This window comes from Ctenopharyngodon idella, chromosome 8 (assembly GCF_019924925.1).
Source record: "Ctenopharyngodon idella isolate HZGC_01 chromosome 8, HZGC01, whole genome shotgun sequence".
NCBI classification, from domain to species: domain Eukaryota; kingdom Metazoa; phylum Chordata; class Actinopteri; order Cypriniformes; family Xenocyprididae; genus Ctenopharyngodon; species Ctenopharyngodon idella.
The window spans coordinates 20442420-20586598 of record NC_067227.1 but is presented as its reverse complement, the minus strand read 5'-3'; the positions used below and the strand labels follow the sequence as shown (position 1 = coordinate 20586598).

The 144179-nt window shown below is 36.7% G+C and overlaps 1 protein-coding gene across 1 annotated transcript; it reads right to left on the bottom strand.

The window, feature by feature from the left end:
* Nucleotides 1–40964: 40964 nt before the first annotated feature.
* On the bottom strand, nucleotides 40965–98006 carry ajap1 (adherens junctions associated protein 1). Its single transcript, XM_051904284.1, has 6 exons — nucleotides 97148–98006; nucleotides 70483–71213; nucleotides 50895–50982; nucleotides 48093–48335; nucleotides 46890–47012; nucleotides 40965–45217 (listed from the first exon to the last, which is right to left on the bottom strand). The coding sequence occupies exons 1-5, from the start codon at nucleotides 97174–97176 to the stop codon at nucleotides 46940–46942; spliced, it is 1164 nt and encodes a 387-aa protein (XP_051760244.1). The 5' UTR covers nucleotides 97177–98006; the 3' UTR covers nucleotides 40965–45217; nucleotides 46890–46939.
* Between the last annotated feature and the right edge of the window lie 46173 nt (nucleotides 98007–144179).

Genomic DNA, 144179 nt, shown 5'->3' with positions numbered 1-144179 from the left:
ACTCCAGTGATCATAAGTGCTTCTGATGTGGTTGAATTGATTTTATATCCAGAAATAGTTTCATACACTTCTAGACAATCTAGGAGAGCTGGTATCGAAGAAATTGGATTTTCAATAAATAATAATATGTCATCTGCATAAAGGGCAATCTTCTGACATTTCCCCCCCCCTCATCAGCTATTCCTTGTATATGATGATTGCCCCTTCTGCTCTCAGCCAATAGTTCAATGCTTAGAGCGAACAAAACAGGGGAGATAGCATCGCCCTGTCTTGTTCCTCTCCCAAGATCGAAGAATGAACAGTGGCCATTCACCCTATGTCACGGTCACTATCTGTCTCACTGTCCCTGAACTCCATTTCCCAGCATCCCTCCTAATCCACACCTGCACCCAATAAGTTCATCATCTCTTCGTTACACGGATTTCCTGCACTTGCACATAATTACCTGCAATCACTATATATACTCTCTTCTCCTGCACTCCCTTGTCTGGTCTCGTCAATGTCTACCTTACCATGTTGTTTCGCCTGACCCACTTACCTGTTGATTACTTACCTGTTGTTCCTGTGATATGTCCTAGTTCTCCACCGCTGCTTTTCTCCACCATCTCAACGCTCCTCAGCTCCCTCCGGATCCTCTGGGACACACAAAGACACCTCAGACTCAGATAAGCCACACAAGACTTTTCCATTCCCCGCCCGCTTACCTGGACTGTCCTCTCACCTGTGTTGTCTCCATCACTGTTGAATAAACCTGCTGTTATTTGTACCACTTACCTCAGAGTCCCTTGTCTATCTGCTGACACCCTAATTCTTGATTTAGGATTATGATAAAATATTTGTATCCATCTTATAAATGTGTCATGAAACCCCACGTACGCCACGTGTTTTAAATATGTCCAATCCAATCTATCAAATGCCTTTTCCGCATCTAAACTAAGCAACATTGAGGGAGTCTTTCCTTTTGCCACAATCATCTGTATGTTTAGAGCTCTCCTAACATTATCAGTACCTTGGCGTCCACTAACAAATCCTGTCTGGTCTGGCTTTACTAGTTTTTTAATATGCATTTGAATCCTTTCCGCTAAAATCAAGGTTAAAATTTTTAGATCCTGGCAGAGAAGGCTTATAACCTGTACATTGAGTGGGGTCTTTCCTGGCTTTATGTATAACTGTTATTACTGCATCAGCCCATGATTTTGGAGGATCTCCTTTCTCTAATGTGTAATTGTACGTTCGACACAGAATTGGGGTTAATTAATTTATGAACACTATAAAATTCTCCAGGAAAGCCATCTATTCCCGGCGACTTATTATGTTTGAGTTTGCCAATACTTTTTCTTAATTTCTTCCTCTGTAATGGGACTAATCATTATTTCAGACTCCTCATCTATCAGTCTATTCAGTTTAATAGAATTTTTTTTCTATTAAATTTTTTATTTTATTTTATTTTTTTAATTTATTTGGCTGTTCATCCCCTTCATATAATTTTTTATAATAATCTTTAAATGCATGTGCAATTTCTTTAGGTTGTGATGTTATAATGCCAGTATATGGATGTCTAATTTTCGGGACAACTCTACTAGACTGGGCTTTACGTAGTTGGAAAGCAAGTAGCCAGCTTGCTCTATTACCAAATTCATAATATTTTCTGCTTGTATATCTTACAGCCCCCTCTGCCTTATAAGTTAACAAGTCATCTAATTTCTGTCTATTTTGCTTCAATAGCTCTAAAGAATTTTTATTTCCAAAGTTTTTATGTTTGCATTCCAGCCTCTTTATTTCTTTCTCTATTTCCAATTGTTTAAGTTCCCTTTGCTTTTTTAATCTGGATGTAAGTGCAATAATCTTTTCCCTTATTACTGCTTTGGCTGCGTCCCACAACAGAGGGAGATACAGATCCATTATCATTTATTTTAATATAATTATCCCATTCCTTCTGTATTTCCTTTTTGTATGTTTCGTTGCTCAATATTGAGATATTTAGTCTCCAGTATTTAAACTGTTTTTGTTGTCCCAGATTTAGTGTTAAAATAGCTCAACGGGCGAGTGTCGTCCACTTGCTAAATGTTTTATGTCCACCATTATTGAAAAAACCAGCAAAATTTACCAGTCCTAAAGTAGTCACAGTATAAATGTCAATCGCAATACGGTCTGTATTACAGCCCTCCCGTTAACAACCATGAGTTCTTACCTCACTTTCATGGCGAAGGGGAGGGGAAAAGAAGCAATAATTATAGATCTTGCTTGCATTTTTTCATGAAAAACAATATAGCTAGCTATATCATCTACTCAGGGAAGAAAGCTCTAACATCCGTGTCTGACAGTGTTGCTTGATTAATCCGGCGGCGGCCTCCTCTCCGCGTCTGCCACAGGACTTTTGACAGCTCCATCTCCAATGCGTCACGTTCCCCCATTTGCGTCTTGATACCTAGCTCCTGTAGTGTTGGCAGGGCATCCGCTAAAGTAGACAAAGTTTTGTCACCGGTATTTAGGCTGATCTTCAGTTGTGCAGGGTAGAAACTTTGTGCTGTAATGTCCTTCTTCTTGAGTTGTCTGATCACGTCTCGCACCTGAGCCCTTCTTCTCTGCAGATCAGGGGAGTAGTCGTTGTCAAAATAAATTCGCTTGTTATTATACATGACTTGTTTTTTGTACCCAAGCCTGGCCCTACTATTGATCTGGGCAGCTCCATTTCTTTTGGCTTGGGAGCCAAAGCTCTGTGAGCCCTTTCAAACTTTATGTCTGCATCGGGGAGAGCGTTTATAGTTGAAGTGAGTAAGTCTTTCACAAAATCAACTGGATTCTTCCCCTCTTCACTGTTTTCAGGCACTTGGTAGATTCTCAAATAATTCTGTCTTAGCCTGTTTTTTCAGATCATCGCACCTGGCGGATAGTTCCAACTCTTGTTGCAGCAGGTATCCCGTGAAACATTACGGAATCCTCGCTATTGCTAATACGCTCCTTGGCCTCTATGATACACGTTTCCAACTTTGTTATCTGATCTTTCAATTCTTCGACCGATGTTTCTAGTCTTGTCAGCAACTCTTTTGTACCAATGTGACCCTGCTGATTTTCTTTCGTAGTTGTTTAAGTCCACCAACCAGATCTGCAATGGCTAACTCAGTGCTAGCCCATGTCTGGATGGGGCTTGGAGACCGTTTTCTTTCGTCTCTCTCTCTCAAATGATCATGTTTTGTCCCAGATTTGGCATATCTGCTAGACAAACTCATCTTTAGGATGCGAGAAGTGGTTTATTAACCATGTAAAATTTATTCTTTTGGCTGGTTTAACAATAAATTCGCGGAGACCACGTTTAATGTTTTGGTTGTGAGGAAAAGATAACCTTGCTTCCCAAAGAACCCAGTGTTAAGTGGAGCTAAGAGATTTGTGCTCACGCATTACATTGATGCGCTCTCGATATTTGTTATTAAAATAACCATAGAAACTGATAGTTGCAATCACTTTTAACTGGTTAAAATGAATGGAGAATATCTCATGTTTTTCTGTGGCAGCTCGAGCCCTCAGGATCGGTGCTTATGGTTTCATAAACAAGGCCCAGTTCTACGCTGGATTTACAGATCGTTTGAAATTGAAAGATGGAGCGGTCACAGTGATAATGATCCCGGTCATGAGTTGGAAGGGCAGGTGGTGAGTAAAACTGCTTAAACTGAGTAAAACATTGTGTGTGTTTAAATACATTTGTTTAGCTGACCATTGATAGCTTGCAGATGGATAGACTCTGTACAGCGTATGTATCTTTCATAAATATGATAAAACTAAAGACTTTTCGGAGATATGAAGGATGCACTACTACTGTATAGGTACTCAAGATTAACATGAGATTGACAGAAACCCCTTTAATAAATTACATATAGAAAAGAACTATGGTCAGCTATAAGATTCAGAAAGTGTGTGTGTGTGTGTGTGTGTGTGTGTGTGTGTGTGTGTGTGTGTGTGTGTGTGTGTGTGCTTGTTTTCAGGATTTATGAGGACACAAATTTGTATAATGACATGGGTATTACACTGGTATTACGACGTAAACATGTTTTATGAGGACATTTCATGAGTAAAATAGCTTTAAAAACATACTAAATGTTTTATCAAAAATGTAAAAATGCAGACAGTTTTCTGTGATGTGTAGGTTTAGGAGTAGGGGTAGTGTAGGGGGATATAATGTACAGTTTGTACAGTATAAAAACCATTACGCCTATGGAATGTCCTCACTAAGATAGTAAAACAAACCTGTGTGTCTGTGTGTGTGTCTGTGTGTGTGTGTGTGTGTGTGTGTGTGAAACCAAGTGACTAAAGCCAGGCTGGCAGAAGGACATTAGTGGCTCTCCACGGTTCTCAGTTCCCACTGATCTGCTGGATCAGGGCCTCTGAAGTGAAGTTGTCCAGGGGGTCTGGATTGCTTCCCAGTTTCAGTTGAGGCAGGATCTGGGGAGAGAATAATGTCACATTACTACTACCTGAGCAAGGCCATGAGGGGAAAGGTTAGTAGACATCGAACCTCACTCTCCCAGCCTCTCTAGCAGTGTTGGCAGTCTGTCAGCAGAAAATCACCCCTGTGTCCTTCACATTACAACAACAAAGCCAAAAAAAAAAAAAAGAGAGATGTGGCCTACATTAGCGAAGACCCCTTAAGTAACTTGGCATATCCAAGACATGCTCCATATTGCATGCAGTCATTTTCCTGTGTCATTGAACCCCATTACGAACAGAAATCTAGGCTCATATATCATAGCAGGTGGTCTGACTGATAGGACCGTATTGGGAAATGTGACCACTTCACAGCTCTACCATTTACATGAAAGATTTTTTTTTCTATGCATGCATTATCCTTAATGAGCATTAGTCAGCAATATATTGCAGAATGAGTAGAGCATCTTGGTATGATTTCAAAATGGTGCCAACCAACCAAGGGGACATTTAGCTATTAATTTCCAAAATGACCAAAAAAATGTAAAAAAAAAAAAAAAAAAAAAAAAAACGATAAATTGAATATATTTCAAAACATACAAAAATAATTGGCAACATCTACAGGAAGATAAATCACATTTGACCATACGCCGGAGTCTGCGTATGGTCGTCCGCCGGAAGCTAGTTATTTGAATTTATAGTTTTAAATATGGACATTTTTCCTACAAAAACACATCGCTTCGCTTCAGAAGGCCTTTATTAACCCACTGGAGTCATATGGATTACTTTTTTTTTTTTTTATAGATGGATGCATTATTTTTGGCTTCAAAACGTGGCCCCCCATTCACAACCATTATAAACTTTGGAGGACTAAGGATATTTTTAAATATATCTCTGATTGTGTTAATCTGAAAGAAGATAGTCATATACACCTAGGATGGCTTGAGGGTGAGTAAATCATGGTATAAATTTCATTTTTGGATAAACTATTCCTTTAAAGAATATATATATTCTTTAACATATATTTAGTATATATTTTAAATGTATTTTGGCCAAGAGAACATTGCTATAGTTTAGAATGCCAAATAAAAACAACTTAGTATTGTTGTTTTATTGTTGTCGACCATCATAACATTTTAAATAGCTCTGGAGCTTTGTGTCCTTTAGTCAATTCAGGGTAATGTGATTCAGTAAAAAGCATCTTTTTAATCTCCAGAATAAATTAAGTTTGTTGCAGTCTCAATAGCCAAAACAGGTGCGAAAGCCAAAATGCAGATGGTATACTTATAGTAATAAAAAAAAAGATAAACTCAAAGAAAAGAACAAAGTGAACCTAGTTAGACAATAATTTGACTCTTCAAGAACTTCTATTTTTGTATTGTGTAAACTTCTTGCCTCTCTACAAAATATCTTCTACAGAATAATAGTCATGCTATAAAATAAAGGTCACCTTCAGTTTAAGTTGATCAGTTGCATAACAGCGAATAAATTAGGCAACTTTGAAAGGTTTATCATAGACAAAAAAACAATCTTCAAACTACAGCTTAGTGTCTTGGCTTCATTTGTTGTTCATTTTCTTTTTTTATAGACTCCTGACAGAGGCCTGCTGTACTGTAACGGATTACCATCCCAGTGATGCTAAGCAGCGCACTAGCAAAACAGCTGACTCACTGAATTGTACATAAGCATGTGATATACCCATTATACTGTATATTTACACATCTAAGAGCCAATCCTCAAGCGACAAGTTTCTTTCTTTTTTTTCTTTTTTCTTTTTGGCTTCGAGGATACACAATGTTGGGGGAAATGAAAGGAATTATACAAGATGGCAGATGACCTCAACTTGCACATTTAGGCCTACAAGTAAACATGTACACACACATAGGCATTTCACTGGAGGATTCAGAAGAAAAAGCCATGTGAAGAACTCTGCTGACAAACTCAAAACATGAAATTGTACTCTAAGTAAACTCATAGATCAGCTGTTTGACGAGAAGAGTTGTGGCAACCAATAAAAACAAATAACGTGGCTTGCACTGTTGTGCTACACCCTCTGTTTCATCATTCACATGCTCGTCTCTATTCAGCTGGCACATGAACGTCAGTACGCCTGGTAGCGTACAAAAAACATCCCGTGTTCTTCAAGGAGTTCAATGATTCTTCTCAGTGTTCTTCTATTAGATTCATAGTCCATATAATAAGCCGAAGTGTAAAGCAAATGCAAATTAAAAATATCAAATTTAGGCTAAAATAATGGATTGAGGAGGATAAATCAAGCATAGTGTGAAGGTAGAACCTCATTAGCATAGCAGATGTTTTTGCAGTCTCCTTTGTCTTGTTGCCAGATGAATCCACACTGAATAATTAAGCCTGTGGAACAAAGACCCTTTATTATGGAATATATGATGTGTTTTGTCAGCCAGTTTCAGATGGTAAGAGAAAAACTATTTTGTGCTACATCCAAAAAAGAAAAGAAAAAGAGTGGAGTATTGTCATGTAGAAAGTTGTGTTTTAGCTAATATGGTGCACAATAAATTGGTCTGAAAAGCTTTACAAGTAACAGAATAAAGAAAACAGTTCCCAAGTTTTACCGTGCATTAATAATTTGAACTATTGTCAAAGCTGTATTAAGCTTTCTGCCCCTAATTAGAGAGGTATTTATATTTAATTCCTCAGTAGTGTTTACTGTTATCAGAATAGTGTCATGTTCACAAAGGAATATTATTCCAGTGTAATTAATTTGCTAATTTAGTCATACGCTGGTGTTGATTATACATTTTACCCCAGCTTATATGGTCTACACAAATGAATTGTAATTTTAGAATGTTGTCAACACATATTTAATCAAACTTATACTGTATATATAGCAAAATGTCATTGTATTACAAAGAAATCTTGCCTGAAAATGTTACTGATATTTACTGCTAGCATGTTTGTCAAGTATATGGTCAATAAATACTAAATGTTAAACACACATGGTTAAAAATATATTCTGACAACACTTTATTTTACCATGTTACATACTTGCTATATCAGTATATCAGTAAATTATGCATAATTGACCATTCGCAAAGACATCATGTTCTCACGCAGTGAAAAATACATTGACAACACTGACAACGCGTCGACAGACAAGACAGAGCAGGTTACTTTTGATATGAAACAAGGTCTCAAATTTCAAATTTTGTCATTTTTAAGGAAATTTAAACAAATATCATTCTGTGGCTCTGTGTCGTGACAGATTGCTGTAGTGCCTCAGTTCAAGCGGCTCGTGAACCGATCATCTCTTCCTACTAGTTCATTTATAGCATCAAAAAAACATGAATGAACATGAGAAGGAATGTTGTTTCAAGATGTCGCGGAAAGATGTCAGCACCATTTTTCAAGTTCAAGTCCACCGACGTTAATCTACTAACTCCCCTGACTGCTTTGTTGGACAAAATGGCGGATTCGGGGTTATGATTGGTTAGATTGCCTGTCAATCAAACTCCCGGCGAAGGTTCAATTACATGCAATTAACACAAAACCAAACACTAACCCTATAGTACATGCTGTTAATTAATATTGCTCAGTACTTAAATGTATAATTACACTGTAACAAGGACACTGTAAAAAAAGTAGAGTGTAACCTATATTTTTAACACAGATTAGACACATCAAAGTCTCCTTGGTTGAGCGCTATGTTTTGAGTTAGTAAGAATAAAGGGCCACACAGCTCTAGGATTCAATTCTTCAATTCTTATTCTACAGCTTATTCCAAGCAAGCACAAAGTAAAATATGTTTAAATGTCTTTTAAATGCAAACTGTGGTTTATCAGCACTGCCAGAGCATCATAAGTCTAAGGTTAGCATTCTTGCTTTGAAGAGTCATCGAGTCATCAGATTATTTTACCACGGTATATATTAGCATATAAATTCTGCCACACTTTACAGATCAGTCTCCCCATACTAGCTCTTTGATCGTTTCCTGCAGACATCAGAAACTCTCAAAGCTGTGGAAAAGAGATGTTTCAGACAGGAAATGACACATCATCTTCTCGCATGAAGTAACAAAATCTATTAGTAATTGATGATACAGTCACTCTAAGCTGTTCTAATAGATGTTACTGGCTGAATTACAACCTCGCACGCCATTTGTTGGAGTCAAAAATGTAACCATATATATAAATGTATAAGTCACTAGTGTTGGGGGTGGGGGGGATCAGGACTGTCTCCCTTTCATTTCACAATTTGGAATTTGAATTGGATTGAATGGTAGCCTCGAGGAATGAGATGGGGGGAAGTTCCTTTGATATGAGATACGAGGGCACTTGTGCTGTTCCCGAACTAGCTGTTTTGGGAGCTGAAAGAGCCAGCTAGATCATCCTTAAAATCGGGTCAGAAAACAAAATGAGTAACGCACGCAAACGAAGTACAGTGTGAAACAATGCGGTGTTAGAATGTTACATCTAGATGCTTAGCAACAGACATAGGCGTAATTTGCGGATGGGACGGGTGGGACATGTCCCTACCACTTTTTGCCAGGGTCGATATTGTCCCCACCACTTTTTGAAACATCTCGCGGCACGGATGTATACTAATACAAAAGAAACATCTCTAGATGATTAGCAATTAATTTGTTTGTGTTAAATAGTAGGCGATCTGGCGCTGGGATGTGTTGTTTTTGAAATCACGTTGAGTGCTCGTTGCCGCTGTGATCAGTGGCGCAACAGTGTGCTCTTGGCGCTCGTGCACACTGCGCAGTCTTCACATGGACGAACGCTTCAATCTATCGCTAACGCTGTTACGGCTCTATTCTTTCCAGTGAAATCACAAAACAAAATGCACATAAACGTGTCCCTGCTCTTGATATACAATCACTGATGAACATCTTTGGTTTTAATGAGAAAAAAAATTAAATAAACTACACGAGGGCGGATTAGAACCCAGAGCCTCTGGCATGCTGAACAAAAATTCTACCCCTCATCCATCAGGTCAATAATGTAAATACTCTCGGGACTAACAACAGATGTAAGGCTGAAACTATCATATTAAACATGAGGTCTATGTCAATAAATTTTGTGCATTTATTATTGTAATGATACAATTACTATATCCAATCAATGACACTGACACCGCAAATAAGAATGTTAACCCAGGGTTTAGGAATGTACCGTGTGAAACGTCAGTTTATGAATACCCAGGATTAATTGTTAACCCCGGGTAAATTATGAGCAGTGTGAAACGTGAAGCAAGATAACCCAGAATCCTGTTTGCGTGATTTTCCCCCCCAAACGGTTCAGCGGAAATCCCCGCCCTGTAACCAATTTCATTGGCTGAGATTATAGTGACGGATATAGTGATTGACATGGCCAATGAAATGTTTAGAATCGGCTCCAGGGCAAGATTTCCGCTGAACTGGTTTGGGGAAAAAAATCACGCATTCTCTTTACCTGGGGTTTACAATGGCCCAGGGTTAACTATTTCAAATGTGAAAGCCCTATTGTGACTTGTGACTTTAACAATGCTTTTCAGTTTTGAATAAAAAGTATATTTTAATCAAAATTTATATTGCTTCATCTGCCATTTTTGATTTTTGATTCTTGATTCTTCTCTATCAAGGATACAATTCTGAATCTTGCACAACTCTGACTCTCTAAATTAGTAAAAATAAACTTCATAGAGTTATATCATAATGATTTGCATGAATGATTGAGACAGAATGATATGTACAAACTAATTTTTCAGCAGATCATTCTCTTGAGTTTCTAGGCTTACATTTACCAAACACTGCAGCTAGGCCACAACAACCATTAGAGTGAAAATGAGAGATGGTAAATGAGCTTTAACATGATGTATGAATGTGTTGTGTAAGTGTTTGTGTGCATGTGTGTGTATGTTATTTGTGCAGGCTTCATTTGTGAACAATATATTGTGATTTTCTGGAAGAAAATAGATGTGATCATAAGAGATGACTGACGGAGCGGGAGAGAGACGAAATAGAAAACGAAAATGAAAGAGAGACTCTAAATAAACATGGAAGGAAAACGAGGAGGCAGGTACATCCATATCTCTTATGTAGAGGTTGAGACTCACAGACAGCAGGGCAGGTTTGTTTGTTATTAGTGTAGAGTATGACACCATGTCATGGTGTGTGTTATGTGGATTTTTTGCTGAGGATGGTAGTAGGTAGAACAAAACACAAAGCTTATGTATGTCAAAACACTAGTGTGCTAACCTGAAGTGTTGGGATACATTTAAATTTCATGAGCAAGACTTACCTGATTATTCTGAACACCATTTAAATAACGTATTTAGCTGTAATTCACAAAACAAATCACCTTGGGTTTATGTAGCAGAATATATTACATAATCTTAGTCACTTCAAGCATGTTTTGACATTTTAAATCTTTTGAAAATATCTGGAATGAACCAGACTCCCTTATAATGTACTGTGTATATCCTTTGTTAAACTATTTATTTTATTGGTTTACATTTAATTTTACTGGTGTGTTTTCAGTTTCATACCTCTTTAAAGACCACAGCGATAAGAAATATATACTATATTTCTAAACTACTGTATATTTCTCCAGTTTTCTTTAAGTGTAGATGTACTAGCTATACAAACTGTTTATTTTGAGTCTCATTGAGTGAGCACACATATTTTAATTAATTATTAACTGTGTTTAGCCAAATTTACCTGTGCATTTGTCTTAATCATTCTTTGCCTTTTTGCATGTCTTGATTTAGTATTTGAAGTATTTTAGTAAAGTTTATTTTTAAAGAGTATTTTCTTGGGGTGCACTTTTGTAAGCGTGACTAATACAAACATCATAGCTATTGCTAGCCAAATTCAGTCAAAATAGACATTTGAGAATTTATTGTGCTTCCAAATCATAAAAAAAGCAGTCAGTAACATTTCTAAATGAACAATTGAAAGTCTGTAAACGGTGAAGTGCACTGAATAGACACTTTAAAAATGAGCACTCGGCTGGAGGAAACTATCCTCAAGCTGAGGAAGCAGAAACACTGTTTCATAAGTAAAGGGAAGTGGTCTCTAGGTAACTGTACTGATGACATTTGTCTGGAGATCCATTTTGTTCTTTTAAGCCATTCATTTTACTCTCCTGCTTTAGCTATATTAATAAAAAAATAAAAATAAAAAATAAAAAAAAAACTCATATCCCTAGCAGGTTTGTCAGAAGTTATTATTTGCTTCTGACTCAGGTATATATTTTCTTTCTATAAATAGTGTTGAATATACAGTAGTCCCGAAACATTTTAGCAATATGGACACACTTAAAAATTTATAAATGTCTTTGTATTATATAACAAAATATCACAGCTATTTTTTTTTTAAGAAATAAAGCACAAGCTCTCAAAACATTTTGCAAAGAGACGTTTTTTTTTTTTTTCAAAATAAAGAAAAAAATAGTAATACTATCTCTTTTTACTATAATACTATAGTAATACTGAAATATTATCACTACTATTTTAATAAATTTAAAAATGTAATCTATTCCTGTGATGGTAAAAGCTGAATTTTCAGCATCATTACTCCAATCTTTAGTGTCACATGATCCTTCAAAAAGTGCAAAATCCAAAATTCAAAATCCAAAGGTTTGGGGCACTATATATGGCAATTAGGGCCCCAATTACATTATGATAAGCCAACTGGTATTCAATTGTATTTATTTACATTGACTCACCATCTTATTCTTTGTCAGACACCTGATTCTTTATTTGAAATTTGAGATAAAATACTTTTATTGCCCTTTATACCAAGCAAGTAAAAGTTAAGTACCTTTTAAGAATCCATTAGAAATGTGTGTGTGAATGTTTCAATAAAAGAGCATTCAAAGATTTAAATGTTGCTTAAATTAGCTTTGAGCCTTTCCTCTAAATTGCACACACTTAAACTCTTTTTGAACTTCAAGTATATGAACATTAACCATCCAATGCTTGGGAAATTTTAAAATATTTGACCTGATTACATTTGTAAATTAGCTTTTATATTTTATTTTTTAGATTCCTATTTAAAGCCACTACACTCTAAGAAAAGTCTATAAAAGGGCACAATGTGCTGTTAATATGATGGAAGTTTCCATATAGATTTTTCACAGGTGTTTTAGCCATATTGTGTTGTATTTTAGGGTTAAAGGAAATGCCCGTAAACTTAACAGATAATGTCCTAGCAGAAAATTACCAGTACCTTTCCCGCTTTTCTTTTTTTTTTCAGCAGCTCCGATCTGTCCCAGTCATGCCTCTGTGCTTCCCTTACGAAAAAGTTTATTCAAGTGTGCTATTAGTATACTGCTGGGGTGTATAATGCTATTTCATTATTTACACTGTTTAAAAGTTGGATTCTCATGCTAAACATGGCCAAAGTTTCAAAACACGAGTTGGACGTATGACAGAGTATTTCTGTGCCAAAAATACTCTTCCATCTATCTTTTTTGAGTATGTGCCTGTGTGACATCAGAAAGGTCGGAATTCCTTGTACGGGCACTTCTCCCAGAAGAGCACACATGCACACTTGGACCAGAGCGAGAAAGCAAGAGCACGCCCATCAACGTGCATTCGGCTTTACGGAAGTTGTCGGCAGCGCTGCACAGGTCACAGGACTTCACGAAATCAACAATGTCACCAAAGAAGTGTGTTTTTGGTTGTGAGGGAAAGATAACCTTGCTTCCCAAAGAACCCAGTGTTAAGTGGAGCTGAGAGTTTTGTGCTCACGCATTACATTGATGCGCTCTCGATATTTGTTATTAAAATAACCATAGAAACTGATAGTTACAATCACTTTTTTACTGGTTAAAATGAATGGAGAATATCTCATGTTTTTCCTTGGCTGCTCGAGCCCTCAGGATCGGTGCTTATGGTTTCATAAACAAGGCCCAGTTCTACCCTGGATTTACAGATTGTTTGAAACTGAAAGATGGAGCAGTCATAGTGGTAATGATCCCAGTCATGAGTCGGAACCGCAGGTGATATGTAAAACTGCTTTTCATTATAGTGATTCAAAAGTTATCCAGGGATAATGCGATGGTGTATTGTGTGTGTTTAAACATAGTTGTTTAGCTGACCATTGATAGCTTGCAGACAATCGCTACGCAAAAGCTGCGCGTGCTTGTGACAGCTCGTCACTCTTTAGCTCCGCTCACACGACACGCCTCCAGGCACTCGGCTGTTTTCAGAAAGACTCGGTACAGCGTATCTATCTTTTATAAATATGATAAAACTAAAGACTTTTCGGAGATATGAAGGATGCACAACTCTATAGGTACTCAAGATTAACATGAGATTAGCAGAAACTGTGTGTGATATGCCCCCCTTTAAACTACAAATAAGAAAGTATACTTTCAGGCTACTTTGTATGTACTTCTCAGAAATATACTTAAAATATATTAGGCTTATACTTGTACTCAATCTTTTGATTGAGATATACTTAAAAGTATAATTAAGTATTCTAAGCATACTTGACTTGTAGTTGTGTTTAATCTTTTGTTTGAGTAGCCTATTAAATACTTTTTTCCATGTAGATTTACATACTGTCTTATAAACTTACATTGTTTGAAAATATTGAAAACAGTTATGCTCCTAATTCTGTGTATCTGAATTTTTGTGTAGGCTAGTCCACTGGTAGTGTACATAGGAATTTACTTCAAATCTATTTTACTCTTTCCCTGCCATTGACTGTATTTTCCAGCTATACATGTTTTTACTGTTATGTGGTAGGGGGCTCTATTACGCATCTTCTGAAATAGTACAGAATCTCTGATCAAAAAACAGGTGAAGAAGAATTGTGCCATTTGGGACAGGGCCATAGAAGATTGCTTATATGCAAATGTAAAATAACGTGATCATCAAACATTAAACAGCATATAATTTCAAAACTGCCTAACGTAATGAAATGTTGACCTAGGAAGGGTTAACGTTTTGATGTTTGATGTTTTGATCATCGTTCTGACTCCAATCCGGATGTAGGCCTAGTCTTTGACAAAAATGCAATTTTCTCAGCTTGTTGTTTAAAATGTTGCTTTTTTAAATGAAACATACCCATTCAAGTGTTTATTAAAAAAAAGGATACATGAAGCTATAATAAAATGTTAAAGGTATATTTCAAGTATAAAAAATAATACGTAAATATGAGCATAGTAGTATACTTAAAGTGCAAAAATAATATATGAATAGTAAACTATAAGTATGATGTTATGGTCACTTAAAGAAAACTTACAAGTATACTTGCAGTATAAAACTACTAAACTAGTAGTTTACTGAGAGTATACTTCAAAGTGTACTTTCATAAACTAAAAATGTGCTACAAGTATTTGACTAGTAAACTATCAGTATACCTGTAAGTTCACTTGTAGTATAGCTGCAGTGAAAACGAAAAACTTAGTTGTAAACTAGTTGTGTACTCAAAGTTTACTACTGTTACACTCAAAGTATACTTAAAAGTATACTTTTATACAATAAAATGTGGGCCAATTAGTAATATTGAAACGGTACACTTACAAGTATACTTCTAGTACATTAAGATTAGTATACTTACTACATAAAGTATACTTAAGATATACGTGAACTTTACTTAAGTATACTGTAATGAACCTGAAGTATACTTATTTTTTGTAAAGGTCAGCATCTTCATCTAGCATTAAAAACAAAAGAAGTAAGTGATCTACCAGTAGTTATTTATTCTTTTTTTACAGGCGGCGTGTTCTTAAATAGTGTATGGGCGTCCTGCTGGCTTTGAGCTTTAATAAGCAGAATGGGCTCTCTGGCAGAAGGACTGTGTTTGAGGGTGGGGATGTTGGAGGAAGAATCGTGTGATTGTTTAACATTATCAGCAGAAAAAGCACCAGTGCAGATGGGAACGGAGGTTGTATTAGCAGAAAGGCCAAGAAATATATGACCCAGAATTTAACCCCAGACTGCTGGTGAAAATATCTTTTTAATGGTGTTAAACCTTCTTGAAAACCTCTCAGATAATACAATGGGTTCTGCCTGAGCATTGTTCCTCAACAAGTGTCAGACAGATTGATAGATAAACAGACATCATTTATTTAGTCCCAGAGGGGAAGGGGTAAATCGAGGGTGAGCTTTCTTTGACTTGTCTGTTTCCGAGGCACATTATTAGTGTCATAATGGTTTCTGTGTATCTACAGACGTGATGTTTGGCCTTCAGGAAAAGGTCATGTAGTAGCAGTTTAGCAGTGCTTTTGAAAACAGCTCATAGAGGGTACAACAGTTTATCACAGATATCCAAGAGCACCCAGTCAATGGACAGAATGTGGTGCCCTTTTCCAAAGGCTCATAATATACAGAAATTTCCTCTCAAGAGCTCGATCCTCCTCAACAGTGATTTACCCTCATTTCTACAGACTCTGTGCCCTTTTGGTGAAGAACTATTCTTTCTAATCTTATTGTCTGTGTACGTGTGTCTATATGTTTGGGAGCCATTTGTTTTTATTTTGTGTTTTAGCGTTTTTCTGCTGTCTAAAAGTCATATATATCTGCAAAATTGTCTGATGCATATGCAAATAATGCTTTCAAAAGATTACATTGACATACAAGGTAATGTATAATGCACACCCTTCAGCTCACACATGCATACATTGAGATTTAACTGCCAATCAATCACCTGTGACATCAGGCTCGACTGAGGAGATGACAGAGTGCTAATGTTATTGAATTTACATCCTGGGAAGAAACACTGATGCCACTGGAGTCCTTAAGCATCATCTACTGCAAACTGCAGTTTTGGTGTGTATTTTCGAGCAGCAATAGTTCTTCTGCGTACAGACGACATCGTTGTCAAAACAATCCCCATTCATACGAATCTGTGAAAATTACTAAAAACACTGTATTCTGCTGGTGGGCCATTAGATGGCGATGAAACACTATAGACTGAACATGTAATGCACATGTGCATGACTTCATCGTTTTCACAGATACGCGTTTTTGTTGTTTACTCTGAGACTGTTTTCAAAAACTTGCACTTTGAAACCCGTTTTCAAAAGTTTGCGTTTTCAGGCCACCAAAAACGCCATTGTCGTGTAAATGAACGGCCAAAACGCATAAAAAGTTTATCGTTTTAGTTGAAAACGGTGTCGTGTAACTGGCCTCTAAATAACAACTTAAATTTAGTCCATGATCAGTTTTATGGAAACTCAGATGCTTCAGTTTCTCGTTCATTGTAATTTCATGGAAAATAGAATGGAAAATAAATTTTGTGTTCTGCAAAATAAAAAAAATTCAAACATACCAACACTATAAAAAATATGTAAAAAACAATTTTAAGGTAAAAAAAAAAATGGCAGCAGTGGTTGCCAGAACTTTACCGTAAAAAAATATGGTAGCAACATTATAAATTGTACTGAATTCACTTAAATTTACAATAAAAAAAAAACCATATTTTTCATTAACTGATGCAATGTTAATTTACCAACCTATTGAAATACTAAAAACTGTCTTGTACCTTTATAATGCACTGGTAACCACCAGCACCACCACCACAAAAAAAAAAAAAAAAAAAAAAAAAAAAAAGGTGGTAATGAGAAAAAAAACATGTAGAATCATCTCTCATCACAAATAGCTTTTCCTTAAGCTGAGATAATTGCTAATATTTAGGTGCACATATAGTTTCATCACAAAGTTTCGCACAAACACAAAACACCCGACGTAACACACGACACTACAATAATGCAATAAACATTCAGTAAACAACATAATATGCAACATACATCCCTAAAGTATATAACTGACAAGTAAAAACTATAGACGCACCTTCACTCTCTTCCATTGTAGTAACTGAAGCCGCCAGTGTGTCAATATGGCGCTGACATCTTGAGTCTCGAGTCTGCGCATAGTGAACATGGAGCCCGAATTTGCGCAGTAGTGAGCGCCAATTTGAGCCGCGATATTAAGGTCCCGCCCACACTGCCGCAAAATCGGTTAATACTGCAGAACAACACATTATGTCGGTGTGAAATAAACAGTTCTGGAAATGTAGAAATTAAAGTTAAAGCTCCAATCTCCTCCCGAAGATCCAGAGAAAAGTCTGTTGGTGCTTCAGTGACAACTTCACTCAGAGAAGCTGTCAATCTCAGCTGTCAATCATGACGTCAAAACCCGCGTTTTTATAGCATCAAATAACTAACTTAAAACAAACTTATTTAAAGAACGAACACTTTAACTAACATCAGCCTGATAAAAAAATGATAGAAACCATCTTTGGAAGAAAAAATATTTGCCGTGTAATTTGACTGTTTATTTTGTCTCACGTTTATTACATTACATGGAGAAGGCGGGGTTTATGAGCTATACTACATCCAGCCACCTGGGGGCGATCGAGACGCTTTGGCTTCACTTTTCAGGACTCGTGTGGCACGCTTGGTAAAAACTAAGAAGAAACTGTTATTTCAATGAAAAACCATTAAATGTAAAGTCTCACACAGAGAATTCTGGGAATGTCAATTTATGGTTTTAGACCATAAATTTTAAGATTTTAGACTGATTCTTTTTAACTTCCATAAACAGTATTTTACTGTTAATTATCTGAAATGTTCCATTTGATTTTTTCCACTGTATATAGTAAGAGAAATTACAGTAAAAGAAAAAAAAAAAACAGGTTTTTACTGTAGCATTTTTAAGATAATTATGCTACAGTATTTATGCTAACAATTATGATAATTGTTTTAGTGTAGTGGTTAATGCATGTGCTCTGACACATTGAGTCATGGTGGTTTCTCTCACGTTTCCCTATAAAATAACACTAGAGAACAAAAGAAAATGCATTTTTGCATTACTGAAAAGCTTTCTCTTTTCCGGCAGTAATAACAGTGTAGAGCTGGGTGAGACACTAAATGAATAGCCGTTTTCTGCCAAGGTTTCGCATGGTCATTGATTGGCGCCTCAACTCCTCTAGCCTGACTCTCAGATGTCCAAAAGTCTATTGAATGATTGTGTTCTTGGTCTGAGATGGATCCAAATGGACCGGAGCCATGCCAGGGTGTTTGAATGAGCTGATGAGGTCCATCATCAGGGCCCAGAGGGTAACAGTGCACTTAACTGATTAACACCAGCCAGCCACCGTGTCAAGTCATAAGACCCTGTGCGAGGTTATTAACGAGAGGTCATTTGCTTGCTCGACATCTCTTTTGCATTCCTCCTGTGTGTCATTGCTCTCAGTAAAAGCCAGATTGTCCCTGTGTCCTTTCCTCTCCATTGCAAATCTGCTGTTCATTATAAAGCTGGGGACTGGATGCTATGAATGGGGCCAAAACCAATCGGACACTATACAAACCAGAATGTGCGTGAACTTCCTAGACGTTTTGTCCTTTGATGCTTTTCACTTTGCTGTTGCCATGGCCACAGAAAACTTCTTTCATTCGGACTGCTGCTCTACCACTTTGCCAGATGTCAGTTCCTGTAATGAAAGCACAATCAAAAAGCAGATAAAGAAAGGATACATCATTAGCCACGTATTATTGTGCATGGATGTACTGTTGTGTACTATATATCTGTGCCTCCATGTTAAAGTGATTTTGTGTGTGCGGACCACTGTGCCTGACAGCTGTACATCATAACAGTAATAGTAGGGGCATCGGATATGTTTGGTCAGGACAGCAGGGCCATTGAAAGGATCCATAAAGCCCTCTTTCACTCACTCTCTCACTTTCTCTCTCTCTTCCAGAGATTAAAGACAAGCTGAGTAGATGAGGCTAGCAGAGAGAGTTGCCAATCTTCACACAGAGACCTGCAGCTGGACACTTCCTGTGCTCTGATATGAGGACTGATGAGTGATGGCTGTGTTTCTGCATCTCTGTGGACTATCCTGACAGGAAGCTGTAGCCTTTTACCTCACCTGACATGAGGGCTGCGTTCCACTCCAGTTTTAGACACGCACTCGCAAACTTCCCTATAAGCACTTCCCCTCGGGGGAATCCCTGCCACCATTTTGAAGTGCGTTTGTGAAGTGGACGAGGGAAGTTTATATGTACAGACCCTCACTCCCTCGATTTTGACCGAGGGAGCGAGTCTACTTCATATGTACACTTCAGGCAGCTCCATAACCCACAATGCAACACGATTGTGACGTCACCGCATATCGCGTTTAATTTACCCCACCACGTACAACTGATATATTGATATATTATGATATGATATATTAATTATTTTTTTAAATATTTAAAACACACACATATAGAATGCTGCATTAAACAATTTTGTAAAATAAATAATAAATCAGCTCCATTGCGGATTCCAAGTGATCAAAGGCTTAGGACATTCAAATTCAGCCCATTGCAAATGTTCCGCCAGGCACTCATGCAGCGTAAGCAATGACATACATCTGAGTCAACAAGACTGAGGGAAGTTAGCGAGGGAAGGGCATTTAAAAAACGAACTGGAACCCATCCATAATATGGGGTACAGGTGAGGAGATCATTATTCCACCCATGCAAGCTACACAGTAAGACTTGTGTTTATAAAAGTGTAGGTTTGCATAGCCAGACTTTTGTCTTGCAGCATAAAGTCTGGTCCAGTTCCTAGTTTATTCTGGCCTAGAACCGCCAAGGGCTCAAGGAATGGCAGGTTAGCATGGCCCATTTAGCCCCTGCTGGTAGATGCTGTAACTACACCATCTGGCAACGAAAAGCATTTTTCTTCATTGATGACCATCATAAAGTAGTGTATATTTTGAATGATATTCTCAAAATATATATGTATAATGTATTTTTCTTGAATAAATATTTTATTAATATTATTATACAAAATTATCATTTTATTTCTGTTCTTTTAATTTAATTATAATTCTTTTTTTTTTTACTCAACCAATATGCAAAATGTATATATTTTATTATATAACTTATTTATGTATTTCATTTTTATTTTTATTTTTTATTTTTTTTTACTGTACAGTATTATTTATTTATTTATTTATTAAATTAAAATAAAGAAATATTGCAACTGTCAGTGATAATACACTGTTGTTTGAAAAAAACAAAAACAAAAATTAGTTTTTGACATTTTGATTAGTCCCTTTTTGGTTTATATGTTGTTTGCAAAAAACATACATATTCTATATATAGAATATGTATACTTAACGTATGTATACTCACACACTCAATAAGTTCAGAATACTCAAAACATTTGAGGAAACTTATTACCTCAAAACTTTTAAGTAAACTAACTCATTTTTTTAAATTTAGTATAACTTAAATTTTTTGTGACGAGTGGGGTGGGGCCGAGAGCCGTGAAAGCGGAGCAAGGCCAGTGTGGTGTCTCTCATTAACTGTCACGTCACTGGCATCCCCTCACCCCACTTATCATATTGTTAATTACATACAGTTCATTTACATAAACATCACATTCAGATATTGGTTAAATGTTAGATAGCAAATAACACATGCTATTATAGCTATCATAGAGACTGCCATTATATACTTGCATGTATATAATCAAACAACATACATTAGGGCTGGGAGAATAAATAGATTCATCTCGATTCGTGGATAGATTCTGAGATTTTCCGAATACATTGCGATTCTCTCTTGAATCGATTCTGAGCTTAGTTTTTAACAGCAGATGGCACTCTAGTTTTTAACCGCACGCTCAAATGCTGACGCTCATGTGTTCGGCTATGTATTTGCACCTCAGAATGCTTTTATGATGCGAGATTAATGTAAACAGCCCACTGCAATTTCGCTTCAACCTTTTCGGCCTTTATGAATGATTATTTTATAGAAAGTTCAAGTGGCGTGTGTATCGAGTTCAAATACGGCTGTTTTTAGTGCCATCTGTTGTTAAAAACTAAGCTTAAAATCGATTTGAGAGAGAATCGTGATGCATTCGGAAAATCTCAGAATCAATCCAGAATCATTTCTCGATTCGCGATTCAATGGTTTATTGTCCCAACCCTACAGTATATGTGGTCTTAAAAGTTTTGCAGCCCATACTAAACCTAACCACAGGCTCAACTCTTCATGGTAACCCTACAAAACTAACATAACAGAACCCCCTGTAAATCCCAACATAGCACAACATTAAACACTAACTTTTGTCTCCCTATGTTAATCTTGTGCAAAAACACACAAAATAGCACTTAATTTCAACATTTATTTTCCTTAAACAAAGCACGCTAGGAATTAGGAATCTGCTGCAACTCAGTTATATTAAGTTCAGCTTACTACAATCAATTTTGAGTTCACTCAACTTTAAGTACAATGAACTTTCATTATTATTTGAGTGAAACAAACTCATTTCAATTAATTAATTTCACTGCTCAGTTTTACAGTGTACACACACAGAATATATATATATATATATATATATATATATATATATGTTTTTGGTGGTTTTCTGCTTTTTAGCCAGCATTTGCCATTTTATGTACAATATGCATCAAAAGGTCAGTGAACAGGCAGTTGTCCTGCATTTTTGTGTTGCTTTCCCCCTGAGAACACAACACATCACATTTGTTATTGTGCACAGCTGTGCTTAACATTGCAAGAAGGACACATTTGCCCTTATGAGATAGTTATGATGAAACAAACATACCTTTTCCGTTTGATTTCTTTGCCATACATGTATCACAGTAAAGCTTCTTTGTGTGTGCACGCTTTGATGACTGACTGGCCTACTTTGCTTACGTTCTGCTATATATAGAGCTGTAGGGTCCATTCATCACACCCGGTCAACCCAAGCGTAATCTCACTGGTAATGAAACATCTGGGTTCAGAGGACCACCCTGCACCATATACACACACGCAAACACACACACACACACACACGTTACACACTCTATTCCGAGAATGAGCCAACAATCACCAAGGCCAAGATCATTAGCTCCTATTTTTCCCAACGGGCTGGACACAGAGAATAACTTTTCTCTCTCTCTCTCTCTCACTCTCCCTCTCTCACTCTGCGTTTCATTTTTTTCCTTGGCATCTGCAGATACTTGGTTAAATGAAGACATACAGCCACCAGGTCTGCCTGCCCGTTCAAGGTAACCTCTGCTGTCAGTATGCGTTTACTAATGTTGGCTCCCAGCACTTTGCACAAATAATATGCCATTGAGGTAAAGCCTAATACATGAAATAAATTAATTTTCATAAGTCAAATTACTACCGCTATAGTGTTACCTCAGGAACCTTGCCTAAATTTATTTATTTATTTTTTGTCAGTTAAAATTTCATACATATCAGGTGTTTTTTTTCAGTGAGAACAATCATATAAGCCTAAAAGGCTGAAAGGGACAAATATTGAAGCGTATGTTTTATGGAATTCAATTTGAGGAAGAACATTTGCACCAAACACATGGGATTATCACATTAAAAAGTGATATTTCTCACATTTATGGTGTTATTGTTAGTGTTAGCGCAGAGTCAAAAAACCTTGGTATAACTGAATCGCATATGCTTGCACTCTTTACGTGCTGAACTCCGCTGTGACAGAGTGTGGAAAACGCCTGGTGTGTGCGAGAGAGGAGGGATGCGGAGTGCCTGCATGCATGGTTAAACATGTTAATGAATGCCAAAAGATTTTCCATAACAGTGCGCACACGCTTGAACAACAGTTCAGATTCATAAATGCAATCAGCATGTGAGAGAGGCCCTGCATGATCACGAATGGCTCCTGTCGACATCAGGGCATTGGTGTTTCTCTCTCTTTCACTCTCTCGTGCCCTTATGTCAAATGCTTCACTTCCGTTTTGGTCATCATCATCAAAATTGCTCATACGGTCATTGACATTATTATTATTATCATTGACATTATAATTGTCATTATCATTACCATCATAATCATCATTGCCTTTTCAAACACTGTGCATCCTGTTGATAGATGACAGGTTCTGGTGAACAGCAGGTTATGCAGATGGAAACAATGACTGTTGGGCATTTCTTCAAAGGCAGATATTCAGATATTTTGGGGTTCATATCTGTCAGAGCATATCTTTTCATAGTTCATTATTCATGCATAATTCAACAGCATAATCATAGAGGATACTTATAGGTCAGAGGCATGTACTCGATATAGATAATCTAAAGTTTATTGTACATTACCAAATATGATAGTATAAGCTAGGGTCTTGGATTATGGCAGTACAAGGCCTCAGGGCACCAATCGCTTGGAGGGCGCCCAGAAAAAAATGAAAAATAAAAATGGAAAAGAGCAAGGAGTTAGAAAGATAAACATGTTATGATACCTTTTGCGATTTTACATGACACAGTTGTGACTTAATTTTGACCTTATATAATTCTTTCTTGTAATTGGAGTTTTATATTTTGTAATCGCTTACCAAGTGACTTATGAAAATCAAATTGATATAGGTCTGCAATATAAAATACTGCATTATCATTCATTGTGTACAGTGGCAGATCATGACTGGCAAAGGCTACAGGCAACCGCCTAGGGCAGCAACGTTCTCTGCATATCGTTTTCAGACACGTTCAGACCATTGCTGTATATGTGTACCATTTACATGTGTTTCCCCATCTTATACTTCTGCTCCTGTGTGTCTTCCAATGAAAAAAAGTCTCACATGCTAAAAGCAAAAAGTGTGAAAGGGATGCATTTTATGTTAACAGCTACATAAAGTTCAAATCAATTTGATCAATTTGGTGAACTCACAAATGAAAATACAACCAAATGTGTCCCCATTATGTTTAGTTTTTTAAGCAAAATACTTGAGAAAATGGTACTGTTTGTACATAATGTGTTACTCATACCCATTAATGACCTAAGCTGTTATAAACAGCAGAGATTTTTTGTATCCATCTTTAATTTATAGTGTTTTATTATATTATTGGTATATATTCAAGTGCTGTTCATATCAGTTTTCACTTTGCCTGGTTAATTTCCTTGAGTCACACTTTTAATAATAATAATAATAATAATTTATTTTAATTATAAAAATAATCATTTTATGTATAATAATAATTATGATAATTCACAAGTTTACATTTCATAGACCTTCAGTGGGGCCATGTTTACCGGTAAACGTGTATGGCATGCTGTCCATGATGGAACATTAAACGCAAGATCTCAAGCTGACTAATTCTTGAATTATTTGAATAAATTAATTAGTTATTAGTTAATAATAAACCAAATAAAGTTTACATAATAGAAATGGATATAAATTAAGGTGGAGTTGTGGTGATTGTCACCATTATGTCTTGTCTAGTCCATAGTTTTATTGTCTTGTTCTGTTTATATTCTAGGTCATGGATAACAGCAGTATTCAGGTAAGAAACTGAATAGTGAAACTGAAAGTAATCAAATTTAAAATAACTGGATAATTTTCAGTGTAAAAATTATATACAGATTAATCAATTAAAGCTACACAAGTTAATCAGTCTAGAGCAGGAAGCGATTTTCTCTTTGTCTTTTGTTTTATTAATATTAACAACATATAGTGGCTTGTTTATTAGGTTGCTGTCCCTTTAAGACCTGACGCACGCACGCATCCAAAATAAAGATACACATGTATATGAGTTTACTTCCTGAACTGCTACATAACCGACTTTGTTTACGTTAATACTCACCAAGATGGGCACTGTAACATCATTTTTGTGTGTATTTGACCGTTAATAAGCCGCAAAATATAGCTCAATTTGGCACTCGTGAGCTGTATGTCAGAGGCGGTTTTATTATGTGTGTGCGCGCTTCTGATGTAAGCGAGATCTGCGAGCATGAGTAGAATTATGTGCAATCCCGCACCGAAATTCAGATCCTGTCACACCAAGCCAATGAAATGAGAGGACTGAATGAGAGGAGGCGGGTGCGTGTCAACTCGCTGTCGGAATGGAGAGTAAGAAAGCGCAGCTGATAGGAAGTATTGGTATGCAGAAAGGAGTATTGGTATCGTTTCAGATACTTCTGTATTGATACGTATTAAAATATCAATATTTTTGACAACACAACTCTGCGCAGCGTCGCTTCAAGTCGAACACACCTACTGTCTTTGCCTGAGCTTTGTTACTATGGTTTCTGATTGTTGCTTGATTGCATGTCTGTGTATTTAAGCTTTCCGTTTCTTCAGTGTTCCGTGTTAACTTTTTGGTGAATGTGTAGTGCTTTTGAGTATTCTTTGTAATTTCAGTAAAGTTTTTGTAAATTCTGTCATGCATCAAAGTCTACACGCACCGTGACAGTGATGAAGGGATACCAGAATGGTTGTTTACTGTGCATCATCTTGCATACTTGAGTGACTTTTGCACATTCTTATGTTTGTGTGATTCTAATCATTTTATAACACTGAGCTAGTGCAAGATAAGATATACAGAAACTAGAACATGTCATCTGACGGGAACATATAGTACTATCTAATGCAGTTTCAGTGTCTGTCTTCTCAGATTCATGATTATTAAGAGCTAACAGGCCCTGTTCTTGTTGAAAGGCTGGTCTTTGTTTCACGCTATCATGCATTAGGTCCCCAGCTCCTGTAAAAGCAATGTGTCCATGCATTTTTAAAGAGCACTTTATGGAAGAGAGTGCTATCTTGATCTGTGGTTTTTGCTTCGGGACCCAGATTTTACATTGCCAGTACGATAAAATACATGTAGAATTTTAATTTGTTTCGCTCTCCTAACTCTGCATGATTGTATGGCTGGTTGGGGTTCGTCATTTGCATTTGTCCCATCAGAACAGACCTGCGGCCCATTTTTGGGTGGCGACCTACCAATTCAGAACCACTGATCTAGATCAGGTGAGAGATAGAGAGCATATACTGTATCACATAAGGCTCTTTCTCTCTTAGTTCTGTACTACCCCTCTCTATTCTCTTCTCTTCTCTCTCTCTCTCTGTTTCATTCCTTTGGGAGGTAATTAAGAAAACCTCAGCTGAGAAGCAGCCAAGGCTCAGCACAGCTGCTCAAAACAAGCTCCACATTTCACAATCTATTGTACGTTGATGCAAAGCAAGAAAAGAGAGACACTATGTTCGAAAGATGAATAAACAGGCCTCTGAGTGGAAGAGTAGTGGGAAATGCTCACTTTTAATAACACTGTTTTTGGATTGAAATCCACTTCAGCTTGTTTGAATATTTGTCCATTTTAATGAAATAAACAAGACAATCTGTAGCAACACAACTTCGACAGAAGTACCATTAAAACTTTGCTACTTATCTGACTTCGTGTCACAGAATGTTTTTTTTTTCTCAGCTGGTCGTACTCTGTGAGCTCAGGAAGGAAGGAATGAATTTGATATCCCAGAAAGGTCACAATTATAATGGTTACGATTCAAGTTAGACAATCAAAACAAAAAGTCATGGCTCTGTTTTCCATCCCCACGTAGCATAATCACATTTCGTTGCTGAGGTGATATTTAAATGAGCTCTTGCCCTCCTCCTCACAGGCCGTGCCCACAATGTAATAAAAGCTGGTCAGAGAACGCATGATGAATCTTCATCTCTATCGGCTTTGATGCTTTAAATGTATCACGCTGGCCTGGGGACACATACTGCTATCTGTGATCACTCACCGTCGTATATGGTTTTCATCTGGTGTTAAATATCCATCCATTCGGGCATATTAAGGTGAAATCACATTCTCTGCACGTCGTCGTGGAGGCCAAATCACATAGTCATTCACAAATCACGTGAGTTGAGTTTCAGCAGCTGTGAGGGAGCGATCTGAACAGATCAAGTGTCAAACGAAACACATGCTGCTATCATGCACACACCTGCAGACAAAACAAAATGCATATCCTTTTACGGCGGTCTGAAATCAGTGCCTTGTGATTGTTGATTTGTAAGATTGAAAATGTTGCCGGGGCTGGATAGATGTTATCTAGAGGAAAGAATGCATGTTTCATCAAGGCAGGAAATAAAATTGTGTTTGTAAAATCATTTTATGAGTCAGGAAGGAGATATTCAACAGGTGTGTTTTCAATAGGTTCTTTATTGGTTCTCTATTGTTTGTAACTCTGTGTATTTTTGCTGAGTCAGTATATAAGCACAATATGGAGTCAGGTGTGTGTGTATCAGTTGGGGTTGTATGTGTGTGGGTGGGTGATTTATGAATGCCTATCTTTGCTGGCTGTCTCCCACTTCGTTGCTGTCCTGCCAGAGCTGATGTATGGAGCGTTTCAGCTTATTACAGCCTATGAACCGCTTGATGGAATGGCCAAATCTATCTATAGCCTATGTGTGAGGACCCCTTCAGTTTCCAGCCACTGTAATGATAACTTAGCTTCAAAGTGTTTTGTTAAACCTGCGACCTATTTCAGATTTGCATGGTATTAAAGCGTTGAGCTGGGTTTTGAAACATGGTATTGTGTTTTTTGTTCCACTTCAGCCTCATCAGCAGGTGGTCTAGAACCCACATGACAATCCCCTTGCGAGGGAACCCTTTCCTAAAATATAAAGGCAGCTATATATTTTCTAGCATAAAGACCCATTTATATGAAAATAAATAAATAAATAAAATGCAGAGGCTATTTGCACTAAGTACAAATATCGATGGATGGTATTTGCACTGTGTAAATATTAAAAAAGTATTTTCTTTGCACTAAGTTTAATTAGCAGGCAGATACTATTTGCATCTCAGTGTATTGTAGTACGCTATTAAACAGTATGCAATAATAACATTCAGTGTATATATATATATATATATATATATACAGCGCTCAGCGTAAATGAGTTTAACTTATAACATGAAAGTAAGGTTAATAATATAACTTAGATTACACATTTTTCAGTTTTACTCAAATTAGGGTGATGCAAAAATGAGTACACCCCACAACAAAAACTACTACATCTAGTACTTTGTATGGCCTCCTTGATTTTTAATGACAGCATCAAGTCCTCTAGGCATGGAATGAACAAGTTGGACGACATTTTGCAACATCTACCTTTTTCCATTCTTCAAGAATGACCTCTTTTAGAGACTGGATGCTGGATAGAGAGTGATGCTCAACATGTCTCTTCAGAATTCCCCATAGGTGTTCGACTGGGTTCAGATCAGGAGCCACTGAATCACTTTCACCCTGTTCTTCTTCAGAAATCCAACAGTGGTCTTAGATGTGTGTTTAGGATCATTGTCATGTTGGAAAAGTGCACGACGACCAAGGGCACGGAGTGATGGTAGCATCTTCTCTTTCAGTATAGAGCAGTACATCTGTGAATTCATGATGCCATCAATGAAATGCAGCTCCCCGACACCAGCAGCACTCATGCAGGCCCCACACAAGGACACTGACACCACCACGTTTCACTGTAGGCACCATGCATTTTTCTTTGTATTCCTCACCTTTGCGACGCCATACAGTTTTGAAGCCATCAGTTCCAAAAACATTTATCTTGGTCTCATCACTCCAGAGTATAGAGTCCCAGTAGTCTTCATCTTTGTCAGCATGGGCCCTTGCAAACTCTAGGCGGGGTTTTTTGTGCCTGGGCTTTAGGAGAGGCTTCTTTCGTGGACGGCACCCATGCATGCCATTCCTCTGCAGTGTACGCCGTATTGTGTCACGGGAAATAGTCACCCCAGTTTGGCTTTCTACTTCTTTAGATAACTGCAGTGAACTTGCATGCCGATTTTCTTGCCAACCCTTCTCATCAGAAGACACTTCTGTCGAGGTGTTAACTTCTGTGGACGACCTGGACGTCTCTGTGAGATGGTTGCAGTTCCATCTTTTTTTAATTTTTGTACCACTTTTGCTACAGCATTCTGACTGATAAGTAAAGCATTGCTGATCTTCTTGTAGCCTTCACCTTTTCTGGTGTAAAGAAATTATTTTCTTTCTCAGGTCTTGTGACATTTCTCTAATCTAGATCAGGGGCCTCATTTATAAAATGTTGCGCAGAAACCGTCCTAAACAATCATTTCTCAGATGTGCGTACACACATAAAATGAGCGTACGCCTCTCTTTCACATGTGAAATCTATAAATCACAAATGATCTTGAACTTGCGCGCAGCTGAATGGTTTCAGTTCCCCGCGTTGTAAACGACACCTAATTAATGTCATTTACATATAAAAGATCAACAGTCATCGTCCAAATCCTTAGCGAGCTGCAAGAATATCTTAGATTTCCAAAAACCTGCAGTAATCTGACCATGAAAAGTGTGTACATTTGCTCAGACCCTGACGTGGCTCTAAGCACTTTTCCACGTCAAAGACCGTTTTTATAAATATGAGCGTTGGTGTGGATTTAAGCGTACGCACACTCTAAGATCAAATATGTACATACGCACGCTTTATAAATGAGGCCCCAGGTTTGACCTGTACTAATGACCATCCAGAAATTACAGAAAACTATCTACCATCAGCCCAGACAGCAACATAGTGTGGCCCAGATCTGGCCCACATCTGATACATCTGGATTATATGCGGACCAGATGTGTGCCGGATCTGGGCCGACACTATATTGCTATCAGGGAGCTGATCTGTTTATCTGGGAGGTCTGTGGAAATACGACTGATAGTAGCACTACTGAGTGACCCACGAGGCATTCTGCTAATAATATATGCAAGTGCTTCTTTGACTTCATACATGTGTCACGCTAAATTAATGACTTTCTGAATCGAAAAATATATACGAAACATGTCTGTAACCATCTGAAGAAATTTATATCTCCACAGCAGCCATCTGCACCAGAAGAGAAGTGACAATCCACTGTACTGACGTCATAGAGGAACAGAAGGGGATGGAATTATTCTTGAATGTGACAAAGAGATGAAACCTTTGTGAGGGTATTGCACCACCTCATGCTGTGAGAAAACTGTTTCCACTTCAGAGAGAAAAGGGGGGAAGATAGAATGAGCAAACCCATCGGCCACAAGATAAAGAGACCTTCAAGATAACTGATATCATTCTGGTGCAGTGTCTCTAGAAATCATGTGGACCAGGAACATCAATTCAAAGGCCTGAGTCTTACTCTGAAAATAACTCTATACGGTTAGTATCAATAACTGCAATTTGAAAGAATAGATCACATCATTTACTCACTTTCACATTGTTCTCTGATCCTCACACAAGTTTGGGCCACTTTTGTGGTGCTTCTATTTCCTTTTTGAAGCTTGAAAGCCTCAGTCTCTATTCATTGTAACTGCATGGAATAGAGTGACAAGTACCTGCTTCAGATTTTCTCCTTCAGTTTCTACGGAAGCAAGTCATACAAGATTGGAACAGTAAAAGATGACAGAGTTTTCATTTTTGGATGATAACTATTCTGTTAATGATACATACATGCAGTGTGGCAGAGCAGAGTGCAATGATCCGCTGGTATTTTTGGTGGAGTTAGACAGGTGCACCAAAATGGCATTCTCAGTGTGGTGTTGCCATGGTGATGGAGCAGGTGTGTATTGTTTTGCTTGATGTATGAGGAAAGGTGCCCTCCAGCGAACCAATCTGTCCTTGTGTTTCTGTCCCATCGGAGATATGATGGATTCTGAAATATAGCAATAACAGGGCCTGATCCGATCGGACTGCTTTATGATGCAATATGAAGACGTTTTATTGAAAATTTTGTCTTTTTGAAAAAGTGCATGTCTGTTGCCATACATTCGCCAATTCACTGAAACTACAGTAGATTGAGCCTTGTATAGCAAACCTCGATGGTTGTTTAAAGTCTGAATCATTAGTTGTCACTCATTTCCCTGAAAAACTCTAAAAATGTCAGTGTGTGAGAGTTATGATGAAAATTTGTTTGTATGTGTGTGCGCGAGTGTGTTTTTGAATTATATATCCGGTTGTCTGGAGCTGATCCATGTTGGCCAGAAAACTGCTGCGCCCTCATTTTTTACAGAACTCAACAAAACACAAACTTGTATCTCCTTCTGCTCAAGAGATGACACAGGCCAAAGAAAAAAAACTAAAACAAGTAAGAAGTCTGTTATGCTCACCAAGGCCACATTTATTTGATCAAAAATACAGTAAAAACAATGAAATATTATTACAATTTAAAAGAACTGTTTTCTATTTTAATATATTTTAAAATTTAATGCAAAGCTGAATTTTCAGAAGCTGTCCTCAATGTCACATGATCCTTCAGAAACCATTCTAATATACTCATTTGGTGCTCAAGAAACATTTCTTATTATCAATGTTGGCTGAAGATCTGAATGAGTTCTATTGTCATTTTGACAAAGGCTGTCTCACACCCCATACCCACTCTGACCTTCTCTCTGCACAACCATCAACACCTCCTACAATCCCCTCCCCCTCCCTCCTACAACTCAACCTGAACTTAGAATCCGTGTGGAGGATCTGTGTCGGCTCTTCTGGAAACAGAAGATCAGGAAAACATCAGGCCCAGACAATGACTCACCCACCTGAAAGTCTGTGCTGACCAGCTGTCACCGGTCTTCACCCAGATCTTCACCAAATCTCTGGAGCTGTGCAAAGTCCCATCCTGCTTCAAATGCTCCACCATCATCCCCATCCCAAAGAAACCCAAGATCACTGGATTAAATGACTACAGACCTGTTGCTTTAAAGTCTGTGGTCATGAAGTCAATTGAGAGACTGGTGCTGACCCACCTGAAGGACATCACTGGACCCTTGCTAGACCCTCTTCAGTTTGTGTATTGAGCAAACAGGTCAGTGGATGACACAGTCAACATGGGACTGCACTATATCCTGGACAAACCAGGGAATTAAGCTAGGATCCTGTTTGTGGACTTCAGTTCGGCCTTCAACACCATCATCCCAAACCTCCTCCTGTCCAAATGAATTATCTGTGCTCACGCTCCACACTGCCGTTAACGTGCTCAGAGCTGTTTGCCGAGGCTGTGGATTACAGGTAAAAATGTTAGAATTAATGTTCAGTTTCTTGCACAGACCGATTGTTTCGTTTTATAAGACCTCAATGTATCGTCAAGAGCCACATGCATTAATTTTGTTTTGCTTGTATGTTTTTTTGCCTCCCAAAGTGAAGGTAGCCAATGACTTTCACCAAGCACGGTTTCACCTAAAAATCTTCTTTACTGTTCTACTGAAGAAAAAAGTCACCTACATCTTGGATGGCCTGAGGGTGAGTAAATTAACAGACATTTTTCATTTTTGGGTGAACAATCCCTTTAAGAAGTACAATGACATGAAATATTACAAGACTGACATGCCTTCCAAACGTTTTCTTTTTCATCGTTGACATCTCCTAAGGATTCCATTTTTATATTTGATGTCTGCTTACTGTGCACGACAGGCATTTCCACCATGACAGAATTCCATTAATATTTGGTTGAGGTGAAGCCTGCAAAACACGGATAAATGTCCGGTACAGTGGTGCACGCATACACACGGTCACTAACATTCATCTGTGACTGAAATGTGCCGTTGTGCATGGTTTAATCATGGCAACAGATTCAAGCAGACGCATTTCAGCACACGGGCTATGATCGTTCATCCACACCAATCAAACCCACGGCAGCTCGGAGACGCAACTCATCCGGCTGTCATTCACAGAGAGCCAGACGCAGGAAGTGACTTTTACACCCCAGGAACTGGTCCTTGTATATTTGGCAAGCCCTCTTCCTCTTAACACTTCCAAATGAAACATTTTAGAAAGATTAAGCTAGTGAAAGGGGGTGGGATGGTGCTGTTTATTCAGGTCAGAGATGGAGAGAGCTGATACTCACAGTTATTCAGACATTAGTAAACACAGCGTGGTGCTTGTGATAGTCTTCATCAGCATGTGCCCACACTGAAATGAATCACACTCTGGGAATTTGGTGTGGATCAAGATTAATATTGTGTTAGCTGAGGTAGGAGATGGTTGGAAAAGAGTTTTTGGATTACACTCGTACCTCAGAGCAGAACGCTTAGAAACAAAATCAAAGGCTGTCTCTCATACACAATGACATATCTGTAAATGACGGAGACTGTAGCGATCATTTCTGTTGCTTCCTTTACAGTCCTTTCTCTGGCTCAAAAACAAAGATAAATTGCTTGACAGTTTTGTCACAAAATTGCTTAGATAAAATTACAAACAAATTAGTAATGTTTTGAAATGTTTGTCATCATTTTCAAACAGTGTTTATGATTTTTTTTATAGTCATATTTTATAATTGTATAATTATAAAAACTGCACAGTGAAAAATGATTTTTCAAAGCTGTAAATAAAACAAAGTATGTTTTAAAGGGGGGGGGGGTATAATATTTACACTGTTAAAGAGTTGGATTCTCATGCTAAACATGGCCAAAGTTTCAAAACACAAGTTGGACGTATGACAGAGTATTTCTGTGCCAAAAATACTCTTCCAAATCCTCACAAACTTTGGGGTCTTTTTTTCGAGTATGGGCCAGTGTTACGCAAACGGGGGCAGAACTCCTTGCACGGGCACTTCTCCTGGAAGAGCGCGCGTGCACACGTCGACCAGAGCGAGAGAGCAAGAGCACGCCCATCAACGCACGTTCGGCTTTACGGAAGTCGTCGGCAGCGCTGCACAGGTTACAGGACTTCACAAAAAAAAAAAAACTGAAAGATGGAGCGGTCACAGCAATAATGATCCGGTCATGAGTCGGAACCGCAGGTGGTGAGTAAAACTGCATCAAATGTCTATTTAATTGGCAATAGCGCGTAAGTGCATATAATGCTAAACCATACGTAGTGAATTTATAAATTCATTATTCATCAATCACTATATGCTATAGTGATTCTAAAGTTATCCATGGATAATTCGATGGTGTATTGTGTGTGTTTAAATATATGTTTAGATGACCATTGATAGCTTGCAGACGATCTCTACACAAAAGCTGCGCGTGCTTGTGACAGCTCGTCACTCTTTAGCTCCGCTCACACGACACGCCTCCAGGCACTCGGGTGTTTTTGGAAAGACTCGGTACAGCGTATGTATCTTTTATAAATATGATAAAACTAAAGACTTTTCGGCGATATGAAGGATGCTATACTACTCTATAGGTACTTAAGATTAACATGAGATTGGCAGAAACTGTGTGTGACACCCCCCCTTTAAATACTATTTTAGTATTTCTACTTCAAAATATTACTTGCCATTTCTTTGTAACTATTTGTGAAATTTGCTAGCAAATTCTGATTTAAAATCATTTAAAAATAAATCTGCCACATTTTTTCAGTGTATAATTTCCAGCTATTTTTGCAAACATTTGATGAAAAAAAAAAATACTGTATAAAAAAAGTATAATAATAAATGTTTTTATTAATAATTAAAAATAAATATTAAATAATATATGCAAAAATTAAAATTAAATGTAAATATAAAAGTATACATTTAAATTCATTAAAAATGTAACTCATAGATTTCTGTTTTGAAATTTGAACCTTTGGTCTAATCACAATCATAGACTAAAAAAAGATGGACGACGCACCTTCACTCTTTCATTGTAGTAACTGAAGCCACCAGTGTGTCAGTATGGCGCTGACATCTTGAGTCTCGAGTCTGCGCATAGTGAACTTGAAACCCGAGTCTGCGCAGTAGTGAGCATGAAGTGGAGCCGCGATATCAAGGTCCCGCCCAAACTCAGAACAACTCATTATGTCGGTGTGAAATAAACAGTTCTGAAAATGTAGAAATTAAAGTTAAAGCTCCAGTCACCTCGTGAAGATCCAGAGAAAAGTCCGTTGGGCCTCAGTGACAACTTCACTCAGAGAAGCTGTCAATCTCAGCTGTCAATCATGACGTCTCATCCCCATTTTTATAGCATCAAATAACTAACTAAAACCAAACTTTTTTAAAGAAAGAACACTTGAACTAACACCAGCGTGATAAAAACTGCCTAAAATGACAGAAATTGTCTTTGGAAATATTTGAAGTGTAATTTAATTGTTTAGTTTGACTAACGTCCCATTGGAATACATGGAGAGGGCGGGATTTATGACCTATACTGCATCCAGCCACCTGTGGGCGATCGAGATGCTTTGGCTTCACTTTTCAGCAGTGTTGCCAAGTACACGGTTTTCCCTGCGGAATTGGGCTACTTTAACACTTTTGCCGCGGGTTGTTTTTCATGTCTGCTGGTTGAAGGAACCCCAAATAACATGATATTATGCCCTGGAATGTGAATTTTACCAAAGGAACCCTGCCAAAAATGCAGATTTTACCCCCTGGAATGCAATTTTTACTGGGGACCCCCCTCCGAAATGCAATTGGGATAGTTTTGAGTAGCAATTGGGCGGATTTTGTTGTGTAAACCTGGCAACCCTGCTTTTCAGGACTCGTGTGGCACGTTTGATAACAACAAATAAATAAATAAATACATACCGTTGAGTCCTGATTGATGCCTCATATTGTACAGCTTCGTGAACAGAGATGAGCTATTTTTTTCTAAGCAATCGGACTTAAAATGTTTGCCTGGTGGATGAACCTGGTGAAAGAAAGTCCCATAGAGACGTATGATAGAGATATATGATAGAGATGTTGGAGTGGCAACTCACAACCTCTTAGAAACTGGCCAGAACAACTTAGAATTGTAGTAGCAGGTTTTGTCTGGACAGGCATCATATATGTTGTCTTTAGAAAATATTAAATTCTAGTTGGGTGCTACTGGCTGACATGATTACTGATCTCTTAAAAAGCAAACTAGCACTTGCAAAATTACAAGCCTGGAAAAAGAAATGGCATAAAAACAAAACACATTTTGACAAACAGTATAATTACAAGCAGTCAATGCAAATGTGTGTTACATAAGAGGGTCTTGCTTCCCCAAAGTGCTTGAATTAGTTGTGCAGGAGCCTTATATTACATTTATTAGTCTAATACATGCACGGAAGATGCCGTATCCCCACACGTCCATCCGGGTGCTGCTCAGCGGTCCGCCCAGTCCTAGGAAAACATGGGAAAGGTCATGCTGGCGGAGTCATGTCTGGGAAATATGAAAATCTCTCATTTGTAATTGCAATCACACTACATTCCTTCTTCTCCTCTAAGGAGAGGAATCACGACAGGAGGAGGCAATCACAACATGTCTGATTACAAAATCAGACCTAATGTAGAAATAAGAGCCACCCATCAGGCTTCATTGTGTTCTGTATGAATGGGAGATGCCGATTGGTGGGATATACGTGAATATTTATTGCCTTGGAGAGTCCTTTCCAGGCAGAAGCTGTAAACCAGCCACTCTAACCAAACAACTGTTGGTGGAAACTGGATTTCTGCCCCTTTACTGTCATGCAGAGCTGCAGATCAGTACTTGTTTACCAAGCATGCACAAAGCCTGCCGCAGAGAAAGCTGATCTTTTGTTTAGCCATTTGATGAAGTTTGCCACAGGCTGATGTATTTAGGTCAGACCGTGTGGCTTGAATCATTTGTTCTGTAGTTCTGTGGAGAAAAGATGAAGATCAGAGATAACGTGCCAATTGTGGACAAATATTTTGTTAGCGGTGTGACCTCTGTCCTGTCGGATTGTGTAAGCACAATGTTTGTAAGTCCAACCTCTAATTCACAGTTGTCTGTTTGTTTCAATTTACAAAATGCCTTATTCAATGGATATGTGGAAACAAAATACTTATGAAATATTTGTAAAAATAATAGACACAATCTGAGTTTTATGCTTTCAAGGCGGTACAGATACAACAAGGAATCTGCAATGTGATGTTATTGACAGTTGTTCAATTACCAGTATGAAATGAAAAGCAAATCTCCACAGTGTTTTGCCTCTCTCAATCCTTGTAACATACATACAATCTTTCTGGGTTTTTCTCTTAGCCTCTGTCATCATTATTTTGCGCACGGGGTGTTGCAACACTAAATGAAACACTAATGACGTAACGAAGCCTCGTTTACTGAAATCACGTGACTTTGGCAGTTTGATACACGCTCCGAACCACTGATTCGAAACAAAAGATTCGTAAAGCTTCGAAGCTTCATGAATCAGTGTTTTGAAAACGTACATCACTAGATATTGTTGAATAAAGTCGTTATTTTGTTGTTTTGGCACACAAAAAGTATTCTCGTCGCTTTATAACATTAAGGTTGAACCACTGTAGTCACATGAACTGTTTTAAACACGTCTTTAATAGCTTTCTGGGCATCTGAAAGTGTTAATTGTCTTGCTGGCAATGGAGGCCTCACTGAGCCATCAGATTTCATCAAAAATATCTTAATTTGTGTTCCAAAGATGAACGAAGGTCTTACGGGTGTGGAACGACATGAGAGTGAGTAATTAATGACAGAATTTTCATTTTTGGGTGAACTAACCCTTTAAAGTTGACATTAAATACAAATTCACCCTATTTTTTGAATGCATGTTTTTGATCTTATTGAATGATTCATCTATGCATATTTCATTTTTTAATCAAACTTTCATAACTAGATCTTAACTACAGAGAAATAACACACTTGTTTCTGGTGACACATGCTGGACTCATCATCCAATTATTTAGCCTGCTTAAACCCCGCCCCTGTCTCATAATCGACTGCATTCAGATCTGTCTCCAGAACTATAGATTCAAAAACAGTGTATGGTTATGGAAGGGATTTGATATCGGTAAAATGGAGATTCTGGACAACACTGCAACAAAAGATTCTAAAACAATGGAGAATGATGGAGGTAAATGTAGAAGAGTAGATGCTAGAGGATGTGCGTGTAAAGGACTGTCTCTGAAGCGGCAGGGTGTGACTGTCAGGAAGACAGCGAGAGTGACAGCAGCTCCAGTGGGCTGAAGGTATTTCAGCTCCATCTTACAGCTGCTGTCCTCCACTGTGATAAGGACGTGGGCACTGCCTGCATAATCACAATTAATAGACTAACAGCTGGAACAGAGTGTGTGTGATGGAGTCACTGAGCACAGAAGTGTGTGAAGTGCACATTTCTGCGGATGTCTGTCATATCTTCTGTGAGTGTGTGTGTGAGAGATGATGGCCTTTTGTCAGCTAGTCTGGAGTGTGTATGCAGCTGTCAAGGGGTGGAAAAGATGCAAGTGTGGCTGTCAGTCAGAATCCATGTATTTGTGTGTGTGTGTGTGTAGAGAATCCAGTGTCAGGCAGTCTAGGGATCAGAACAGCCTCATATGAATGCAGTGAGGCTTCCTTGGGAGCAACAGGAGGCAGTGTGAGAGAGAAACGCAATTTGCTTTTATGTTTTGTAATATTTACCTTGATTTTATCACACGTAATTGCTTTAGCAACACAAATACACTTGTCATGATTACAAAGCCATTCAATATTTATTTTTGGCGAGTATGACGGAGAGAAACGGTGAGCTGAAGCTAATGCAAATGTAGGCGTGTTAGTATCCTGGTCACAGGAGCGGCAGGTGTCCCACTAGAGAGACTGCCGAAACCACCGCGGCAGCGCTAATGAAGAGCTGAGCAGCGGGCTGAGGGGAATGTTGGCAATAAAGATGCAATTTATGCAATTCGGATCCCATCATCAGTTGCCTTGTGCGGCGTTCACCTGCACGTACACCCTATTAGTTGCTTGTAGCAAAAACTGATCAATAAGTAAGCGAGGATTGTGGATGTGAGTCGGTCTGGTGCCGGGGTGATGCTTTTGTGGGTCTGTGGGATCGTCTGCTGTCTGAAGCTCCAAGCAGAGATGTAAGCGGGTCTGATAACAGGTGTTCCTCTCCGGTTCTCCCTCTCAACACCCCAGAGAGGAAGTGCCTTGTCAAGAGAACCAATCAGATTAAAGCATCCCATTCGATGGGGACATCTGATAAGAGAGGCAAGGAAACCATTCTGCCTGACAAACATTTATCAAATGTTTAGAACTAGAACTGATGGGAGAAAAATACAATATGGTGATAAAATAATAATAATTTTACTTGTAAATGTACTTAAAAATGTTTTTTTTTTTTTTTGAGTTGGGTGTGCCTGAATAATTTTTGTAGCATTAACTGAAACTGGGCAGTGTATTTTTTGATTCCCAGCATGCTTTGCATCTATATCCGAAATCGCATACTGTATAGTAGTTACTACATTTGATTTCAAACTTACTTCATGGCCATTAAAAAGTATGTTATATATAGTATGACTGTGTGTAATGAATGCAATTCAGACATGCTGCTTCTGTCATGTTGTCAATGTCATGTGACCTACGACATCAGTTGCATCACTTCACTCCTATTCATATATCCTCTCCTGTGGCCTCATGGGATAGTAAAGCATCCACTGGATACACACCTCGCCTGGTACTTTTTGCCCACTGTTTATGAATACAACGAATTCAGACATACAGTTTTTCGCTTACTATATATTATGGAAGTAAGCATATTCGGATGCAGAGTAAGTATTAATTTGTTTTTGAGTAAAGGGAAATACCTGTTAATGTTTAATGTTCAGTTATGTTTGACATTTAAAAGATTATCTGGTTACCATTTTAGGTTTTGTGGTTAGAATTGTGCCGAAGAGTAGAATGTGGTTAGGTTGTGGGTGGCTTCATGAATAAAGTTTATGGAGTATGTTCCTCCACTCAATGAGCAATAGCTGTACTAATGTTAGTGCAGTACCAAGTAACTATTTATTCATTGAAAACATTTGGTATGTGAGCTACAGAAGTTGTTTTAAACATACTGTAAGAGTTAAATGTACTCACTTTATTAACAGTTAGTGGTGTAATGTATTGACAAATGTTAGCCTTCACCTAATTTCTTTTAGTGTGTCAGCAGATTCATTTAGTCTTTACACAACACATGGAATGAAATCTACCCAAACAAACTGAGTGCAAATTACCTCATCTTTAGCTGCTTTTCCACCTAAATTACCCGGAACAATTTGTACCAGGAACTTTTTTCCTCAGACCTGTTGCTGTCTGCGTTTCCATCGCGGTCCGTGAAGATTAATTCCGGTGATGGGCGCGCGCGATATTCCAGTCAAATCTGGATTTCATTCTCCTCATATAAGCTTAAAGTCTGAACCTCGTCGTCTGTCCATCGGTTGTATTTTTTAACTCCATTGTTGATTCGAATAGCAAATAACTCTTACTGCACGCACCACAATACAATGCTGCGTGGAGTCAAACAATCAACATGTTCAGCGCCCAAGTCCCACCCCCCGAAACTACTACCTCGGAGCATGTACTTTCTGATAGGGAAATTTTTACCTGGAACTTATATAATATAAAATCATATCAAATCTGAGCTGCCTTGAACTTATCGTCTGGCACTTCCATTGAACCGAAGGACTTTAATGAGCAACTTTTCGAAAAGCACCTGCTTATTGGGTTATCCATCAATATGGACAATATTTTGGCTCATTGTCGTGTTGATTTCATGGCACAATCCTTTTCACAATCTCTCTCTGTCTCTCAGCCTCCTGTTGTTCCTTGGAGCATGATGGAGTGTTTTCATTTTCATCTTGATCATCATCAGAGAAATGCTACTCATTAGGCCTAGTCTTTTGATAAATGGCAAGACAACGTCATATTTTGTGGAAAATCATACAGCGGTCCATCTGGTTAAAACCTGGTTAGACTTTTTCATGTCTGGTGCTGCTGTAGGACTAGTCCTGATGGTTTAGCGAAATAAAATACAAAGATGTCTGGAAAACAATCTCATCTGGCTCAGTCAAAATAAGATTAAATGTTCGGAGCTTCCAACAATTTCGCTCACGAAATGCAATTTTTGCAAATAGCATTGGATGTGTGGAACATGAAATAAATATTTTCACTAAACAATCTGCAGTAATGTGCCAGCATACACAGATTTTCTTTTTTGAATGACTTTTATTTTCAATATCATTTTCCCAGTCCAAATAACACCCCATAATCATTTTACAAACATTTGATGGTGTTTATAGAAAGACAGCCCATTTCATTTTAACATCTTATTAATAGCAACTTGAGAGAGTACTAAATGTACAGATTCATTCTGATGACAGCTGCATTTACAGTGGCCAAAACACAGAGAGCTTTAGAACAAGAATCAAAATCAATGTCACCTGGAAATGTAACTTTACCAATACCTACAAAAAGAGAAAGAGAGAGACTCAAAGACACAAAATAAGAGTACACAGCACTATTTCGACACAGAGACTGTTAGTTCATACAGCATCCGTGTATGTTTTCATGTGTTTTCTCGTATATTGTGTTGTGTACTATATTCATAGATCTTATATAAAAGAAAAAAGAGGTACTCATCGATATATTAGACACAAATATAAAAAGTTAAGGTACACAAAGTACAAAGTTTTTATTTCTATGGCAACAACAGGACATGTGTCAGGTTGTTTTCGAATGGAATATGGAGCAATGTAATAAATTGTACCTGCAGCAAATCAAAAGCCAAAGACCATCTCAGATACTCCCTGACTAAGCCTCAGCAAAGAGTTTCCGGTTTCTATAAGTTTAAGCGCTTTTTACGGATCTCTGTCACACAAGGAGGAATTTGGCATAATCTCTCCTGACAGCCCTGGGCTTTTTTTGGGGGGTGGAGGGTGACATTTAGGAGTACGTTCTGCACCATATGAAACCTGTCATCGTGAAATGTGACTCTGCAAATGTGCACTGCTAAAAAAAAAAACACCCAAAAAAAAAAAAAAAAATCAAACCGAACCAAAGCCAACAAAGATTCCTGTCCGTAAACATTAGATACTTGTATTTTATAAAATATCATGTTCATAGATAGATGATGCCTGAGTACAGTACCACATGAAAACAAAAAAAATTACAACACAACAACAAAAGCCTTTACAATAAGCAGTGTGTGATTTACATGTCAACAATGAGGAGGGCTCTGATTTTGAAGCATTTTTCATATAAAAAAACATTATATTGCACTGGATTCAGCAGGTTTCATTCAGAGATAGTTTTAATAGACTAAATGAATGAGAAAGCACATTCAGGTGTAACGCACAGATGAAAATGGTCAATTGACCATTTCGCTAAGCTCCGCCCCCTTTGTCACTGTTGCCAACTCAGACAAGCCTTACTGAAGTGATTGAAGATTTACATAAAAAGTATGACTTGCAGTTAAATGTGCCCATAAGTGGCAAGAAAAAAAATATTATTCTTACATGGGATGGAATGAAAATTGCAAATCGTATTTATATATTTTTTGTCTTTAAGGACATATTTAATTATGTAATAATGTTATGAAATCTAGGCAAAGTCAAGGTTAAATGACAAACGTTTTAATATAATATAATATAATATAGAGCAAATGAGCAAACGCTTGTCTTATGATATGCCAAATGGCAACAGTTGCTAAGGTAGAATAGGTCAGTAGTGTTTAAGGTGGGGCTTAGCACAGAGTCAATTAACCTTTTAATTCAACTGATTCTGAGCTCCGTGTCAAGACTGAAGAGCAAATCAACATTCCACACTCAGTCAAACTCCAGACATGTTTATCAGACTCACAGCACAAATCTTCTCCTCCTGTGCCGGCAGTCACGTGGGCCAGTCGTCTGTTCAGGTTTATTGTTTTTTTGTTTTGTTTTTAATTGACGTTCAGTTTATTGAGCTGTCAACTGAGATGGTTTGGAGCCATTTTCCTTCTCTGAGAGAAAGAAAATGACAAACACCTGAAGTGTTTTTAATTTAACCAAAAAAAGGGATGGATTTCGAGCTGCTTATATGCCAGAAACCTGCAATGCACCTTCAATGCACCTTATCCCATGAAGTTTCCTAGTATGTGATGCAAATGACCTGGAATTTCCTAATTATTAGGAGAACTACAGCTACAGCAGAAACAACAGTGTTTTTGAGGCTTGGCACAACGTCTGTACCGTCTGCAGAGACTTATGCAATGTAAACAAAAATCTTTTTCCACTGATCCTGTGAAAAAAGAGAGTTTAGAGAGGAAAAAAAAAAAAAAAAAAAAAAAATCACAAGATAGAATAGAGGTAAATATATAGAAAACACATTTACACATGCACATAATACAGAGCATTAGTGTTCCATATGATATATGATTAGTAAATATCTCTTTCTAAATATCTAACCTGATTGGCCATTGTGGTTCACATAAACTGGTAAAACTGGACAATTGGGGGGGATAACTTTATATGTATTGCTGTCTTCTGAATATGAAAACAGGAATCACAACTCTCTACTGGTTATAAACATTTTGAGTAACATCTGAAAACCTATGATTAAATTTACTCCAAGACGTTTCAATTTCATTGACAGACTATTGCAAACAACTATTTTCCTCTTTCACAGTGTTTGCCTATGTACAATATGTAATTGTAACCATTAAACATCTGTTTTTGGGATAAAATCATATAGTTATCCTCCCTCTTATTTTCTTTACATATCATATACAGAATAACTGTCTTGGTCTGTTAACATACTGCTACCCACAATGGAGCTCTTTGGTCTAGTGATGCTCGAGTAGAGTGTTGTGATCTCAGACAGACAGACAGACAGACAGACAGACAGACACACACACACACACACACACACACACACACACACACACACACACACACACACACACACACACACCCAAAGTGTCATTTATTTCCACTGGCTTTATCAATAATTTAAACTGATTGGCAAGTTACATGCTGTTTGTATATTACTGCATTTCTGATTGCTATTAAAATTATTGGCACTAGACGTTACTGTTTCTGCTGATGGAATATTTGCCTTTCAGTCAGTTCTGCTCAATTAAATCAAACTGTGAAAAACAATAAATAATAAACTATTAGCTCAAATTAAAAAGTAGAATGTAGCACACAAAGAAATGGACATTCATGATTTTGTTTCAGATTAAAATACAGAAGTAAACAAATTAAATCAAGTTGGCACAAATTACTAGGCACGAAAATCAAGTAAACATATAATATTTTGTTCTTTTTGAGTCTATGCACAAGGCTGATAACTTGTCTTTATGCAATTTAAGCTTTGTAATTAAAATGTAGAGGTGGTTTATTAGCTATTTTGTGATGTTTTAATAGATAACTGATTGTGTTATTTAGGATCGACCCTTAAACTAACACCTCTCTGAGGGTCTGTGAGTCCGTAAACATGATTAACCCGTACATGTAATTTCTCATCAGTGATAAGAAACGGAAACTCAACAAGCGTCTGAAGAATGGCTTTGGCAAATCAAATAAGCTTTGAATGAATACTGAATTTGGCATCCACATTGTTTGGTAGCTTAAAAACAAGAAAAAAGAAAGAAAAGGAAACACTTCAACATTTCATTGAACCTCCACTCGCAGATTAACAGTCCCAACAGTCCAGTTAAATTAGGTCTGTCTGACTCATTAGTAACCTCGTTTGTATAAAAATAGAGACTATTCCTTTAAAACGGGGTCTAGTAACAATGTAGTGAAATTAAAACCTGGGTATTGTACTATTCCTCACTGGGTTCATTATTATTTTTATTTTTTTTCCATCTAAATGAATAGTGCTCCATATAAATATTTTTTGGACATTTGTAACACATTTCCTCAGCTATTTCAAAACATATTTCAAATACATATTCATACTTTTTATACAAAAACGGATGACAGATTGATATTGGGAGACAGTCACTGAAATTACTTGATGTTGTGTCAGTAATTTTCCACGAAACTGAACGCGTCCCATCTATATATGTAGTGGCACATAATGGCATTATTGGCACAAAGTTCAGGAGAGTCTTTTCTCCACACAAGCAGACGTATCGTGTCAGAGAGCGTCCCCGCGGCCTATCCGCAGCCGAACTCCACTCCAGCACACCCACATGTGCAGTAATACACGTATATAATATATCAGCTCTATATCATCTCTAAAATGATCACATGTCTATGGAAAATAATTTGGGAGTGGTTCCATAGCACTGCATCAGTCTAGAAAAATAAACATCTTCAGTCCATTTCTAGAGAGATCCAACATTTGTACAAAACTGCCTGTTCATCTTGGTTCCCGTCATTATGATTGCTTGTCGTTGTTGTTCTTGTGGTTGTGTTTTGCTTTATTGTGTTTTAGTCTTTTTTGTGTTTGATTCACAGGTTTTCCAATGAGATCCTGAAAGTACAGAAGATTACATTTTAGTTGAGAATGATTAAACTGATATCACTTTTTAAATAGAACAAGAATTGATAGTGTAACTTTGTAAATAAACTACTCTAAAAAATTATAATGCATTAAAAGGCACAATATGTAAATTTTCACCACTAGATGTTGCTTATTCAAAACAAAGGCGTAGCTTAATGACGCCTTGATTTCGTGGAATCATGGGAGGTGTTGTCTTCACGTCTACAGCCGGTGGAAAAGAATCAGAACGGGACTCCGGCAGAAATCATGTTCATAGATGAAATTATTAATGTTACTGTGGTATGAAGCAGAGCAGGGCCGAGTGCTGTGTGAGCAGAAACGAGGCCGCTGGAATGATTGCTAATGAGAGACGAGTGCGACTTTTATTATGCCGCAGTCGCCGCTTCCGCTTCTTCCGGTCAAGCATATGTGGGGTAAAGCAGCGCTGTTTTATCATATTAGATACATTTGTATGTTGAAAGTTGTTATAGTGCTACTCTGCGTTCGCTCGGCGGCTACTATGAGACAGTTGTTGCACACTGCAGTAAGCTAGATCGATATTAGGCATGGTAAAACATGGTACTTGCAGTAAATCAAGAAAACAGGATTTAAACAATAAGACTTATTGTGTTGAGCTATATAACATGATTAGTTTTCTGTCGATGAATGTATCCATCCAAACAGTTGCTCATCTGTCTAATAAAACACATAATATATTAAAGCGTCTTTGGTGTTTCCATGATTTCTACAAAATAAAACCGGAAACCGAGGGTGATGCAGGTATGATGTCATTGATAAGCAACGCACAGACACAGTCTGTATCCTGGTTAAAATTGCTTATTTCTCTGGATTTAAACATTCTTGGAAACATTTGGGATAATGTAAGTACACAAGTCAACACAATATATAACACTGTTCTAGTGGTTTTTTTGGATATTTTAATTAAAAAATCGTACATATTGTGCCTTTAACTTGCATGTTACAACCTGAAATCTTAAAAATATGAGTAAAATATGTAGAAATTAACGTCATTAACCTAGATGAATTTAATTGGTAACACTTTACAATAAGGTTTTTTTTATTTTTTTATTACAGGTATTTGTTATTATTAGTCAACTACTAGTGAACTAAGAATGGAAAATACTTCTAAAGAATTTCTTTATCTTAGTTAATTTCAACATTTACTAATACATTCTTAAAATCCAAAGTTGTATATGTTAATATACATGTGAACCTGAGGTAACTAACAGTCAGTATAACTAATGCTAACAAAGATTAATAAATACTGTGACATATGTATTGCTCACTGTTAATGTTAGTTAACACATTAACTAATGGGACCTTATTGTTATTGTCACCAATTAATTCTGTTAAAAAAAAAAAAAAAGATTATGGTTCATTGTTAGTTCATGTTACCTAATATAATGAGAGTGTTACCATTGTATTAGTACTGTCACATCACACAATATTTCTGCTGTTGGTGTACATCCTGTTTCAACACAATTTTTGAAAATATATGAGCTACAAGCCTGCAACTCATTTCAATTCCTATTCCTTTTGAAACCCGAGGAACTGTGAATCTCTAGTAAGTACACAATCACTGGAAAACCATGCTAGAATTACACCATGTGAACTTCAAAGCCCTACGAAATAAAGTACGTACCAGGGCACAAACTGAAGACGTGGGCTCAACCCAAAGGTAGTAAAAGGGCCTCAACAGGAGATCTCGAACCATTTCTCAGACACAAAGGCCACAGGGATTAGCTGCCTTTCAGTGGGCGACGGTCTGAAATAGACAGACAGATCAGCTCTTCAATCCTGCAGATATAAGCACTTCTGTCCCACTCCCTGATTCAAGACTCTTTTTTAAAATGGCATTATACCACAAACAAAAGCGCCCACAGTAACATTTCCTCTAAACCCTCTCATCTAGGTTTTGTATTCTGAAGCATACAGTATTAAATGAAGCAGCACTGAAATTATTCACACAATTTAAGCTCATACTCAGTCTTTTATAAAGGCGAGGGCAATGGAAGGACAAAAAACAAGACTACACAACTGTCGCAACATGCTTATCTGAAAAATAATGACTCTCTGGCAGATTAAACTGGTTATTTCCAAAATGCACATTAAAGACTAAATTATTCTATTATTGAAGATTGTAGCAGAGAAAAATATGAAACCATATATTTTCAAACAAAGACACATTCAAAAACAGTTTGAATGGAAAAGAATGCAGGGCTTTCGAGACCACTGCATTTTAAAAGTTGGACTATTATTGAACGTGACAAGCTGTCATAAATAACTCAAAAATAGCTCATGAATACTTAAAAAACAGCATGAGACAAGATGCAATGCCAAAGAGTGTGTCTGCATGTGAATGGCTGCAATGATTGTACATTAAAGCGGATGAATTTAACTTTTCTGAGAAGGTTTTAACATGCAAATTGTCAATCAGCTAAAGCACAGCTTGATAATTAAAGTCCCACTGTTAAAAAAATAATATATATATAAAAAACAAAATATGTTGAAAAGAATATAAGTAAATTAGGTGACCTTGGATGACTAGTTGACCATTGTGAAATTTAGTTTCAAAATGGCAAACAGCCAGGGTCAAATGTGATGTGCATTTTAAACAGCAATTTATAAATTTGTGCATAATATGGTCCAGTGTTCAACCTTTCAGAATGAACATTATTTCTGACAGCACTAAACCTACTCTAAAGCTATGAGGAAGCCAAACCCTGTCAGAAACTACGGACAGGGCTGTCAGTGCAGTCGACTCGCTGTCCAAACTACTTGGTCAGCAGTGCCAACATCCAGCCTAGTTGATCCTACTGAATATATATTAATCATGGCCTCTTGCCTGTTTCCATTGTAGGAAGTCTTGTAGATGGGTGTGTGCTGGATCATCTCGTCCGTGTACACTGGTATGCCGGCCCGCACGCACTCGTGTGAGCACTGTAAACTGTCGTTGTAGGCGGTGAAGATGTCCACCTTACTGGGCACGCGGGCAGGCGTGAAGTCAGTCAGATTCTGACAGCTCTCCTCTTGCTGGTTGATCTTTCTCTGATGGCTGCTGTGTCGGCCATTCCCGGACTGCGCACAACTACAAAAACACGCACCAAAATCACAAAGCCAACATAAAATCATACCTTGAACCGCTGTGTCTGTCCTACATTTAACATGAACTGGGGAGACAGACACAGACATATTAGCTCTGTTCCAAAAACCTAGTGAGCTGCCTTGCTGTGAATTTCATAAATAGGCATCCTAATTGAAATGGAACCTCATAAGCTAGTTTCACACAGCAATCCCGGTAAAATACTGTAAAATTACCAGAACGACTTTTCCTGTAAATACACAAATGTGGTTCACATAAGCAACGGCATTACTGGTAATGTTACAACTCCTCACACTGGTAAATTGCCAGAACCGGTTTACCGGTATTTTTGAAAAGGTCCTGTTCACACATGATCTCTTAATGGCAGGCCCTGCTCCAGCTTTGAGATTTAAGGTGGGCCAAGTGACATTCCTGGCGGGCTGGAGATTTAACATTATTTAATTTTTTTCCCCATAACAGATTTTGTAAGTTTATTTTATATTAAAAGGTGCAGGTCTTAAAAGGGACTTTATATATAAAAACCAACACAAGCTCAATGGAAAAATTGACATTTTTGCAACATAGAAAATATGTACAAACACGTACATATCACTTCAGTTTCTAAAAGAAATGAACACTAGAGGCAGTAAAACAGCAAGCACTTTTAATCGTTTTCACACACAATTATGATTACAGGGCCTATTTATGGATTAATAAAGACTTGTTTTCACACGGCTCCTTGCACAGTAATGTTATGACCTCAAAACACTTTTTACCATAGTGCATGATTGTAAACGAATATATTTTGGAGTTTACATCACTCACCCAGCTCCAGATGTTCAGTTTTACTGTCGTAACAAGCTTACTCGGTAACTCTACTTGCGATGCGAACAGCTTGGGTACGAAACCCGTGAAAGATGAGTCATGGTAAAAGAGTTCAAAAACAAGCCAAAATGCCATGGTTACGATTGCAATTTTTATGTCACATTTGCTTTTGTTATCACTATAGGTTTAGAGTTTAGTGTAGGTGTACGTTCTTAAACGTGATGGAGCATTAAGCTTTTAGCGCCACTCACCGGACATTTCAATTCAGAACTGCTGTGATACGTACAAACTCCAACATAATAAAATGTTGCCATATTCACGTTCATCTGTTCCAGAAAAAATTAAACACTCTTTTAGCGCCACTCACTGGACATTTCAATTTTAAAACTGTCGTGAAATGTGCACGACGCAACGTATTTGGCGTTTTGCAAAAATGTTGACACAGGTACGTTTTTCTATAGATAGATAGGTAGATAGACAGATAACAAGCAATAGTACAAATTACAAACAATAGCACAAATAAATACAAAAGAACAAAGATAAAAGTGAAATAAACAGATTTCAGATAGGTCTAATACTCTAATCTATAAATGAAATATATATTAATCTTTTTTTCCTTTTTGTTATTAAGCCACTGTCACTTTAATCTGACACACATCAGAATTTCTCCAAACTGTTTACGTTCATTAAGACCTTTTATGGACCTTTTTTATCTATTTGAACTCATTTAAGACTGTGCTTACAAGGATACTCACCAAAACGTGCATTTTGACGTAATTTTGTGTGTACTCTTCCATTTAAACACGATAAGACATAAAAGAGAACTCAGTTCGGTAATGGTGCACTATCTGTGTGTATGCGCACAGAAAACTGCGTGTGGGTACTGAATTAAGTTTCTTTCGTGTCTTCTTGCACTTGAATGGTTTAAAATCGTTTGAATGTTAATGAAGATCGCGGTCACTTTCTAACACTGCTTTCTAGTTTCCAATTAACAAGTGGATTTTTTTAATATTAAGTGCACAGAAAAGCATGATCTCCCTCAAATTCTGGCGCTGAATTGAAAATTGCACCAATTTTGCAATCGGTCATTATTTGGGGTAGGGCCAGGGTGGTCCAAGCTCCTGATTGGGTGTGCCAGGCCCACCCTGGCCCCCCTGTGGAGGTGGACCTGCTTTACGGTAATTTACCAGTAAAGACTGTGTGAAAGGGGCTATGACTGATCTGAAACGATTTACATAGGCAGCAAAATTGCAAAAGTGACTCGACTCTTGACTGATTTCATTGCAACAACTTGAGAAGAACGACTCGATACTTTAGCATAAATATAGATATGACACAAACTGGTGTAAAATAGTATGTTTACTAATAATTAATTTATGTAATTGTATTTAATTAATTTAATCTTGGTAATGAACATTACAGTTATTGTCAATTATTGTCAAGAGATTTTTCACGTCAAAAGATTTTTTCACTAAACATTGCAATGCACTCTGGGATTGACCTCTCTGCAGAAGATACAGAGTATCTTAGGTGCCTTAAATGCTGCCTACAGAGGAAGCTCACTGGGTTTGGGGAAAAAGCAATTGTGTACGAGTGTCCTGACTGCTTTGTGCAATAAGGGGTCACTGTCCACATTGACAGACAGAGGGAGAGGTTGATAAACAGACAGAGGGACAGGAACAGGGAGAGAGAGACAGAAAAGTCATTGGCACACTGCTGAAAGAAAAGAATGTTTCCTACCAGTTTTTAAGGACTAGAGTAGTGATCAAGGCTGCAACGATCATGATGAGGGACACAGTGATGGTGATGATCTGGTGAACAGCCAGACCTAAGAAAAGGAAAACAAAGAGAGCATAGTTATCACTGTCTCCATAGCAACTAACATGAGCGCCAGTGCCTTTTGTAAGGTATTTGATTGCAATAACACTGATACTGCATCTTAACATGTACTGCTCTCTCTATGCCACCATAGCTCTGTCTGCCACTATGACAGTAATTCAGTCGTTCCATTTATTTGACCATTTCACAAAGTCTGGACCATGAAACAGCTTGACTGAAAGCAACAGGGAGAAGATGGCTATCACACCAGCTGGCTAAAGGTCAGCAAACAACAATTAATGCAGAGCAAGAACTCTATGTTCCAGAATAAAGAGTGTCACAAGAACTATGAGCTACACTGTCTTTCTCACTCCGTCACTCCTGAATGGATAGAAATGAGGCCCCACGGGGAGCCGCAGTTACAGACTTTTAGATATAAAGAGTGCCACGACTTCCATTTCTTGCTGGGGCTGATAAGAGTGAAGGAAGCAATTTTATGGATTTCCTCATCAATATTAAAGTGTTTGTGTGCGGGTCTGTGAGGAACAGCAGCATCCATATTAAAGTATCTGGGATATGAGAATGCATTACAGCTTGGTGCAATTATTTGAGTGGTTAGTTTGCAGTGCCCAAAGAAGTTTCACAGTTCCAACATTAATTTATTCACAGAACCATTTCAGAGTTATAAAACTAGTTAACCTTACCTCACCTGGCACAGAAGCTTCACATGGGACAGTGCATATGAGTGTGCACTAATTTGCTACGTAAGACCTTTCATAATGTTATTATGGTTACATTTGTCTGCTCATTTCGTGTTTTTGATATTTTATTGAAAGACATATACAGTAAATACATTTATGCCACCTCTGTACATTACAAATACAAGTTCGAGTCTATGCAAATGCTTCTCATTGTGATTTATGTGTAGCTGACATGAAATCCTTTTGGGACCTTGACAATTAAAATTATGCATGCAATTTTTATGATCTCATATTAATTGAGAGACTAAATGCAATATTTATAAAATTATATAATTTATTTATCATGCCACAGGACCCTTTAAATTAATTAATGAAGGTAAAACGTGAAAAACATAACTTGCACATCTTGATTTTAGGTTCAGTTGGACATTTTATGCATCAACTACCCATATACTTTGCTTTCACAGCTTCTTCCATGGATATCCGAGGCTGAAACGTACAGTAACGATTTACAATAAGGCATGTTGACTGGATCATGCTGTGTGGAATATTTGCTCTCATGAAGACTGCATCATATCATAATCAGGAAGGAATCTAAACAGAAAGATGTCTTTCCGAAAACAGCCGAGTGCCTGGAGGCGTGTCGTTGTGAGCGGAGCTAAAGAGTGACGAGCTGTCACAAGCACGTGCAGCTTTTGTGTAGAGATTGGCTGCAAGCTATCAATGGTCTGCTAAACAAATATATTTAAACACATGCAATACACCATCGCATTATCCATGGATAACTTTTGAATCAATATAATGAATATAGCGCATAGTGAATGATGAATAATGAATTTATAAATTCACTGTGTTCGTATTGTTTACATTATATGCACTTAGGCACCTATTGCCAACAAAACAGACATTTGAAGCAGTTTTACTTATCACCTGCGGTTCCGACTCATGACCGGGATCATTACCGCTGTGACCGCTCCATCTTTCAGTTTCAAACGATCTGTAAATCCAGCGTAGAACTGGGCTTTGTTTATGAAACCATAAGCGCCGATCCTGAGGGCTCGAACAGCCAAGGAAAAACATGAGATATTCTCTGTTCATTTTAACCAATAAAAACGCGATTGCAACTATCAGTTTCTATGGTTATTTTAACAAATATCGAGAGTACATCAATGTAATGCATGAGAACAAAACTCTCAGCTTGGGTTCTTTGGGAAGCAAGGTTATCTTTCCCTCACAACCAAAAACACACTTCTTTGGTGACATTGTTGATTTTGTGAAGTCCTGTGACCTGTGCAGCGCTGCCGACGACTTCTGTAAAGCCGAACGCGCGTTGATAGTCTCTCTTTGGTCGACGTGTGTGCACGCCCTTCCGGGAGAAGTGCCCGTACAAGGAATTCCGCCCCCGTTTACGTCACTCAGGCCCATACTCGAAAAAAAGACCCCAAAATCGTGAGGATTTGGAAGAGTATTTTTGGCACAGAAATACTCCGTCATACGTCCAACTCGTGTTTTGAAACTATGGCCATGTTTAGCATGATAATCCAACTCTTTAACAGTGTAAATAAGTCAGAATGCATGAAATAGCATTATACCCATCCCCTTTAATTTGATTTTGGCTATATTTGGGGTGGCCAGAAAAAAGTGTTTGGCAGTAAACAAAAACTAATTAATTCTACCACAGTCCTCAGATTGCAACCACTACACCGTCGGACTGTTTGCATTATTCAGTATATAGTAATACAGGTGATATATCATCTCACAAATAGAAATTCTTTCTAATGCATTTTATTTAGCTAACAGGGCAGCAAATGTAAGTGCTTGCGTTATGTGTGTGTGTGTGCGTTTGTCAGTTTGCACATCATCTCCTTTTCTAGTGCCCTTGTATTAGGCGTGTCTCATTTTAGAGTCAATTACAGGCATGTCTCAGTTCTAGCAGGAAGGGCCAAGTTGTGCTATACTGTGTTGCTGTACAAAAACACTGGACTGATTTACTTAACCCCACCGACCTGTGTGGTGCTGAGTCCCTCAAGTTCTGGCTGAATAATCAATACCAGAAGAGAGAGAGAGAGAGAGAGAGAGAGAGAGAGACAAAAGAAAGAGGAAAGGATATAAGTAGCGGAGAGAGATGGAGACCGTTAAAAGCCTTTTGTGCACATGTATGCACATTTACAAACCTGTACATGTATGTGCGAATGTGATGTTAAGCATCTGGGCCAGTTCTGACAGATTACATTAGCCCTGAAGGCCAACAATCTCTGCTGAGCTGTGCTCTTAATGGTACATTGAGAATGTATGAGAATTAATTCCCAGCAAACTCCTCATATTAACCAGTCTTACTTCAGCAAGCATACGAAATGAGTTGAATAAATATTTATGTCTAGGAGAATAAACTGTAAAGTGAGAAAACACTTATTAGACTGACAATCAAGGTGCTTCAATTATGTTTTTGTATCTGAACAAGAAATGCAAATAAGAGCAAATAAAATGGCTTTTAAAAATGGAAAAATGTTTGAACAGCAGGCCTGTTTCAGACTGCATATTTTAGTCTGAATTATTACGCTCACTTAATGTTGTGCACTATGTTGGGCGCGCACAAGCATGTTCTCATTCAGTGAAATTTAATGGAGTCTCGCTTGCCTGAAGAAGGTCTGTGGTTAACACAAGCTCAAGATTTTTTTATGTTTTATTCTACAACATAAAATAAATCAGAAATACCCCCTTGTGATTTTAACTTTTACTTGTCTTGAAAAAGGTGGTTGCTAACAAATGGCTAAATGGGGGGTTGAATAGAAGTTGTCTTTCTTCTTTCTGATGAACACAATCTGAGTTATATTAATAATTACCCTGACGCATCCAAGCTTTATAATGGCAGTGAACGGGACCAGCGATTATGAAGCTGAAGAAAGTGCATCCATCCATCATAAACGTAATCCACACGACTATAATAAAGGCCTTCTGAAGCGAAGCAAAGCATTTGTTCATTTCCAAACGCTTACAGTACGTCCTACGCCTTTCGTATTTAACTTACAAAAATGCGACGTCAGTTACGTTTTTTTTTTCATAAGTTGAATACGGAAGGCGGACTGGCAGAAGCTAGACATTTTCATTTTTTAGATGAACTAATCCTTTAAGCGCTTCAAACAGACTCACATGTGTAAAGCATTCTCACATTTTTGGACATCTTTCATTGTGCACATTTCCCGCAGCAGCTTTTTTGGATGCATTTTGTCAATAGAAATACAATTTTCACTACTGTAAAATGGCGATATTGGCGGAGATTTTCTATGCACAGCCTACGGACCCAACTCTCTATTAGGATAATTTTCATTATTATTAACACAGCCTTTGTTAATAACATTAAAGAAAAATAAATAATAATTAGTGTATATATATATATATATATATATAAAAAATAATCCAACAAAACCTGTGAAAGACCTATTCTGAAAATAATCTGTATGCTCCAATGCAGTTTTAATTTAATACATAGCGCCAAAGTCCCTTTAAGACAAGTCATTTCATTCGACAGCCATCTTTGAAACGCCTCTCGGACAGCAATTTCAGTCATGCAAGAACTCCTTTTTCTTTGAATGGGGAAACAATAAATTCTCCAAAGCTGTTCACCAAGCTTATATTTGAAATCTTATATAATGAAATCTGACAACAACTGTCCCATAAATGTTGTTTCTTGTACTCAAATGGCATTAAAAAAATAATATTTCAGGCTGGACCAGCCAATGCGCATGTGTGGTCCTAAGCGTGCATCTCAGAACAATGGCTGTTTCTAACCGGAGCTTCTAACGGCAGCTGGACTGACGCAATGACTTTATCAATCAGCGATTGGCTCTTTTATTTAGAAGGCAGGACTTATTCCACCATATTGCGCGTTGCACTTTCTCCCATTCATAGTAACATAAGTGCACTGTCTTTTTAGATATAAAGTCTTTGGTAGCACCTTACTGTTTTTTTGTTTGTTTGTTTGTTTGTTTTGACCTAGAGGAGAATTCGTCACGGTTCAGAAAAGTTCAGGCACTCGTTTACTTCATATTGATGTTCTGACCCTTCCTGATTGCTTAGCTGGCACTATGACTGATGGAAGCATGCAGATGCATCTGGGAAATGCTCACCTCACTTTCCCTTCCTGTGTCCTGCGTCCGGGTCAGAGCTGGATTAATTTGATCTCAGTCCCTGGCCTGAACACTGCTCCTTGGCATGGAGTCCCCCAGCGACACCAACACATAAACATATCGGACAGCTATTTAAATTTCCCTCTCTCTCCCTCTGTCCCTCTTACTCTGAAATGGTAGGCAGCAGATTGAATTGAGAGAGTGTGTCAGGTGATATATTCAGGTGTTTATGCATCTGTGAAATTTTATGAGACGAGCTCTCTGTCCTCGACCTTGCTCTGAGTCAAAACTCTCTTGGCCTGTTGTTTTATGTATTGATTTCAGTTCGAAAGATTCATTCCCCCCGTTCTGTCACACCGAACCCATCACATTTGTGTAATATAGAGCTTTATAATACCGGAGTAGACGAATGCAAATGTACCCCCATTATATTCTTATTACTCAGGCCCAGGCTGAGAGAACAGGACGTATATATCACCTTGTCTCACCTGGCCCTGCAATGAAAGAGATAGGGACACCAATTCCAATCAGGGAAAGTGTCAAAAGAGGAACACAGGCTGGTGCTGTGGTACCGGACTCCCTCCTTCCTAACTCTGCCAGTGATGGAGTCACCTTGCTTCAGGTGCTTGGGGTGAGCCTTTGTTTTCCTGGGAACCTTGCCAATAATAAAGACAAAAGAGCCCAACCCTCAGAGGCACTGTACTTCCCAAACTCCCCCAAAGATGTGCAGCCCTTACACCCAGAGATACTGCTAAATGTCTCTACTAGAACAAGCTGAACTATTCAACTTTTTTGGAGTGCTGCTTGTTTAAGTTATATCGAAGAGTTCAAGGTTTGGCTGTTTAGCAGGATCTAGTTAGCCCCAGTTGGTTGATTCTGTAACTACATAACTTGATAAAAAAAAAAAAAAAAATTGAGTTGGTGTCAATTTAAATGCAACATAAAATGCAAAACTGACTGTATATGCTTTCTTAATAAACATTCCTAGTCTTATTGTGCATGTTCCATCAGTGAATGTTATTCCAAAGCCCGGGACACACCAAGCCGATAATTGGCCGTTGGGCAGCATTGGATCATTTTGACTACGTTTTCCCAGTATGTTCTGCACTGGTGGCTCTAGTTGGACTCCGTGTTTTTTTTTTTTTTTGGTGGGGGGTGGGGGGGTGGGGGGTGTTCTAAATTCAACATGTAGAATCGGCGTCGGGCAAGAGAGAGAGAACTCTGATTGGCAACAGCATGTTTGGCTTTTATCAGTGCTAGTTCTTTGGTGTTGGTTTGGTGTGTCCCTACCCTAAAGGAAAATGTTTGTTTTCATAATCTTTCATCAAAATGCAATAACTTTCTCAGTCATAATATTTCTTTTATGCTGAAAAATCCGAAGTTGCATGGATAGAGGAAAAAATATTATCAGGGATGTTGTGGGGGAAAAAAGAATGCTCAGTTGGAGTTTATAGTTGAGTATAAAAGATTTCACTCCCCAAACTGAAATGGCAAGAGAAGTTTCTTTAATTAATGAAGACAGTTTAGGTTTGTCCTGTGATAGAAACGAGTCAATTTATAATGTAATGAACATATGATCATATAACCCCAATTTTCATCTCATCTCTACACTGGTTACCTATTAAGATCCGTATTGATTACAAAGTATTGCTACTGTACTGACCTTTAAGGCCCTAAATGGTTTAGCTCCTGTGTATTTAACTGATCTTCTATCGCACTACAATCCATCATGTTCTTTAAGGTCACAAAACTCTGAACTTTTGGTAGTACCTAGGATATCTAAGTTCACTAAAGGAGGTAGAGCATTTTCACATTTGGCTCCTAAACTCTGAAATAGCCTTCTTTATAATGTTCGGGGCTCAGACACACTCTCCCAGATTACATCTAGATTAAAGACACATCTCTTTAGCCAAGCATCTCATTACCTTGTACTCCAGTTATATCCGATTAAATGCACATGACTATCTATTGCTTGAAATGTTATGAAAAGCAGCTACGATAATTATTTTCCATTTGCTTTCTGTTTTGTAGAGATCTAGAGATTATGCCAGCTCCAGTTTGGATTCAGCCTCTTAGGAAGATTTCAGATGACCCAATACCTGTGAAGGACTTCGGATGACCAACTCTAAATCAACATACCCAACTGCCAAATTTTCTATATATTGTAATCATTACGATCATAACTTGTAATAACTGCTTTAATGAGCTCAGTGTTTCTGCTTACATGAATTCATGATGTTAGCCAACTACATGGATTGTGCTATACAAATAAATGTGAACTGAATTAAAATCAAAAAGTAATAAATAACAATAATAATACATTTATATTTTTAAATTTAAATCAGAGAAGTTACTATAGTTTGTCTAAACTATCAAAGCTTTTGTTAAACGATTCACAAAATATCACATTAGTCAGTCAATAATAATGTTCACCAAATAATTTAACTTTTAAAACTTTTTTTTTCAAACGTTTTACGTTTGAAAAAAATACAAACTTTCTAAACTATGATAAAAAGATTAGCAAATACTATTTTGCACAAAAGAAATGTAAATATGTGTTTATCCTCCACTACATCCATGCAATCAATAATACTATAAGACATTTTTTTTTTTACAGTCCAATCAAATCCTGAAAGATACTGTAGCATCAAGCCCCATTCTGCTGAATATTCTGTTTAACTTGGAAATACAACGAATTATGCCACTGCATATGCCATGTAGTATTTTCTTTACAAAAAAAAAAAAAAAGAACGAAAAAAAAAAAGTAGAACCAGGATGTACAAAAAGCATTAGCAAAGACCCACTAGTGGCCAATAATATATAGCAGAGTAAACTGGTCCAGACAAAATTAGGCCTAACAAACTGAATTGTCATGAGACTGACATTAAAATAGGACAGTAGTGGAAAGAAAAGAGTTTCAAAAAAATCTAGGACAAATATAAAACCCAAATAGCACAGTTTTAGCAGACAGGACCTTGAAAAATATATGCAAAGGAGACACATACACAGGGGGCAGTATTTTAACTGAAGGTTATGAGTTTGTGCTGCTGGGGCCCCATAGAGTAGAAACCATAGAGACAGACACTCCTCTATCCACCTAAAGGACATTTAGAGGTTTGGAGCAGGACATCGTGTGGATCTGTCGGCTAAATGCTCTATTAGTGCAGCCCAGGCCTGGCATCTGCAGCTACAGATGGCTGTAAAGGGCTAGTGAGATGGAGTGGAAAGGAGATGCCTTCACTGAGTGCTTTCAATCATGTTGCGGTTTGGCTGGAGGAGTACTCATGGCAAAGCAACAGCTTTGAGTTCACATTCAAAAAGCAAGAACATGAAAACCAAAAAAGGTACTTCAGAATTTATATGCAGGAGTATCCAGATCCGTCAAACTTCAAATGAACTGCTGTGAGGACGGCAAGTTTAAATTGACTTTACAGGAGCACTAATCTAACCAAAAATCACACCTTGGAATTTGTTCGGAGCAAATCCCAGCACTAACACCGGTGATTTTTCACAGTAATCTAAAAAGTGGATTTAGTTTTAATGGGAATGTTGTAATTTCATTATAAGTGAAATCTCAGAAAGAAAGAGAGAGACAGCAAGAGCAATCATTCCTCCATGATGACTGTGTGCTATTAAAAATGTTCTTTTTCACTGTGTGTTAAAAATGATTAGTCTATGCATATATTCTCTGTGCATGCAGAATCTCTGGGGTTTATGAATCTATTTTTAAATAATTTTCTAAAAGCAATTATGCATTTTCTGTAATATGGGGATTTGCAGTGGAAAGCCAAATTCAGAATCCAAGTCCCTCTTGCACCCATCTTTCTAATGACAGATATAGAATATACAGTAGTCCCCATTGAGGGCATGGAGCTTTAACCCACAGTCTGGGGGGCTTTTTAGCCACTTTAGCTGCTTTTATATTTGATATATTATGATTTCTAGTGAGAACAAACTTCATTAACAGTTTTTGCAGACTTTTATCTTCTATAAAAGAATTTCGATGCACACTACCGTTCAAACTTTTAAAAAATGTTTGAAATAAGTCTCGTTTTCTCACTAGGCTGCATGCATAAAAACAAGTAAAACCACAATAATGGGACATATTAATACAATACAATGTATGTCAATGTAATTTCTTCCTGTGATGACAAAGCTGAATTTTCACCATCATTACACAGTCTTCAGTGTCACATGATCCTTCAGAAATCCTTACATTTCTTATTATTATCAATGATGAAAACAGTTGTGCTATTTAATGTTTTTGTGGAAACTGTGACACATTTTTTCAGGATTCTTTGATAAATAGAAGGTTTAAAAGCATTAACAGCATTTATTTCAAATAGAAGTTTTTTGTAACAGTGTAAAAGTCTTTACTAACACGTTTGATCAATAAAAAATAAAAGCAGCAATTTCTTTTGGTAACTCTTTAGTTTAGGGTCCAATTCTCACTATTAACTAGTTGCTTATTAGCATGCATATTACTAGGATATTGGCTGTTTATTACTTATAATGCACATATTAATGCCTTATTCTACATCATGATATCTATTAATTTACCCAGTTTACCCTAATAATTCTTTCATATATATATATATATATATATATATATATATATATATATATATATATATATATGTGAAACCTCTAGAAGTTTCTTTCTTCTGTGGACCATAAAAGAACTTTTTTTTTTTTGGTCCACACAATGAAAGTCAGTAGGATGTTGTTTTGAACCCCACTGACATTCTTCAAAATATCTTCTTTTATGTTATGTTCCAAAACAAGTGTGAATGTAACAAAAAGCCAACAGCACTAGAACAATACTTTATAATTCAGCAGAGGAACAGAACGTGCTTCATGGCCACAGAAGGTTTTAAAAGTGTGCACACCTAAAAATGAACGTGAATGAGAGGGTTCCACTTATGAATGGAATTGTAACTTATTCATGGGCGATAATAGGAATAGCAATGCAAGTACAGGCTTGCTCATGTGTAAACCCTATTTGCACAGTACATTATTTAAAAAACTGTTATTTCTGCACCAGTTCTCCTCTCACAGACCAGTGAGAATGACTAAATCTCCATCAGTTTCATCCTTGTGCTCTTTGTGATTCTAGCTACACTTACGTTTGATTGCATCAGCTTTCTGTTCACAGAGCTGATGACTCCTGCTGAGTGCCCTTCTCCCATTCATTTGTGGAAATGGGCTGGATGAAAATCTTTACCAACCAACCGACACTCACAAACTGCAAATATCCAGCTCTAATTTTTAATGCATTGGAGCTGTAGGGGAGGGAGAAAGGGCTTGAAGTCTTTCCTCTTCTGGGTGTTAACCTTCTCCCCTTGGCTCTGTTTGTTGTCCTCCCACACGCCCCACCTGATCGCGGGAAAACTCTCAATCGCACCTGCTGATGGTTCACGATTGCCAATTAACGTAGATGTCAAGATGTCAATCTCACTTGACTTCCACTGAGCTACAACGTTCCCAAACTCTTACTGCAAGAAGACCGAGAGAAAAAGAGAGGAAAAAGAAAGACAAGGAGGATGAAAGGCAATTATTCTAAATGCCTTTTCCCAGTGTCAAAGGCTCCCCTGCATAATTCAATCGCTCTGTACAGTGCAGGAGGGAGAGGTGGTCAAAGTAGACTCTATGATTGTATTACTTAACAGATAATGAAGTTGTCCTGGATGGAACTACTTCACTGCTGTCTGTCAGAGCAGCCCTGTGAGCTTATCACGTCTTTAAAAGGTTTACCTCGGTGAAACCAAACGGTCCTATTGGATGAACAATTTCGAGAAAGACAGCACTTCTAACATAATATAGTTCATGTATTACAATGCGGGTAAGACACATCCCTAAGGGCTTGTGAGTGAATTTAGCACACCTTTGACAAGGAAAAGTTCGCCTTTTAATAAAACTGGAACACATCAAACTGAAAGCAATAACTAAAGCAATTTACCTAAAGTCAGTGCGCCTTAAACTATCTCACAAACCCTGTACTGCTGCTACATTACAAGGTCATCTGGTAGGCGTAAAATTATGTTATTATTTCAGTAGCCAGAAAAGTAAAGTCCAAGGTGGAGTGGCACAATGGAAGATCATTGGAGGTAATATGTTACAAGTAGTGTGAATGGAGGTAAAGTACATTTAACATATTTGTTTAATTTAATTTCTTTTGTTGTCTTCTGTATAGTCATATTGTAGATCTTTAACTATTTAATTTCTTTAACTATTTAAGTTTTGTCATTATAAAACTTAATAAGTAATGTGTTACTTTTTGTGTTACATTTACACTATATCTTTTTCAATTTCAATTCGTTCCACACCTGTAAGACCTTCGTTCATCTTCGGAACACAAATTAAGATATTTTTGATAAAATCCGATGGCTTAGTGAGGCCTGCATTGCCAGCAAGACAATTAACACTTTCAATGCCCAGAAAGCTACTAAAGACGTATTTAAAACAGTTCATGTGACTACAGTGGTTCAACCTTAATGTTATGAAGTGACGAGAATACTTTTTGTGTGCCAAAAACAAAAACAAAACAATGACTTTATTCAACAATATCTAGTGATGGGCGATTTCAAAACACTGCTTCATGAAGCTTCAAAGCTTTACGAATCTTTTGTTTCGAATCAGTGGTTTAGAGCGCGTATCAAACTGCCAAAGTCACACCCCCAATGGTGAACCACTGAAATTTCGAAATACTTATGACGCAACGAAGCCTCGTCTACTGAAATCACGTGACTTTGGCAGTTTGATGCGCGCTCCGAACCACTGATTCGAAACAAAAGATTTGTAAAGCTTTAGTAGCTTTCTGGGCATTGAAAATGTTAATTGTCTTGCTGGCAATGAAGGCCTCACTGAGCCATCAGATTTTATGAAAAATATCTTAATTTGTGTTCCGAAGATGAACGAAGGTCTTACAGTGTGGAACGACATGAGGGTGAGTAATTAATGACAGAATTTTCATTTTTGGATGGACTAACCCGTTAAGTTATTCACATGACTGTTTTATTTATTTGACTTATTTACTGACAAATACAATTATAAACATCTCTGTGCCTCAGAGAAACTGATGTGTTGTAGTATGTGAGCATTATGGGTATTGTAGTTCTAGCAATGCACTTAAAGAGTTTGATTGCATACATACTAAACATAATAATACGGTATGTCTTTTTAAAATGTTATGTCTGTTTGAAATCATACCTTTTCAGTATAGCCTATACTGTATATCATTTCATGCAAACTATAGGCCTATTTGGACGTTCTAAACAACGTTTGAGTCACAATTCTTATCACTCGATGTCTGTGATTTCATGTACTAATACGGATGGGACCAACATGTCCATGTTTGTTACAGAGGTGGAAGTGTGTGTTTTAGATCTGGTCAACTGCTGTGCTTGCATGCATCACATATATGTCTTTTAATTTATTTGTGTTGACAATTTTAATTTATTTTAAAAACCCCAAACAATGATTACTACTACAGCTGTAGTTTAGTAATCAAACTTTTAACACTCACATGCAAGACCCAGGTCAGATACAGTATTTTCCCTCAGTAAAATAGAACTTACTGTTGTTTATCTACAAGAGAAGGATTAGGTGTGGATTAGATGAGAAAATGCATTTGAGTGGAACATGGAAATGACATTTCCAGCTCTCCGGTAATTATTATAATTCTTATTTTACCACTGAACACTCTTCATTGAGCAGAGCGTTATTGTGAGTTATTTGGATATTACAACATAATTTCATTAAATTAACAAAAAAATTATTTTTCCAACCATTAACTTTTAAGCACAGTCCAGCTTGGATAAATGCATAATTTTGGCTTTTCCTTATTAAATGTTCAATTAACCTTTGAGCCCGGGGAGGTGATAACGAGCTTGCAGTGCTGAGCAGCAGGACTGTAAGGCATTTTAATCAACTCACGCACGTCGTTAACCTGACGGCTCCATCTGTGATCTTCAAGTTAATGCTAGCATCTTAGATGGAGACAAAGGACACACACACACACATTCACATAGGAATGAACTGAGGACGTTTATAAAACCAAGAGAAAGCAATTTGTTAGAATTTATATTCATCTCAGCAGGTACATGACCCCCAGAATTATGCCATTTGAAATAGTACATCTATGCTCATGGATGCTGATTTCTAATTCACTTACTTTCCACTTTTCCATATATACAATGAGCAAAATAATGATTTTTTTTTTTTACAATGTAAATGTTGCTTGCCTAAAAAAATAAATAAATAAATACATGGCTACTTTGGGTTGGCCATCAATGTATAACCAGATGGTGTAGTTATGGTCCCCTACCAGCAGAGACTAAATACCAAATGGACTAAACTAACTAGCCAAACCTTGACCCCCCCCGAATGCACAATACACGTGCACAAACACGCACAAACTGATGGGTAAACAGCTGAATCATGTTTGGTCTACAGCGATAAAATCTTACTTGTGCTGTATCAACAGACCCGCAAAGTCAAGGCTGTCACCAGCAGGAATGATACGTGACTCTAAAATATAGTCTAGTCAGCACCGAGCTGATGGAGAGAAGCTTGTACTTGATGCATTGCACACAGTTGAGATGCAATGGTCCTTGGGGAAAAGCTTGATATAGTTCATCATTAAACTGAGTGAAAGGTTTCTAGGCTGTCTTGGATGACCGCTATTAAAGGAAAATTAAAGAGATATTTCATCCAAGAAATAATTTCTGTCATCATCATATATTTGTTCTAGATCTTTGTTGTGTGGATCAAAAATGAGGTATTTTGAAGAATGTCCAAGCTGCTCTTTTTGATATAATGAAAATGGATAGAGAGCTGTCCCTGGTTACATACTAGCAACTATAAATTATTTTTGGTAGTTCAAATGTTGTTTTAGACCCCATTGACTTTCATTGCATGGACAAAAATGGTTGAAACCTTTTTTTGGAACATCATCTTTTGTACAGAAGAAATTAAGTCCTACAGGTTTGGAACAATATGAAGGTGAGTAAATAACAACAGAATTTTCAGTTCATGGGTGAACTGTACCTTTAAGAGCCCTGCAAAAGAAAAAAGAAAAATCAGCAATAGTAAAACATATAATAACGAAAGAAGTTAATGCTGTTAGTGTCCTGGATTTTAATCAGGCATGTGAACGGTTACACTGACCTCCATGCACTTCCCATGCTCTGACATGAACTCAGCTGAACACCCGCTTGTATGCATGTCTAATGCTCTAGTTTTGTATTCACAGCCCATTGCTTATTTTCCCCCCATTACTCTGCATGTCAGAAGCAGTTTAGGACTGGTGCAGGTGTTTGCGAAGGGCTAAATTTACCCGGGATGCTTGCTGAATGAGGAAGCGGAAGGATTTCACCTTGATAGGCATTTCGTTTCATCAGACAGGTTCGGCTGTAGCTCGACAGAGATGGATAATTATGGCATGCCTTAAGGGCACAATATAGAACTCACTTTCATACTATATATATGAAAGACATGCCAAGACAGCATACTACACACTGCATTTGACATTTAAGACAGATATAAGACCTTCAAGAGACACCATGCAGCATTTGAAGTTTTTTACTACTTCTTTCAATGTGGATAGTGTAGAACAGTGAATGATTGTGTTCAGGGATTTATATCAACAAACTATTTTTTCCATCTGCAGTTCCATCAAGTTTTAATATTCTCAGGTTGCTTGTTATTTGTTGGAGTCACTGACGAGTGACTTGCCATATTTTTTTCCCCCTTACAACAAAATAGTACTTAAAAAAAAAGAGCTATACGGACTGTGTGCAGCAAACAAATTATTCAATTTTCACGCCTCAGTTGTATTAAAACTGCAATTAACACCGGTATTCTTCCTATTCACCAGATAATTAAAATATGCAAAAACACTGCAGCATTGTCAGTAGGAAGTACTAGGAGCCCATTACACTTGCTTCCACACACAGGAGCCAAAAAAACAAACAAACAATCAAAAAAAAAAAAACAACAACACACAAACCAGTCAAATTAATTTAGTGGCAAATATTAGATTAAACTACTTATTTCACAAATTGTGACAGTTATCTACGAATGTAAGCCACGACCTTGGGGTTCCCGCAAAGCACAAAATAACCAGCATTAACCAACATATTTGCATTCACTTTTATATATAAATGATTTATATTAGGCAAACTATTTATATAAGGTAACACTGTTTTTGTAAGAAAAATATCCATATTTATAACTTTATAAGCTATAATCACTAGCTTCCGGTAACGGCCGTACGCAAGTCGAGTTCCGACAGAACTCTGACCCAACGCATGATGTAGGATTTACATGTAGGAATAGCGTAAGCTTAGGTGAGAGTAGACGCCTCTCACGGTTCAAACAAATAGGGCTGGGCAACAAACTCATGCTCCTCTTTGTTTTAGACTTCTAATTTGTGACCGGTGTTTTGTTTTGCTCGATCCTCTGCGCTTCTGCATTCGTCAATATGTCATGCGTCGGGTCAGAGTTCACTCTTCGGCTGAAACTCGACTTGCGTACAGCCGTTACCGGAAGCTAGAGTTGTCAAAAGTACCGACTTCGGTACCAATCAGTACTAAAATTTAAAAAATGTGACACTTTGAGGACTGTTGAGCAGATTCGTAAGCACCTCTGATTGTCCATTGTGTTGATGCGCTCATCGGATATGTCTGTGATTGGCTTCAATGATCAACGCACGGGAGCGTTTGAAACCACACGGAAGTGTTTGAATTTGAAAGCGTTTTGAAAGTGGGAGCGGGAACGTTTGAAAGCAGGCTGCTTTCAAATGCTCCCGTGTGTATCTGTGTAAGTGCTCAGTGAAGAGCGTCACTGATGACTATTCACAACATGTTTTCGAAGCGTTGATCATTGAAGCCAATCACAGACATTTCCGATGAGCGCATCAACACAATGGCCAATCAGAGGTGTTTATGAATCCGCTCAACAGTGCTCAAAGCATCACATTTTTAAAATTTCAGTACTGACTAGGTACCAAAGTCAGTACTTTTGACAACTCTACTGGAAGCTAGTGATTATAGTTTATAAATTTAAAGATATTTTTCTTACAAAATTGCCTCGCTTCACTTCAGAAGGTCTTTATTAACCCCCTGAAGCCATATGGATTACTTTTTGATGGATGGATTTTTTTTTTTTTTGGGCTTCAAAATCCAAAAATCCAAGTTACAATTCACTCCCATTATAAAGCTTTGAAGAGCCAGGATATTTTCCAGTATAACTCTGATAGTTTTTGGCTAAAAGAAGTAAGTCATATATATCTAGGATGGCTTGAGGGTGAGTAAATTATGGGATAATTTTCATTTTGTGGTGAACTAACCCTTTAAGTTTTCTTTACCAAAAAATACAAAATGTATATTCATTGATGCTAACCGAATACTATTTTAGCCATTTTAAAACCCTAACTATGTTAGCCAGCCTAATATTTCAGTCAGCAGAATGTGCAACAACAATATTTAATGCACTCCAGAAAAACAAATGTTTTCAAGTTTCAAACACTCTCCCATTATTGAAGCCAATGTTATTATGTCTGCCCATTTAGGCCTTCAGATAAACAGTTACATTTTATGCCACTAATGGAACAGAAATTACACACTTTACATTTAAGAAAAAAACAAAAAAACAAACATATTACATGTAGTTACCATAATAATTACTATAAATTATGCATAATTACATGTGACTAACTCTAAACCAATCCCTAATCCTAACCCTAACCCTATAGTAAGTACATGTAGTTAATTGTTATTACTCAGTACTTAAAAATATAATTACAGTGTAACCAAAACTTGTATCATAGTGGGATACTAGATTTGTTTTGTTTGTTTGTTTTTTTTAACTACACATAGAGGTGTATATGAGACAATTTGAAATGATCCTACATTGTCCTCTATTAGTGTTAGACTGGGTGGTTGTGAACTGTCAGGTGCGATTGATATTAAGATCAGACGAAATGAAGAAGAAGGAAGGCAAAGAGGATTATTGGAACAGCACTTTAGAGATTAAGGGAAACCTTGCTCTGGCCTTTAGATGTAATGACACTGCTGTCGTCACTCCAGATTGACTTCATTTTGCTAATCATTCCTATGGTTAATGAGGCCGTGACATTTGATTGGAGTTTGACCTTTGAGCTGAAATATAATTCGACATGCATGGATGTATGTAAGTTTCCATTCAGGGGAGTCGTAAAATTATTCTCACTTGTATATTACTCTCTATGAATCTAATTTTATGGGAGTCTTTATTGTTAATATCCTTTGCAGCTAATATAATCTATGGCATTCTAATGTGCAAAGCTTGTGAAGATTAATAACTTCACAGTACTGCAGATCCTTGGTGTAGAATTGGGGGATTAAAACATCTTTTTCTGCAAATCATCAATGTGTCTGTTTTTGAGGTCATGCTATTTGTCTTTTATTATGTATGCCGCTGATCCACACTCTTGTGTAAACTTAATTGTGCGTTAAACTTTTGCCCACTTCTCAGCCTATAACAGATCTCAATGCACAACATACATAGCTAGAGTCAAGCCAATTAGTAGAAAGTGTCAAGACATTCCACCCTTTTGCACAGATTTATGGAACACAATAGTTGATCTACCCAGAGGACTTTGCATTGAATGGATGACTAGCCTAATACTGTGCAATACCAAACACACAGGACAGACTGCTGCCTAATGGCATACATGAGCGCTAATGCCAATCATCATCCTTCTAGGACAGAGACTAGAATAATCTCCAAAGGATACACAAATACAGCTGACAGATACTGAGGTTGCCATATGTAGGCTACTCTGTCATGCCACGGACATGATATTTGGTCTAGATTATGCAATGGAGCCAAAGATGATAAATGTAATAGTAGAAGAGCATAAAGGCCGTGTTGCTGCCTCTGTTCCCAGTCAATGTCCAAGCAGGCAACATTTTTAACTTGAAAAAAGATATACTGTACATGCTACGGTTCAAAAGATTTTTTTTCGTAAGGAATTAATACTTTTATTCAGAAAGAATGCATTAAATTGAACAAAAGTTGCAGTAAAGAATTTTACATTGTTACAAAAAAAAAAAAAAAAAAAAACTATTTAAATAAATGCTGTTTTTCAAACTTCTATTCATCACAGAATCCAGAAGTATAAAAAGTATCAAGGTACAAAATTATTAAAGGTGCAATGTGTACATTTTAGGAGGATCTACTGACAGAAATGCAATATAATATACATAACTATGTTTTCAGTGGTGTATAATGAACTGTTATGTTTTTATTACCTTAGAATGAGCCATTTCTATCTACATACACCGCTGATCCCCTTACATGTTAAGTCGTCATTTTGCGGCGGCACGAATCTACAGTAGCCCTAAACGGACAAACTGCTCTACAGAACGCATTTGCTTGACTGGCTTCTCTCTGCTGTCTGAGACGACATCTTTGTCCTGTGTTGGCCACTGTAGCTTCTCTATATTGCAATTCGCAAGCTCACCACTAGATGCTGCGAAAATGTACATACTGCACCTTTAAAGGATTGGTTCACTTTCAAATGAAAATTACCCCAAGAAAGTGCTTCCATCCACATCTATCCATCATAAACGTACTTCACACGGCTCCATGGGGCTTAATAAAGTCCTTCTGAAGTGAAGCGATGTGTTTGTGTAAAAAAAAAAAAGAAAGAAAAAATCCATATTTAACAAGTTATGACGTAAAATATCTAGCTTCTGAGACCACCTTCCGTATTCAACTTACGAAGAAAGTGTAAAACTCTCGCAGTTCAAAAAGTTTACGCTACGTCCTACGCCTTTCCTATTCAACTTTCAATTCAACCTTAACTGATGCGACGCCCATTTACACTTTTCTTCGTAAGACAGATATTTTAGATATTCTAGATATTTAACTTCATAATTTGGATATTTTTTGTCAAAAAAATAAATAAATAAATCACAGAACACAACCTTCATTTTATAGGCCAGCTTGGAAGAACAGTTTATTTCCCAGAATGTCATTACCAGTCCCTTTTACTGTCATTCCAATTCTAATTCAAGTTCATCATGCTGTGAGTGTGGCCAATTCATTATAAATTCACTCTCAATTCACATTCAAACTGAAAAAGAGCCAACACTGGATTGCCATCTTTTCTCTGTATTCATCCTGCTTAAGAAACTTTTGACACCACATTCCCATTAGCCTAATAACCAAAACTTTCCAAACTTTCAACACCAGTAGCTATCTTGTGTTATTTTTCCATATTTGCTTATTTTCCATTACTATACAGCAACTGAGGTTTGTCACACCAAAAGTAAGCCAATATTTTCACAAAAAAAAAAAAAAAAAAAAAAAATGCTAGCTATATTGGCCTTTTGACAATCCAACCACCTTCTTTGCTGTAAATTGCTGGCAGTTGTGTGCCAATTACAGCTTCGTGAGTATTTTCCACCCTCAGTTTTTCAAAGAACCCACACAGTGTGTTTGACGCACTGCATTGTGGTTTGTGACCCAAGAACCTTTGCGCCATGTTCATGAATGACCTTAAACCGCCTGACGGTCCCTAAAAATATCTCTGCGTGTTTCACCGCCTCAGAATTTTAAATACGTGATCAAGCATAAGCTGATTAAGTAACAAAAGCTACATGAAAAAATTTGCCATTCAGATTTATGTCCTACCTGGTGTCTCCCCAAAAGGTTTCGGTGGTTTGGCAGTCACTCTGGAGTTGCTTGGCTGTGTGGTGCTGTGCCTCTTAGGATGCACGGTTGTAATCACTGCATACGTCCTTTGGGGACTGCGTGTGGTAGGGCTAGTTACGGTAACTGTGGTGGTGGAGGGGGCTAAAGAGGTGACGGTGGCATTTGTGGTCACCTTCGCCTCCTCCTCAAGCCCCTCGTCGGCCCCTGTAGGGCCCCAGTCAATAAATCCCGCCACTGTGGTGGTCCTCCCCTCCAGGGAGTCATAGCCGTCCCCTTTCAGCTGCCTCCGTGAGCGAGATAAATGCAGATTTAAATCAGATTTACTCCCCTCTGGTAATGTAACTAACTTTCCTTTGTCGGAGGGGGTCAATTTACACTCCACACAAAGTTGCCGTTTCTGGAGTGACCGGCGGTTTTTTCGCCCCCAAAGTTTGGTGCCCCCCAGCTCCCCGTGGTTGCCTAGTGATGGCAAGGAAGGGGAAATACCACGATGCAAGACACCCAGAGTCCTCAAGTGCTGGCCATTGAGCGTGTCCCGGGTGGGCAGAGGGTGCGGCTGCCGACGGGGCACTGATCTGGGCAGTAGTTTGAGGGTGAGCCCCTGGCCTGCTGGTGCACACAGAGACAGATCCATTGTGAAATGTACAAGGATGAAGAGGATCCACATTCTACATCCCAGCATTCCTCCAGGTCTCCAAGCAACCATGGAACTGGAGAGCAGAAAAAAGGAGAGAGAAATCAGCCACATTGGATAATCTTAAACAAAGTGCGTGATTTCACAGAGAGAGAGTATGCTTGCTCAACAAAATTTAAACAACTTCTTTACCTTAAAGATTCTCTTATTAGATCTTTCAAGGACTGACTACAGTAGATTGGGGGGCTTTACGACACTCTTTGTAATGTCCTTATTTCCAACCCCATTTTCCAGTCTACCGATTTTTGCTCTAGGCTTCGTTCTGCTCTGTGACTCACTAAGTTCTCATAAATTGAACTCCAATATTAATTAGATGTGTGATTCTCCTTTAACAGCTAGATGCTAAAAACACACTTCAATGTTGTTTTCAAAGACATTTACTTTCAAACACTTAGCCTTCACACTCTTCAATTACTTGGCTTCATAAACAAATGTTCTTGTAGCTGAATTGGTCTCATAACACTAGCAACATCAAGGTCATTGGTTTATACGCACTGAAAAAATGTATTGCTTGAATGCACTATATGTTGCTTTGGATAAAAGTGTGCTAAATGTCTGATATGTTTTGGAATCTACTAAAATTAGTGTCCGTCAGTGATCTAATGATGAGCCACAGATTTATTAAATATAAACACAGCTATCAAATGTATATAAAAAAAATGTTTAAAAACCCATTTACATTATACTGAGAAAATTTTCCAAAATTAAGTACAAATTAAGAAAAAAATCAGAATGAAATAGTAATATAATCAATGTGGTGGTTGTAAAAATAAATAAATAACCTCATGTCTTTTGGCTAGACTTTTGAAAGCAGAATGAATAGTAATATAATCAAATTTGGTGGTTGTATATAAAAAAATTAAAATAACATTTCATTGTTATGACAGCCCTAAAAAAAAAAAAAGAAGCATTTTGTACAATTTCTCTCAATATTTCCATGGACACCCTAGCACCCCTAGGTCCCCTGAGGATCCCTGAAACCAGTTTAAAAGCCAGTGATAAAATAACAAACCCCTCAAACCACAAAATGTCCCATTTCCACTGCGATTCTACCTCTATGATTTGTTTTAGCTGGATTTCTACTTGAGGGGTACTGTTTATTTATTTATTTTTTATTCCAGAACCTCAAACACATTGGAGTGAGCTGCTATACCTTCATATGAAAAACCCTAGAAGCCAGGAGTCTCTATTGATCCAGAGAGAAAGAGACTTCATCAAGGCATATCTGTAATCTTTCTTGTCCTTCCACAATATTGGTCACGGTCAAAGGCTACTTTACAGGCATTAAAGAGCCCACACATACTATGAATGGCCTTTGCTGTTGCTTTGAGTTCAGACGTGATGGATTTTATTGAGTCATCTGACCCTGAGTTGATGAACTAGCATGTCTGAACCAACAAGTCAACCACATAAAGTGTAATATTTGAAAATCATATATCTAAAAAGTACTAAAATAGTTTATAAAACCACCATTCCAAAGGGGAATAAATTCCCCTTCATCTAAAGAGCACTTTCATTTACCTATACTTCAATGTGTTTGGCATGCTGCTTCATCCATTCATGAATAAGATGGATTCTTCAAGCACACTAGAAGAGGACCCTTGCTCTCCATTTTTCCGTCTTCTAGCTTCTCTTTACATTTCTCTCCAGCTGTTTCAAAAAAAAAAAAAAAAAAAAAAAAATGTACTTGTGGGATCTGGTCTGACTGAACTGGGTCAGAACCTTGGGTTGGCCACACAACTGAGAGATTTTACCTCACTAATAAGGTCCTTCAATCCCATTGGGCTGGGCCCCAGGGGGCCTGACTCACACTCCCTGTGCTAATGTGTTCCATTAGAACGTAATTCCTGTCAGGAACATCATTGTATTTACTTAAGGAGATGTATTAGAACCGATGTTGTGCTATTAATGATCACCCATCCACTGGTTTTTGATGAAATTAGGTGGCTACATTGTGATTTCAAGGGGGCTGCTGTGATATTAATGAGGGCTAAATTAAGGGTCACACAATACAGGGTGTGAATTAGAGTGAGAAACACGGAGGACATTTTTCATGAACAACCCCTCCCTGCTCTTTACTTATAACGCATCAGCTACGATTCAGGGTCAGTTCAGCATTGTGCAACCCATTTAGATTCTGCATTGTAATTCAACACGTCGTCCACAAAGCAAAGGTCTTGTTTTTATTTAGATTTTCAAAGTACCCAATTTGAATTCACAGAATATAAAAAGCACATTCAGGATCCAAAATTAGCTTTTCTTCCACACTGACCAATTAAGATGACATGGGCAAACCTCTTCCAATTACTTGCCATATTCATATGAAGATTTGTGGTTGCTTTTAACCATTTCATCACAACTTGTTCCCAAATAACTGATTAAATTGCATTATGCATATATAAGCATATCCTATCTCACAAATCAATCCAAGTAATGTAAAAGTTCTTAATAATTACGTTGTTTTATTTACTCACCAAACTTACATTCTGTGCAGTTTTGCATGACTCTGCGATAATAACATGAGAAAATGAATAAATAAAATAAATAAAGCAAGGAAGGCAATGCAATAAATCAAAACTACAAGGGACAAAGATGAATAAAGTAGATGAATAAAGAAGATTTCCCATTTTGAATATTCATTAGGCTAATGTTCACTATGTTTGCAAGCTTGCATAAGATTTGTGCTTAGTTGCTTAGATTTAACAGCAGCACAAATATAGACTCAGTGGGAATATACAATTTCTTTTCTCATCCATATTCATGATAATGAGGGGGAAATATATATTTCATAATAAATGAAAGTGCTAAGAGAACATATTTCCTGAGACAAGCAAGTTAAAAGAAGAGGCTTTGGAGTTCCTAAAAAGTTAAATGGAAAATATATGATCTGAAAAAGCCTGAAAGCCTGTACCACCCCCAGACAGATACTTCCAGTCAAATAAGCTGCAAAATACACTCCGTGGAAAGCCTGAAATCTTCAAAACTGTTTGCCAAGCTTATATTTATTTATTTATACTTTATATCTATGCAGAAGAACACAATCTCCATGGTCAAACATGGAGGTGGTCCAGTCTTGTTATGGGTGATGGACATTATGAATTCTTTGAAGTATCAAGCCATTTTGGCAAAGATGGTGATGCCTGAGTGCAGAGACTGAAGCTTGATGATCAATGGACTTTCCTGCAGGACAGCCGTCCCAAAGTATACATCCAAATCTACTTAAGCTTGGTTCAGGGATCAGTCGTGAATGTTCTTGAGTGGCCTGTACAGTCTTCAGATTGAAATCTCATTGAAAATATTTGGTGGAATTTGTAGAAAGCAGTGGTAACACGGAAACAAAGACTATCAGTGATCTGGAAGCTTTTTCAAGCAAGGAATGGGCCAAGATTGCAGTAGAGAGCTTCTAAGCACTTAAGGCCTTTGCACACTGAGTCCAAAATTTTCGTATGCGTTTTTTCGTATTCGTGATCCTAAAAATTTGTCACGCACAGAGACCTTGCACACTGAGTCCGATGCGTATTAATGAATCCGTTGCGAAAAAATTTGCAAAACAATACAATACAAAATGGAGTCTTCAAGCAGTGAGCATGATTTAGTTGTCCTCTCTCTTCTTAAGAAGAGAAAAAAAAGGAAATATTGGGTCATTCCAATCCCGAGATTGCATAGAGAGAAAGGAGAGCTCCACCTCATCAAGGAGCTGCGTGATTATCCCGAGCGTTTCAAAGTTTTCTTCAGGATGTCAGTGGCTCAGATTGATGCTTTGCTACTGGCACAATCTGTCTTTATATTCTGTCTCTTTGTATTCCGAACTTTGTTTGTCATGCAGTGCTACTGCTTTGTGCTGAAGACGATGTCAACTTGTCAGATAGCATTCGGGATTTTGGCGTTCGCTTGTACGGTGGCTCTGAATTGTCAAAACGTCTCTCAAAATGCGTGCCACGGATGCGAAAAACACAGAAAATCGAACCTGATCCGAATTTTTTTATGACGGACGAAAGTTTCGGAGGCAGTGTGTAAACGTGATTGACACAACGTGAGGTCGTATTTATTTTTTAACGTGCGAACATTTCGGACTCAGTGTGCAAAGACCTTTACAGGCGTTTATTGGAGGTTATAAAGAATAAAAGATTCTGCACAAAATTTTACTTTTGGGGGTAGTATAACTTTGTGCACGTATGTTTAGAGCCAGTTTGATTTTTTTTTTCATTTTTTAATCAACTTTACATTCTCGGAATCACTCACATGTGCATTAATAAACTTTGTATAATAGTTTACTGATGCCTTTGATGAATTGTTTTCATAAAATTTTGTTCTCGGCAGAAAAAAACGTCTTGCAGATTAAGGGGTTGAATAATTTTAAATAATTTGGATTGTAACTGTATAACAAATCACCAATAAAACCAGCCAAAATGTTATGAGAAATGTTATAACTTTAGACCAAATCAGGCTATAAAAGGATTCACTGCCAAAACAAAACAAAAAAACTTTTTCCAGATCAGCATTTTTCTCTTGTTTTCTAGTAACATTATTTAAATATCGTTAAAACAACATAAATGTAATGAGAAGCAAAACTGTATGATACAGAGAATTTCAGAGAATATATTCAAATACATGTATTAATTATATAGATACTTTTTTATGCATAAATCAAACATAATTTAGTGGTTTCTAAAATAATTTGTCCAAACAAACTTCACTCAAGGTATGTTTTCTGAATGTCTTAATAAAAAAAAAAATACTGATCCAAAAAATTATTATTATTTTTTTTTGTTAACCCTAGTTTCATTTGATTTATTTGTGATTTCCAGGAGGACTAACAGTTTCAGTCTTTCTATGTAAAATATCTGCTATTGCATTGAAGTCCAGTGTAATCCCATATCATGTTCCCTTTCTATACATCTTGCATCTGTTGATAATTGCAATTTCCTCAATTCAAATTTGAATATATGGCCTGGCTCCGCATATATTGTCTGTGGTTTCACTGATTCACACAGAATGGGGAACTACAGAAACACTTGTTCAGCTCTGAAGCTAAAGGTTATAGACACTTCTTGTTTGATGATGCAACAAATAATGGGGAATGATACAATAAAAAGGGTTTATTAGCCATCACACAGAGAAGAGAGAACACTCTTTTGACCACTTGAACTTTCCCTCTCTTTTTCCCTTTCTCTCCCACGTTTCTCTGTTCTTCTCTATATTAACATCCATTGTATTGCTCAGTCAGTTCTGATTAGTGTTGCAAGGTGGAACAGGTCTTATATGACTCCCTCTTATAGACAGTCATTTACTGCCCCTCTCAGGACTAGATGTCAAAATCCAGGCATGACTATAACACATCACACTGTACTTTTGCTGGACAACCAGCAAATAATACTAACAGCTATTAAGTAATAGGCCTACATAATAACACAGGGTAGGCAGATTCCTTCTTTAATATGCAAGTTTGATTAGCTTTGCTCTAACAACAGTAGCACTCAAGCTGCATGAAGTTTGTGTAAAACCTAATGATGTTCTCTAGCATGATTTGAAATGATTCAAAGAGCATCTTGGGCTTTGATGGAATCAAGAACATCTGGCCATCAGTAAATGTCGCAAATTTGATTAATGACCAAGAAATTGTACAAAATCTTGAATATTTCTTAATTCCCCTTATATTGCAACATTTCTTTCTTTCTAGTACTGAGTAAGTACTGAGTAATATTAATTAACAACATGTACTAACTATATACAGTCAAACCAAAAATTCTTCAGACATTTTTGATATATTTTTACTAGTGGGTGCAGGACACTATAGTTCATTTATGTAAGTGAGGATATCAAAATAAAGTAAACTGTGACATATTATACCCAAAAATTCTTCATACCTACCAGTAAAATTGATAAAAATTTGGAACCAAAAATTATTCAGACACTTTGACCTGACCATGTTTTGCTAGTGTTTTCTGACATAATTAAGATTATTTTTTTCTGACACAGTTTAACTCTGAGATCATGTCATATTTTATTAAATTTTTTTTTAAACTATAGTGAATAAACTTTGGTTTGACTGTATTTATGGCTAGGGTTTGGTTTAGGCTTAGTTGCTTGTAATTTTACATAATTAACTGTTATTACTATAGTAAGTACAGGTAAGATGTTTAACAGGCACACTGTAAAATACTGTGTTACCCCCCCCAAAAAAAAAGATCATCAAACTTTCTTTTTAATAGTTTCTATTTCTAGGTCTTATTTTGTTAATGTGGGACCCCACTATATGTTACACAAAGGAATATAAAAGCTACACATGCAAGCCCTATATTTCCAGAGGGATTATGGTAAGCACTGTCCCAGGTTACTATTAATGAGATCGGCGGGTTGATAGATGAGCATATGGCTGGTGGAAAATACAGGAACATCCAGTACTAGTTACTCAGCTGTGTTCACATCCGATGAGTGAATGTCTTCACACAAGACAATCAAATGCTGCGAACTCGTTCGTTCCATTACGAATCATCACACATACTCTCTCCAGACACAAGAAATGCAACTTGAGAAACCAGACCAGAATGGTTTCTGATGGCACGCCAAATGCTCACTGACATATGACTCATGGTCCAATTTTTCAGCTGAATTACACTTCAGAGAAGTGTTGCAAATAAATATGGATTCCATGCCTGTATTTTGGATAAGCGGGCAGCTTAAATGTGAGTCAGTCTGATCCTCACACAGCCGACTGAATCCTTGGATCAGTCAGTTGGTTTATACTAAGCAGAGTGAAAATAACGGAAATGTAATTGAACAGGTAGAATTATCTGTATTTACAAATATTACATACTAATCTATTTTATAAGATAACCTGTGGTAGTCTGATAGATATCCCATCTAATTTAGTTCTTATAGTCTACATTCATAAAAATGTATGAAATGCATGAATATAGGCCTACTAATACAGTCCCCTGCTGTTTTGCTTATTAAAAAAAAAAAAAAAAAAAAAACAGGGTGATCAGATTAGTATTCAGAGCTATTTGTATGTAAAGTGTTCATAAGCATTTTCATATGATGGTGTAAAAGTCTAATAACACTAATAAGTCATATGCACCCTTTGTTTTACTGATTTTTTTTTAATTCACATGCTCTCGTAATCTTTAAACAAAATAACTTCCACTAACTCTGATGACGTGTTTTTTGAAATATGATTGGAGTCACTTCAAAATGGAAAATACAGTTAAGTGCAACATGTGCAGTGCATTTTATAGGCTACATAAATTATAATGATATAATATAACATCATTATAATTGTGTGCTTGGGATATGGCTTTTAATGGTGAGACTTTTGTTTTTGTAATCAGGCTCTCAAAAATTATTTAAAAATTTGGATTTGGATTTAGATTTAGATTTATCTGCCAATATATCAGTTATCGGTTTTCAAATATAAGGAATTATCGGTTATCGGTATCGGCCAAAATTTTCATATCGGTCCCTAATTTCATGGTGACTTTATAAATTATAATCAAACCTTGACAAGCAGTAAATATAAGCTGAGAATTTTTGCTCAATCCAAGTGTACAAAAAAAAAAAAAAAGAATATGAATACCATATAAATATTAATATGAATACCAATTAGACCACACTGCAAAAACATACCATCATTGGACACAACTGCACTTGTCTTTCATATATGGTTCATAAATGAACTGGAAGGATTTCACGTTACATATTTAGAGACTGGCAGTAATGAACAGGCAGCTGTTGTCCTCGCACAGGCCCATTAGCACATGAACATATAAGAGCGCAGCATTAGAATATGTTTCCTGCTGGATCACTGGGATGTAAAAGACTGTTTCACATGCTCTGATCTGTGTGCTAAAGAACAAGTGTGTGTGTGTGTGTGTGTGTGTGTGTTAACCACTGGAGAGATCAGCTGTGTGAGTGTTTGTGTGTGTTGTGACTGTGGGGGAGATATCTCCAACAGCCTTGCACTGACATTTCATATCTCTGCCACAATGATGACAGAACATGACTCCCTCTTCACACATACGCCCTCTCAACACACACACATACAATGTCTTAAAAAGAGAGAGAGAGAGAGAGACACAACTAAAAGACTGAAAGCTTCTAAAGATAATAAAATTTCAGTATGCCAATCGATGCCAATGAAACTTTACAGATTCTTTATACCTGTTCTTGATACCAAAGCAGACACGAAATGCTACTGAAGACCATCCTTTATCAATAAAAGTTCATTTTAAATATGAAAAACAATCATTTTTTTCAGAATTGGCAATAAAGTAGATATTATTAGTATTATAAGTATTAAAGCAGGGAAACAAACAATGTTTCAGTGCCTCCATATTTGAATTACTGTTGCCATGATCAATAGAACATGTACACAAACATCTATACAAAAAAAAAAAAAGGTAAAAACTCACATTAAATATGGCAGGCAAGTAAGGCTAAGGTGTGAATGAAATGAAATGAAATGAAATAAAATAAAGCCACATTGTACATATACCAGGCAAATAATGCTACATTGTGAATTAAAAAATAAATAATATAAAATAAATAAAACCATAAAATTTAATAAAATACTGTATTTATCTGGACAGCAGTGCTTATATGTATGGATTAGAAATGGCCAGTGGGAAGCCGTTCATAAAGTATCTCTAATTATACAGATATAGAAGCGTCAGAAGCAGACTGGAAAGACATGACAGGGGTGTCTGCGTATGTGAGTGTGTGTAATGAGGCTTAGCCAAGGAAAAGGACAAATCCCTGCTCTCTCATTGGGGAGTTGTGACGTCATTGCAAAGCCCTGCCATTTACCCGCTATAGGAAAGATTTCACACATTAATCTGCTGACAGGTCTTAGGTAGTACAGCAAATCAGTGAGATTATCTTCCCAGTTTTTCAAAGACATGTCTGAGCACTTCAATGTAAAGATGTTATTTCTCCAAACACAGATTTATGAATCAGCAAAAAAAAGATGCAGTACCTGCAGAAGTAAGACATAAAAGTCCCAAAAGTGCACTAGGATTACACTGAACAACATTTCCTTGAGCTGTTTCAGAAACGTGCTAGACAGCTGATGCTGTCTGGAGCTGAGACTCAAATCAAATGAGCAGCAGGTCTCTCTTCAGCACCTTGGACAGCACCGCGGCTTCTGGCTGCCAGTCACAACAGCACAACATTGGGAAAAAATGTCAGGACAAGGTGTGGGTAGGCAAGAGTAGAGAGAAAGCTCATTTTGAAGCTCTTTTTTGTCCAGTCTGAGGGACCTGTAAACCACTGAGTGTAACTTTCAAAACATCACACTCAAAGACAAGACACAGACCAGCCTCATTTTTTAATTTAATTCATTTAGATCCAGTTCTCAGTCCATTCAACCAACAACATACATGTATAAAAGACAAAGAGCTTTTTCAACCTGATCTCACCCTAAAACAAGACTTTTGTTGCTTTTTGTTTGTTTAGTGTCAGTAAATGTGTGGTGACTGGTGGTTGCTTTACAATGAGGCTTTCTAGAATAATACACTCTTTCTAGAATAATACACTATAATACACTCTATCATTCAAAATCACCTATTTTAATATATTTTAAAATGTAATTTATTCCTGCGATGGCAAAGCCATTAATTTCATCAGTGTCACATGATCCTTCAGAAATTATTCTAATATGCTGATTTGCTGCTAAAGAAACATTTCTTATTATTATCTAGAACTGGGTTAAAAATACTGATTTCTAGATTTTTCCATTCTCATTTTTAAGAAACAATACTGATTCTGGTAACACTTCATTTTAGGGTCTTTTAACTAGTGCTTATTATCATACATATTATTAGAATATTGGCTATTTATTAGTACTTAATAAGCACATATTAATGCCTTATTCTGCATGACCTTATTCTACATTCTTAATCCTACCCAATACCTAAACTTAACAACTACCTTACTAACTATTAATAAGCAGTAAATTAGGAGTTTATTGAGGGAAAAGTCATAGTTAATAGTTTATGTGTTCCCTATATTAAAGTGTTACCCTGATTCTTATCCCAAGAATGTTTTCAGTTGATGAATGAACAAAGCTTTGTAGCGCGAATCCCATCCAATAAATCGCAATAAGCTTTGTTACTTCTGATATGAAACAAAGTCTCAGCTTTCATTTTATAACAAAATTCAAACTATAAATACCGCGAATGAACATTAGAATGAATGTTGAAAGATACAGTACAACTTACTGAAACCCATATCAGGTCTCATGTAATCACTTAATCAGTGTTTCAACCGCAGAAAGACACCAATAATGTTACATTTACCTCAGAAAAACCATTCACTGTCCAAAAATTCAGTTAGTTAAAAAAAAAAAGTGCTATATTGCATTTTCATTGTGAAAAGTGCTATACAAATAAATGTGAATTGAACTGATACGTTTTTTTTGTAACAGTTTAAAAGTCTTTACAGACACTTTTGATCAATGTAATGTGTCCTTGCTGAATAAAAGAAATATACTACCTTTCAGTAGTAAAAATGTTTTTAGGTCAATTCAGTCACATTAAATTATATATTTGTCTTCATTTTAATGATGGCAATGTCATCCAGGGTAAGCAAAAGATGATTATTTATTTGACAAAAATAGTATTCATCTTCTCAGGGCAGACAAGGAGTACTTTTGAAAATGCCACTATGCTGAAGATTCAGAGAAGAAAACTTAACTGAAGATGGAGGTAATTTTGAAAACTGCAGCAGCCTAATCCATCATGTGCTTATACAGTGTTGGGGATCTCTGATAAGCACCGTGGCTTGTGGCTCAAGAGAGTGTAAGTGTTAGTGAGCAGAGTGGGTCGAGCAGCCCTGAAATGATGAGATCCTCCAAACACTCAGCACTGTACACACATACACAGCAGCACATGCATACAGTAAATGTGTGCCAGAACACAAACACACACACACACACACACACACACTTCCTGTCCATTCAGCCCATCTTTCCTGGGTTGTATAGCGAGTATCTCCCTGAGCAAGTCTCCATGCTGCTTTTCACACACCTAAAATAGAACTCAGCAGATACAAGAAACCTTTCATTTGCATTGCGTTAGAAGACACTCATGAATAGCTCCGTGAGGGTCCTTTTGCTCGCTCTCTTTTTCTCCCTCACGCATTTCTTGCTCCAGGGGCAACTCTTCGTGATCAAACATGCCTATTCATCTGACTGGATGGAACTGCCTAAATGCAAAGCCAGAAAGAAAGATGGATATATAGAAAGAAACAGAGAGACAAGAGCATCAACCACTCTTCTCTTTATCTTATAGTGATAGTTGCCTTTTCCAAAAGCAGTCTCATGGAAAACAGATAACTGATGACCTCCAAATGTATACGCTTTATCCCACTCTTCTTTCTTTATAGAAGGAGACTTTAAAGTTCGCTTTTGGCATCTCCCCTGCACACAGTTTTTTTTGTGCCCAACAGGAATAATACTGACAATCGCTTCTCCATACAAAATTGATGCGGAAAGAACTATAATAATAATGAAATAAATGTGGTTTCTGTGGATTCATCGGCAAAACGGAATGGACAGCCCACACGTCCTTGCTTACCCCGGATCACTGAGTACCTGTCTATAAAACTGGCCTCTTTAATGCTCAGTGGCTCAATGTAATTCTAAATGACAAGCATCAACGTTGTTTTATTCTGGTCCTGAAACCACAGGCTATATCTGCTCTATTAATAATCTATGCTTTCAGCTTGGCTGCACTATGAGGTCGTCTCATGCACGCCGGCACGGGGCGTGGGAGCAAGACAGGAAATGCGCTGTCTCACCTGCACATGGCCTCACCTGTAACCTGCAAGCAGTGAGGGAGCATGAAATACAACTAAAATAAGGGGGGAAACACCCTTGCCAGTTTATGATAACTACTGTTCAAAAATTTGGGGTCAGTATGATTTCTTACTGAAAACAAACAAACAAAAAAAAATTATTCAGCAAGGAAACCTTAAAGTGAAGAAATGTCTATTCAGCAAAGAATCCTTAAAAAAGGTGTATTACAGTTTCCACAAAAATATTAAGCAGCACAACTGTTTTCAACATTGTTAATAATGAGAAATGTTTCACTAAATCAGGATATTAGAATGATTTCTGAAGGATCATGTGACTCGGAAGACTGGAGTAATGGCTGATGAATACTCAGCTCTGTATGGAAGCTTGTTTCCGCCACTGAATAAAAAATAAAAAAGGTAACTGCGACATTTTATCTCACAGTTCTGACTTTTTTTACGCAATTGTGAGTTTACTTTTTTCTCAGAATTGCATGATAAACTCACAATTGCGAGTTATAAAGTCCAAATTGCGAAGTATAAAGTCAGAATTGCAAGATATAAACTCGCAATTGAGAGTTACAAAGTAAAGAAAAAGAAAAAGTCAGAATTGAGAAATGTATACTCACAATTGCAAGAAAAGAATGTCAGAATTGCGAGATAAAATATTGCAATTGACCCTTCACCGGGAGTTTGATTGACAGGCGTTCTAACCAATCATAACACTTTGTCCGACAAAGCAGTCAGGGGAGTAAGTAGATTAACGTTGGTGGACTTGAACTTGAAAAATGATGGCTTTCTGTGGTTGAAATGTGGTTCATTCATGTTTATTTGATGATATCAATTAACTAGTAAGAAGAGATGATCGGTTCATGAGCCGCTTGATCTGAGGCGCTACAGCGATCTGTCATGACACATTAAAGAGCCACAAAACGGTACTTATTGTTTAAATTCCTTAAAAAATTACAAAATTTGAGACTTTGTTTCATATCAAAAGTAACCTGCTCTGTCTTGTCTGTCGATACGTTGTCAATGTCCTCTTTGCTCCGCGATGTATTTTTCACTCTGTGAGAACATGATGTGTGGCGTGAGAGCGGCATGGCTTGTCGGACATAGCAACAGTAACTAAAGGAGGCGGGTCTTTGCGAACGGTCAATTATCTTTTAAATTGTTGTATTCCGTGGCGGAAACAAGCTTCCATAGCTTTGCCATCACATCACATGAATAAATTATATTTCAAAATATATTAAAACAGAAAAAAGCGATTTTAAATGATAATAACATTTCACAATATTACAGGTTTTACTGTATTTTGATCAAATAAATGCAGCCTTGGTAAGCATAAGAGACTTCTTTCAAAAACTTAAAAAAAAAAAAAAAAAAAAAAACATCTTACCAACTCCAAACTTTTGAATGGTTGTGCATTTTACAAAGATCCACATCTCTCAATAACAACTGCACATTTAAAGCCTTTGCTGTAACTTTTTCTGTCTGTTTCCTTGTCTTTTTTGTACTAAAGAAACTACTTGTTTTGGTTTTTGATATCAAATGCTGGTCAGGACTCCAAAAAGCTCCCAAATGCTGCCCTACAGAAAGAAAGTGAGAGAGATAGCCGAGAAGAAGGATTCACAATAGATAAGAAACAATGACTTGTCTTTTCGCTGCCTTTAATAAGAGTTTGTACCTTTAAGGCAGAGTGGACCAGAATAATAAAGGTTGAAGAGAGTAGAGAGGTCAAAACTGCTGCACTTTAAAGCCTTAAGGTCGGTTCTGGCTCAAGCGTCTGAGCAAAATGCCGTTCCGGTGGAGCAAACAGCAAATTATGAGCAGGGCTGGACTCCATTTTCTTCTGCACCGCCTGTGCACGCTCAAGCCAAGATTAATCCTGCCATTATTCTACTCGAGTCTCGCACCACACACATATGGAGCAGTAAAGACAAGACACTAATTAAGTGACAGTGAGAGAGAAGGAGAAAGAGAGAGAGTTTCCCTAAGCAGATCTGTGAGATGAGATTACTAACCTTACTGAACATAAAGGAAGATCAGTGTATGCGGAGGAGCCAGAGCTCTGCTGAGATGATGAATGTGTGTGTGTGAGTGTGTATAATGTGCCCTTATACCACAACGTGATTTGATGGTCAAAGCAATTTATGACTCGGCAAACCAGAAAATTCATTATTACATAAATTACACTCAGCTCTGACCTGCCTTTGGGAGTATCTTTAAAGATTACCTATTATGCTTTTGGTTTACATTTTTAACTTTCTTTAGTGTATGTTGCTGTTTTAGTATGAAAAATGTCTGAAAATGATCCAACTTGGTTATGTTAAGGGTCGGGACATTTCCAAAACGCGCTTGAGGTGGTTGACCAATCACAATACACTGATCCAGCCGACTAATCAGAGCACATTTCGCTTTTCAGAAGAAGGGCTTCATCGAAACAGGAATAGCTTGTTTGCAATCACGTGGTTCTGATGACGCGCAAAATTCAGCTGGAGGGCAGGAAGTAAAGTAACAGAATGGAAGACATAGAGGAAAGTCTGTATTGTAGTGGTTTTGACACTACTTTAAAAGATAGATATAAACAGAAAACTACCTCATATGTTAGACGTGATCCTTATGTTATAAAGAGGAGCGATTTTTCTACCGAATTGAAAGACTTGCCTGCCATCGAGGGGGTAGATATAGAGAATGTGAAGCTGCCATCATGGCGTGTTGAGTACTAGTCTGGGTTTGTTTATATCACGCCGCTTTTCTGCTAGTGAGTTTAGGGCAGCGTTTTGATTTTCTGTCGTGATTGTGAAAAATGTCGCCATTGTAGGTCATTCACGCTAAATCGAGAATTGCAATAGGAACTCACATCATCTTTCAGGGAAAAAAACTGGACGGCGTAATACAATTTTCACATTTTCTACGTGTAAAATCACTAAGGGAAGCAGGTTGAGGAGGTGACGGGAAGATGCTGTATAGCAAATCTAATGTCACTGATTGAACCCACTCCCTATCACTCAATAAAATAATCACATTACTGAGTGTTTTGAAAGTTTTGTATTTTGTTTGATTTAATAATTAACATTACATTTGCGAGTATGACTCTCACTCAGCTTAACTTGCACACAGCCACTTCAAAACTGTTCACAAGCTTCTATGGGTTTGATTTTGGTTGTCATTTGTTGAAATAAAAACAAAATTATACAGTGTGTAGGTGTCTGTCCACTGAATGTGACCCTCTGATTCTCCTCCGTGGCCATATGGGAAAGTGAATGTTTACAAAGACAACATTAAAACTACAGTTACATTTACACCCTTCCAACAAAGAAATGGATAAACTTTTTTTTTTTTTTGAACATTTTCTACCATATGATGGCTGAAGCAGCCGCGCGTGACACTGTTTTCATGGTAACCAGATCAACATTGTGAACAGAATTCTACAAAACTGAAAACACCAAATGATCACGCAATAGCTTCTCTTCCCTGCAAATGATAACATGAAGAATGTGAATATTAAACCAAGTCAAAAAAAAAAGAAAAAAAAAAAGGTTTATTTCAGTATCAGCAGATGCAAAACGCTATTAAAGGGGACAACCTTTAAAGTTAAAGAAGATAAAAAATTATGTAAACTATAAAAGCTCCTTGTGGTTTCTCGGTTTGATCGATTTGAGCAATCACCAATGATGCAAAACATAAGAATTTTGAGTTTGTGATAGCGATTCCTATATAGAAAAATCACTTCCTGCCCTCCAGCTGCATTTCATGCCACAGCAATGACGTCAAACAACCTATTAAACAGAGTGTTACTGACAGACTGGGTAGAGAAGTGCTGCAACGATGTAAATTATGTGAAAATAAGGTGTTTTTTAAACATTCAAGCATGAAAACCAGTTTTAGTAGACTCCAAAAACAAAGTCAAGACTTTGTAAAAGGGCATAACAGGTCCTCTTTAACATTAGCTGTCACTTAAAGCCGGATTTATTGAGGTCAGAAGAAGAATGTAGAATATTTTTATTTCTAATAATAGAATAATGAAGAACTAGCACAACTAATTAAAGTTTTTATTTTGTTAGCCAAGTGATTTTAGTCAAAAAAAAGAAAAAAAAGAAAAAAAAAAGTAAATTCAGGTATAATAAGTAAATTAGGGAATAAAATAATTAGGGTATAAAAATATTAATATATATATCACATATTATTATCATTAAAATTACTGTTGTGTTTAAACATTAAATTCATGTTAGTGCATCTAAAGCATTTTTTGTGTAGCATACCAGAATCAGTCATCTGATAGATAAATGATTCATGTTGAGTATGTTGGATTGCATAACTGCAGGAAAAGGGAGTAAATAAAACTGACTTCCATTCCAAAAACAGCAGGAAGCCTGATGCACAACACAACGTCATATTGTATACTGCTGAAGAATGCCTCAAATATCAAAGCATTTAACTCCTTTTTTTTTTAAGAAGAATGGATATATGGAATGTTCTTTGTTCCTGTGTCTGGCAAGCTCTCAGGAATGTGGTCAATGTGACAAGCTTTTACTCACTCACAGCCTACTGCTAATCAGGAACGAAATGCTGAGCTCTGTCAAGGAATACCGCCATCTTCTTTTCTTAGAGAGAAAAGATTTAGCTTAGCCCATGTGAGGATGTTCAAATCTTCCTCATATTGAAGTCTTCAGTAGAAAATTAATTGGTTAACCAAGCATAAAGCCGGTTTGATGGAATCATATTTCAGCAGAAAGCTCCCCATTGAAGGCAATTATGGAACAGTGTGGAGAGGGCCGCGGGGGTCTGAAACCTTCACTGAAGCTGAATTTTGTCTGAAATGCTGTCTGGTTTCAAGGTCATGACTCAAATCTCAAACTGGGCATCAAGTTTCAAAGGGGCGAGATTCATTACAACATTTACGACCTTTTTAATGGATCTGAGTGTGGAATATCAGTAACCTCTGGATCAAAGCAAGTCAAACTCCTACTGACCCCCGAGCTGGATATTTTTACCTCAAAAGTGTCCATGAGATGATTCTGCATGCTCCTTGGACAGCCTCTGGGGCAGACTCGTCTATTTTCTCTCCATCATACTCCTCTACTACTGCTATCTGCCAAACGTTATACCACTTTGTCATTACTGTTCATGTCCAATCAAATGTGATGTCAATCAAATCTCCATAGAGACATAATAAGCTTCAACACAAGTTCACTGAATTCATTTTGGCTTGCCAATTCTGATTGAGTTTCAGCTTAGTGTTTAGTTTCAGTGTATTGAAAAAAAAAACTACTGTTCATAATGTTAATAAATGTAGAAAAGATTTTTATTTTAAAACTATATCCTCTAAATCCTTGAATTTTTATTGATTGATGTTGCATAAAATATAAATATAAATAAGTAAATATAAATTTTACTATATAAATAAAGTAAAATATTGAATAAGCTGGTGTTAGAAAAAAATCCAAAGCAAGTAAGTAAATAAATAAATAATAAGACTATAAATAACAAAACTTAATAAGTCTCTTGTGCTCACCAAGGCTGCATTTATTTGATGATAATACAGTAAAAACTGCAATACTGTGTAAGAAATTTAATATATTTTAAAATGTAATCTATGTGATGGCAAAGCTGAATTTTCAGCATAATTACTCCAGTTTTCAACATCGATAATAAGAACCATTATTAATAATTGAGCCCCAATAATAAGCACCAAATCAGCATATGTGACCCGTGCTGGCAAAATGAGTTGCAATGAGCAAATTTTCAACAATTATTTATTGTTATTTTCACATTCTCTATTAAAAAACCTTCAAAATGATGTATGATTTGTTGGAATCAGACTAAAAAAAAAAAAAAAGTTTTCTGAAGGTTCCAAAACAAAAATCACCTAGCAACCATGTCTTAAAATCCCTATTAATAACACCAAATTTGGCACACACCAAGTCAAAACCAAATATCTATAGGAAAAATATATATTCAACTTTTTTTTCCCCATGATACCACAATTGTTTGATTAACATTAATGAAACAGACAGCCTATATATTAAAGGGTTAGTTCACCCAAGGGTTAGTTCTGTCATTACTATTAACTCACCCTTCGTTCATCTTCAGAACACAAATTAAGATATTTTTGATAAAATCCGAGAGGTTTCTGACCTCCCTATATACAGCAATGTCATAACAAATTTCAAGGTCCAGAAAGGTATAGTAAAGACATCAGTAAAGTAGTCCATGTGACTACAGTGGTTCAATCTTAATGTTATGAAGTGACAAGAACACTTTTTATACAAAAAAACAAAACAAAAAAATAACGACTTCATTTAACAATATTATCTCTTCCCTGTCAGTTTCCTATGTTGTTGACATTGTACACACAGTGCAGCGCTTCCGTGTTCTACGTCAGAATGGTGACTCATTATTGGCCAGCTCCTGCGTCAACAGCACATGCATGCATCATGGTGCTCACGTGTACAGCGTCGGACAATAATGAGCCGGCGTTCTGACGTAAAACCCAGAAGCACTGCACTGTGTGTACAACATAAACAACATAGGAGACTGGCAGAGAAGAAATTGTTGAATAAAGTTGTTAGTTTTGTTTTGTTGTTGCGCACAAAAAGTTTTCTCATCGCTTCATAACATTAAGGTTGAACCACTGTAGTCACATGAACTGTTTTAATGATTTCTTTACTACCTTTCTGGGCCTTGAAATTTGTTATGACATTGCTGTGTATAGGAAGGTCAGAAGCTCTTGGAGTTCATCAAAAATATCTTAATTTGTGTTAAGAAGATAAACGAAGGTCTTACGGGTTTGGAACAACATGAGGGTGAGTAATTAATGAAATTTCATTTTTGGGTGAACTAACCCTTTAACTGTACCGCACGGACCTCATATAATGTTACACATCAGATGTTTTTCCCCAACAGTTAACCAAATGTTCACTTAAGACATAACAGATAATGTTTGAGTGAATACTCACCAAGACAAATATTTTTGAAATACTGTAATTCTGTTTATATGTGTATATCGGGGTCGCGCGCTGTCTGAGAGGCCTCTTTGGGCACAGTGCACACGCTTCAGATGTGTCAGTCAGCGCGAGTAAGATTGTTTTGTTTACATCAGCATGAGTTTGGTTCAGACTCATGTCATCGAGAATTCACTATGAGTGCCAGTCGTCGAGAAGCGAGAAGAGAAAAACGGCATTTCTCAAAGGAAAGGTACTCCTCTTAGAAAACACACAAATAAAGATACTTTTAGATGTTTAATTGCTATTTTGAGCATTGAGATCGCAAGACGAGGGCTTAATGAACTCAATTTTGTGAAAACATCAAATTCGACCAAAATTAACATTTTTCACTTGTTTTGCCTGTAGCTCGTAATTAGCCTGTGCACATTTCGACTTATTTTGCCAGCATGGGTCACATATTAGAATGATTTCTGAAGGATCATGTGACACTGAAAACTGGAGTAATGATGCTGAAAATTTAGCTTTAGCCATCATATAAATAAATATTTTTAAATATATTAAAATAGAAAAAAAATCTTTCACATGTAATCTATTTTACAATATTACTGTTTTACTGTATTTAAACAAATAAATGCAGCCTTGGTATATAACAGACTTCTTTCAAAAACTTTACAAAATCTTAATGATTCCAAGCTTTTTACCGATAATCTATATATACACACAAATTTCAATTTCATTCAAGCCATGACAGAGTGCATTGATCCACCAGATTTACCTCTGTTTGCTATGTATTGAATGTGAAAGGATGGTTTTATTGGTATATCCATTCCCTCTGTGTGCAAAGTCTCTTAGAGTAGATGGCTATGCAAACAAGTCTTTGCGTACCAGCTGATATGGACTCATAGGATTCATTGGCATACAGAGCGCTGTAATTTATATCTCTTCTGTTAGTTCCTATACCAACAGAAGCTCATGTTTGGACTAACATGATATATTGCATTTCAGCACAAATTAATGCCTCGTCACGCTAAATAAATGATCCCTGCTTGACCTCAATAAGTCACAGTGTATGTAAAACATCCAGTTAGCTTCCAGAACTCTCTGTGGCAGTTTATGTGTCCCTGGTGTCCATATTGCTGTCACGCATAGTTAGCAATTACACTGTCCAATTACATTTCTAAACTATCTGAGACTTGTAATTAGCATGTAAGCTAAAGTTTCCCTGTCTGCTTGCTCTGATGTGATGTTATGGGAACTCGAGCGCAAGTCATTATCACAGGCAAAAACATGGACCTGAAAGAAACTCAAAAGACTGAGGGTCTGAGGACAAAGTTTTCACTTATTCACTTAATCAAACTAGGACTGGATGATGTAGAATATCAAACTGTCTGTTTCATTGAATCATTTCTTTATCATTTGCATCATCAATAAAAAAAAAGTTTTCTGAAGAAGTTAAATATTGATGATGTTATTATAAGGATTAAATATCACTCTTCCTACAGTAATTTAGTGAAAAATAGTAAGGAAAACATCTTATTTTAGCTAGATTTTTACTGTGTTTCAGAATTTAACAACAGTAGCTGTTTGGCCGAAATGAAATGAAAATAAAAAAATAAATATACAGTATCTCACAGAAGTGAGTACACCCCTCACATTTTTGTAAATATTTTATTATATCTTTTCATGTGACAACACTGAAGAAATGACACTTTGCTACAATGTAAAGTAGTGAGTGTACAGCTTGTATAACAGTGTAAATTTGCTGTCCCCTCAAAATAACTCAACACACAGCCATTAATGTCTAAACAGCTGGCCACAAAAGTGAGTACACCCCTACGTGAAAATGTCCAAATTGGGTCCAAAGTGTCAATATTTTGTGCGGCCACCATTATTTTCCAGCACTGCCTTAACCCTCTTGGCCACCGTGCTGCAGCTCAGTTTCAGGGTCTTGGCAATCTTCTTATAGCCTACGCCATCTTTATGTAGAGCAACAATTCTTTTTTTCAGATCCTCAGAGAGTTCTTTGCCATGAGGTGCCATGTTGAACTTCCAGTGACCAGTATGAGAGAGTGAGAGCGATAACACCAAATTTAACACACCTGCTCCCTATTCACACCTGAGACCTTGTAACACTAACGAGTCACATGACACCGGGGAGAGAAAATGGCTAATTGGGCCCAATTTGGACATTTTCATTTAGGGGTGTACTCACTTTTGTGGCCAGCGGTTTAGACATCAATGGCTGTGTGTTGAGTTATTTTGAGGGGACAGCAAATTTACACTGTTATACAAGCTGTACACTCACTACTTTACATTGTAGCAAAGTGTCATTTCTTCAGTGTTGTCACATGAAAAGATATAATATTTACAAAAATGTGAGGGGTGTACTCACTTCTGTGAGATACTGTATCACCCAGCATTTTCAGACCTAATAAATAAATACTGAGATACATTTATCATATTTTCAAAAACCAGACAAATACTGAGATATAATTGTTCTATCTGTACTGCCCAACCCTAATTTACATTTACAACCAGTCATAAATGAAACAGTGTGAGTAAATTAAATATTATTAAAATTCAAGAAAGGGCTAGTGATGGATAATGAATGAATACAAGTCTCTGAGCCATTACAGCTAGCTGCCACCTCTGCTACTAGCAGATTCACACAAACAGATTAGTGGAAAAATTATGACATAATTTGATCGTAATAAATGTAATGGTTTTCTTTTCTCTTGAGTGGATGAATAATGGACTGATGCCACTAGCATCTCCCCCAGGACAACTGTTTGGCTGCAACGTGAAATGTCATATTTCTACATTCTGTTTACTCCCATTAAATCCAAAATGCCAAGACAATGCTCAGATCAGATCCAACAAATACTACAGCGAACGCCAAACAGCAACCCGAGGAATGATCCAAATTTTAATCCAATAATTAGGCTGATTGGCAGAATGAAACCATTGAGCAGATTAAACTGTTTGAAATGGAGATCGCCTCTCAAATAAATGTGAAAAATAAGTGGAACTGTGCAAAAAAAAATTAATTGATTGATGATTCTAAGGTATTTTACATTGATTTGTGAAAGATATTAGAATCTGTTCAGCATCTACACATATTTTGTTATTTAATGGTAAAGAATAGATATTTTTCAGATGTAATTTTATGGTTTGTCAAACAGATGTTCTGGTGAAAATGAATGTTGATGCACCCACTTAGTAATTTATGCACAAATAATACAGTAAAGTAAAATAATACAGAAAATTGTATTTGTCATCAGGGTTAAGCTGAGACAATGTAAACTGGTTTAAACTGCCTTGAAAGTAAATAAGAACCGCTATCCTTTTTGTAATTGGCGTTAACAGACTGTGTCCAGTGCTGGATGACTTATATGTGCGTGTGTGTGTTATAGTAGGTCAAGTAAGTACAGTCAAGTGGCTCTTTAACACAGTAAACAACAACAAAAATGTGCTGGCATGCACACACACACACACACACACACACACACACACACACACACAGACTTGGTGTCTAATACAGAACATGGCTTGGAGGAAAGGATCAGCTGTTATTATGGATGAAAAGATCTGCATTGAATTTGTACTGCAGGGATCTTCCAAACTAAAAGTTTGCAGATAAAAGAGCCTGAAAAGCCACAGGCATTTACAGACCCATTACTAAAATCCCTCAGCATAACTGTGTACACGGCCCACAGGCCCAATAAAACATGAGCACATACATTCAAGCTTAAACAATGAAAACCACACACTTCTTCATTACTAAATGCGTAGTTTCATTTGTTAGAGGCATTGACTTGCTCTCAGGCCAAACCTGGACGTCCTGGATGTTTGAAATCCTCAGAGTCCTTTTAACCTCATATAAAAGTGTTTACTGTTCATTTTCAAGATGTGTGTGGAAAAAGAAAGAGAAGGAGAGAGACATGGCCCTGGAGGGTTAGCAGACACTGCTGGTCTTGTGCCATGACGGATAAATTTGAGGCTTTATAGAGGTGGTATTGATCGAACAAAGGCACTACATGAAACGTGTGTGTGCGGTTCAGGTGTGCCCTCTCTGCCCTGTTTGACAGGCTGTGCTGAAGGGTACAGGGCACTCAGCTGCCATGGTGACTCAACTTGGACAATTAACACTGACTGTGCACTCTATATATATATATATTAAAAAAAAGGTTCAAAAAAAAGGGTTTTGCAGCGATTCCACAGTAGAACCATTTTCGATTCTCCAAAGAAGCTTTCAATGAACAGAAAGAACCTATTTTTCTTAGTGTAAAGAGCTTTTTAAGAATCTAAAGAACTCTTTTCCACTACAAAGAACCTTTTGTGCAATGGAAAGTTTCTTCATGGAATTATAGACGTCAATAAATAACCTTTATTTTTAAGAGAGTGCGCAGCTCAAGAGTCTGTATGTTAAATACCTCTGCTTCATAACTTATGTGTTCAATCTGACGGAATGCTAGATAATATTTTACTCGACTCCGATCAAGGCTTTGAAGAAACTCTCTGAATGTGCTATGCTAATGCCGGCAATTTCCCTTGTGAAATGGCAAAAGTTACATAACCAGAATGTGTCGAGCTCTACTTTTAAACACGGTGTCTCAATTTTATTTATGCCTTTGAAGTAGTCAAAACCTCAGTATTCCTGAGTGGAATTGTAGGAATTTTTTTCAGACTCAAATTTTCCTGGTCTTTAAAAACTCTCCTGATTAAGATAACTTTAGATTTACTGACATCTGCGCTATTATCCGTGGTATGGAGAGTTGCTTCTGGCTTATTGAACCCTTGAAGATGTTGTTACATAACAGTTTAAGCGGGGGTGGGCGCAATCAAATCGTCCTGCCATTATATCGGACAATCAAGAGTGTCAAATGAAGAGCAGAAGCACTCCTCGCACTAACCAGGCATGCATTACTGTGCGCGAGCGAGCGAGCTTACATCCGGGAAGAAAAAAAATGGTATAAAAATTACAGATGTGTCATGCTATTACATGCTACAGTGTACATGGTAATGAGATAGTTGTGTGCTGCCATTTAAGACATTGACGGCTGTACAGTGTGCACTTAGAGAACCTCATCTGACAGGGAGAAGAAGAAAATGTAAAAATATGATCAAATTAAGTTGTTTAAACATTTAAAAAAAAAATCTAATTTACCCAGTGGCTTGTGTCAAGGCAAAAAACAAGCTAATTCTTTCCGGTGACAGAGCCTGTAATGAACCAGCTGCTGCTCAGGTCAGTACACGGGCTGATATTCCCCACATTCCCATATCACTGTTTACTCCCCTAACAGCTTCCAGGTCAGTAATCTGGACACTGAGATACATGCCCAGTCTGCTGCATATGAGGACCCAGTCTTAATATGAGAACATCAGCATAATCTCTCAAGGTACATCTGAGAATCAAGACTCTCGAGAGAAAGCCGGAGCCGTGAGAGGATGCATAACCTTGATGTGAAGATATTAAAGCAGTTGATGGAGCAATTAAGAGATGCGGCTAATAATCTTCATCAAGGCTGTTCAGCTTACTCGGGGTAGTGAGGAATTTTATAAACCGCTAAAGGGAGATTCCCCGCTGTCTCATAACTTGGCAGCTGATCAACCTCAGACTTTGCTGGTGTGCAACAAAGCATGTGCCTTATTGCCACTGTGTATTGTAAAACTAATAAATAAAAAAATGTGGATATATATAATGCATGGGGGAGGCTAAATTTTTAGTATTTCATTGTTTTTTTTTTAGCAGCAGATCACCCAGATCCAAAAAAAATAAAAAAATTCTTCTGGTTTACCGGCAATTTCATACCTAATTTTCTCCATATGTAACACACTGCTAAACTCCAATAGCAATGTCTCAAATGTATGAGCTCTGTTCCAGATCCTCAAGATTGTCTTCTTTGCTACTGTCAAACAGTACCATATACTAAACTGTTCATTCTTAATGATACTTTAAATCAATGAAGCGCAGAGAAAAGCCACTAAAAACCAAGATCCTTGAGATTCTGTACATTTTCTGAACTTAAAACAACAATGATTTTGCACAAATTTTTGAGTAAGCCCAACTATAACCAGGCTGTATTGTGTTTGATGAGCAGTCTGGACAGTATGACATTGCTCAACAAAGAAATAACTCATCTAAACAGAACATGCAAAAAAATTACATGTAAAATATACACTTTATTGTATATCACTGTGTCCTTCTGGAGATCCCCTGAATGCAAGACTGCAGCATCCTACCTCAGGTAGAGAATGAACAATAATGCTCACTTGGCTCCATCATCATTCCCACCTTAAACATGTTTTCCACATTATGCCTCTGGAACAGCTGCTAAACAGATGTAATGGCAAGGACAGCTGTGAAATTCTGCCACTTTGAATAACTTGTAGATGTGCATTTTCCATCATCTTTGGAATAAGGTTTCTAAGTGCTAGGAAACTATTTAGGCTGGAGTAATGAACATTTCAATGAAAAGTGCTTCCTTTTTATGGCTCTTACTCATGGACCGCTGTAATTCATGAGCATGGTGTATTACTTAACATTTGGCTGACTTTTTGTCCATGCAGAATGTATAATAAAGATCCGTTGCATGCATGTCAGATTTAATCCTACTTTTGCCATATACGTACAGTAAGTTCTAAGAGCTCCTGTAAACCATAAATAAATCCCTTGCCATTACAGCTCTTCTGATTCTGACTCAACCTGACTTTCCACTGGCAAATTGCACACCATTTGAACCCTATGATCAAAATGTCACTCAAACAGTGAGAGATGTGATTCATAAAATGGCATAAATGTCTTGACCGCACAGAAAATGTTGTCCTGGCATGGTATACTGTGTGGTATGTGAGGGTGTGAGCTGATACTCGACCTAATTTGCGCGCGTCAAGTATTTGGTATTGAATCGCGGTTATTTGGCGGCCCCTAGCGAGAGCTGCGTGAATAACTTCAACTCGATTCGCAATCTGGTTAATTACGAGCCCTCTAGTTATTCTCAAAAACCAGCATCACTTAAAATGTTTCCTCGGAAATATTAACAATACAAAGCTGTGAGGTTTAAGTAAGACGTCGCATTAAAAACAAGTGAAGTGAAAACAGCATGACGCGCATCAACTTGCCACAAAACTCTTCAGATGACAGGATTTTGGCAATGGGCGTTTAATGCATTCAGCCCTTAGGCTGAGAGATCTCAAAAGGGATATTTATTACCTGCGTGTGACACACCGTTTCAGCCACATTTTTCCAGACAACAATTCCGAATCAGTCCTCCTGGTATTCGTCCATTTATGCGTTCCAACAAACGTCGACGCTCGAGCGTAATGGTCACCTTAAGTTAGACACCTTACTCCAAATGTTATGGATGCTAGCATTCTAATGTTATATATCCCGAGAAACAGAAAGCTTGAAATAGCTCCACGTCTCTCCAGAGCGCACCAAACGAGGACTGGGCGAAATATTCACAAAAAACAAGGACGCGTCTTGTCCCCTTTTTTAGTTGCTCGCTGTTTTCTCCTCAGAAGTGCGCACGGACGTGCAGAGCGACCCAGCGGCAGCGTGGGCAGCTGGACGGTTCGGTTGCTTCTCAACAGCCGCCTTCTTTTACATTCACAAGTTCGTTTAGATTATACTCCACTGAAAAAAAAAAGTCAAGAAGCGATGGGAACCAGACGGCAAGGTGACGGCGTCAACATCGCCCGTGCGCTGCGCTCGCGGTCACCGCGCACTTTTTTCTACATTGCCATTATGAGACAGAGCACAAGCAAAAACGGAAGATAAAACATCGAGATTTCCGTGGCGCAAAAGCATGTCCTACATCGGCTGTAGAAGCTCTTCGATAGTTCGCGCAATCTTTCTAGAGTCCAAATAAATTGGTGATGCGAAGAAAAAAAAAACAAGAGTGAGGAATGAAACACCACTTCACGGACGCGCGTGATGAGTGGAGCGCGTGAAAGCAACGCTCGTCATTTGGTAGGTAGATAGATAGACAGATAGTGTTATCACCACTGCGCGCGCTATCCACCCTCACTCCCTCTCTCTCTTTCTCTCTCTCTCACATACTCTCTCTCTCCTTTCCTCCTCCGTCTGACTAACAACCTGCCAGTCCTGCTTTAGCTGACAAACCCGTGACGTCATTTTAAAGTAAAATATGTAACATTTTAGACATCCTTCCCCCTTTTTCCCTCAGAGGAGTTCATCCGAACCCAATTCTATCCCAATCTTTGCTCGCAGAGATAAATCAGTCTGCATATAGGCTATGAAAAGCTCAACCAGTGTACAGCACTTTCCACTAAGGGGGAGATCAGTTTCTCATCCCAAGGTTAATATAGTGTCTGGTGGGTTTACTGAAGCAATAGAGCCATATCCTGCAAATTACATGAGAGTGTAATGCCACATTTTTCTTACTTGTGAAACACAGAAACTCTTTTTTGTTGTTAAGATGATTGATCTTCCACTCCAATTTACCATATATGAAGAAGAAAGAGACAGCGGTGGTATTGAATAATGTTGAATTCCTGTTTATTTCACAGGAATGGCTTTAGCTGGCTGAAAATGAATAAAAACTCTGTAGACTGTCAGGCAACAGCAGGAAAGCTCATTAAGCCAGTGCGTTTGAGAGAGTGGCTTTGTGAAAACAACCCTGATGAAGAAAATACATTCTTAAAAAAAAAGGTTAGTGTGTGTGGAGGTTATGAAATGTCACAATTGCCTTCACTGCGTGGACCAAAACATCCCCACAAGGATAGTTAAACCTATTGTGGCAACCAGCTAATGGTTCCCATGAGAAAACGGATTAATAAACACAATAAATAATGCCTTAATAAAAATCTAAAAATACAAAAAGGTTTGCATAAGGGTTACGTCTTGGGGTAAGGGAAAGGAAATATCATTAGCTCACTATAAAAACAATGGAAAGACATCAACATAATAGCAGGCTTATATGTATATCACTTTATACAGCAAATAAGCAGAGTTTAAAAGATATATTTTCTAAATGCGAGGCATAGAAGGTTTACAACATCTGTGATCATCTAGGAAAGCTGTTTTAAATTGTGCCAGTATAAATCGCGTGTTTGTGGAAATAGAAAATGAAGAGATAAATAAGCAGCATTAAAGTGCAGTACGGCATATCAAATCCAGCCTTAACCGCAAATGTTCAGCAGATTCCAGCAGCTATGCATTTTATCACTGTTACAATCTTACTGCAAATGTATTTTGGAGAAACTGTACTTTTCTACCGTATGTACTTAAGAGTTCTTAAACTTGATATAATGGGAGAAAAAAAAAATCTAAATACTTAGTATAATTTGTAAAATCAATACATTTAACCATACACTGTATGTAAATATATTATATCAGTTATATGTGTTCAATTCGTGCTGAAAAAGATAAACAAAAATCAAACAAATTGAGTTTGATATTCTGTGTGTGTATGGTAGCAGACCTACAGTCATTTCACTTCCTGTAAAACATGAAATCCTAGCAGAAACCTTAGTTCTTAGAAAACAGTTGTGCAGTTTTGCTGAGTGAGTTATTCATAACGTTCTGAATGTATCAGGCTGGGTATTTACTCACACAGGATTACTGTGTAATCCTTACACTGATGATTTAAGCCTCCAATGTAAAGACCCCTAAATGCTGACTCAAAATAGCATTTTGACTACGACATCGACCGCAGCAATTCCAGGTTCAATAACAATTTGGGCACGTGGCTAACCTGCAATAATTAGATACAGTAACTGTGATTAGTTAAACTTGTCAAGAAACTGAAGTCTTATCTATCTTGTTTTAATTGAGCTATTACTTCAGCTTCAGACAACTGTGTTATCATATGCAAATAAAGAGGAGTTCACTGTGTATTGTCTTTGGTAATTAGCAGAATCGCACTGCATTCATTTAGCTGATTCTCATTTGAAAGGCTGAGGGGTCAAGACCAAGGGTTAGTCTGAGTTAGTGTACGCTGTCAGGGAGGCTAAAGGTGAAGGCGTGGACAAGAGAATTCTTGGTCATGAATTTGAAGCAGAGGTTATGCTAATGAATGAAAGTATTGGATTCTTAAAACTTTCATTTTAAACCTACAGATATAGTCTGTAGCCTACTGAAGCAGCTGCAGGATTTTTTCAGCTTTAGATGTTTTATGATGATTAGATTTTTCGAAACAGGCCTAGAAAGAGATTGCACATATTGAATCACTGTTCGCCACACTGTCCATAGGAGCCCAATGTGATTTACACAAACAGACATGTTGATGGGATCAACATCCTATCAATCAAATCCCTAACCCTAGTCGGACCGCCCACAGTACATCCACTGACCGCCTGATGCAAGTCAATCTGATTCTATGCTTGCAATTTCCGACAGTTGGGGTGCAGTGCACTAGTCCATCTGGAAATAAAGTTGTGTTTAGAAGGTACAAAGTTAATGAAATGAGTGCTTTGTTGTTCATGTGGGCTAGACAGACCTAGCCTGCAGGCGTTTCTATAATCTGCAAGGATGTTTATGTATGTCTTAATTGTGTAAAGAGTTAAGCATCCACAGAACATAATCTTAACCCAAAACCAAACATGCTATTCAACTTAATAGCATGCACCTGAGTACTACCAACTGTGACCGTGTGCCCCATAATCCTAATAATCGACCATTCACTGTGACCATAAACCCAAAATGTACTTCAATCGGAACCATAAATTCACTACTTCTAGCCTACTCTCAATGTTCAGAACCAACATCATATTGTCACAGCTTGTTTGCAACGAAGGAGAAATAAGGATATTTTTGCAGTAGTATAGTATTTATTTAACACGAAGGAGCAAAACAACCAGTATACACGACGTAGAATGGAAAAACCAACAAAGGAAACTTAGGACTTAAATATACAGAGGTAAAGGAGGAAACTCAATAATCAACAGGTGAACTTAATTATACTAACAGGCAAACACAGGAAACTAGTGCTGCGTCCCAGTTTGCACACTATCTGTCCTAAATAGTAAATAGTAGAAATTAGAATTAGTTTGTCCATCGTAGTATGTTGAAATGAGTAATCCAAAGATACCCAGATGGTATACTTTTTCTGATTATCATCTGAAGTGCAGATCTTTGCACGCTCTAATGGCTAATATTGCCCACAACCCATTGCATGTTGGACGAGGATTCGATTAAAACTACAAACATGAATAAACAGTGTTAAAAAACTACAAACATGGCGGATGTATGAGTCCGACAGTTACATATTTTAGATACAGGAGATTTGATGATAAGATATTTGTTCAATGTTATCCACATTATATTTCATCTGCAACAGCACTGGGAACTGATTTTTTTGTAACATTTGGTCAATAACTTTTAAAAGCATCATTACGCAAACTGCAAACACATGAGGAGAGTTCTCCGCATGAAAGACCCACGACTGGCAGATCAACATGCTACTACATTTCTCTCCAAAATGGTAGGAAATTAAATTAAATTGAATGTGAAGATTTTAACTGTGACAAGATGATTGACAGGACCGTTTAATTGGTGTCAGGACACACGTAACTAAGCAACCGAGTTGTCTATTAGAGATGCAATTATGACAAAGTAGTATGTCCCAAAGCTTGCCTACTATTCTGCTACAAACTCAAAAGTATGTACTTTTTCTTCACAAAAACATACATACTTTTAGGACATAGTATATGTAGGCGAACTGGGATGCAGAATAGGTCAAGATACACATAGCAAGGAAACACAACAGGACCAAACCAAAATACAATGAACAACATTGAAGAACAAAATAGAAGAATAAATAAACGCTTTTTGCAGCTGCCATTGCTCCAATCGCCAGTGTTGCACGATCCATCAGAACTATGCAAATTTAACATGCGAATTTGCAACAGTTGTGCTACTTAATATTTTTGTGGAAATCATGAGTTTTTAAGATTCTGTGATGAATAGAATAAATTCAACAGAACAGTTCAACAGAATAGCATTTATTTGAAACATTACAATTAAAAGTATTAATTTCTTTAAAAAAAAAAAAATAATAATAATAATAAATAAATAAATCTTGCTGACCCCAAACCTTTGAATGGCAGTGTATGTTTTACATATTAAGTTGTAATAAAAAAAGATAAATAATTTTATGAATTATACAAGGCATGCAGTATTGATCATGTGGAATAGTCAGTTAATAGATTTGATGTACATTCAGTTCATACTCTGCCCACATCTGGTTCTAACCGAATATACAGACACAGATCATTTTGTCATTGTATCAGATACAAATACAGTACACATAATGGTTTTCTGTACATTTTTACTATGCCTTCAGTTTTGACTAGTAGTGTCTAGTTAGCATATGTCAGACCTCTGTTCCCGAACTGTCACTTCATTAACGAGATACTCACTAGCACTCAATACATCAAGACATGTTTATATTTTGAGGGGTTAATCAATGCTCTATATTTAGAACTGTAAAACTACATAATGATTTATTGATCCTTCTGCTGAACCCGCAAACACAGTAAATTATTAGTGGAACACCTTGAAACCAATATAATATTTGGCCAGGGTCAAATCAATAATCGGTTACAAGATGACAATTCATTTTTAAAAGGTATATGAATAAGAATCCCATCTTATACATCACAAGTAATGTCCCTGGTCATTCATCTTCATCGTATAACTGTTGTGTTTCTTTTATATAACTTTTTTTATGACTAACAATTGTTTCACTCATACAAAAGAACAGCAGGCCTTGAATATTTCAAGGAACGCTCTGCATTATGTGCTCAATATTCTCAATATTCAGAGCTGTAATAACCCCTTGAAAGGTGGAATAATTGCAAATCACTTTGAACACAACATGAGACACAAATAGCTAACACAACAATAAGACAGTGACCATGACAACCGGACTGAAGAGCGGACATCTCCTCTATCTGATAGTGAAACGTTGGAGATGAGAGAAACAAAAGGGCCCGTTTGAGCACGATGTGAGACATAGATAGTTAACAGGACAATGGGCACCCAAAAGGGCTTATTTGCTAGTTTTAATCATTACTCTGGCAGTCCATAAACACGTTGAAGTTTAGGTTTGATAGATTGGTCTCCAGAAAGTAGCAAAATGTTGTCAATGATGATGCTGGAGATACTAGATGTATTAGGGGATCCCTTGTAAAAAAAACTTTAGCATATTTTTAAAAAGAGTAGTTATCACTGAAATAATACTTTTTTACAATTAAGTGTAACAATTAGTTGAATTTAAGAGTGATTTTTTGATCCACGTAAGTATAAGTACATAATTACTTCTATTGTCTTTGAAATATGGTTAAAGTGTCCTGTTGAATGTATAAATAAGTGTACTTATTTAAAGCATGGCAGAAGATTAAAACAATGATTTAAAATGCTCTTTAAAATAATGCGTTTAATTTTAAGTGTATCAAGAAGTAGTCATGAAAGTTTACTCTCTTTATGTACACTTAAGTGGCCTTATTTTTTTTACTAATATTATATACTAAAATAGTGCACTTTTTTTTTTTCACAAGCAAGATTTCATACTAAAATGAAAATTCAGTCATTATTTACTCACCCTCACATCGTTCCAAACCTGTATGGCTTTCCTTCTGTGGAACACAAAAGAATATGTTTTGAAAAATGATTCAACTTTTGTCTATAAAATGAAAGTCAGTGGAGTCCAATACAACACATCCGACTGACTTTCAGTGTATGGACCCAAATATTTAAATAAAATGAAAAATTTGTGATTTTTCAAAATACAGTGCCTATAGAAAATCATCATACCCCTTTGAAATAATTACTTTATTTGTCATACAGCCTGAAATCAAAACCCATTCCAAAAAAAAGCTTTATTTATAAGTTGCCCTACAACATCAAAGTAATAAAAGAAAAAGGCAAGTTCACTTTCCAACACAACAATGATCCTAAAACATATCGGCAGAAGAACAATGCAATGGCTTAAGGATAGAGCCCTGACTTAAATCCGACTTGAAGAGAGCAGTCCATTGCCTCTCACCATGGAATATGACTGAACTTGAGCAATTCTGCGAGGAAGAATGGGCAAATATTCCCCAATCTAGGTGTGCGAAGCTAGTATAGACATATCCAAAAAGATTAATGGCTGTAATTAAAGCAAAAGGTGGTTCTACGAAGTATTAAATCAGGGAACTGATGACTTTTCCAACCCTATTATTCTAGTTTTTCATTTTTTTATTTAATTTTCAGAACTGTTACTTTTTCTTTCATTACTCTGATGGTAAGGAAAAGTCTGTAAATAAAGCTGGAAAAGTTTTTTTTTTTTTTTTTTTTTTTTTCAGGCTGTGTGACAAATAAATTAACTATTTCAAAGGGGTATGATGATTTTCTATAGGCACTGTATCTTTTGTTTTCCACTAAAGAAAGAAAGTAGAAAGTCAACAACATGAGAATGAGTAAATAATGATAGAATTTTCATTTTTAAGTGAACTATCCCATTAATAGATCTATAACCTTTCAGAAACACTTTTCTTTTCAACAGCCACAATTCCTTGAATGAAAATGGTGTCTTAAACATGGAAAAATATCAGTATGCACACCAATGGAGAAGTCTTGAGTAGGCACTTGAGCAACAGATGGTATTATTTAGTACACATCAGAGAATCCATTTTCTATTTCAGGTGTTTATGGTGAAGAATACAGAGTGAAAATTAGATTTGTTTGAAATGTTTGAGAGTCTCAGCTGCTTTAGAAAGCTCATTTTACATCAGTCATTCTGCAAATAGTGAGGCTTTCAGTTCAACAGCCACTTATCTTACAAACCTCTTAAGAGTAACAGGCCAGCAATAAGCCCCAACTTGGGCCTTACCCTCCAGACAAAAACATACAGAGCGTTCAACTGGTATTTGATGCACAGAGCTCTCGTTCTCGGCAGTTAGAGGCTTCTATAAGAGGATGATGGGAAGAATCACAGGTGATAGACGGTGCATGAGAGGCACAAAGAATAAAACAGAACGACAGGGACAGAGTGAGCAAGAAAGAGGAGCCAAATGAGGAGGTGTGAGCCCTGGCCTTGTGCATTAATTCTCTGCTCATCTATACTCTGAAGGGCAAGACATGACGTATTACCACTCCCCCCGACACACACAGCCATCTAGAGATGCACACTTTGGTACACACATACACAGTGTAGCTGAATATTGACTTTTAAATATTTGCATTTCTATCAGCACACATCAGGTCGGGTGTATGTTTGATGTACAAGCGGATCTGAGAACTCATAAACACGCAGATGCCGATATGGACACATATTACGGACCACCTTCGGCCGTTTTTAAGTGGGGATCTTCGCCCAGGCAATTTCAATAATCTCATCTCCAGGCTGTGGAGGCGGACCTCAGATTTGCCCGACATCTGATGTTGTCTTTGATTAAGATTCCTGACAAGGCCTCTGGAGTCTGGAGTGTAACACAGTTCTCACCTGGGAAGGGTCTGAATGCTGAAGTGTAGAAAAAGTCATTGCTATGGAAACAGGCATAATACTGAAAGCGAAGAAATTCACTTGAAAAAAAAAAACAAAAAAAAAAAACAGAAGGAGGCAGATTACAGGGTGCGTTCGGGTCAGCAAAGTCTTTGGGGAAAAAAATATGAGCAGACCAAGAACCGTTCTGCCTGACCTGCATCAATATGCATAGGTGACACTTTGATATTCTATGCCTAGTTACCAGGGTTATTTTAGTTAACCATAAAAATGTCAGTACTTAGCTGAAATAAAAAAAATATACACACAAACAATCTTCAGTCATGACAACTCTGAGGATTTGGCATGGTGATGGATATGACAGTGTTAGTGTATTTGGTCTTGGTGGAATAGATGCTATGCTACAGAGAATTGCTACTGCCAATACAAACCACAGACATGCTGCTGCTGCTCATATAATATAATAAAATACCCGTAGCAGATCTATATAGGTGGAGCTGGGGGAGGTTGAGGGTTTTGGCAAAACTACTTACAGCAAACAAAGGACCAAACTATTTAAAAAGTTAAGCAGCGAGCTCATTGGCTGCAGAATCAGCAGAATCCAAACAGCTCTAGCCATGTTAGATGATGTCATTGTTCGCAGATTGCATTAAGAACCTATCAGCCTGCGCCATCTAGAGTTTCCTGACTAAACTATATATTTATTTGATTTATTTGATTATATTTATTTGAAATGCTAAAACTACTATTAAATAGCACTCAGGCTTTTCAGCAAAATTAAAATACTGAAACAATTATGAAACAGTCAACAAATTAATACAAGACAAAAAGTTAATGTGCAAATATATAAATACATTGTTTTGCTCAACAAACTATAACAAAGCAAATGTGAAAACTTAACATTTATAAAAAGGACCCTTGTTTAAAAAAAATAGCTTTGCCATTACAGATTTTTTTTTTTTTTTTTTTTTTTACAAATATATTAAAATATAAAACAGTTATTTTATATAGTAATATTTCACAATAGTACTGATTTTACTGTATTTTTGATCAAATAAATGTAGCTTTGGTGAGCATAAGAGACTTCTTTCAAAACCATAAAAAAAAAAAATCTTAACAACCCAAAATTTTGAACAGTAGTGTGTGTGTGTGTGTGTGCGTATATGTATATATATATATATATATATATATATATATATATATATATATATATATACACATACATATACACACACACACACACATTTTTTAAATGAATAGCTGTTTACTTTGTGATGTCACCATGTAGCTGATGCATCCGTTTCATAATGCTCATGAAGAGGTTTTCTGAAAGTCTTTGAAAGCAGCTGAAAGCAGATCCCATTAAAACACTCAGAAAATGCAAGTGTACGTGAACAGGTGCAGGTTGCTGTTGTTTTATCTTTTGTAAGACAATCCTTACGTAAGTCCTAAAGCTTGACTAACACAGCAAAAACATTTTACATTATACAGTATTTGTCTTAATTTACAGTAAAATCATTTAAACATCCTCAAAACAAGATACATTTACAGAAGCAGAAAAAGAGCACAAGATATAAACACTTTTTAAATATTTCTTGTAATAACCATGTTATTCTTAGATATATATATATATATATATATATATATATATATTTTTTTTTTTTTTTTTTTTTTTTTTGCCATTTCTTTTTCTAAGCATACAGTAAATCAAACTAATTTTCTCAGGAGATTTTTACAGTATTTATTCTGTAATTTTAAAGCCCAAAACCATAGTAATTGTCACCATATGATTTTTTTTAAAATGTTTTATTGTTGTCACTACCGTGACAAAGCAACAGCAAACAGGAGTGTTTAGGCGTTTGTTGTCTGTAATGGCCCGCAAATTACTGCAATTAAACATCATACTTTAATTTATCAGGGATAATTTTATTTTATTATATCCTTACTGTGATTGTTTTAGACCTAAGCATAGCAGATATTTAAGAAAATAATAAAATAATATTAAAATAAAAAGTAAACACTTAAAAAGCTTCCTAATCTCTAATAGAATAACATGCATATTCAATGTGATTTCTTTGAGTTCAAAGGTAAAATTTCATATTTACATTCAAAACTCACTATGCGTCACTGCAAATGATCGACAGGAGCTGAAATACCAGCCTGTATGCGAGTTTGATGGACTCAAGCCAGTGACTATAGCACGCAAACAGGCAAGGAAGAAATCTGTGCATCTATTTTAATTCAGCTACAGGGGAAACACCCATTAACCCTGTGTCTTGTCACATCCTCTCTTCTTCTCTTCCATCTGACAGCTCACTTGTCCTTTATCACCTCAAAAATGAAACTGAAATGTGTGCTGAAGAACTCAAAATAAACTGACAGCGATAACAAGAGGATCCCTGATGTATATAAGCAATAAAAGTGTTCATTTGAGTGCCTTCGGCGAGATCGGTGATTGCACTTGGTTATTAGGTTATTTGTGTATTTAAATAGATCATTAGTGACCTTTTTATCCATTTGAAGGGAAAGACAAAGACAGAACGGATGTGTTAAAGTAAAAGAGAGAGGCAATGACTGACATATGTGCATTTTCCCTGAACTCGTGTTCCCAGCATGTGCTCACATCGGTGTGGTTAATGGGTTGAATAGTGCTACTACTTACCCCTTCAGTGACCCCAGTGGTCAGGTTCAACATGCCGGCAGCGGTTGCTCTTTCTTTGGGCTCTGTGCAGGCTATCACCTGTGAGACCTGAGTCTTTTTCCTGTCCTGACACTTTATGAGATCTGAGTGTGAAAACACTAGCCTTTCTCCAAATGACCCTAAGTCTACCTCTGTCCCTTTCAGCCCTTGTCTTACAATCTGTGTAAATTTCAGTGCACTTCTACATGTGTTTTGTTTTAGAAGGTGTTGGAAGCGAGAGAATTTTTCCAAAACCTGAAAAAGGTACCACTTTAATTCGATGGCCCACTTTAGACATTTTACTAACTATAAGTAACTTTGCAACTATGTCAACTAACTCTCAGAGTATTAGCAGACTGTCTGCTTAATATCTGCTAACACTTTATTTTGATGCTCCCCCAACAGACTATAAGTAGCTTTGCAACTACATGTAAACTTATTCTACTCACCCATACCCTAGCACCTAACCTAGCCTAACCTAACAATATTAGTAGAATGTCTAAAGTGGACCATCAAAATAAAGTGTAACCCTGAAAAAATTACTTTGTACACATTTAAATTGCACGAATCTAATCACAAAAATCATGCCGCTCTAACTGTGTCCTTCATATAAATTAAATAGCTGATGCTTTGGGCATGTACAGTATCTTGTAGATTATAAAGCTGTATCTCTCAATAGAGAGAAATCAGAAAGCTCCTGAAGGTTCAAAGCAAGTTGCGCAAAATCAGCTACATTTTCAAAGTATCCTGACACTATGCTCATACATATTGAAGATTTCTTGGCAGTAAAGAATCTGATATGTATTTAAGCAATTGCCAACCAATATGCTAATGTTTTTTATTTAAAGTCTGGGTAGTTTTGAGTTCTGAAAAAAAAAAATCATATTAAAATCATCCCTGTTAATCTTGATGTGACAACATCCATCAGTATCCTAAGGCCTATAGTCAATATTCAATAAGATGGAGATGCTCTACAGCTTCTGTAACAGTATAGTTGTATTGATTCCTGTCTTGTGTTTTTGAAGTATATTCTTATTCCTATTGTTTCCGCTCTTCCTGTGATTAGTTCCTGTTTTATTTTGCTGCGTCCGAAATTGCATACTGTATAGTATGTGCTATATTTGGTTTGAAACTTATTTTGTGACGGTTAAAAAAAAAGTATGTACTATATAGTGTGAATGTGTGTAGTATGAATAAAATTCATACATACTACATCCGCCATTTTGTCAATGTCATGTGACCTATGGCATCAGTTGCATCGCTTCACTTCCATTTACAAAATCCTCTCCTGTAGCCTCATGGGATAATAAAGTGTCCATAGACGCACTTCAGAATCTCGCCGGAAGTAGTAGGTCATCCCGGTACTTTTTGTCCATTGTTTTATGAATATTATGAATTCTCACATATGAAACTACTCTGCTCACATACTGTTTTTCGCCTACTATCTAGTATGGAAGTAGGCATATTCGAACGCAGCATTTGTTTTTATCTTTTTTATCGCATAGTTACCTTGTTAGTTAGCTACTCTTTACCCACACCTGTTCCTTGTTCCAGCCCTTGTTATCTTGTGTATTTAAACCCCAGTGTTTCCTATATTCTTTGTCTGGTGTTGTCCTTAATGAATGTTACGTGTGCCTGTGTTTCAGTTCTGTTTTTTTCACTGTCCTGAGTATTCTGTTTCTGCCTGGTTTCACTTTAGTTGTTTTGTTGAAATAAATGTTTTGATTGCACATGGATCCAACTTTCCCTCGTTACTAAGACAGCCACACTACAATAGTGTAATTTGAGCAAGATTTTATTTGATGATGAATCATGTATACTATTGCAAACCCTTGTAAAAAAATGACTTTAAAGGCCCACTGAAGTGCCTTGGAACCTTTATTCACTGTGTTGACCAATGTCCAATGAAACAGGAAGACTGGTCAGGATATATCTAGAAGCTCCTCCCCTTTTTCAAAATAGCCAATAGGCTTTCACCTAGATCACAGCCTGGCCAGAGCCATTGAGCTCGTAAAACCCAATTTTCCTCATAATCTCTAACCGTTTCTCCTCCATATTGCTTTCAAATATAGCATTGTTTGCAGAATTCAAATGTGCCTGAACATTTTGTAGTCTGTACCGACTTGCATGTATGATCCGCTCTCGTGTCTCTGAACTGGAGCAGACTGTGCTCGCGCTGCAGCGGTTCATGTGACACTAACACGAAAATAGACTTTATTCGCATCATAGGAAAGCATATTTCCCAGTTTGAATCGTTCCCTATCCTCTATATAGTGCACTATGTGCCATTCGCCATATAGAAACTAGTAAATGTGTGAACAATTGAACGATTTCAGCTGCAGCTTCAGCATCTGTTTATAGTGTAGGGGGGCTGGGACTTCAGATTCTAAAGAGCATTTGATTGGACAGAAGATTTGATGACAAGCTGAAGTCTGTGTTGATGTCATGAAAATCCGTGATCCATTTTAGCGGAAGCGAGAGACTAAGTTTTAAATGCTTATATCTCCTAAATGCGAATTGTGTCATTGTTTTGGAACACACCAGCTTATTCATAACCTTAAGGCTAACATATTCATACTAAAAGCTAAAGAACTTAAATTTTGATTCAGGGGGACTTTAAATCAGGCTATATTCAATCATTCAAATGTTAAAGGTGCAGTGTGTAAATTTTAACAGTGAGGTTGCAAATTGCAATATAAAGAAGCTACGGTGGCCAACACAGGACAAAGATGTCGTCGTCTCAGACAGCAGAGAGAAGCCAGTCAAGCAAACGCGCTCTGTAGAGCAGTTTGTCCATTTAGGGCTACTGTAGAAACATGCTGGTGCAAAATGGCGGCTTAACATGTAAGGGGACCCGCGGTGTATATAGATAGAAATGGCTCATTCTAAGGTAATAAAAACATAACGGTTCATTATGTAAGGTCTTTATACACCACTGAAAACATAGTTATGTATATTATGTTGCATTTCTGTCAATAGATCCTCCTAAAATTCACACATTGCACCTTTAGATAAAATAAAATAAAATAAATAACTCATAACTTCATCTCCAGGCCGAAGAGACCATTTAAAATTCTTTCTATGTCAGAGACCCAAAACATTATTCAGTGTTCACAATCTTGGCACACTCAGCTACTATGAGATATTAAGGATGAAGTAGGATCAAGGTTTGATTGGATAATCTTTTAAACATACATCTAAATGAAGTTCCTTTAGGCTCACTATGAAAGGCCATTGCACAAGGAAGAGGAAACGTGATGCTAATTTATGTCAAAACAGCAATTTATTAAATTTAGCTCTGTGACTGCAGAGTGCACCACACACACGGCGAGCGGTATTGTTTTGAAAGCATGAAAGAAGTATCAAAGGAGACAAGATGAATGCAGAAATGCCAAGGAGATTGTTCAAGACTCTGGTGAACACCATTCAGATGAAAATCCTTCAGGATCTCAGATAAATGCTGTTTAAAGCAGCTGATGTTTAACTGTGAGCGGTCCACATCTCTCTCCTTCTCGCTGACAGGAGCTGGGTGAATAAGGTGTATGGCTAAAGTTATAAAGCAGAGATGATCACTCTCTTTCCTACACTCACACACACAGACAGACAGGCTCCTTTCTAAATGTCAACCTCAGAAAGGATGGGGTTAGAGAAAGAGTGAAAATGAGTCGGGCGGGGTGGTATGGAAAAAGAATGAGAAGGAAAGACGGAGTGCTAGAGAGAGAATTAAAGGGAAAGTTCATGCTAAGAGTGCCTTAAATCTGTGCTGTCACATTTTTTATAGCTTTTCGGGAATGATTTAGTCGAGCCTATAACGGTATGACCTGTGGACTACAGCAATGAATTTAAACTAATTCAGTCTCCATGACTGTCTGCACACTTCTTCCCGCCTTTGGTGTTTTCCCGAACGGATTAAAAGTTTCCCGAACATTCACCCAAAACTACAACTACAATGAATGGGGACTGGAGCTTTCAAACTTCAAAAAGGACACGAAAGTAAAAATAACATATAATTTATGCTCTTTTATGTCTTCTGAAGTCATATGATAGTCTCACATATAGTTTTGTGTGAAACTTTTAACTTATAAACTTTTAAGTGCCTTTCTTATGGAAGCTTGTTTCCACCACTAAATAAAAAAATAAAAAAGCTAATTGCAATTTATCTCACAATTCTGACTTTTTTCAAAATTGTGAGATTTAAACTCGCAATTGCAAGTTATAAAGTCAGAATTGCGTGTTATAAAGTCATAATTGCGAGATAGTCTTTTTTTCCTCGCAATTGCGAGTTTTTAAATCACGCAATTCTGACTTTATAACTCGCAATTCTTTTTTTCCTCAGAATTGCGTGATACAAACTCGCAACTGCGTTTATATCTCGCAATTCTGACTTTTTTCTCAGAATTGTGAGTTTATATCTCACAGTTCTGACTTTATATCAAGCAATTGCAAGCTATAAAGTCAGAATTGTGAGATAAACTCGCAATTCTGAGAAAAAAACATTCATTTTAAATACAAAGAGAAGGTTCATATGGGTTTGAAATGACATGAGGTTAAGTAAATGACAGAATTGTGGCGTAAACTATCCCTTTAAATATCTTGACATCTATGTCAACTACAGTAGCTTCACCACAAACACCATACTGCTCTACCAGCTTTACCAACTACTTTGTGCCAGTAATAAACCTACTAAGGTGGTCTTTTCAGTATTGATGGCCACCAATCAAACACATTTATATGTGTGTTTTCTGTTGGCTCTCCAATAAATCACGACAGATTAGCTACACAAACAAAAAGCTTTACCTTCATTAATTTATCTAACAAAGCTTGTGCCTGTCTTAGAAATACACTTCGACACAACCCAATTCCATGGACAGAGAAAGAGAGAGAGAATCCCCTAGGAGGTCCTGCAATGGAAATGTCAATTTGTTTCTACATCATCTGTTTTCTGTGAGTGCCTGACTCAATTAATGAACTGCCTTTTAATGTAACCGAAATTTGTTGAAGCAAAACATCGACATTTAATCTGTACGTAAGGTTCATGCTCCAAGTTATATTGGCAATATCCTGCCTCATATGAATCTTGCACTACATTATCTAAATTTCTAACCAAGCTAAAAAAACACCTAAAGGTGTTTTTCTTTTAAAACTGTGACTTTAAATTTTAAAACTTAGTTTGCATCATGCCGTTTCATACATCTTTGAAGGGCTTTAATTAGTTGAATGTTAAATATGCAAAAAACTCCTAAGGGCTGTATTTATTAGAAACTACACTGCGGTACTCCTGCTGGTCATAAAGCTGTTTCACTGTGCTTACTGAGAGAGAGTGTAGAAAAAGATCTTCTTTGACTCATACGAGTTTCTTTGTACTCGCCTTCAAATATTCTCCACCGAGCTCAAGCAAAACATGATACATAAAAGCTGATTAAGTCAGAATCATTAGTTCCTGAGAGGCACCAAGGCTTCATAAAATACTGGCATGAAGTGAATAGTTGACTGCGTTCGGGTCTATATGCCAGTCATTTGTTTGAATTTCTTTCAGTAACTTTGCTGATGTGAGATCAGCTCATTTTCACATTCTAATGAATAAATTAATAGAAAACTGATCTCAGAACAGTGCCCTTGGATTCCAAAGTGTTATACTTATGGGTTCAAGTGTCAATGAGGTGATGGATTGGCCTCAGAGTGCATGCTGACTGATGGCGCTGATTTATAATGTGCTCTATGTATTGGTTTACGTCTTGTTCAAATAAAACCGGCTTCTCTTGCCAGCACTTCCCTGATTAAGGATCTACTTTCGCTAAATGCCCCAGGGTCTTCGAAACCAAAAACACAACTAATCAATAACTGCACCATTATAATAGTTTCTAAATTTTATGAATGAGTGTTAAAGGTTGTAATGTTTGCACTAGTAAACATAAAATTTTACATTAGTTTATAAATGGCATTTGTGACAATTTATATGGCAATTTTTTTTTTTTTTTTTTTTTTTAACTATGTCCAAACACGCTTAAGTGCGTTTTCGGTGCTGTGTGGTAATGTGTTTGGAAATTGTGTGTTCTGGTCATTGTGTTGTAATACATTTAGGAAGTGTCTTGTAGGTTGTAGTCTCAGCACGCCCACAGACCACCCACGAACCGCCAATGGGCTGTTCACAGACCGTCTAATACAGCCATTTTCCTACTGTGGGAATAAGTGGGTCGTGTAAATTGTGAAAATACGCTCATGCCACGTCAGAAAGGTGGAAAAGTTTTTAAATTCGATAAATAAGTTCCTTGGTGGGCAGAACTTGATGTAAATGATGCACCACAAGAGTATCACATATACTACTGGCCAAAAGTTTGGAATAATTAAGATTTTTTTTTATGTTTTAAAAAATCCATAAAGAAGCCTCTTATGTTCGCCAAGGCTGAATTTAGTTGATCTAAAATACAGTAAAAACAGTAATATTGTGAAATATTACTGCATTTTTAAAAAATAATTTTACTTTTTTTTTTTTTTTTTTTTTTTTAATTTAGATTTCAAAACATGTATAATAATAAAAACCGTTATTAATAATTGAGCACCAATAATAACAACTGATAATATTTGAGCACCAAATCTGCAGATTAGAATGATTTCTGAAGAAAATGATACTGAAGATTCGTGTAAGGGCTGCTGGAAATTCAGCTTTGCCATCACAGGCATTTTTAAAATAGAAAAGTTATTTTAAATGGATATTCTCAATATACTGTTTTTTACTGTATTTTTGATCAAATAAATTGTGAGCATAAGACTTCCTTTAAAAACATTTAAAAAAAAAAAAAAAAAAAAAAACAATATTCCAAACTTCTGACCAGTAGTCTGATTCAGAAAAAAAATGACTACTACTAGTCAGTTCTAATAGTTGAAAAAGAATCAATCTGAATTATTCTGATGAATCCTTCACTGAATGAACTTTTTTGAACCAGTCAGAGCAGCTACTGCATCAACATAAAATATAGCTTACTGAACTGAAAATTCAATGTTTATGCATCATTACTTCAATAGCCTATTAAGCTGCACATCTTACTTGCTGTGCCACCAAGAAAACAAAAATATATTCGCTTCTTTATCTCACATGCCTTAATGTGTATTATACAAAAAAAAAAAAAAATAGTTTAATTTGCCCCCTAAATGTCATGTAAAAAGAAAACTATAGTTGGTCATTTCTCATTTTACACAACCACCAGACAGTTGCTTCCTGTCTAAGTGGGAGTCTAAGTTCTTGGCTGTAATAAGCTTAAATGGGCCAGACTTTATGCAGAAGTCAGGGGCAGTGGTGGTTTTGTAGAGTGCTGTTTGAAACATCCACATGAGAAGCAGTGTTTAATCACATACTCTAAGCTCTCTTTCACTGCTGTTGCCATGGAGGGATGACAGGCTGATGTGCTGCTGAGTGCTGTTTGTGTGCATGAGCACAGCATTTTTCATCCATACAGAGTGAGAACAGAATGAATCCACTTGGAGAACATCTAAAGCCTGAACAGAAGACTTTGAACTGCCAGATGATCACCTCAACTTCCTGATATGAGTGGAAATATATACTGCTAGTGCTACAGATTCAAAAAAGAAACTCTTTTCCTTAAGGATCAGTGGAAAACTAGATTATTACTGATTTTAATCTGCCTGAACCTGAGTTTCTAGTGAATTTCTGAAATACAGAAATACAACATCCTCCTTTTCTATCAACATTCTTTGATGTAACCGAATTGGAGTCAGTGTTCTGAAACTGTCTGGTTCCGAGTACAAGGATAAAGTGTTAGAACGGATTAATCTGACTCCATACAAAGATTAATGAGTCTCCATATAATTAATATGACTTCATCTAGGTAAAGTGACTTAACTGATTATTTATGATTGATAAGGGAATAGTTTTTTTTTTTTAAATTACATTTTTAAAGGAAATCATAAGACTTACTGTAGGCATGATAATAACGCTCTATCCTGATAAACCAAATCACTGTGTGAAGTAATGAGTCAGAGGCTCTTATAAAAATAGCCTACTCAAAATACTCAAATTATATGATGAATCAGATGTTTAGAGTCACCTTAAGAAAAGAATATCACTCTAGTAGAAGTCTCAAGGTATAAACAAATCACTAAGATTTCAGCTCACCACCGGTGCTTTAAAAATAAAATGACAAAAAATATTTATTTATTTGGTTAGAGGTAAAACAAAACTATAAAAAGTATGGTATATGCACCAGCATGATTTAGTTTTATAGTACCACTGTAATTCTGAGTTTGGAAACAACCTGCGGGAAAGGAAAGGCTGACTATAAACATCTGCTCAAAAGTTGCGCATTGATGTGCAAGAGAAGTTGCATATAAACATCTGCTCGAAATTGTTTATATACTGGTTCTCGATGTGTTTCTTCTGATGCTCGGATGCACATCTGAAATACTTGACTTACAAACTGCCTTTTGTTGTCTAGAAGTGCCTCTAAGGGACATGGAAATCTAGGAAATGCCTCATCATCTGTACAGCAAACATCACATGATATACTACAAAACTCCAGTTTAACCTTCTGAATGAAATATCAAATGTAACTTGTTTTGCATGGGTCATTCCACAAAACAAGAATTTAGTCTGTATCATACTTACTGCCTTTTACTCCTTGTCACATTTATGTTGCATTGTCTAAATAGTCTTTTTACTTGGGTTTTTATTAGCCTTTCAACTACCCTCATAATGTGTGTTCATATTATGAGATCATTGACTATAAAACAGGCCCTGCAGAGTTTTCTTCCCAGTTCCACTTTTTCTCATCCCATTGTTGTGAATGTGAAAGATGTAGCTCTTTCAGTCTATGTTTTACTATAATTACAAACACAAAATCCCATGTTCTCAGTCATAAGAAAGTGCATTTGTGGCAAACAGGCACCAACAGGTCATAAAGAATGCTGCCCCTCTTCCTGCAGTAGTTAATATTAGAAAAGCTTTCCAGCACTGGAGAGGACCTAAGAGGAAACAGACATGGAAAACAGACACTGGTGTTGCGTTGCTTCTGCTCCATACGTGAGTAACATTGGTTTTGCTATGTTTCACAGAACCAAGATATTCTGTTGTTGTAATGTTAGCTATAGTAACAGGACAGTTTTGAGTGTCATCGTTTGTCTGGAGCCGGTGTGCTGCTGGTGACTTTTGCTTGTATATAATCTCGTGAACTGTATGTTCATTTTTTTGTTCTTCCTTGTCACTCGTTCGTCATCTTCATTTTATTTTTCACGAAGCATTATTTTGCTTTAGTTCAGCTAAAGAGACATCTACTCTTGCATTGTGTATTTGTGCATTTTGGGGGCGGAGCAAATAAGGGAGGGGTAAGTTTGTATGGGTTGATTTCAAATATCAACAGTATTTCTCACTTTTAAATAATTGTTTCTTAGTTTTTTGTTATCAGTCATGTACATTAGGGTTTTAGGTTACACCTTACGTTGTTAAATTTATGTTTATTGCATTATTTTAGTGTCATGAGTGTTACCATGATGGTGTTTTGTATTTGTGTACATGACACTATGTGCAACTTCTAAATAATAGTATTGACCTCAGCTTGTGGGGAAAAAAATACTTCTGATGAGATTTGATTCTACATTAGTGATATTCGATTCTTAAACGAATCGTTCTTTTGATCCACTTCTCAGGAAGTAACCGGTCGAGCCAGTTCACTAATCGAACTGAATCGGACTTTAAGTTCTGGGTTGATGACACAGCCGAAGTAGCATGTCCAACTCAAAAAGAAACAAATGAGTCGGTTCAACCAACTGTCGAAGTTTGCCGAGAGTTACTGAGGAGTCTGATGAGTGAGTTGACGATACAATGCTTAGGCACATACTGGAATTATGCTTATTATGACTACTGTTATTAAATAACATTTTATTAGCTGCAAAAACCTTTTTTGTGGAGAGATGAAAATAAATTTTACAATGGTTTATTGTACATTTAGATTATATTTTAAGTTGTTAAGTGAAATCAATGAGTTTATAAAACTGGTTTATTCTTTCTATATACTTTAGAACATATCCGCGTTTGTGCATCAAATGTGTGCTGTAGTTGCAAATCTTATCCAAGATGTAGGCTACTCAATAGTGGTCAGTCGTATCTGACAAAGGATCAGTGAATGAAACTGTAACCACAAACTCCATTCACTTAAGTGAATGAAAGGCAATAATAAGCAATATGCGTTCACACAAATAACTTTTTATTTGAATGTTTCAATATGCGTTGACACAAATGACTTTAATTGAAAGTTTCATTGATATAACATGACGCTGAGTTGTTAGAAAAGAAATGAATAGTGACATCATTGCACGATGACGTCAGGAACCTATGAATCGGCTTTTTGAACTGGTTCATTGACCCGAACTGTCTGAAAAGAACCGGTTCGCGGAAATGAATCGGACCTTGCCTCATATTCTACATGTTTTTCTCATTACCATGTGTTTTCATGGTGGTTGTCAGTGTATTATAAAGGTACAAAACAGATTTTATTATTTCATTGATTATATAACATTATATCAGTTATTGAGATATACTTTTTTACTGTTTAATCCGTAAAACCTACCATTTTGCTATGTATGTTTTATGATGAAGTTCTGGCAACCACAGCTGTGCTTTTTTCTTTTTTTTTCTTCTTCTTCTTTTTTTTTTTTTTTTAATAATAATATTAAAATAAAAATATTAAAGAAATGCATGCCAGTTTGGAACAACATAAGTGTGAGTAAATGATGACAGAATATTTTTTTTTTGGGTGAACTATCCCTTTAAATTGCAACAATATCACATCAACATCTCCCACAAGTCTGTATCAGTAACACTTCATTATCTTTGTTTATCCTGAGGAACATATCTATGCGTCTATAAAAAAAATCAGACCAAGAAGCATACAACTGATAATTTATCCGTAACAACAGGCTGGAGAGAGTTACAGCTGAGTGGAAATGACGATTTTGTAGGATTGGGGAGTTTTAAAGTGCTCCCCGAGTTCCTGCTTTAATTTGGAAAGTGCCTCTGGCAATCGCAATAACTGCAGATTAGCAACGAGGGAATTTCTCCAGGGAAGAGAGCTATACACAGAGAAACACCTCCGTCACATTCCTCCGCAAATGTTTTCCTTTCCAAAGGCCAGATTTCAACTACTGAATTGTCCTATGTTGCCCAACACACACTCGCACATCCTCTCTCTTGCTGTTTCTCCCACCTCTTCTGTTTATCTCTCCTCTTTTACAGCTCTTTTGAGAGATCATTTGCACGCTCTGGCTGGGAGTTTTATTTGTTGGTTCTTGGTGGAGGCAAGAGGAGGACATCAAATGAAAAACATTAATCACACGGGTGTCAGAGCGAGATGGGGATAAGCAGAAGAAAGGAGAATATTTTTTTTTGGGGGGGGGGGCATTCTAAAAAATAGATAAAGCATATAACAGGAAGAGAAAAATGCTATAAACTGAAGTGTAGTGGTGTTTTACAGAGGCACTGTATAAGACCAATCACTCTGTCTCTTCCTAAGGCAATCAAAAATTGTCAGCACAGACCATAGCTTCACAAACACCACAGTGGCCCAGGGCCCAGAATCCTCTCTCGGAGACTATATCAGATGGCTGTACATCTCCTTCATCTCCTCCGCCAGATCACCTGCTCACAGAAAAGACTTCAGAGGCATCTTACTGCTGCTGTAGCATTGCGGTTTTTACTAGGGCTGTCAATTTAATGTGTTAATTTAGTGTGATTAATTATTTTAAAACTGATCATCGCAGTTAATCATGCCCCCTGACCTGTACGTAAAGTCTATAATAAGAAATGTTCATGCCTTTGAAGAAATTCAAGCTTGAAATGGCAGCCCCATGTTTTCACAATCGTCATTCTAATTTGCTGATTTCATGGTCATGAAAAAATTCTGATTATCAAGTTAAAAAGAGCTGCCACTTAAAGTTTTTGTGGAAACCATGCCACATTTTCAGGATTCTTTGATGAGTAGAACAATTTATTTGAAAAGAATATTGAAAAGAATTTATTTGAGATAGAAATCTTTTATATATGTTTCTGCTTTAAAAAAAAAAAAAAAAAAAAAAAAACAACTATACATCCACACACACACACACACACACACACACACACACACACACACACACACACACACAGTGGGCTCTACAAATATTGGCACCCAAATTCTAATGAGTAAGAATCTAACTAAAGTATATTCCTATTCATATGGTGTGTTTTTAAGTTCACCTTAGTGATCAGGAACACTTAAGCGATAAGTTATGACTTCCTGTTTCACTGGGCTCTAAATATGAAGTGACACATGGGCCAAATTTCTGTAGTCATCCATCACTATGGGAAAGACCTGAGGATACAGTAAAGATGTGTGACAAAAGGTTGTTGAGCTGCACAAATCATGAAATGGCTATAAGACTTCTCCTTTCCTCTTTTCCCTGCCATCACGTTGTTTTGAACTGTTGCGGCCTGGTTTTTGTGCTGGATTCCAAATGTTTGAAGTTTGAACTGTGCATATATCTAGTATGCAAGTACTGTTAATCCCATTTTTTATGTATATGAGTACAGTTGCATGAAAAAGTAGGCGAACCACTTGCTGAATCTGTGAAAATGTGAGTAATTTTAACAAAATGAGAGATTATACAAAATGCAAGATATTTTACTTAAAAGATGTTTACATATAGTCCACAAGACAAAAACAAAAAAGCTGAATTTATTAAAATAACCCGGTTCAAAAGTTTGGGAACCATTGGTTCTTAATACTGTGTGGTTACCTGGATGATCAACTGTTTGTTTGTTTTGTGATGGTTGTTCATGAGTCCCTTGTTTGTTCTGAGCAGTTAAACTGAGCTCTGTGTTCTTCAGAAAAAACCTCCAGGTCCTGCAAATTCTTCAGTTTTCCAGCATCTTTTGCATATTTGAACCCTTTACAGCAGTGACTGAATGATTTTGAGATCCATCTTTTCACAACGAGGACAATTGATGGACTCAAACACAACTATTAAAAAAGGTTTAAACATTTACTGATGCTCCAGAAGGAAGCATGATGCATTAAGAGTCGGGGGATGAAAACTTTTGAACAGGACAAAGATGTCCAAATTTTTCTTATTTTGTTGAAATATATATATATATATATATATATATATATATATATATATATATATATATTATATATATATATATATATATTTTTTTTTTTTTTTTTTTTTATTTAGTACTGCCCTTCAGAAGCACCAGAAGATACTTGCATGTTGAAAGATGGATCTCAAAATCATACAGTCACTGCTGGAAAGGGTTCAAATATGCAAAAGATGCTGAGAAACTGAAGAATTTGCAGGACCTGGAGGATTTTTCCAAAGAACAGTGCTCAGTAGTCACATAGTCCACATGTATAAATCAACATGTGTTTTGAGTCTGATAAAAGGGCTTGCTCATGAAGCTCCAGATGTAATTAATTAATAGAAATAAAGGTAGAGTTGGGAAGGGAAGGTGAAGTGATGCCAGAAAAACTGCAGGAGTGAAGCAAGCAGCCACTTATACATCATTAGCATTTTGATTGACTCCATGTATGACATTCTCCTTAACAGCAATATAATCAATGATAAACATGTTTCATAATTACATTACTGTTCTCATCAGGACTTGATGAAGTCTTAATGTAGGACAGAAAGCCTCTTTCCCCTTGGACTGCCTTTTACAAGTAGCAGTGTATTCAGACTGAATGAAATCTTTGGAAAGCAATACATATTGCTAATATTTTATTAGTAGAAGAATGGGAAAGCTAATGTACATCTTTCTCCACAAAGACCTCCATAGATTCAACATCACGTGATAAAGACCATACTCAGAAAATAGTGTTGTACATTCTAAACCTGATACTGCCAGAAGGCATGTCTGTATCCGAGTCTGCACTCAAAAAAAAAAAAAAGATTTTTTGATGCTGTTCACTTAATTTAAACAACTTATTTTGATTTAACACCATTGTATTAGGTTTCTGGTTCAAATTTAATTGTTTCATGTTAAATTGACTTGAAACGATTACTTTTGATTTAACTTGATGTTTTCATATTAAAATAACATGTTTCAATCAAGTGAACTCAACCAGGACTCAATCAAACAGGACTTTCACTTCCCATCAAGCTTTGCAAAGGGGCTGATCTGGGAGAGTAAATGTTGAAATAAAGTGTTATTTTAAGCAGTTTTTAGCAACATGAGAAAATGGAGAGACTTTTTAATGTTTACTGTTCTATTATGTTGGTATTTAAAAGTTTCTGTTATGTTAATAGTTTTGGGGTTACCATTGTGGTGAAGTGTAGAACATGTGCTTGGGTTGAGGACCTGCTAACAACAATTAAAGTTGTTTTAATAATAAAAACAACTATTTTGGGCATGCCATAGATGGAATAAAACCATCTTCTGGCTAACACCTAACAATAAGTGTCTTTACGGAGAAAAGATTTTAAAAGTTGTGAAAATTGCTCTTGAATGCACCCACTAAATAAACTAATCAATTAAACTGGATTACTTGTTTTAATTTCTGTTTGATATTAATTTTAGGATAATTAAACTTTTTGAACAAAATTAAGAATGTTAACCTGATTCAACTAAATGGCATTGAGTTAACCTTATGTAATAAATTTAAGTTAATGTTAATGTTAATTAAATGCAACATAACCAAATTACGAAAAAAATTAAGTAAATCCAACGTATCATTTTTTTTAGTGTGTTTGGATACCAAAGGTTTCTCTGAGCTACGTTACCTTGATATATGTTGTTTCTTCTGAAAGAGTGAAAAATGAGATGAGAGAGATTAAAAATTAATATATAAGAAAGGGGAAAAGTCTTTTAGAGAACATTGAGAAATAAAAAAGGAAATAAAAAAGTGGTGGTAAAAAAAAAAATGTTTTGTGCCTCTCATTTGAAATGTGTGGGTTATGTGTGATATCCAGACAGAAGCTCTGAGTAATGTGTGTGATAGCACTGGATACAAATACCGGATGTAGATGCCGAAACCCAGATTTCAGCAAGCCAAACATCAAATTTAAAAGAGCCCAATCATAATGGTGACCAGCGATGGTGTTTTCAGCAAGGAAGGTGAAGCACCAGTTTGAGTGCCTCATATATTCATTAATTCATCACTCAGACCTCTAAAGACATTGTGCTGATTTGAAGCAGTGAAACGTTATCAAACTTGTCTGAGATCAAAGACCAAGAATGAGACCAGGTTTTTATGTTTCTTCAATTATACTGAGACCAAGATCATAAAAGCAAAAGTCTGGTTTGCATGCCAATTTCCAAGCCTCTCTAGTAGTTCTGCAGTGCAGTGTGCTTTGCTGCACTGATTGGCCTCATTAAGAAGGAGTGTTAATTGAAGACATGCAGCTCCAGTGTAAATCTATACTGTAATCTCCAGTTCCTCATTCGCTGCACTTCCTCGCCACAGGAGCATATCAATAGTAGCACTGCCTTCCCACAACACAATGCTCCTCTAACAACATTCCTCTAATGCGGCTCTAATGCTCTCCTCTTATGGATCAATGGAGCCTGTCAGTGTTATTGCATGCGGTATTCAGCTTGACTGACCCTTTTGAGAAATTGAGTTTTGCCAACTGTGCCACAACTAACTGGAGTTTAATCAGAATCACAATTAATCACTTTATTGCTAAAAATGCCCTTAATAAAGCCGTCGTCCTAGATTTTCGAGAGATTCATTAAGGAGCAAATTCATTAAACATTTGCGCCACTTTTACACTTTTATGTGCGGTATTTTATTCTTTAACTACCCATTTTAGCCACATGTTAAACATGTGATATGAATGAAATAGTGATGTGCTGTGAAAATTGAAATTAAATTGTCATTCTTTGTTAAACATGGCTCCTTTTATGTAAATTAGAGCTTGTGCTTTATTCACAATACGTAAAACAATTTTAAATTAAATTCAGTGATTGTTCATTTGACAGAAACTTGAATTTGATATGGATAATTCTTCAGTTAAAGACAACATGAAATCATAACTGCCACTATATATACTGTTTAATAAATATCCATAGTGCACACTGATTGAAAATAATTTTTCATAATAATTAAATTCAATTTCAATGTAACTTTTCTCTACTGAAATGACTTGTTTTCTACTGATGTAATAAAGGCCGTGCAGCTGGAGAAAAGTATATTAACCAATAATATCAAAGTAAAGCAACCCAACAGCCATCCAATCCAATCCTGATCCACAAAATCAATTATTTTGAATACTGGTTCACTTTGAAATGTATTAAGTTGCAGTCAAAGGGTTATTCTTTTAAAAAATGACTTCAGTAGAGTTATATGCATATTATGTATTTCCCTAAGTCAGTGATACACAAAGTTCATGTTTAGTGATGGATGTCTATAGCTGGTTGCACACAATGGCCCAGGGTGATTCACTAAAGACCACACAGACAGGCTGCAACAGAGAGTTTGATTTAATGTCCAATTAACTGAAGAGCGCATGACCTGCAAGAGACTATCTCAGCTCAACACACACACACACACACACACACACACAATCACGGCTTCAGCTCATCAATGCAATATTTGAGAGCCCTTTTCTGAGACACTAAAAAAAATCCTTTCCTCTAATTGACGTCAGTAAAATATTATTTTAAAGCTTCATCTTTGAACAGTTCACAATATTGTGCAGCATACCAGCAGTCACAACACTGATGTCCACCGCTGCTCCAATCCACTTACTATGAAATTCAGGTGAAATCACAAGTAAATGTAGAACGTTCTACATTTTAACTAGATTCACTAGTGAACCATTGAAAACAAGACTGCTTTTAGTTTATCCAATTACACTTCTTATTTACCGTTGAGGTACTTTAATGCAAATAGATGTTTGCTTTGCTTTTCTCTCAGATAAATCTTAAATTGGATAGTATCAACACAACGAAACCTCCATAGTGTTTGTATTTTCTTTTAAAGTGAATGGTTGACTGTGGCCAATGAGTAATTAACAACATAAAAATATATGGAGATTAAATGTTAGGGAAATTTATTACATGCCAATTTGGAAAAATCTACAAAATCAGCAACTCACAATTGATTTTGTCCACAGCATGTAATCTAAGCAAACAATTACATAGCACAAAAAAATATTCAGTTAGGTAAACCATTACAATCACATTGAACTTTTTAAAATGATTTAATTTATTTATTTTGTATTAAAGGATTAGTTCACTTCAGAATTAAAAACTTCCTGATAATTTAAATTTAAACATCCAAGATGTTTATGTCTTTCTTTCTTCAGTCGAAAAGAAATTAAGGTTTTTGAGGAAAACATTCCAGGATTTTTCTCCATATAGTGGACTTCAGTGGGGTTCACCGGGTTGAAAGTCCAAATTGCAGTTTCAATGCAGCTTCAAATGGATCCCAGCCGAGGAATAAGGGTCTTGTCTAGAGAAACGATCTATCATTTTCTAAAAAAAATATATAAATTTATATACTTCAACCACAAATGCTCATCTTGCACTGCTCTGCGATGCGCCACGCATTACGTAATCACGTTGGAAAGGTCACGCGTGACGTAGGCGGAAGTACCGATCCAGTGTCTACTAAGCTAACAAAGCTAAGTCAAACTCCCTTTAAAAAAAGGTAAAACAGCAATGTCAAATGATTTTGAAGTTGGAGGAGAAAATAAGATGGAGTTTTTCGCCCTACTGCAGTACTTCTGCCTACATCACGCGTGACCTTTCCAACATGATTACGTAATGCGTGGCACATCGCAGAGCAGTCCAAGACGAAAATTTGTGGTTAAAAAGTATGTAATTTTTTTTTGAAAATGACCAATCGTTTCACTAGACAAGACCCTTATTCCTCATCTGGGATCGCGTAGAGCCCTTTGAAGCTGCACTGAAACTGCAATTTGGACCTTCAACCCATTGTACCCTGGTGAAGTCGACTATATGGAGAAAAATCTTGGAATGTTTTCCTCAAAAACCTCTTCTTTTCGACTGAAGAAAGAAAGACATAAATATCTTGGATGACATGGAGGTGAGGAAATTATTAGGAAATTTTAATACTGAAGTGAACTAATCCTTTAATACATACTTTTTGGTAATACATATTTTTTATTTCCATCATATATAATATATAGGGTCTGTATAAAACAAACATATATTATTTATATAAATAATAATACATGTACACATGTATTTTATTAATACTGTCTATGTAGGCAGTTGGCAGTAAGACAGCTCGCTATGTTTTGGAACAGAGCCACACACAGGTGATGTACAGTAGCTGGAGGAGGAAGTGCTCTTAACGGTCAAGTTTTTCATACAACAGTATCTGTTTGAGTTATTCCAACACTTTCCGGCTTCTACAACAAGTCATTTTTTAAGATTCATGAACTCATTTCCATTTCCTGCCACAGGGGACTCTGTTTCTCTCATCATTCGCCTCTTTCTTTGTCTTTTCATGATTATCAAGTCAAAGACCTTCATATTGTCATGTCTGCCACTTGTATTTGTGTACCTGAGGACCCGTGGTGAGATTTGACTCATTCTGAGACGGCACAAACAAGATTCTTTCTGCAGAAAATAATTAAAATGAGGCACAATGTGTCAGTTTGAAGGCTGTTAGACCATGGCAAATTTGATTTGCCAACCATAGTAAAAAAAATAAGAAGAAAATAAGAAAATGTGAAAGCACAGAGTATTTGGACAATTTAATGTCTATTTAAAGTCAAATTTCCAGGAAACTATTTAAATTTCTTCTTCAGTCATGCTTACAGGAAATGAACATGGGCACAATCACCTTCCGTAAACAGAATAAACTGTCCCCAGAGACAGGAAATAAGGCATTCTGCTCTCAAAGGGGGCCGAACGCACAATGAGAGTGGGCTGAGAGAGCTGCCTTTTACATCATATATTTATATAAAAAAAAAATAAAAAAAAAATCGCACCATCAAATAACACAGTCTGATGTTAAAATAACACTTGTTTTTTCTGTATAAAAAGGATTTCCTGCATTAAAAACTTGGGCAGCAACTGAAATACCACTGTGGATACTTATAATATCAGACCGAACAAAAATACATCTCTTGGGACAACTAACTGCCAACACACTATTAATGACAGCACCTTTATTTACAGAGGAAGCTAAATACACGTCATGCTTTTCTTGCTCAGGATGGGACTTTAATCTCATTTAAAAATACACATGTCAGCGTTCATTTAGATTTCCATGCCATCACCTGTCACATCAGTGAGCACAGTCACTCCTTGTGCTTATCGGCACCCCATATTTATTGATTTGTGTGCTACTTTTCCTTCCATCCATCATAGTGAGACAATAAATTATTTGATAGGGATCAGAGAGAGTCTGGGCTGGGCTGGGGGTGTTTTAATGGAGACCTTCCTTCATCTCCCCACCCTCTGACCCTGTTGAGCTAAAAAAAAAAAAAAAAAAAAAAAAAAACAGAAAACAGCAGGCATGGGAAGATTGACTGCAGTATTCTGCAAGCTGTGTAATGACTATTATAATCCCTATTGATCAGAACATAATCTCACTTGTCCGTTGCTTCCTTTTAGCTTAAAGTCTGTTATTGAATGTAATATTTTCTTGTTCCAATGCATTGATTCATCATTTCAGAGTAGTGGGTTCATGGACAATATACATTCAGAGGAGCTTTTCTGTCCACAGAGAGCATCTAAAATATTTATGCAGTAAAGGATTCTTCTGTCTTTCTTTATTATGTTCTTCAGATCTAGTGCTTGAATATAGAAACAGATGTTTTTTTTTTTTTTTTTTTTTTTAATGTAACATGCAGTATATAAAGTTGGTCAGTAGGACCATGTGTGTACCTCTATGGTTATGTATGCGATTTATTTAAAGATGTTTAATTAAATTGCATACATTACATCTGATGTGGTAACACTTCACATTAAGGTTGAATTTGTTAACATTAGCTAATGCATTAGTTATCATGAACTAAAATGAACAATACTTTTACAGCATTTATTAACCAAGGTTAAATTCTTCATATATTAATACAATTTTTAACATTTTGTGTTGTATAAATTAACATTAATTAAATCTATTAGAGACTAAAATGAATTAACATGAACCCACACTACCATTCAAATGTTTGTGGTCGATACAATTTTTTGTGAAATTTGTGAAATTGTTTTTCTCTCTATTTATTTGTTCAAAAATATAGTAAAAAAAAAAAAAACAGTAATATTGTGAATTATTTCAAATTAAAATAAAGTACCTGTCAAAAGTTTTTCAGGATACTTTGATTAATAGAAAGTTCAAAGAACAGCATTTATTAAATTTATTAAAGCATTTATTAAATAGAAATCTTTTGCAGCATTATAAATGTCTTCACTGTCACTTTTGATCAATTTAATGTGTCCTTGATGAATAAAAGTAATAATTTTTGTCTCTTTCTTTTAATTTTATCACAAATGTTTGAATGGTACAAAAATGTTAAGCAGCAAAAACTGTTTTCAACATTGATAATAAGAAGAAATGTTTCTTGAGCAGCAAATTAGCAAATTAGAATAATCTCTAAAGGATCATGTGACATGATCCATGATCCTTCTGAAATCATTCTAATATGCTGATTTGCTGCTCAAACATTTCTTTTTATTATTTATGTTGAAAACAGTCGCTTAATATTTTGTGGAAAACTCCAACATTGATAATAATAATAAGAAGAAGAAGAAAAAACTTCTTATTTTTATTCTTATTTTTCAGAATTCTTTGATAGAAAGTTTAAAAGAACAGCACTTTATTGTAACATTATTGTAAAATTATCAATATCTTTACTGTCACTTTTGATTAATTTTATGCATTCTTGCTGAATAAAAGTATTAATTTCTATTTTTTTTAAAAAAATCATACTGTCCCCAAAATTTTAAACGGTAGATTAATAGTTGTTAAAAAAAAAAAGTTACTTATTATAAAATGAAACCTTTTATATGAACTAAATGTTAAAATCAATACAAAGAGAGATAAGAAACAAAAACAGAGCAAGAAAGCAAGAAAGCACAAAGAAAGAAAGAAAGAAAGAAAGAAAGAAAGAAAGAAAGAAAGAAAACTGTGTCATGAGTGCTAAATATGTGGGGCAGGGTTAGGCCTTGAGCGCAGAGCATGCTGGGAAATGAACAGTGTGCGAGACAGAGCTCTATCACTGTCGCTGCAGGCCAAGCAAACACAGCAGTGTATGAGCAGCAGGTTTGTTCTACACACCAGGGTCAGACGCTACCTGTAGTCCAATTGAATGCTTTTATTAGGCCACCTGACTGAGTGGACAAATGTCTTCACATGAACATGTCTGTGAATGTCTAATCCTCCATTAAATTCAGATATAAAGGCTGCAGGGACTTCAGCTGGGAATAAAACCCAACTTGGTACAATCTGTGCTGCAGGTATGAAGTGTTCCTATCAGAAGCAAAAATTAAAAGAATCTCAATAATAGCACAACAATAGGAAATGTACATGATTCTCCCACAATTCTCTTGCATAGATTTTTCTCCAGAGAGTAAACTCACATACACTACCATTCAAATGTTTGGGGTCAGTAGGATTTTTTTAAGTTGTTTTTGAAAGGCTGCATTTAATTGATTAAAAACACAGTAAAACTGTAATTTTCTGTTAAATATTATTACAATTTAAAATTTTCTATTTTAATATTTTTAGAAATCAATTTATTCCTGTGACGGAAAAGCTGATTTTCAGCATCATTACTTCAGTCTTCAGTGTCACATGATCCTTCAGAAATCATTCTAATATGCTAATTTGGTGCTCAAGAAATATTGAAATCAATGTTGATGAATTTGGGTTGTTTTTGTTTTGTTTTGTTGTTTGTTTTTTGTGGAAACTGTGATACATTAGAATAGAAATCTTCTGTAACATTATAAATGTCTTTACTGTCACTTTCGATCAAAATAATATATCCTTGCTGAATAAAAGTATTCAATGTCTTAAAAAAAAAAAAAAAAAAAAAAAAAAACTTTTGCACAACAGTCAGTAGAGACCCCAAAAGTAGACCATATTCATAAAAATGCCAAAATGTCTCACTGCAGATGAAGGCACTCAAGAGCGAGTAGGAAAAAAAAGGTTTTAAAGGGGACATGAATTGAGAAATCAAATTTTCCTTGATCTTTTGCCATATAAGAGGTCATTGTACTATAAAAATATCCTGTGAGTTTCAGAACTCAAAACTTCCTTGTTAGTCCAAAAACAGCTTTTATTGAAACCAAGCTCAGAAAACGGCTCATTTCGGATTTTGTCATTTTATTACGTCATAGTGTGGAATGACGTAGAACTCTGCAGAAGATGATCAACTCCTACTTCTACATCATTGGGGAGTATTGCCTCTTTAGCCCTGCTCACCATTTCACGCATGTCATGTAGTAGTAAATACAAGACAAGCTAACACAGGATTATTCCAGCAACAAAATGATAAAGATGCCTTTTTGAAGTTCCAGTCAGATCGCATCAGTAAGACACTGTTCGTTTGTTTGCTTCGTTTTACTGTGGATTCATTTTTAAACCAGACACAGTTAAACGCAGGCTTTTCAGAGAGACTGAAAATAAAAGATGATGCAGTGCCAACTATACTGGATTCGACAGTAATGTTGCAACACACAAATGTGAGTAACAATGTTTTTTACCATGTGTCACTATTGCTTTGTTTGTTACAGATCATTTGATACTGAGTATTTATACTGTAGCACCGCAGTCAAACTGTGAATAGTTGTGATTTGCTGTTCTTTCCTTTGCTTCTGCATTTATGGGGTTAATGCAGGCATTCACAGATAAGGAAGAAAGCACGTAAAACACTGCTTTTGTTATTGTTTTGACCAAAGCCATTCATTGTAATCCTGAATAAAAGCTTGCATGAGTGACATCTGTTTTGTCATCAGTAAGGCATTACAATACGTTTCATTTTATTTAAAACACAGCACTGCAAATGACAATATATATAAGTTTTTCAGTTTATCAAGAAGACTGAATGATGAATATAGTATATTCATTCATAATTCCGTTTACACGAGACACCATAAGTCATCCTTTGTTAATTATAACTGTGGTAACTCCAAGTACTTAAAGGGTTAGTTTTAAAGGTGTTAGGGTAAATTTTGTCATTTATTACTCACCCTCATGTCGTTCCACACCCATAAGACCTTTGTTCATCTTCGGAACACAAATTAAGATATTTTTGATGAAATCCGAGAGGTATATGACTCATCCATAGACAGCAATTTAACCACCACTTTCAAGGTCCAGAAAGGTACTAAAGACATTGGTAAAACAGTCGACGTGACTGCAGTGGTTCAACAGTAATTTTATGAACCAACGAGAGCACTTTTGCTGAACAACAAAAAACAAAACAAAATAACGTCAGAATGCCGTCAGAACGGCGACTCATTGGCCAGCTCCTGCGTCAGCATCACACGAATGCGTCGTGCTGCTCATGTGTTACAGCATCAGCAAATACTGAGCCGCCGAGAATGACACAGAAGAGAAGATATTGTTCAATAAAGTTGTTATTTTTGTTTTGTTTTTGTGCACAAAAAGTACTCTCGTCACTTCATAAAATTAAGGTTGAACCACTGTAGTCACGTCGACTTTTTTTAACAATGTCTTTCTGGACCTTGAAAGTGTCGGTTAAATTACTGTCTACAGACGAGTCATATACCTCTCGGATTTCATCAAAAATATCTTAATTTGTGTTCTGAAGATGAACGAAATTCTTACGGGTGTGGAACGACATGAGGGTGAATAATTAATGACTTATTAATAATTAATGGTGAACTTTAAACTTTATTTGCCACAACCAAGACTTAAGCACATGTAATACGCATAAATGTTTCACATTGTAAGCAAATGTTTCAACTATGTAACAAAATATTTTTTCAACATCGGAAGTTCTAAAACAGTTTCATGTGTGTAATGGCAGGGCCGCTGAAAATGATTTTAATATGTAAAAGTGCTCACTTCCAAGTCTTGAATGCGGCACGCCTATCAAAACGGAGTGTTTGGAAGCGAAGGTCATAGAAACAGGATAGAAAATAGCCTATTACTTCTAAATTAGGATGTTTTTTGATGTAAAAATCTTGATAACCTTTTATAAAATTATAAAATGTAAAAAAAAAAAAGCAGTTCATGACCCCTTTAAACATTTTTGGACTGAAGTAAATTTGAGGGGGTGTTTAATGCTCATGATGAGGCACTTACTCATGTTTGGATCCTCTTACAGGTAAATGGCGATATGCAATTATAGACGTGTCACATTGATAATAGTGGATTAAAAACAAGGTCATATATCTACATCCATGCAGAGAAAAACTCCAAAATATATACTTATAAGCACTTACTCTTTCCATGTCACAACAAAAAGGCTCAAATATAATGGTTTAGATATAATCAAATTGTTCAAACCTGTTAAGTGTCCCTGGCTAAGAGATTTCAGTTTTTATTTTTTGAAGAGAAAAAAAAGGTGCAAATAATTGTGCAGAGAGAATTAACTATGACATTCTGTATGTAAAACGCCAGTTTATTTGACACAGTGTCACGGTTAATCCTTTCTTTGGAGCAGAAAATCTTGAAAAAAATGTTATTTTCACCAACAGGACGCTGATATTGACACCATAATGAATCCATTAATAAACTCCCTGTGTGAGAAGTGCTGCCATTTTTATGAAGGCCGACTTCTCATTAAATGGACATTATTAAGCATAGGAGGGAGCCTCCGTCGCCCCGGCCACATCTTGTTACAGATCATTTCATTTTTTACACTTCGCTCGCCAGGCAGCCCCTGCAATCACCAGCCATAAATCATGCCAAAACACACCATTGTCATCACATCTTGCATTTAAATTTAAAACAAAGCACATATTCACAGTAACGGTCTCTGACTGTTTTTATTCTTAAGCTAATTGTCAAACGCCTATATTTATTGTATTTATTACTTTCATTACTGCCATTATAGTTCTTTGTTTTGGATTTCCCCACCACTATGAATGCATTCCAAATGAATACGAAGATGTTTCAGCCAATTAATCCTCATTAGGGTTGAACTCGTCTGTCTGTTGTGGTTGGGCTGCTTCACAGACACAAGGGCCTCATCGTGAGCAGTAAACATGTTCTTGCAGATATATTCAAATCTAAATATGCTCATTAACGGCATTCACAAAGCACTAATCATTCTTACCAGAGTGAGCGAGAGAGAAACAGTGCATTGTATTATGAGTTATTACTTTAGCGCGGGAGGAGAGAGGGGCGTTTGACTATTGACTGAGGGTTATAATCTCCTCTCCGGTGATGTTCACTCAGTAATGTGATAACTACCATTTACATTTATCTGTCCTGCCGACAGCCCGTAATAATGACATCACAAACGTGTAAGCTATAAATGAGGGCTAATTTTTTTCACTCGCCCCATTCTTCACATCTCACTGACAGCCTAGCTGGTATTAAGGATAATACGGTTACAAAAGAGAACCTCTAAAAGTCAATGAGGCAGATACACACAGTGTGATGAGGGTAATGGCGTCGACTCTTTAAGCATCTGCCTCCTGTTTACGTTCATTCAGATCTTAATAGAGCTCAGCAGTGTCTCCTTACAGCGTATGTGGCGCGGGGAAATTAAGAGAGACAGAATTCTCCCACCTTTTCACATTCGAAATAACTCAGCCATTATGTGAGACATAAATGCATTCATGATGACAAAAAGAGAGCGAGCAGGCAAGTGAGAGAGGAAGATGTATAGAGAGAGAGAGACAGACTGCAATATATTACATCATTACTTAATGAGTCCCTCAGTGTTGTGTTGCACAACATTTCAGCCTACACCAACAGCTATAAACACAGGCTAATTTAGCATCGCTATCCTCCATAGCCACTTTAATTGCAGGCAGACAGTCAGAACTAGCATGCTGACTGGCTGTACTGAAGCATCGTGCACGGGGAAGGGAAGGGGAGGGGAACGTCACTGACTCAAACGGTCCCTCTGGAGCACTTAAGAGTAATATGAAGTACAGGATATTTGGAACAAGAGAACAAAGACAATTAAAACGAAAATGAAGAGAGTCTCTCAATTAAAATGTCCTGAAATTGTAATCAGGGCCATTGATGGAGGGTGTTTCTGTCTCAAGAGAAGTGGGCCACCACCCACAATCTCCTTGGTTCGGCACCAAGTGCTGGCGGCCCAAAGGTCATCTGATGTTGTCTTGTGCTACATGCTAGTGTTGTGTCCAAAACTGCCGCTAGTTATATGCAAAATGGCAGAGGATGTCATTTACAAACCCTGTTTGTTTCACTGAGGTATACTGCCAAACTGTTCATTCTATACAATAGAACAATAAAATAAGTGAGGTTTATGCTTAAAGGCACCAATTTATGTAATATTGCAGTATTTACTATAAATGATTTATCTGTGCACATCATTGTTTTATTTTAAATTCATGTGCTCTTGTAATCTTCACTTAAAATAACTTCCCCTCCCTCTCGAAGCGACATCTCATCTCTTCTCTGATGATGTATTCATTCGCGAGAGGGCGGGACAACCTGTCACTCACATGAGATCGCAGTAATAGCTATAACCAACAATCAAACGTTTCAAAGATCCAATCAATTCCTGATGTACAAAATTCGGTCCCGCCCTACATTTTTTCTTGTTCGAGAAGCTGTTTTACTCAGGTGTCACAATAAGGATGAAAAGACTATTGCAAATTCTGTTTCATGCCGACTTTAAAGGGTTAGTTCACCCAAAAATGAAAACTCATTTATTACTCACCCTCGTGTTGCTCCACATCCATAGGACTTTTGTTCATCTTCGGAACACAAATTACTGTGAGATATTTTTGATGAAGTCTGAGAGGTTTCTCCAAAGAGATCCAAGGTCCAGAAAGGTAGGAAAAAGACATCATTAAAGTACTCCATGTGACTCCAGTGGCTTAAACTCAATTTTGTGAAGCAACGTGAGTGCTTTGTTTGCGCAAAAAAAAACAAAAAAAAACATAATTTACCACTTTACTTACATAAATATTGATCTACAACGCGTGTTCACGAGAGCTTCACGATGCATGCCTGTTGTGTTCAGACTCGCGCCTCAACGCACATACACGAGTGTTCACGAGAGCATCACGACACATGCGTTTTGCGTTCACATGAGAGCTGGCATTGTTGCGTGAACACGCTTTGGATAATATTATTTTGTAAATAAACTGGTAAATTAATTTAAATAAAATATTAAATTTTTTTAATTTTTTTTTTTTTTGTAATGCAAAAACAAAGCACTCACGTTGCTTCATAAAATTGATTTTAAGCCACTGGAGTCACATGGAGTATTTTAATGATGTCTTTTTCCTACCTTTCTGGACCTTGGAGTGGTAGTTGCGTTAGATCTCTATGGAGAGAAAGAAACCAGAAAAATTTGTGTTCCGAAGATGAATGAAGGTTTTATGGATGTGGAACAACACAAGGATGAGTAATAAATGACAGAATTTCATTTTTGGGTGAACTAACCCTTAAAATGGCAGAGGAAGCCATTTACAAACCAGAGAAAGCATTTATAAACTGCCAATTTGTATATTGTATAAAAAGATGAAAAAATTAAAATGTGAGGCTTATGCTTAAAACAAGTGAAAAATCTGACAAAGAAACAAAATACTGATGCATTTTGGGTTTTTTTTTTAAAAAATGTTCTTGCTGATCTTTTCATAAAACAAACACTTCAAAAATAACAAAAACGCCATAAAACTTGTCCATACTGCACTGGCACTACATCCAACAGTATCTCTGAAGCCATATGTTAGCCTTTTGTGAAAAACAGACTGAAATTTAAATATACAGAGAGACTGAAAGGTTCATCCACAAGCTTTAAATCAGAAAGAAGATAAAAAACATTCATTACTCATGAAGCTCTCTGACTTACCGAAAAAAAAAAAAAATCCAACAAGTGTTCAGGATAATTGTCCTATCTCGCATGGATTCAGCTTTCGGTATTTCAAAATATACATGCCCGCTGAGCCCAGAATAATCCACTCACTGAAATAACACTAGTGCAAACAACAGCTGACATGATTTTAAAAATTCCCCAGCCCTCGGACACTGGTTTTAAACTATGCCACAGAAATTAATAGCAGTGTAACTTTATTGAGGACAGAGCACTAGCACAATTGTTTTAGGCCACATGGTACAAATATAGTTGACAAAAGTATGATGCAATCTGAACGCAAAACCTCATTACTTAAATCATTTCAGATGTAATGCAGAGTGCAGGTATGGATGGTTTAGCACATGTTAGGCTAATACTACTTCACAATGTATTTGGTTCTGGACATCTTATAGTCTTTAGCTGTCTTCTAGTTTTTTGTGAAGACAACGGGAGAAAAGTTTCAACTTACCAGAACTAGATCTGTGTCTTTAAAACTTTCCAAAAGCAACTGTGTCATTTCACTCACTGACACAATATTGGCACTGATAGCTTTTGCCCAGAGACATTTTAACTTTCACAAATTATTTTTTTTTCTTTTTTACTGAAACTTTTACAATTTAACTGAACTAAAATACTCAATCAGGGCAAAAAACTGAAAGTACCTTTAAAATGTACTTGTCCTCATTTATTTCCTCCATTAACCTGAAAGGCTCCAAGGGTCTAATAAAGTTTCATTATACAAGACTGTTTAAACCTTCTGTGTTAAAAAGACACCTGTGCTAAAAGAACCTGTTGATGGAGGAGATGTGCAAGTTTGTTTGAATTTTAAATGTCTTTGTTGTGTGTACACGTTTCATTTTCTCATTAAAATGGTGAGCAGACAGTTTAACCTCTTGAATATCAACTTTTTTCGACTAGGAAACCTTGAATGAAAATTTGGTCATTTTAATGAAATAAGCAACATGAGGGAGAGCAAATAATGAAAGTAAATGAGTAAATGGGTCTATCAAGTCCTATAATGACAAAAAAAAGCAACAAAAATGTTCTTAATGACTTGTGTATCTATATCTATATTCTATATCACATGCATTAAAGTGACATGATATCTCTGTGTGAGAAACAGCCTGAAATTTTAGTCGGTATTAGGTTTGCTGCAGTAGTCTGTGTTACTGGTGTTACACGGCCTTCGGCCGTACACCGATTACTTGCCCACCGCGGCACCACCCCTGCCGTTGTTTTGCTTTTTTATAGAAACGAAAACCATTTAGTTCAGTTGGACAACAGACATTACAATTATAAACAAAGCGTCAAAGGAGAGCTGAGATGACTGACAGGACAATGGCGGAGGATTTAGTGGTCAACAGATCCTGAGCGTCATCTCATCTTGTAAAATGTGCGGTCAGTACCACTGCTCCATATACACAGAGTACTCGTGACCGCGAAAGTGAAAAGCGAGCATGCTTAATGTGGTCATGAACTGCATTTTTTTTTTTAAATTGTATAATGTTCTCAAGATTTTTGCATCAAAAACATCCTAATTTAGAAGTAATAAGCTATTTTCTATCCTTCTCTTTCGAACACTCTTTTGTGATGCATTCAAGATGCCCCCTGCTATGATTGGGTAACAGTTACCCAAAATAAGTACTTGGGAGTTACCACAGTTATAATTGACAAAATTCCATGTAAACGGATTGTCGCACTGTTGTTCTTATGGGCTATTCATTGTTTATAATTTTCTATGAAGTGAAAAACGTATACAGTGCCATTTGCAGTTGTGTTTTAAATAAAATGAAACGTGTTGCAATGTTTTACTGATGACAAAACAGAAGATGTCACTTTGGCTTTTATTCAGTATTACAGCGAATGGCTTCGTTTAAAACAATAACAAATGCAGCGCTCTCTACGTGCTTTCTTACGTTTCCGGGAATCCCCTGTATTAACCTCATAAATGCAGAAGCAAAGGAAAGAACAGCAAATCACCTCACACATACTGTATATCACAGAGATGTCTATTTGATGTCTGCATTTACTTATGTTTTTTCTAAGAAGTTTATCAGATGTTTGTACAGAAATGTACAGTTCAACATAATACAAACCCGATTCCAAAAAAGTTGGGACACTGTACAAATTGTGAATAAAAGAGGAATGCAATAATGTGGAAGTTTCAAATTTCAATATTTTATTCAGAATACAACATAGATGACATATCAAATGTTTAAACTGAGAAAATGTATCATTTTAAGGGGAAAATAAGTTGATTTTAAATTTCATGGCATCAACACATGTCAAAAAAGTTGGGACAAGGCCATGTTTACCACTGTGTGGCATCCCCTCTTCTTTTTATAACAGTCTGCAAATGTCTGGGGACTGAGGAGACAGGTTGCTCAAGTTTAGGAATAGGAATGTTGTCCCATTCTTGTCTAATACAGGCTTCTAGTTGCTCAACTGTCTTAGGTCTTCTTTGTTGCATCTTCCTCTTTATGATGCGGCAAATGTTTTCTATGGGTGAAAGATCTGGACTGCAGGCTGGCCATTTCAGTACCCGGATCCTTCTTCTACGCAGCTATGATGTTGTAATGATGTTGGAACATGGATATACCTTTCAGCATTGATGGTGCCTTTCCAGATGTGTAAGCTGGCCATGCCACACGCACTCATGCAACCCCATACCATCAGAGATGCAGGCTTCTGAACTGAGCGCTTATAACAACTTGGGCTGTCCTTGTCCTCTTTAGTCCGGATGACATGGCGTCCCAGTTTTTCAAAAAGAACTTCAAATTTTGATTCGTCTGACCACAGAACAGTTTTCCACTTTGCCACAGTCCATTTTAAATGAGCCTTGGTCCAGAGAAAACGCCTGCGCTTCTGGATCATGTTTAGATATGGCTTATTTTTTGACCTATAGAGTTTCAGCCGGCAACGGCGAATGGCACGGTGGATTGTGTTCACCGACAATGTTTTCTGGAAGTATTCCTGAGCCCATGTTGTGATTTCCATTACAGTAGCATTCCTGTATGTGATGCAGTGCCGTCTAAGGGCCCGAAGATCACAGGCATCCAGTATGGTTTTCCAGCCTTGACCCTTACGCACAGAGATTGTTCCAGATTCTCTGAATCTTTGGATGATATTATGCACTGTAGATGATGATAACTTCAAACTCTTTGCAATTTTTCTTTGAGAAACTCCTTTCTGATATTACTCCACTATTTTTCGCCGCAGCATTGGGGGAATTGGTGATCCTCTGCCCATCTTGACTTCTAAGAGACACTGCCACTCTGAAAGGCTCTTTTTATACCCAATCATGTTGCCAATTGACCTAATAAGTTGCAAATTGGTCCTCCAGCTGTTCCTTATATGTACATTTAACTTTTCTGGCCTCTTATTGCTACCTGTCCCAACTTTTTTGGAATGTGTAGCTCTCATGAAATCCAAAATGAGCCAATATTTGGCATGACCTTTCAAAATGTCTCACTTTCAACATTTGATATGTTATCTACATTCTATTGTGAATAAAATATAAGTTTATGAGATTTTTAAATTATTGCATTCCTTTTTTATTCACAATTTGTACAGTGTCCCAACTTTTTTGGAATCGGGTTTGTAAAAACCATGCGGTTAGCTAGCATGTATTCATTTTAGGCAAGTCAATGAGCTTGTTAAAGTAATTATTACAAGTTGTGATCAATGATTATAATATAAAGAACTTTCTTTTGTTACACTACAAAAAGAAAGACATTTGAGTTTGAAACAACATGAAGTTCCAAATAATGACAGAAATTTAAATTTTGTGTGAACCATCCTTTTAACTTCAGAAGAAACATTTGCATTTGCAAGTCATTTTAAAATTCTAACAAATTACAAACCACAAATGTGAACTACAAATCTGAAAAGTTTCAATAAGCACATTCAAAAACGTACTTCATATCCAGATCTGTTTTCAGCTTAGTTCTACACTTTCTCTCTCGGTTTTCGTGCTCTCTCCAACCAAAGCTGATCTGTCTATGGAACTAAAGTCTTTCTGTGGCGTATGACAGTTCTTTCTTTGCCGGCTTCCCTATCACTCACACATGTTGTATAACCTCAGCAGTCCCTGGCCAAAACACAAAGCTTTATCTGCCTTGCAGAGAAAAGAAAAATTACCTTAAAAAAAAGAAAGAAAAGAAAATCCTGCATTTTAATGCGTATGTATGAAAATCTGGCAGCTCTGAGCATAGAAAAAAGAGAACTCCCACACACTCCCACATATACAGTGCAACGTGAATGCACTCAGCTCCAGCCTGTAAGGTCTCTTCATGCACAAGCACATCATGTACACTGCACGGAGACTCAGGGACCTGCGAGGGGGGCAACAGTCAGTACAAAGTATTAAGTACAAAGACATAATATGGCCCACTCACATAACAACACATGTATTACGTTGCTTTGTGCTTCCTTGCAGCACCAAAAGTGTAAATGGCCCGTTTTGAGGGTCGTAATTCAGTAAGGCGTGGGTGTAAGTGTATGTGTATTGTTATTGACTGTCTTATTTCTATGGCCTTCGCGAAGCTGATGTTTCACCTTTGCATTAATTTGTTTCTGTTTATGTAGCCTCTGGTTCTGCAATGTGGAATTCTTGTCTAAGGATAACAGGAAGTCAGACGACGCAACTAATATTTGATTAGGAGTAAGACTATAAATGAGTATAAAAAAAAAAAAAAAAAGCTATTTTTAAAATGTCAGGAACTTTTTAATACAGTAAGGAAATGTTTGTTATGGTCTGACAGTTACTGCTGTAGACGAGGAGAGCAGGAGGTGTAACACGAGTCGAGTTGTAATGCTCAGTGTTGAAATCACTATTATAAATAATCTCTGAGGTGACAGTAAATGTGTTGACTGTGTAAAAATATAACAGATTTACAGGACAAAACAGGTCTTATATTTTCATTTAAGAGCATGTTAATCAGTGTTAAATGACAACACTGAAATATATTTGATAAAAATATACTATCATTGAATTTTTTTCCACAGCACTGAAAAAAAAAAAAAGCAAGATTTACTTAATTTTTCTTTTGCAAGTTTTTGCACGCATATTTTAAGTCAATTTCAAATATGGAATTAAGTAACTCTACTTAAAGGTGCAATATGTAATATTTTCTGTCCGCTAGAGGTCGCTAGAGGCCTATTCAAAACAAAGGCGTAGCTTGATGACACCAAGTTTGAGCGAGGAATCTTTGGACATGTGGTCTTCACCTCAACGGCCGGTGGAAAAGAATTGGGATATGACTCGGGAAGAAATTATGTTCATGGATGCGATTATTAATGTTACTGTAGTATGAAGCAGAGCAGGACCGAGTGTTGTGGGAGCTGAACGAGGCCACTGGAGCGATTGCGCAACACACTCCGCGAGCAGCAGAACTTTTATTATGCCACAGTCGCCGGCGCTGCTTCCGCTTTTCCGGTCATGAGTATGAGGTAACACAGCTCTGTTTATCATATTAGATACATTTGATTGTGTTGAATATAGTTATAACGTTACTCTGTGCGTTCGCTCAGTGGCTGCTGTGAGACTCTTGTTGCACACTGCAGTAAGCTAGATCAATTTTAGAATATCACATTAAATGCTGGATGGCTTGTGTTGATAAATGGCATGCAATTAATTTTAAAACGTATTGTATGATGGAGAAAATTCTGTATTACTGTTACTAAAAATAAAGCTGCATCTGATTATGCTATGTTAGCTACTTGACAAAATAGTGTTTTTCTCTGAGGCATGGTAAAGCATGGTACTTGCAAAAAAAATCAAGAAAATTAGATTTAAACAATAAGACTAAACGTGTTGAGCTATATAACAATAATTAGTTTTCTGTCTATAAATATATCAAAACAGTTGTTCCCCTGCCTATTAAAACATGTAAATATTAAAGCATCTTTGGTGTTTCCATGGTTTCTACAAAATAAAACCGGAAACCGAGGGTAACGCGGGTATGACACTTGGTTAAAATTGCAATTTTCTCATGATTTACAAATAGTTGCAAACATTTGGGATATTGTAAGTACTCAAGTGAACAAAACATATAACACTGGCCTTGTGGTTTTTGGATATTTTACTGCAAAATTCTTACATATTGCACCTTTAAGTTAAGTAAAATTAACAAAGAAAGTAAGTAATTTTAACTTGGCCAATAAAAGGTTGAGTAATTTCTACTTAGTTGAGGTTTCTTTTGCAATACATTTTACTCAAATAATATAACATTGAATTAAACTTTTAAAGTGTATGCTTTACTTAGAAACATCTAAGTAAATAATACAATAGATATTGGACACATCAATACTTGGCACACAATACACAATGACGGTAACATTCGATGGATTGTTTTTGAGTGTGAATGTGCCATTGAGTAGAAAATGACCTCCAAATGTCACAAAATGGCAAGTTCTAAACATAACCACAAAAACAATGATAAAACATAATATAAATACAGTGTAAATACAGCTGGAAAACAGTGAAAAAAATCAACCTCATTAATTATTCAAGGCCCAGTGCATGATGGGAACACCAGTATCAGAAAAGTTGAGTAGTTTTACTTAATTTTATAATGTTGATATTTACGCTTTAATTTCTTCAAGCTTAAATTTAGTACTAATATTAGAATTTACTTAGTGTTTTTAATTCTTGCCTGAACTAACTTTTTCATGTAAAAACTGCGTTTATTTTTTATGTAGTATTTACTTTACCATAAAATCTTTTTTTACAGTAGCAAGTAACAGTAAAGACTTTTCCATTTCAAAGACAACTCTGAACTTTCTACTTATCAAATAATCCTGAAAAAAAATGTGTCACAGTTTCCACAAAAATATTAAGGAGCACAACTATTTTCAATATTGATAAGAAGAATTTTTTCTTGAGTACCAACACTGAAGACTGGAGTAAAGGCTGCTAAAATGAATTGCTTTGCCATCACAGGAATACATTTTAAAATATATTAAAACAGAAAACAGTTATAACAGTTAGTTATTTATTATTATAAAATGTTATAATATTTCACAGTATTACTGTACACAATATTTACTGTATTTTGATCAAACAAATGCAGCTTTGGGGAGCCTAAGAAACTTCTTTCAAAAAATTTTTTTGATTATAAAAGATTAATTAATAATTACATAATTCAAGTCAAAAATTAATTGTTTCTAACAAGTACATTTATCATACTAAATTCATAACATTATTTTACACTGCTACTTCTTTAAAATGAAATGACTGTTCTAAATTCCTGTACACTGTGACCTTTTCCAGCCATTTACAATTAAAATAAAGCTCAGGCTTAGACAAGATCTGCCTTTTTGTGGTGTGAGGGTAATTTATATAACCATTAACAACAACAAAAAAAAAAAGCCTTTCTGAATGTTTTCAAAAGGACATTTGGGATTTTTAGCTGAGTAAATAAAAGCCTTAAAAACATGTTAACATCAATAAAACTACCATCAGCCTCCAAAACTATGAGCACAAGTAAGCAGAGACAGAAGCTGTTCTCACTAAAACATAAAAAAAAATAAAAAATAAAAAATAACGGCCCAAACATTTCCTGAATATTTAGAGAACATTCTGTGCATTCTTTTACAGTCATTTTAAAACTCTTAAAAAGTAGCTTGGTCTTACCCTGAAGAATCTCTCTGTTTTTCTCAAATGACATTAACTTTGAATGATTGTATTGTGTGGTTTGTGAGACACAAGGCAATACTAAAATAAAAACATACAGTAAAACTCAAGGGAAAAGATCCGCACCACCTGGAATTACAGAAGAACGACTGAAGCCAGAAATCAAAACGACCTTTTTAGTTCACGCTATATTCCCTGTGTCTGCCTCATAAAAACAGACCTGAAGGGTGGCCATCTGACATTTATGAGAATGGCTCAATGCTTCTATTACACACATAACACTTTTCTGAAATGTGCTGGTGATGGCTTTGTTTAGTTTCTGGTTCTGAAATCCACGATCCCTATAAAGAGTTCAAAGCCTCTGAAACTAATTATGAAAACACCTTTTTTAGGTAAGTGAATGCAGCTTATTAATTACATATATCTGAATCTAAAATGTACTGTTTAAAAAGAAGCATTGCTCTGAACGGATTATTCACAATTCACAATGATTGATTGAATTACGTCAGTAGTCTAATTCTGTACATCAGTTTTC

Excerpts from the sequence above, each read along its gene's own strand:
- ajap1 (XM_051904284.1), bottom strand. The coding sequence starts at position 97,176 with ATGTGGCTGAAACGGTGTGTCACACGCAG. Across the intron at positions 71,214-97,147 it reads AAACGGTGTGTCACACGCAG|TTCCATGGTTGCTTGGAGAC; the intron begins GTAATAAATATC and ends TCTGCTCTCCAG. Across the intron at positions 50,983-70,482 it reads ACCTTTTGGGGAGACACCAG|GTCTGGCTGTTCACCAGATC; the intron begins GTAGGACATAAA and ends TCCTTTTCTTAG.